Source organism: Bos indicus x Bos taurus, chromosome X (genome assembly GCF_003369695.1).
Source record: "Bos indicus x Bos taurus breed Angus x Brahman F1 hybrid chromosome X, Bos_hybrid_MaternalHap_v2.0, whole genome shotgun sequence".
Classification (NCBI taxonomy): Eukaryota; Metazoa; Chordata; class Mammalia; order Artiodactyla; family Bovidae; genus Bos; species Bos indicus x Bos taurus.
In genome coordinates, this window is record NC_040105.1 from 48,859,033 (window position 1) to 49,003,211 (window position 144,179).

At 37.7% G+C, this 144,179-nt stretch overlaps 1 protein-coding gene across 4 annotated transcripts; it reads right to left on the bottom strand.

The window, feature by feature from the left end:
- Positions 1-19,597: 19,597 nt before the first annotated feature.
- NBDY (negative regulator of P-body association) lies at positions 19,598-86,811 on the bottom strand. Of its 4 annotated transcripts, none has more exons than XR_003509577.1 (4): positions 86,268-86,624; positions 84,278-84,414; positions 25,261-29,432; positions 19,598-19,612 (listed from the first exon to the last, which is right to left on the bottom strand). XR_003509577.1 is itself a non-coding variant. In XM_027533542.1 (4 exons), the coding sequence occupies exon 1, from the start codon at positions 86,501-86,503 to the stop codon at positions 86,297-86,299; it is 207 nt and encodes a 68-aa protein (XP_027389343.1). In that variant the 5' UTR covers positions 86,504-86,811; the 3' UTR covers positions 29,182-29,432; positions 68,667-68,741; positions 84,278-84,414; positions 86,268-86,296. The 4 variants fall into 4 exon arrangements, 3 of the variants coding, with proteins under 3 accessions (XP_027389343.1, XP_027389342.1, XP_027389344.1); XM_027533542.1 differs by lacking the exon at positions 19,598-19,612 and adding an exon at positions 68,667-68,741 and having other exon boundaries at positions 29,182-29,432; positions 86,268-86,811; XM_027533541.1 differs by lacking the exon at positions 19,598-19,612 and having other exon boundaries at positions 29,182-29,432; positions 86,268-86,811.
- Positions 86,812-144,179: the final 57,368 nt, after the last annotated feature.

A 144,179-nucleotide genomic window follows, 5' to 3' on the forward strand; every position in this document is an offset into this window, starting at 1 on the left:
TTCCACTGTTTCCCCATCTATTTCCCATGAAGTGGTGGGACTGGATGCCATGGTCTTTGTTTTCTGAATGTTGAGCTTTAAGCCAACATTTTCACTCTCCACTTTCACTTTCATCAAGAGGCTTTTGAGTTCCTCTTCACTTTCTTCCATAAGGGTGGCGTCATCTGCATATCTGAGGTTATTGATATTTCTCCCGGCAATCTTGATTCCAGTTTGTGTTTCTTCCAGTCCAGCGTTTCTCATGATGTACTCTGCATAGAAGTTAAATAAACAGGGTGACAATATACAACCTTGACAAACTTCTTTTCCTATTTGGAACCAGTCTGTTGTTCCATGTCCAGTTCTAACTGTTGCTTCCTGACCTGCTTACAAATTTCTCAAGAGGCAGATCAGGTGGTCTGGTATTCCCATCTCTTGAAGAATTTTCCACAGTTTATTGTGATCCACACAGTTAAAGGCTTTGGCATAGTCAATAAAGCAGAAATAGATGTTTTTCTGGAACTCTCTTGCTTTTTCTATGATCCAGCGTATGTTGGCAATTTGATCTCTGGTTCTTCTGCCTTTTCTAAAACCAGCTTGAACATCAGGAAGTTCACGGTTCACATATTGCTGAAGCCTGGCTTGGAGAATTTTGAGCATTACTTTACTAGCATGTGAGATGAGTGTAATAGTGCAGTAGTTTGAGCATTCTTTGGCATTGCCTTTCTTTGGGATTGGAATGAAAACTGACCTTTTCCAGTCCTGTGGCCACTGCTGAGTTTTCCAAATTTGCTGGCATATTGAGTGCAGCACTTTCACAGCATCATCTTTCAGGATTTGAAATAGCTCAACTGGAATTCCATCACCTCCATTAGCTTTGTTTGTAGTGATGCTTTCTAAGGCCCACTTGACTTCACATTCCAGGATGTCTGGCTCTAGGTCAGGGATCACACCATTGTGATTATCTTGCAAAAAAATACCCTATTTTTAAAGCAAACTTCATATATATGTGTGTGTGTGTGTGTGTGTATATATATATATATATATATATATATATATATATATAATATTTGTGATTTTTTTAATATTGTATTTTCAAGAGTCTAACATCTACTCTAGGTTTTTAATCTTTGCTTTCTGATATTTGTTATCAATTTTGTACCTTTAAGGATCCAATCTTCAGTACCCATTTTTACTTGGGAGTGTGATTACTAGCTTGATTGCTCTCTTCCCCTTTTGACTCTCCTTTTTCTCCACCAGGTCACCTCTATCTCCTCCCTCCCCTTCTCTTCTCTACCCAACTCTGAGAATCTCTTTGTGTGTTCCAGGCTATGGAGAACACTTAGAGAACTGATTAATGGCTGGATCTGTCTCTCTCCTTTTGATTCCCCCTTTTATCCTCCTGGTCACCTCTGTCTCCTTCCTCCCTCTTCTCTTCTCTGTGTAACTCCGTGAACATCTCTGAGGGGTCCAGACTGTGGAGAGCACATAGGGAATTGATTACTGGCTAGCTTGCTCTCTCCCCTTTTGATTCCCCTTATTCTCTTTTTGGTCACCACTATCTGTCTCCTCCCTCTTCTCTTCTCCATGTAACTGTGAACCTCTCTGGGTGTCCCTCACTGTGGAGAAACTTTTCTTCATTAACCTAGATGTTTTTTCATTGGTGATGTACAGATGGAGAAGTCTTGAGGCTACTGTAAGAATAAGACGTAAAACCAGAGGCAGGAGGCTTAAGTCCAAAACCTGAGAACACCAGAGAACTCCTGACTCCAGGGAGCATTAATTGATAAGAGCTCATCCAAAAGCCTGGAAAATGCGGTGGACAGAGGAGCCTGGTAGGCTGCAGTCCATGGGGTCACTAAGAGTCGGACACAACTGAGCAACTTCACTTTCACTTTTCACTTTCATGCATTGGAGAAGGAATTGGCAACCCACTCCCGTGCTCTTGCCTGGAGAATACCAGGGATGGAGAAGCCTGGTGGGCTGCTGTCTATGGGGTTGCACAGAGTCAGACACGACTGAAGTGACTTAGCAGCAGCAGCAGCATCCAAAAGCCTCCATACTTACACTGAAACCAAGAACCACCCAAGAAGAAACAAGTTCCAGAGCAAGACATACCATGCATAATGTCCAGCAACACAGAAACATAGCCCTGAGCTTCAATATATAGGCTGCCCAAAGTCACAACAAACCCATTGACATCTCAAAATTCATTACTGGACACTTCATTGCACTCCAGAGAGAAGAAATCCAACCCACCCACCAGAACAATAACACAAGCTTCCCTAACCAGGAAACCTTGACAAGCCACACGTCCAACCCCATCCACAGCAAGGAACCTCCACAGTAAAGATGAACCACAAACTGCCAGAATATGGAAAGGCCACCCCAAACACAGCAATATAAACAAGATCAAAAGGCAGAGAAATACCCAGCAGGTAAAGGAAAGGGATATATCCCCACCAAAACAAACACAAGAGGAAGAGATAGGGAATCTACCTGAAAAAGAATTCAAAAAAAATGATAGTGAAAATGATCCAAAATCTTGAAAACAAAATGGAGTTACAGATAAATAACATGCAGACAAGGATGGAGAAGATTCAAGAAATGTTTAAAAAGGACCTAGAAAAAAATAAAAAAGACTGTTCTATACATCCGAGGGAGGTGGGAGGGGGGTTCAGGATGGGGAACATGTGTACACCCGTGGTGGATTTATGTTGATGTATGACAAACCCAATACAATATTGTAAAGTAATTAGCCTCCAATTAAAATGAATAAATTTAAAGTAAAATAAAGAAATAAAAAAGAGTCAATATATAATGAATAATACAATAAATGAGATTTAAAAAAAAAAAAAAAAAAACACTCTGGAGGGAGCCAACAGTAGAATAACGGAGACAGAAGATAGGATAAGTGAGGTGGAAGATAGAATGGTAGAAAAAATGAAGCAGAAAAAAAAAAAAAGAAAAAAGAATTAAAGAAATGAGGACAACCTCAGAGACCTCTGGGACACTGAAACACCACAACATTGGCGAATCATAGGAGTCCCAAAAGAAGACAAAAAGAAAGACCAAGAGAAAATACTTGAGCAGATAATAGTTGAAAACTTCCCTAAAATGGGGAAGGAAATAGTCACCTAAGTCCAAGAAACACAGAGAGTCCCAAACAGGATACACCCAAGGTGAAACACCCCAAGACACATATTAATCAAATTAACAAAGATCAAACACAAAGAATATTAAAAGCAATAAGGAAAAACAACAAATAGCACACAAGGGTATTCCCATAATAATAGCTGATCTTTCAATAGACATTCTTCAGGCCAGAAGGAAATGGCAGGACATACTTAGAGTGATGACAGAAATAACCTACAGCCAAGATTACTGTACCCAGAAGGATCTCATTCAAATATGAAAGAGAAATGAAAAGCTTTACAGACAAGCAAAAGCTGAGAGAATTCAGCACCGCCAAACCAGTTCTTCAACAAATGCTAAAGGATCTTCTCTAGAGAGGAAACACAGAAAGGGCGTATAAACTCAAACTCAAAACAACAAAGTAAATGGCAATGGGATCATACTTGTCAATAATTACCTTAAAGTTAAATGGGCTGAATGCCCCAGCCAAAAGACAAAGACTGGCTGAATGGATACAAAAACAAGACCCCTATATATGTTGTCTACAAGAGACTCACCTCAAAACAAGGGAAACATACAGACTGAAAATGAAGGGATGGAAAAAGATATTCCATGCAAATAGAGACCAAAAGAAAGCAGGAGTAGCAATACGCATATCAAAGAAAATAGACTTTAAAATAAAGGCTGTGAAAAGAGACAAAGAAGGACACTTCATAATGATCAAAGGATCAATCCAAGGACAAGATATAACAATCATAAATATATACGTACCCAACATAGGAGCACCGCAATATGTAGGGCAAAGGCTAACAAGTATGAAAGGGGAAATTAACAATGACACAATAATACTGGGAGACTTTAATACCCAACTCACATCTATGGATAGATGAGCTAAACAGAAAATTAACAAGGAAACACAAACTTTAAATGATATAGTAGACCAGTTGGACCTAATATACCATGTTCAAGGATTGGAATAATCAATATAGTGAAATTGAGTATACTACCCAAAGTAATCTATAGATTCAATTCAATCCCATTGTCTGCACAATGACAGAAATATAGACCAGTGGAACCAAATAGAAAGCCCAGAGATAAATACACACACCTATGGACACGTTATCTTTGACAAAGGAGGCAAGAATATACAATGGACAAAAAGACAATCTCTTTAACAAGTGGTTCTGGGAAAACTGGTCAACCACTTGTAAAAAAATAAAACTAGAACGCTTTCTGCACCATACACAAAAATAAACTCAAAATGGATTAAAGGTCTAAACATAAGACCAGAAACTGTAAAACTCCTAGAGGAAAACACAGGTAAAACACTCTCCGACATAAATCACAACAAGATCCTCTATGACCCACTTCCCAGAATATTGGAAATAAAAGCAAAAATAAACAAATGGGACCTAATAAAACTTAAAAGCTTTTGCATAACGAAGGAAACTATAAGCAAGGTTAATAGACAGCTTTCAGAATGGGAGAAAATAATAGCAAACAAAGCAACTGACAAAAAATTAATCACAAAATATACAAGCAACTCCTTCAGCTCAATTCCAGAAAACTAAACGACCCAATCAAAAAGTGGGCCAAAGAACTAAACAGACATTTCTCCAAAGAAGACATACATATGGCTAACAAACACATGAAAAGATGCTCAACATCACTCATTATCAGAGAAATGCAATTCAAAACCACAATGAGGTACCATTTCACACCAGTCAGAATGGCTGCTATCCCAAATCTACAAACAATAAATGCTGGAGAGGGTGTGGAGAAAAAGGAACCCTCTTACACTGTTGGTGGGAATGCAAACTAGTACAGCTACTATGGAGAACAGTGTGGAGATTCCTTAAAAACGAAATAGAACTGCCTTATGACCCAGCAATCCCACTGCTGGGCATACACACTGAGGAAACCAGAATTGAAAGAGACACGTGTATCCCAGTGTTCATCGCACCACTGTTTACAATAGCCAGGACATGGAAGCAACCTAGAAGTCCATAAGCAGATGAATGGATAAGAAAGCTGTGGTACATATACACAATGGAGTATTACTCAGCCATTAAAAGAATACATTTGAATCAGTTCTAATGAGGTGGATGAAACTGGAGCCTATTATACAGAGTGAAGTAAGCCAGAAAGAAAAACACCAATACAGTATACTAATGCATATATATGGAATTTAGAAAGATGGTAACAATAATCCTATATGCGAGACTGCAAAAGAGACACAGAAGTATAGAACAGTCTTTTGGATTCTGTGGGAGAGGGCAAGGTTGGGATGATTTGGGAGAATGGCATTGAAACATGTATATTATCATATGTGAAATGGATTGCCAGTCCAGGTTCGAGGCATGATACCGGGTGCTCAGGGCTGGTGTACTGGGATGACCAAGAGGGATGGGATGGGGAGGGAGGTGGGAGGCGGGTTCAGGATGGGGAACACGTGTATACCCGTGGTGAATTCATGTCAATGTATGGCAAAACCACTACAATATTGTAACGTAATTAGCCTCCAATTAAAATAAGTAAATTTATTTTTAAAAATGATCAAATGCTTAATCCAAGAAGAAGATGTAACAATTATAATATATATGCAGGCAACATAAGAGCAACTCAATACATAAGGCAAATGTTAACAAATATTAAAGGGGAAATCGACAGTAACACAGTAATAGTGGGGGACATTAACACCCCCACACACACCAATGGACAGATCATCCAGACAGAAAATTTGTGGAGAAACACAAGCTTGAAATGATACAATGGACCAGTTGGACCTAATTGATATCTATAGGGCATTTCACCCCAAGACAGTAAATTCCACATTTTTCACAAGTGCACATAGAACATTGTCTAGAATAGATCATATCTTGGGCCAAAAATCAAGCTGTGGTAATTTTTTTAAAAAATGAAATCATTTCAAGCATCTTTCCTAATCAAAACACAGTAAGATTAGATACCAACTACAGGGAAACACACACACACACACACAAACACGTAGTAGCTAAACAATACACTTCTGAATAATCAATAGATGACTGAAGAAATCAAAAAGAAAATTAAAATGTGGCTTAGAAATAAATGACAATGAAAACACAATTCAAAGCCTATAGGATGTAAAAGCAGTGCTAAGAGGGAAGTTTATAGCAATACAAGCCTGCCTCAAGAAACAAGAAAGACATCAAATAAACAACTAGCATTACACTTAGGAACTAGAAAAAGAGGGAAAGAATGCCAAAGCTAGTGGAAAGAAAGAATTAACAAAGATCTGAGTAGAAATAAATGAAAAAGAAGGAAAATATAGCAAAGATCAATAAAACTAAAAGATCATTCTTTGAGAAGATAATCAAAATGGACAAATGATTAGCCAGACTCATCAAGAAAAAAAAGGAAGAAGACACAAAAATTATAAATGAAAATGGAGAAGTTACAACAGATAATGCAGAAACACAAAGGATCATAGGAGAATACTATGAGCAAATATATGCCAGTAAAATGGACAACTTCGAAAAAAGGACAAACTCTTTAAAGTATAACCTTCCAAAACTGAACCAGGAAGAAATAGAAATATGAATGGACAAATCACAGGCATGGAAATCCAAACTGTAATAAAAAAAATCTTCCAAGAAGCAAAAGCCCAGGGCCAGATAACTTCACAGGCAAATCTACCAAAGGTTTAGAAAAGAATTAATGCCAACCATGCTTAAACTCTTTCAGAAAATTTGGAGGAAGGAAAATTCCCAAATTCGTTCTATAAGGCCACCATCACTCTGATACCAAACCCAAAGATGCCACAAAAAAGAAAATTGCAAGTCAATATCACTGAATAACATAGATGCAAAAATCCTTAACAAAATTCTACCAAACAGAATTCAGTAATACACTGAATGTATCACACATTATGATCAAGTGGGCTATATAAAACTCCTAGAGGAGAACATAGGCAAAACACTCTCCGACATACATCACAGCAGGATCCTCTATGACCCACCTCCCAGAATATTGGAAATAAAAGCAAAAATAAACAAATGGGACCTAATTAACCTTAAAAGCTTCTGCACATCAAAGGAAACTATTAGCAAGGTGAAAAGACAGCCTTCAGAATGGGAGAAAATAATAGCAAATGAAGCAACCGACAAACAACTAATCTCAAAAATATACAAGCAACTCCTACAGCTCAACTCCAGAAAAATAAATGACCCAATCAAAAAATGGGCCAAAGAACTAAATAGACATTTCTCCAAAGAAAACATACAGATGGCTAACAAACACATGAAAAGATGCTCAACATCACTCATTATCAGAGAAATGCAAATCAAAACCACTATGAGGTACCATTTCCCACCAGTCAGAATGGCTGCGATCCAAAAGTCTACAAATAATAAATGCTGGAAAGGGTGTGGAGAAAAGGGAACCCTCTTACACTGTTGGTGGGAATGCAAACTAGTACAGCCACTATGGAGAACAGTGTAGAGATTCCTTAAAAAACTGGAAATAGAACTGCCTTATGACCCAGCAATCCCACTGCTGGGCATACACACTGAGGAAACCAGAAGGGAAAGAGACACGTGTACCCCAATGTTCATCGCAGCACTGTTTATAATAGCCAAGACATGGAAGCAACCTAGATGTCCATCAGCAGATGAATGGATAAGAAAGCTGTGGTACATATACACAATGGAGTATTACTCAGCCATTAAAAAGAATACATTTGAATCAGTTCTAATGAGGTGGATGAAACTGTAGCCTATTATACAGAGTGAAGTAAGCCAGAAGGAAAAACATAAATACAGTATACTAACGCATATATATGGTATTTAGAAAGATGGTAACAATAACCCGGTATACGAGACAGCAAAAGAGACACTGATGTACAGAACAGTCTTATGGACTCTGTGGGAGAGGGAGAGGGTGGGAAGATTTGGGAGAATGGCAATGAAACATGTAAAATATCATGTAGGAAACAAGTTGCCAGTCCAGGTTCGATGCACGATGCTGGATGCTTGGGGCTGGTGCACTGGGATGGCCCAGAGGGATGGTATGGGGAGGGAGGAGGGAGGAGGGTTCGGGATGGGGAACACATGTATACCTGTGGCGGATTCATTTTGATATTTGGCAAAACTAATACAATTATGTAAAGTTTAAAAATAAAATAAAATTAGAAAAAAAAAAAAAACAAAGATGCAAGGATTCTTCAATATATCCAATTCAATGTGATAAATTATAGTAACAAATTGAAAACTGAAAGCCACATGATCATCTCAATAGATGCAGAGAAAGCTTTTGACAAAATTCAATAGCCATTTATGATTAAAAAAAAAAAAAAAAAACTCTCCAGAAAGTAGGTATAGAAGGAATATACTTCAACATCATAAAGGCCACATATGACAAACACACAGCAAACATTAGTCTCAAGGGTGAAACTAAAAGCATTTCCTCTTCATTCAGGAACAAGACAAAGCTTCGCATTCTTATCTCTATTATTCAACATAGTTTGGGATGTGTTAGCCACAGAAAGCAGAGAAGGAAAAGAAAAAAAAAAAAAAAAGGAATCCAGATTGGAAAAGAAGAAGTAAAATTCTCACTATTTGCAAGTGACATGATAGCATACATAGAAAACCTTAAAGATGACACCAAAAAATTAATGGTGCAGAATATAAAATTAAAACAAAGAAATAACTTGCATTCCTACACACTAACAGTGAACATTAGAAAGTGAGAAATTAAGGAAACAATCCCATTTACTATTGAATCAAAAAATAATAAAATATCTTGGAATTATGGATAACATTCCAAAACTGAACCTGGAAGAAACAGAAAATCTTAACAGACCCACCACAAACACGGAAATTGAAACTGTAATCAGAAATCTTCCAACAAACAAAATCCAGGATCAGACGGCTTCAGAGCTGAATTCTACCAAAAATTTAGAGAAGAGTTAACACCTATCCTACTCAAACTCTTCCAGAATATTGCAGAGGAAGGTAAACCGCCAAATTCATTCCATGAGACCACCATCACACTAATACCAAAACCAGAAAATGATGTGACAAAAACAAGAAAACTACAAGCCAATATCACTGATGAACATAGATGCAAAAATCCTTTAAAAAAAATCCTAGCAAACAGAATCCAACAACATATTAAAAAGATCATACATCATGACCAAGTGGGCTTTATCCCAGGGATGCAAGGATTCTTCAACATTCACAAATCAATCAATATGAAACACCACATAACAAATTAAAAGATTAAAAAACACGATTATCTCAATAGATGCAGAAAAAGCCCTTGACAAAATTCAACATCCATTTATGATAAAAACCCTCCAGAAAGCAGATTAGAAGGAACATACCTCAACATAATAAAAGCCATATATGATAAATCCACAGCAAACATTATCCTTAATTGTGAAAAATTGAAAGCATTTCCCCAATGTCTGGGACAACACAAGGGTGCCCACTCTCACCACTACTATTCAACATAGTTTTGGAAGTTTTAGCCACAGCAATCAGAGCAGAAAAGAAATAAATGGAATCCAGATTGGAAAAGAAGTAAAACTCTCACTGTTTGCAGATGACATGATCCTCTACACAGAAAACCCTAGAGACACCACCAGAAAATTACTAGAGCTAATCAATGAATATAGTAAAGTTGCAGGATATAAAATTAACACGCAGAAATCCCTTGCCTTCCTATATACCAACAACGAGAAAACAGAAAGAGAAATTAAGGAAACAATTCCATTCACCACGGCAACAAAAAGGAATAAAATACTTAGGAATATATCTACCTAGAGAAACAAAAGACCTATATATAGAAAACTATAAAACACTGATGAAAGAAATCAAAGAGGGCACAAATAGATGGAGAAATATACCATGTTCATAAGAATCAATATAGTGAAAATGACTATACTACCTAAGGCAATCTATAGATTCAATGCAATCCCTATCAAGCTACCAACAGTATTCTTCACAGAGCTAGAACAAACAATTTCACAATTTGTATGGAAATACAAAGAACCTTGAATAGCCAAAGCAATCTTGAGAAAGAAGAATGGAACCAGAGGAATCAACCTGTCTGACTTCAGGCTAAACTACAAATTTACAGTCATCAAGACAGTATGGTACTGGCACAAAGACGGAAATATAGACCAATGGAACAAAACAGAAATCCAAGAGATAAATCCACACACCTATAGACACCTTATATTTGACAAAGGAGGCAAGAATATACAATGGAGAAAAGACAATCTCTTTAACAAGTGGTGCTTGGAAAACTGGACAACCACTTGTAAAGGAATGAAACTAGAACACTTTCTAACACCATACACAAAAATAAACTCAAAATAGATTAAAGATCTAAATTTAAGACCAGAAACTATAAAACTCCAAGAGGAGAACATAGGCAAAACACTCTCCGACATACATCACAGCAGGATCCTCTATGACCCACCTCCCAGAGTAATGGAAATAAAAGCAAGAATAAACAAATGGGACCTAATTAAACTTAAAAGCTTTTGTACATCGAAGGAAACTATAAGCAAGGTGAAAAGACAGCCTTCAGAATGGGAGAAAATAATAGCAAATGAAGCAACTGACAAAGAATTAATCTCAAAAATATACAAACAGCTCCTGTAGCTCATATCCATAAAAATATATGACCCAATCAAAAAGTGGGCCAAAGAACTAAACAGACAGTTCTCCAAAGATGACATACAGATGGCTAACAAACACATGAAAAGATGCTCAACATCACTCATTATCAGAGAAATGCAATTCAAAACCACAATGAGGTACCATCTCACGCCAGTCAGAATGGCTGCGATCCAAAAGTCTACAAACAGTACATGCTGGAGAGGGTGCAGAGAAAAGGGAAGTCTCTTACACTGTTGGTAGGAATGCAAACTAGTACAGCCACTATGGAGAACAGTGTAGAGATTCCTTCAAAACCTGGAAATAGAACTGCCACACGACCCAGCAATCCCACTGCTGGGCATACACACCGAGGAAATCAGAATTGAAAGAGACACGTGTACCCCAATGTTCACTGCAGCACTGTTTACAATAGCCAGGTCATGGAAGCAACCTAGATGTCCATTGGCAGACAAATGGATAAGAAAGCTGTGGTATATATACACTATGGAATATTACTCAGCTATTAAAAAGAATGCATTTGAATCAGTTCTAATGAGGTGGATGAAACTGGGGCCTATTATACAGAGTGAAGTAAGTCAGAAAGAAAAACACCAATACAGTAATATTAATGCATATATATGGAATTTAGGAAAATGGTAACAATAACCCTGTATGTGGGAAAGTAAAAGAGACACAGCTGAATAGAACAGATTGTTGCAGTCTGTGGGAGAAGGTGACTGTGGGATGATTTGAGAGAATAGCATTGAAACATGTATATTACCATATGTGAAATAGATCGCCAGTCCAGATTCGATGCATGAGACAGGGTGCTCAGGGCTGGTGTACTGGGATGACCCTGAGGGGTAGGATAGGGAGGGAGGTGGGAGGGAAGTTCAGGATGGGGAACACATGTACACCAATGGCTGGTTCATGTCAATGTATTGCAAAAATCATTACAATACTGTAAAGTAATTAGCTTCTAATTAAAATCAATAAATTAAAAAATAAAATTAAGAAAAAAGAAGAAATAAAAGATGGTACAAACAGATGCAGAGATAAACCATGCTCTTTGATTGGAAGAATCAACATAGTGAAAATGACTATGCTACCCAAAGCAATCTACTGATTAAATGTTATCTTTATCAAACTACCAATGGTATTTTCACAGAACTAGAGCAAATAATTTCACAGTTTGCATTGAAACACAAAGATTCCAAATACCCACAGCAATCTTGAGAACAAAAATGGAGGTGGATGAATCAATGTTTGTAACTTCAGATTATACTAGAAAGCTATAGTCATCAAGACAGTATGGTACTCTTATAAAAACAGAAAAATATACCAATAGAACAAGGTAGAAAAACCAGAGATAAACCCACACACCTATGGGCACCTTATTTTTGACAAAGGAGGCAAGATTACACAATGGAGACAAGACAGTCTCTTCAATAAGTAGTGATGGGAAAACTGCACAGCTATATGTAAAATAATGAAATTAGAACACTTCCTAACACCATACAAAAATAAACTCAAAATGATTTAAAGACTTCAATGTAAGGCCAGAAACTATAAAGCTCTCAGAGAAAGACATAGGCCATACACTCCTTGACATAAATCAGAGTAAGATTCTCTATGACCCACATTCTAAAGTAATGAAAATAAGAAGAAAAACAAACAGATCAGACCTAATTAAACTTCAAAGCTTTTGCACAGCAAAGACATCTATAAAAAAGGTGAAAAAACAACCCTTAGAATGGGAGAAAATTATTGCCATTGAAACAATTGACAAAGGATTAATCTGCAAGCAGCACATACAGTTCAACACCAGAAAAACAAACAACCCAGTAAAAAAATGGTCAGAAGACCTAAACAGATATTTCTCCAAAGAAGACATGCTGATGCCTAATAAACACATGAAAAATGTTCACATTGCTCATTATTGGGAAAAAAAAATCAAACCTACAATGTGGTATCACCTGACAATGGTCAGAATGGCCATCATCAAAAATCTACAAACAAATGCTGGAACAGATATGGAGAAGAGGAAACCCTGCTGCACTGTTACCGGGACAATAAATTGATACATCCACTATGGAGAACAGTATGAAGATTTCTTAAATAACTAGGAATAAACTAGTTTTGGAAGTCCTAGCCACAGTGATAAGAGAAGGAAAAGAAATAAAAGGAATCTAGATTGGAAAAGAAAGAAAACTCTCACTGTTTGCAGATAAATTATTAGAGCTAATCAATGAATACAGTAAATTTTCAGGATATAAAATGAATACACAGAACTCTCTTGCATTCCTATACACTAACAATGAAATATCAGAAACAGAAATTAAAGAAACAATCCTATTCACCACTGGAACAAAAAGAATAAAATACTTCAAAGTAAATTTACCTAAAGAGGTAAAAGACCTGTATGAAGAAACTATAAGACACTGGTGAAAGAAATCAAAGTTGACACAAACAGATGGAGAGATAAACCATGTTCTTAGACCAGAAGAATCAATATAGTGAAAATGACCATACTACCCAAAGCAATCTAGAGTCAGTGGAATCCCTATCCAACTACAAATAGTGTTTTTCACAGAACGAGGAAAAATAATTTGACAACTTGAATTGAAACACAAAAGACCTCAAATAGTCAAAGCAACCTTGACAAAGAAGAATAGAACTAGAGGAATCAACCTTCTTGACTTCAGATTATACTACAAAACTGTAGTCATCAAGACAGTATGGTACTGGCACAAAGACAGAAATACAGATCACTGAACAAATAGAAAGTGCAGAGATGAATACACATACCCATGGACACTTTAACAAAGGAGCCAAAAATATACAATGGATAAAGGACAGTCTCTTCAACGAGTGGTGCTGGGAAAACTGGTCACCTCTGTGTGAAATAATGAAATTATGCCACTTCCTAACACCATACACAAACACTCACTCAAAATGCATTAAAGATCTAAATGTAAGATCAGAAACTAAATCTCTTAGAGGAAAACATAGTAGAACACTCTGTGACATAAACCACAGCAAGATCCTCTATGATTCACCTCCTAGAATAATGGAAATAAAGATAAAAATAAATAAATAGTACCTAATTAAACTTAAAAGCTTTTGCACAGTGAAGGAAGCTATAAACAAGGTGAAAAGACCCCTGTGAGAATGGGAGAAATTAATGGCAAATAAAACAACTGACAAAGGATTAATCACTAACATATACAAGCAGCAGATGCAGCTCAATACCAGAAAAACAAACAACCCAATAAAAAAGTGGGCAGAAGATCTAAAGAGACATTTCTCCAAAGAAGACATGCAGATGGCTAGTAAACATATGAAAAGATGCTCAACATCACTCATTATTAGGGAAATGCAAATAAAAACTACAGTGAAGTACCCTCTCACACCCGTCAGAACTGCCATCATCAAAAAGTGTGCAAACAATAATTGCTGGAGAGAGAGTTGAGAAAAGGGAACCCTCTTAACTGTTGGTGGGAATACAAACTGATAGAGCCATTATGGAGAATACTATAGAGATTCCTTAAAAGAACTAGGGTTAAAGATACCATACACCCCAGCAATCCCACCACTGGCCATACATTCTGAGGAGATCAAAATTGAAAAAGACACATGTACCCGAATGTTCAGTGCAGTGTTATTTACAATATCTAGGACATGGAAGCAATTTAGATGTCCATCAACAGATGAATGGATAAGGAAGTTGTGGTACATATACACAATGGACTATCACTCCGTTATAAAAAGGGATGCATTTGAGTCAGTTCTAATGAGGAGGATGAACTAGAGTTTTTATAGAGAGGGAAGTAAGTCAGAAAGAGAAAAACAAATATTGTATATTGATGCATATATATGAAATCTAGGAAGATAATACTGACAGTGGTACTTGCAGGGCAGTAAAGGAAACACAGGCATTTTGGACACAGTGTGGGAAGGAGAAGGTGAGATGATATGAGAGGATAGCATTGAAACAATTAATATATCAATATTTTATCTTATATGGAAATGGTTGGTAGTATATTAGCTTCAGGTGCACAAAATATCTTTATAGATTATACAACATTTAAAGTTATTATAAAATACTGGCTAAATTTACTGTACTGAACAATGTATCATTGTATCAATAGCTTCTTTATTTTATGTATAGTAGTTTGTACCTATTATTTTACTACCCTTAACTGACCCGTCTCTGCTTCCATCTCCCAACTGGTAACCACTAGTTTCTTCTGTATATCTGTGAGTTTGTTTCTGTTTCGTTATATTCATCCATTTGTTTAATATTTTAGATTCCACATGTGAGAAATAGCATATACTATTTGCCTTTCTCTGACTTATTTCACTAAATATAATACCTTCCAAGTTCATCCATGTTGTTACGAATATCAAAATTTCATTCTTTTTATAGCTGAGCAGAATTCTATTGTATATATGTACCACATCTTCTTTATCCATTCATCTGTCGATGGATACCTAGGTTGTTTCCATATTTTGGCTATTGTAAATAATGCTATGCATGTATCTTTTCAAATTGATATTTTTGTTTTCTTTGAACATATACCCATAAGTGAAATTACTGGATCTTATTGTAGTTCTTTTTAGGTTTTTGAGGAAATCATACTATTTTCCATACTGGCTACACCAATTTCAGTTCAGTCGCTCAGTTGTGTCCCACTCTTTGCGACCCCATGAATCGCAGCACGCCAGGCCCCCGCATCCATCACCAACTCCTGGAGTTTACTCAAACTCATGTCCATCGAGTTGGTGATGCCATCCAGCCATCTCATCCTCTGTCATCCCCTTCTCCTCCTGCGTCCAATCCCTCCCAACATCAGGGTCTTTTCCAATGAGTAAACTCTTCGCATGAGGTGGCCAAAGTATTGGAGTTTCAGCACCAGTCCTTCCAATGAACACCCAGGCCTGATCTCATAATTTAGCATATTTTTAAAGTTTCAAGTTACAAAAATAAATTTGAACTATTTTACAGTATAGATATTATAAAACATAATTATTTCTAAAAATTTCATTTATAAACTTTTATATCACTTACATATTTATACTTTATTTTAAAGAATTATGCCTGAATTGATCATGAAAATTTCATGAGATATTAAAGATTGTCATCATCTTTAGTTACTTTTCTTGGTGGTAAATCAGGTGAGTAATAAAAGTTTTACACAACAAAAGAATTCAAAAATTTAAACATATGAATTGTCCACCTTATTTTTTTCTTCTGTGCTTCATAGACATTGAGCAATTAATTTTTATTGTACATTTGGTTCTTAGGTTATATTTATAATATTTTAATCTTTTACACATAGAGTAGGTTATACATGGGTGATAAATTACCTCAGATGTGAAATAATTTTTAAAATACTGGGATTATTTTTATATTTCTGAGAGTTTTAGGAAAAGATAATTTATATAAGTTCTTATTATTGGTAAACAAATTGAAACAGATATTATTTTCAAACTACAACTGGTCCCATCACTTCATGGGAAATAGACGGGGAAACAGTGGAAACAGTGTCAGACTTTATTTTTTGGGGCTCTAAAATTACTGCAGATGGTGATTGCAGCCATGAAATTAAAAGACGTTTGCTCCTTGGAAGGAAAGTTTTGACCAACCTAAACTGCATATTCAAAAGCAGAGATACTGCTTTGTCAACAAAGGTCCATCTAGTCAAGCCTATGGTTTTTCCAGTGGTCACATATGGATGTGAGAGTTGGACAGTGAAGAAGGCTGAGCGCTGAAGAATTGATGCTTTTGAACTGTGGTGTTGGAGAAGACTCTTGAGAGTCCCTTGGCCTGCAAGGAGATCCAACCAGTCCATCCTAAAGGAGATCAGTCCTGGGTGTACTTTGGAAGGACTGATGCTGAAGCTGAAACTCCAATACTTTGGCCACCTCATGCGAAGAGTTGACTCATTGGAAAAGACCTTGATGCTGGGAAGGATTAGGGGCAGGAGAAGAAGGGGACAACAGAGGATGAGATGGCTTGATGGCATCACTGACTCGATGGACGTGAGTCTGACTGAATTCCGGGAGTTGGTGATGGACAGGGTAGCCTGGCGTGCTGCGATTCACGGGGTCACAAAGAGCCGGACATGACTGAACAACTGAACTGAACTGAACCATCCAGAGACAGAAAAATATAACAAATACATAACAAATATACGGACATATGTAAAAACGTACACACTGATCCATGCTGATACCTTGTAGCTTTAATTATGAAATTTTAGTGATCAGTCAGCAAAATATAGTGACAAAAATCCACTAGTTTATATCAACCTTTTGTTTTTATTTGAATTGCTTTAAGAAAAATAACAAAAAATTACACTTTTATCAAAAACTGTGGAGTAGATTTCATCATTTTCTTTTGCCATGGAGGATAACAATATAGAGGATGTGGACTAAATTTTAAGAGATTGAAAGGATAAACACATGCCAGGTGCCTAGATATCTCCAAAGCTCATGAGTGAAGGAAACTTCCAGTTCTATTTGCAGTTAACCCTTTTTGCTCTTTTCAGAAGCCTCAGATGGTTGCCAGCAGGGATACATGAATGCTTAGATGGTACCCAATGAAGAGTACAGGGCAAAAGTGATTGTAAGGAGCTGAAGTGAGAAGGGAAAAGTCTGTCAGGGATGTATGGATAAGAGAGATGAAGAGGGGAGGACTTTGAAGGCAAACATGTCAAAGGATTCAATGGAATTGGAGGGGAGATTGAAGGTGGTAAGAGAAAGGCGGAGGAGCAGATGTAACAGGAAGAGAGAGATCTTAGAAGAGAAATCTGGGGGAGATTTCAAAATTCCCAAGGAGGTAAAAAACTTCCAAATTATCATCAGCAAAATCATGCCAGCAAGAAAGAGGTGGACAGAGTTGGCAGAACATATAGTGAGCAGATACTCAAGAAAGGGGTTTCAATTAATTGGGAAGTTCCCATTGGCAAAGCAGTATCAACAAGAGAATAGAATGTTTTCACAAAGAGTCAGGAATAAAATCCAACCCAGGAAGGAGGGAGAGAATTGAAATTGAAGAAAGGAGATTAGGGGAAAGCCTTCCAGTCCAGGAGTCAGGGAAAGAACCCTAATCAAAACAAGGAGCCAGACTCAAGGGGGCAAAGGTAAAACAATGAAACTAACAATGTATAACACCATAAACAAAAATAAACTCAAAATGGATTAAAGATCTAAATGTAAGACCAGAATCTATAAAACTCTTCGAGGAAAACAAGCAGAACACTCTCTGACATAAATCACAGCAAGATCCTCTTTGACTCACCTCCCAGAGTAATGGAAATAAAAACAAAAAATAAATAAATGGGACGTGATTAAACTTAAAAGCTTTTGCACAACAAAGGAAACTATAAGCAAGGTGAAAAGACAGTTGTAAGAATGGGAGAAAATAATAGCAAATGAAACACTGACAAAGAATTAATCTCCAAACTATACAAGCAACTCTTGCAGCTCAGTATCAGAAAAATAAATGATCCAATCAAAAAATGGGCCAAAGAACTAGACATTTCTCCAAAGAAGATATACAGATGACTAACAAACACATGGACAGATGCTCAACATTACTCATTATCAGAGAAATGTAAATCAAAACCACAATGAGGTACCATTTCACACCACTCAGAATGGCTGCGATCCAAAAGTCTACAAGCAATAAATGCTGGAGAGGGTGTGGAGAAAAGGGAACCCTCTTACACTGTTGGTGGGAATGCAAACTAGTACAGCCACTATGGAGAACAGTGTAGAGAATCCTTAAAAAACTGGAAATAGAACTGCCATACGATCCAGCAATCCCACTGAGGAAACCAGAATTGAAAGAGACACATGTGCTCCAGTATTTATTGCAGCAGTGTTTACAATAGCTAGGACATGGAAGCAACTTAGATGTCCATCGGCAGATGAATGGATAAGGAAATTGTGGTACGTATACACAATGGAATATTACTCAGCTATAAAAATGAAAGCATTTGAACCAGTTCTAATGAGGTGGATGAAACTGGAGCCTATTATATAGAGTGAAGTAAGTCAGAAAAAGAAACAACAATGCAGTATATTAATGCATATACGTGGAATGTAGAAAGATGGTAAAGATGACCCTATATGGAAGACAGCAAAAGAGACAGTGATGTAAAGAACAAACTTTTGGACTATGTGGGAGAGGGCAAGGTTGGGATGATGTGAGAGAATAGCATCAAAACATGTATATTACCGTATGTAAAACAGATGACCAGTACAAATTTGATACAGAAAGCAGGGCACTCAAAACTGGTTCTCCGGGACAACCCAGAGGGATGGGGTGGGGAGGGAGGTGAGAGGGGTGTTCGGGATGGGGGGACACATGTACACCCATTGCTGATTCATGTCAATATATGGCTTCTAATTAAAATAAGTTAATTTTTAAAAAAGGAGCCAGAAGAACTTCAAGTCCAGTGAATGAGGGAATAATCCTCCAGTTAAGAAGAGAGCCAGAAAGAAAGACTTTTAGCCCAGCAGGTATCTTTCAAACAAAGAAGCCTGGGATTCTAACCCATTTATTATAGAGATCCTAGTACTTAAATGCAACCTCTGTCTGGGACTTCTACCTCAACTTTTAGAGTATTACTCAGAATGTTAAGAATCAAAATCTGTCCTTACCAACTTCAACAAATATTTGTCCAGAGCAATGGTTTAGGAGTCAGATTGACCAATGGACACCTGACCAGTCAGTCAGAAGTGAAGCCAAAGGCTGCAAACATACTCACCTAGAGTCCTGAGTGAGAATCTGGGGATCCAATGATAAATCTGATCCCATCTGGGTTTGGGCACCATAGCTGTTAAAGAAAAAATTATTCATGGCCCTTGTTATAGATGGTAAGAAAAACTTCATTCGATGGAGGACTATTGTGGTAATTATAGGGATCATTGTAATGGTGTCTTGCAGTGGAGGAGGGAGATCAGACTTAACTCTGAATACAGCAAGGAAAAATGTGAAATTTAAGCCAAGGAACATGGTGGTGGTGATGATGGAAGGGGAGTTGTCAGTGGATGTAAAATCACTAAGAGGAAACATCAGAGGTAAGGAGAGGATTCTGGCTAAACTGACCGAACAGGATTCTTGTTTGAAGGCAGGCCAGGGTGATCAGATATCATGTGGGAGATGTGTGGGAAGAGGAACCCACTTAGATATTGAGACTGGGAATTCTGGCGAAACTTACTTAGCAAGATTCATGCTAAAACTGATAATACAGAGATAAATATGGAAGCCCAAAAGTCAAAGTCTAGTTGAGAAGAGAGATCAAAAGAGCCTGAGTGGAGTTTGGTCAAGGAGAGAATCTTTGTCAGCAGGTCAAAAGAGTGTCATGTTAAAGATGAAGTTACAGGTAGAAAATTTCCTTGTCAAAACAATGAAATATAAAAACCCTATTAATCAGAGATAAACATCACTGTATTAACACACATTTATCCCATGTGAAGTGTAGTGTAATGGTTTCTAAACTGCAGTACCAATGGTAGACTTTTAGATGATTGTAGATGATCTAAGGCATAAGGTATCTCAAAGATATCAGAGCAGTTGTCCATATGTCACTAGATGGTACATTATTCTGGGAAATAATTTGATAGTTAAATGCATCTTCTAAAGAAAAAAATGCAGTATAAGTAGTATGAGTATGGAAAAATCATGAAAGTGGTATCCTGGATGAATTAATGATGGGAATCATTATTGTATCAGAAAAAGTACTATTATATACATTTTTGGGATACATATGTAGTAAAATTAGAAACATTAGAAGAAAGGGCATACGCTGACTTCAGTTCAGGGTCAAAGGGAAAAAAATGTGTAAAGGACATAATAAGGGCTACAATACATCTCTAATATTTTATTTCCTTTTGAAATAAAAAATGAGGGAGAAGGAAAGTAGCAGCAGTAGAACCTAGATCCAGGAATCAAGAAATATTCATTTAAGGCCTGCCTCAGTTGATAAAGAATCTGCTTGCAGTACAGGAGACCTGGGTTCAATCCCTGGGTTGAGAAGATTCTCTGGAGAAGGAAATGGCAACACACTACATCACTACTGCCTGGAGAATTCCATGGACAGAGGAACTGGGCAGGCTACAGTCCATGGGATTGCAAAGAGTCAGACATGACTGTGAGACAAACTTGCAGTTTTGTTTTGTTTTTTTTTTTTTCCTTAAAGGATAGTACAATGTGCTCTAAATCCTTTTGTCTCTCTAGACTGGTTTAGTATTCAGTACAAGAAGGATTTGAACAAAATAATTGCAAAGGCCCAAACAGCTCTGGAATTCTATTGTTCTGTTTTCACCAATGGAGAAGGAAATGGCAATGCACTACGTCACTACTGCCTGGAGAATTCCATGGACAGAGGAACTGGGCAGGCTACAGTTCATAGGATTGCAAAGAGTCAGACATGACTGTGAGACAAACTTTCAGTTTTTTTTTTTTTTCCTTAAAGGATAGTACAATGCTCTAAATCCTTTTGTCTCTCTAGAATGGTTTAGTATTCAGTACAATAAGGATTTGAACAAAATAATTCCAAAGGCCCAAACAGCTCTGGAATTCTGTTGTTCTGTTTTCACCAATGGAGAAGGAAATGGCAATCCACTCCAGTATTCTTGCCTGGAGAATTCCATGGACGGAGGAGCCTGGTAGGCTACAGTCCATGGGGTCACTAAGAGTCGGACACGACTGAGTGACTTCACCTTCACTTTTCACTTTCATGCACTGGAGAAGGAAATGGCAGCCCACTCCAGTGTTCTTGCCTGGAGAATCCCAGGGATGGGGGAGCCTGGTGGGCTGCCATCTATGGGGTCGCACAGAGTCGGACACAACTGAAGTGATTTAGCAGCAGCAGCAGCAGTTCTCACCAAGGGTCCTTGTTTGTGTATGCTTAATGCCTTAATTTCCATGTACCCAGTTAGTAATAACACTTTTGTCTGTATCTAAGTAACAAGCTGACATTTTATCTACCGGTTCAGAATGAGACAGGAAAATGAAGAGAAAGCAACAAGGAAATACACTGTCAAAATATAAACAATGAGAAAACTTGGAATTCTGAGGGAAATGGACTGTAGCATAAGAAGCCGGAAATGATAGTAAATGGTTCAGGAGTAGTAAATAATGAAGCTGGAAAGCGGGTCATCAACAGCATTAGAGGTCAGGCTGAGAAAGTAGTCTTCATTCAAGAGTGGGGGTGCCATTTTATGAGTGTCCTGAAGGTAAGAGTCCTCTTAAGCCACACTCTCACCTAGAAAATGAATTCAAACATGGAACTTTCTCTTTTCTCTGTTTGCCACATCATCTATTATTAGAGTCCATATCAATAAAGCTTTTTCACAATTGGACAAATGTGAAAGAATGTGCTTTAACTCCTTCATTACATTTCAATCACAAGAGCAGGCAAGACAATGGATTTAAGACCAAAAAATGCAAATTACAATGCAAAGAAATAGAGGAAAACAACAGAATGGGAAAGACTAGAGATCTCTTCAAGAAAATTAGACATACCAAGGGAACATTTCATGCAAAGATGGGCTCGATAAAGGACAGAAATGGTATGGACCTAACAGAAACAAAAGATATTAAGAAGAGGTGGCAAGAATACACAGAAGAACTGTACAAAAAAAGATCTTCACAATCAAGATAATCACAATGGTGTGATTACTCACCTAGAGCCAGACATCCTGGAATGTGAAGTCAAGTGGGCCTTAGAGAGCATCACTACAAACAAAGCTAGTGGAGGTGATGGAATTCCAGATGAGCTATTTCAAATCCTGAAGGATGATGCTGTGAAAGTGCTGAACTCAATATGCCAGCAAATTTGGAGAACTCAGCAGTGGCCACAGGACTGGAAAAGGTCAGTTTTCATTCCAATCCCAAAGAAAGGCAATGCCAAAGAATGCTCAAACTACCGCACAATTACACACATCTCACATGCTAGTAAAGTAATGCTCAAAATTCTCCAAGCCAGGCTTCAGCAATACGTGAACTGTGAACTTCCAGATGTTCAAGCTGGTTTTAGAAAAGGCAGAGGAACCAGAGATCAAATTGCCAACATCCGCTGGATCATGGAAAAAGCAGGAGAGTTCCAGAAAAACATCTATTTCTGCTTTATTGACTATGCCAAAGCCTTTGACTGTGTGGATCACAATAAACTGTGGAAAATTCTGAAAGAGATGGGAATACCAGACCACCTGACCTGCCTCTTGAGAAACCTCTTTGCAGGTCAGGAAGCAACAGTTAGAACTGGACATGGAACAGACTAGTTCCAAATAGGAAAAGGAGTACGTCAAGGCTGTATATTGTTACCCTGCTTATTTAACTTATATGCAGAGTACATCATGAGAAACGCTGGACTGGAAGAAGCACAAGCTGGAATCAAGATTGCCGGGAGAAATATCAATAACCTCAGATAGGCAGATGACACCACCCTTATGGCAGAAAGTGCAGAGGAACTAAAAAGCCTCTTGATGAAAGTGAAAGTGGAGAGTCAATAAGTTGGCTTAAAACTCAACATTCAGAAAACGAAGATCATGGCATCTGGTCCCATCACTTCATGGGAAATAAATGGGGAAACAGTGGAAACAGTGTCAGACTTTATTTTTGGGGGCTCCAAAATCACTGCAGATGGTGATTGCAGCCATGAAATTAAGACGCTTACTCCTTGAAAGAAAAGTTATGACCAACCTAGATAGCATATTGCAAAGCAGAGACATTACTTTGTCAACAAAGGACCGTCTAGTCAAGGCTATGTTTTTTCCAGTAGTCATGTATGGATGTGAGAGTTGGACTGTGAAGAAAGCTGAGCGCTGAAGAATTGATGCTTTTGAACTGTGGTGTTGGAGAAGATTCTTGAGATTCCCTTGGAGTGCAAGGAGATCCAAGCAGTCCATTCTGAAGGAGATCAGCCCTGGGAATTCTTTGGAAGGAATGATGCTAAAGCTGAAACTCCAGTACTTTGGCCACCTCATGTGAAGAGTTGACTCATTGGAAAAGACTCTGATGCTTGGAGGGATTGGGGGCAGGAGGAGAAGGGGATGACAGAGGATGAGATGGCTGGATGGCATCACTGACTCAATGGATGTGAGTCGGAGTGAGATCCGGGAGTTGGTGGTGGACAGGGAGGCCTGGCGTGCTGCGATTCATGGGGTCGCAAAGAGTCGGACACGACTGAGCAAGTGAACTGAACTGAACTGAGCCCCATAAAAGTCTTAGGACAATAGAGGAAGTTAAAAGCAGGCCTAGGTTAAAAGTACCCTGTAAACCAGGTACTTCAAAAATAATCACTGGGTCTTTCCCAATAAGACCCCGTAAGGAACTTTATTTTACAAAAACAAAATGAAAGCAAAAATCATTCTGAAAAGCACAACAGGTTTGTGCCCAAAGATATTCCACACAGTCATTTACAATGGTACTGCCTCGGGATAGCTCAACACAAAGGAAGTCTCTAGGTAAACCAAGACATATCTTGTCTGCATTCAGATGGGCTTCCCTTGTGGCTCACCTGGTAAAGAATCCACCTGCAATGCAGCAGACATGGGTTTGATCCCTGGGATGGGAAGAGCCCTTGGAGAAAGGAAAGGCTACCTACTAAAGTATTCTGGCCTGGAGAATTCCATGGACAGTCCGTGGTTTTGTAAAGAGTCAGACATGACTGAGCGACTTTCACATTTCACTTTCACTTCTCTTCTTTTCTCAGCTATTTGTAAGGCCTCCTGAGACAACCATTTTGCCTTTTTGCATTTTTTTTTCTTGGAGATGGTTTTGAGCCTGGACTGTAAAGGAGTGGATTCAGCAGAGCCCAAGCCTTGAAAAGGGAGAGCTCGACTATTTGTCACATTAAAGAATGAGATATCCTGAAGCACTAGTCTTTTAAATGTGCCTTTCCTCACAAAGACTGTTCAGAACCCAGTTGCCTTCCCTGATTGCTCCACTCTTTCCCCAGCATTTTGGCAGGCCCTGAGGTTCTCTTTTCTTACAAGTTCTTTCATCATGCCTGCACAGTGAATAAAACTTAAAATGCAGCAGTGCTTGGATGGGGGCCACTTGCAACCCTTTCATTAGGGAATCAGAACCTGGGTGACGTTTGGGCCTCGAAGGGGGAGAAGGATCAGGAGACATCCTTGTGAATGCAAAGCAGAATGGTGTTTTTCAAGGGGTAAGGTCCATGCTTTCCTTGGATGTTTTAAAGGAGTTCCTATTCCCAAAGAGTTAACAAAATAAGAAAAGAATATATTTGCCCTTGAATCAATAGGTGGAGGTTGGGATGGCAGAGGTGGATGAGGACTAATAAACTTGCTTTGATTCTGACCTTCCCAGGCGTTTTTCCAGTTGAGAATTACTGGAACTGCCAGGCATGGGACATGGCCCCTAGACTACCCCCCTTCCCCAGGCTGAGAGATTGTCCTTCTAAAACAGGCCTTCAATTGGGAACTCGACTCTATTGTGTTGTAAATCTCCTACCTTAGGGAAAATGGCCACACCAACACCCTCAGAGACACATGATCTGATTGGCTGAGCTGCAGCTTGAGCACAGGTTGATTGGTCTGCTCCTGAATGAACAAAATTATACATATAGATACAGAGAACATATTAATAGTTACCACTGGGGGAGGGGGCTGGGGGAAGATGAAATTGGTAAGGTGGTCAACTATATGATGATAGATGAAAACTAAACTTTTAGTGGTGATCAGGCTATAGTATAAAGAAGTTGAAATATAATATTGTATACTTGAAACTTACACAATGTTATAAACCAATGTTACTTTAAATACAAGAAATTTAGAGCTCTCCACAAGAAAAAAACACATGTGCTTAAGGAATGTTACTCAACAATACAAATAATTAAAACTCACAAATAAGGCAGCAAAAAACATGATTAAAAAATAAGCCAAAAATTTTATCAAACATAGCATCAATGAGGATATACACATGACAAAGAAGCATATGAAAAAGTGCCCCACATCATATGTCATCAGGGAAATATAAGTTTAAGCAACAGTAAGATACCACTACATACCTATTAGCATGACCAAAACACAGAACACTGAAAGTAGCTAATGCTGGCTAGGATATGAAGAGCAATAGGAACACTAATTCATTCCTTGTTGGAATGCAAAACTGTACCACCACTTTGGTCAGCAGTTTGTGATTTCTTACAAAGCTAATCCAATTCTTTTCCTACAGTTCAGCAATTGCATTCTTGATATTTAACCAAAGAATTGAAAACTTATGTCCAAACAAAAATCTGCACAAGGATGTTTATGGGAGCTTTATTCATAATTGCCAGAACTTGGAAGCACCCAAGAAGTCTTTCAATAAGTGAATGGATTTATAAACTGTGGTACATCGAAACAATTGAATATTATTCAGCAATAAAAATAAATGAGCTATCATGCCATGAAGACATGAAAGAAACTTAAATGCATATTACTAAGTGAAAAAGGCCAAACTGAATGGAGTACATATTGTATGATTCCAGGGACATAACACTCAGGAAAAAGCAAATCTATGGAGTTAGTAAAAAGACAAGTGGTTGTCCGGATTTGGTGGTAGGGAGAGGAGGCATGAATCAGTGGAGCACAGGCGATTTTTAGTGTGGTGTAAATACGATGTGCACTACTATAATGATGTACACATATTATTATACCTTTGTCCAAACCCACAGAATGAAAAACTTAATGTAAAACACTAGGAGAGAATCCTAGAGTAAACTTTGTATTACAATGGGTCAATTTAGGTTCATCATTTGTGACAAATACACCACTGTAGTGGGTGATGATGGGGGAGTTTATGCACCTATTGGGGTGGGAATGCATGGGAACTCTATACTTTACACTTAATTTTTCTGTGAGCCTAAAACTGTTCTAAAAAAATAAAGTGTTTACAAAAAAAAAAAAAATCTTTAAAAGAAGGAAGTCTTGTCACATGGTGCAACATGAATTGAGGATATTATGCTAAATGAAATAAGCCAATCACATAACAAAAATACATATGCTGTATTATTATACTTATATGAGGTATCTATAGTAGTCAGTCTCATAGAAACAGAAAGTGAAATGTTGTCTGCCAGTGGCTTGGTATAGAGGTAAATGAATTATTATGTAATGTGCATAGAATTTTCACTTTGCAAGATGAAAAGGGATTTGAGATAGATTGTATGATATGAGTATATTCAACACTACTAAGCTGTAAAGTTAGAAATTATAATTTTATGTTGTGCGTATTTTACCACAATTTAAAAAAGGGAAGGCATTCTGATACATTGCTACAACATGGATGAAACTTGAAGAGATTATACAATCTGAAATAAGCTATATACAAATATTGTATAATTCCACTGATATGAGGTACATAGAGTAGTTTAATTCATAGAAACAAAAAATAAAATGGTGGTTTCTAGGAACTGGTGGGAGGGAAGAATGGAGAGTTACTGTTTTATGAATACAGAATTTCAGTTTGGGAAAATGAAAAATTCTTGAGAATGGATGGTGGTTACAATTGCATATTAACCATGTATAAATGTACAATGGCTGATTCGTGTTGATGTATGGCAAAGACCACATTATTGTAAAGCAATTATCCTCCAATTTAAAAAAATGGTTAGGGACCTCCTTGGTGGTCCAGTGGTTGAGATTCCATGCTTCCACTGTGGGGAGCACAGATTAAATCCCTGGTTGGAGAACTAAGATCCCACATGCCACATGGCATGGTCAAAAACATTTTTTAATTAAAAGAGTTAATTTAAATGAATAAATGATAAATTTTATATTATGTATATTTTATTGCAATTAAAAAAACCCATAGGTATAAAGTCTAAATTCTGTAAAACAATTTACGTAAATCCTTGTGATCACCTCTACCTATCACTCCTGTCTGATCTCTCACCACTCCATCTACTTTATAGTTTAGCTAAATTGTTTTTTAATTTGTCAAGTAGGAAATATTTTCTTGCTTAGTGGATATATATATATATATATATATATACTACTTTTTAATCTGTCTTGTGTCTCTTCCTTTTGGGAATTGCCATTTCCTGATTCAGTATGACTCTGGTGAGAATGTCAATCAGGAACCCTACCTTCCTCTCCATAGAGGTAAGAATATAATCTTTAAACTGGCCAATCAGAGCACCCATTCTAGTGGATAGTGATTTGTCCATAAATTCATATGTGATCCAAGCAAGGTCAAACTGAGTACTTTTGGAGCTATTAATATGGGAACTTGGAAAAGAGATTGCTTCTCCTTCTGAGTGTGTGAGCTTAATGTAATATAATTCTGAAGGTACTGAGGTACCATCTTTCTCAATATGAAGAAAAAGGCTGAAAATGAAGTAAGCAAAGGAATGCTGAACTGAAAGATGAGGAGAGATCACTGAAGGCAGCTTCAGTATGTAGATCCAGACTTGCTTTATAAATTTGTTTAATTAACTGCCTTTCCTGTTAAACTGCAAGTTATACTGACTACTATCTTACTCACCCTCATATTTCCATAGTTTGTAGCATTTATTACATCATAAATAGTTAAACACCATCTTTTGAAAAACTAAATTATTATGCATGGGGTATGCTCATTGTACAATAATATAAATATTCACCAAAGTTTTTTCTAATATTTTTGTGATTTGATGTATTTAATTTAAATTCGTGGTATGAGGGGGAAGATCTAATCTGTTTTTTCCTCATATGATCAGCCAGATATTCTTTATACAATTTAATGAATGATTCAGCCATTCCTCACTTACTTGACATACTACCTTTAAAGTCTTCTATGTGTCCATTTCTGGGGTTTATATCCTGTTATATTGACTTGTGTACACATTTCTACATAAATAATAGGTTGTTTTAATTATTGCATCATTTTTATATTAATGTACATAAAGATCTCCAAAATTTAACTTTAATTTTTCCTATGATTTATGAAAAATACATGAACAATGTGAAAATACTAAAATTGCTGACTGAAATTTTCCCGTTTTCCTTTTATTTTTTATCATAATTTTTATTAATGTTTTTAATTAAGATAACCTATTTGTTTAATACTGAGTGTTTTAGAAGTAAATTAGAAAATAGCAAATGAAAAGCATAGCAGCCATCTTGACCAAGAAAGCAGTTAAGATGTAGAAGAATAAGGAATGCCATAGAATAGATAAGATACCATAGAAAAGTTGATAGTAAAGAGAATGTGCTGGGAATTTAATTATTTTTCATATTTCCCCTCAATCCTCCCCCCTCATTCTTCTGGTATTTTCACACTATAAAGAATCAGTGAATGGTAATTCTTAGGAAGAAGGTCATACTTTGATACCAATTTTACTGATGCTTGGAATTACTATGAAACCTTTACTGAAAATTGACAATTTACTAGATCATAGTCATATAGAACTAACAGCAAATGAGAGAAAAACTTTATTGGAAACTTAATGGATTTATAAGAATTCAAAGTTATACAGCAAAGACTGAGTGTCACCAAAAGAGAGCATTGACTGGCTGCTGCAGGACCACCTCACAGGCATTATTTGCTTTGGTGAGGTCACCACAATCCAGGCTGGGGTCTTCAAATTTAGAGATCTACTGGTCATGTCCCAGAATCCATCCAAATACAGGAGGTGAAATTTTGATGATTATATCATAAGACTGAAAGATATAAAAGAGGACAATTTATTCATTTATATTGAGAAATGCAATAATTATACAGATTAGATATGTCTCTTGAGAAGGTAACACCCCACATTTCCTTCTAGGCAGATTATAAGGGAAGCAAAATTATTAGTGTATTTCTTCATAAACATTAAATCAAAGTCATAAGATGCTGATAATAGGCATATTATTTATACCTGGTGTATTTTATTCTCCAGAAAATCTGTACTTATTTACAGAAATAATACATGTTTATAATTGAACAGTATATAATTTAAACAACCTAAACAAAATTATCCTTGTCACCAAACTTCTACTTTTCTTCAGTTCTATTTCTAAAAGAAATCACAGGTATCAGTTCTTTCTAAATCCTTTTCTATGCATTTAAATGTTCATACAGATAGTACTTACAGTAATATAAAATTTAGACAGTTTGAATATAAATTAGTTCATTCTGCAAATTGTTTTAATTCACTTTAACCACTTAATAAGATATTAATGATTTTTCTTTATCAAAATAGATCTATCTACATATTTCAACAGCTCACAATATTATACTGCATGACAGAATAGTCATTCCTCTCTCAAAAGGAATTTCTATCTTTGAAATTTTTCTTTATAATAAAAAAGCATATTTGTCTATATGTAAGAATTTTCCCATAGATTCCATAAGCAAATTATGTGTCAAAGAGTACACACTTTAAAGTTTTAATGCTGCTAATATAAAAATACACACTCTCATAACCAGTGTATATATCACCACATCCTCCCTAAAACAGATTACATAGATTTTTGATTGTTGCAAATGTGATGTGCTAAAAATGATATCTTGAATTATACTTCAATGATTAATAAGGAAGTTAATTAATTATCATTATTGGTCATTAATATTTTGCCTTCTAAGAACTGTCTGTTCCTTGAACATTTTTCTATCAAGTTATTTGTATTCTGTGTTATATATAAAAGTGTTTTAAGGACTCAAATCAAGATGGTGGAGTAGGAGGATGTGGCCCTCCCCCATGAACATATCAAAAATACATCTACAAGTGGAAAAAAATGCTCAGTGAAAACTAACTGAAGACCAGCAGAAAGACTCCTGAACAATCAAGGTTGTAAGAAAGAAAGATACATGAAGAATTGGGTAGGAAGGGAAAAGAAATGATCAGATTAGGACTTGTGCCTCTGGGAGAAGATTCAGAGGAAAAGGGAGACTATACAGGCATAGACATTCACTGGAGAGTGAGTAGTTTGAGCAACATATTAGATGACCCACCCCTGGAGTCTGACAAATGGAAGCGCCCCCTTGGCTGACTGGAGGCTCAAGAGTGCTGTGGGAAGCCTTGACTCTCTTTGTGATGAGCACTTGAATGCTTGCTTGCTCCATTGAAGGAGGGAAAGGAAGCAGGAAAGGTTGAATTGAAACCACACAGGTCGTTGACTCATTCCCTGTGACCAATCTGGTGTATGCCCCAGCCTGAATCAAGCAAACACTGTAGCCCCATCTGCCTCACACTCAAGCTCCCCACTAAAGCAAAAGCAGTCAGAAATGAAGAAAGAGCTCAGCTATAAGATGTCACAGTGACTCAGACACTAAGCATGTCTGAGCAGGGACTGGGCAGCCATTGTGGTTGATAGCACAGGCAGCACATCACAGGAAGACCAGATTGCTGAAAGTGGCCAGACTGCCATACCATACTCTATGCCCTGACCCTTGTTCAGTACCCACACCATTACCTCTTGCCCCAGCACTGCTTTTCTCTGGGGCTAAGGGAGACTGTGCTGGAAAGCAGAAGAATACACACTTCAAGGGAACTGAGGTACTTCAGACTCAACCCTCAGGGCTTCTGTTCCAGCAACCTGAGATCTGACCCAACCCCCAATAGGGTGGTGACAGTCACTGAACAGAGGGAAAGCCCCTCTTCACATTTGCTTTCTGCCTTAGCCCCTGACTCTTCAGCCCCATCTTCTACCACGATGATAGATGCTATTACACCCTGAGAAAAGATGTGACTTATGCTCACATCAAATCTAGCTCTATCACGAAAGTCACTAGGCACACATAGACTCACACATAAGGACATCCCTTCAAGATAATTGTTTTACTTAATTTCACAGAGACAGAGAAGAATAAGCAAATTGAGAAGACAGAGGAATTTTTCTCATTTGAAAAAGAAAAAAAGGAACCAATAAAACAGAAATGAACAATTTATTAGATAAAGAATTCAAAGCATTAGTAATAACAATGCTAACTAAATGATGTAAGAGAATAGATGAGCACAATGAAAATTTTAACAAGGAAGCAGAAAAAAAAAAAATATATATATATATATATAAAATAGGGCAGAAGTAAAGAATAAGGTTTCCCTAGTGACTCAGTGGTAAAGTATCCGCCTGCCAATGAAGAAGACATGGGTTTGATCCCTGGTCTGGGAGGATCCCACATGCTGCAGGACGACTGAGCCTGCATGCCACAACCACTGAGCTTGTACTCTAGCAACCAGAGCCACAACTGTTGAGCCCACATGCTGCAACTACTGAAGCCCATGCACCCTAGAGCCCATACTCTGTAACAAGAGAGGCCATGAAAATGAGAAGCCAGTGCAACATAACAAGAGTAGCCCCCACTCACCACAACTAGAGAAAAGCCTATGAAGCAATGAAGACCTAGCACAAACAAAAATAAATAAATAAAATCATTTTTTAAAGAAGTAAAAATAAAGTAAATAAAAAACACACTAGAAGGAGTGAACAGCAAACTAGGTGATACAGAAGAATGCATACAGAAGAATGCATTCTATCTGAAAGATAGAATATAAATCAGCAGCACAACAGGAAAAAGAAAACTAAATTTTTAAAAATGGAAACTGATTAAGAGATTTTGGGGATAACATCAAGCATACAAACACTCACATTATAGGGGTTCCAGAAAGAGAAGAGATAGATAAGGGGGTAAAAATACATTTAATAAAATTATAGAAGAAAATTTCCAAAACCTGGAAAAGGAAAAATATTCAGGTACAGGAAAACAAAGATTGAACCCAAACAGACCCACAGCAAGACACAGTCATAATCAAAATGGCTAAAGTCAAAGATAAATAATTATAGGTCATGGGGTGAATGAAACTGTTGGAAGATCTTGCTGGAGGCCCCTTCTTTCTCTCTACCCCTGGAATATGCATCCACGTGTCATCCCTCCACTAGAAGCTCCTTCAAGGATATGGTCTTGTGAGCATAATATGTTTTGGGGACTATCTGGATGACCTATATACAGGAGTGAACCCAATTAAAACCTTTATATACATTATAAAATTCTGGCAGCCAGTGTGGTCTGTTCATCATGTAGTGCCCAAGACAAGCCTCATATGTACTGCTGCAGTGACCTTGATAAAGGCTATACAGATGGCTGACAAAATGACAGAGTAGAAGGACATAAGCAACACCTTCTCATTAAAACATGAAAATCACAACTAATTGCTAAAGAACAATCGATAAAAAAACACAGGAATCTACCAAAAATTGGTACCCAGTATCCAAACACAACACAGAAGTGGCAATGAGACAGAGTGAAAGTCCTGAGCCACACATCAGGATTCCCAGCCTGGGGTTGGGTCAACAAGAGAAGGAGACCCCAGAGAATCTGGCTTTGATGGACAGTGAGGGTGATCACAGGAATTCCACGGGACAGGAAGAAAGAAAAACCGCACTATTGGAGGGGGAAAACAAGACCCTGTGAGCATCAGGACACATGGGCAAAAATCAGTGACCTCATAAGAGACTAGATCACACCTACCTGTTAGTATCGGAGGGTCTGCTGTGGAGCTGGGGGTGGCTGTGGCTCACTGCAGGGACAAAGACACTGGTAGACAACAGTTCGGGAAAGTACTCATTGGTACAAGCCTTCCTGCAGAACACCATTTTCTACTCAAGACTTAGCCTCACTTAACAGCCTGTAAGCTTCAGTGCTGGGATGTTCCAGGCCAAACAACCAACAGGGAGGGAACAGAGTCCCACATATCAGCTTACAGGCTGGGTAAAGCCTTCTTGAGCAGAGCTCTGCCAACCAGAGAGACAGGACCCAGCTCCAACCACCAGCAGGAAGGAACCAGATCCTCTCACCAAGAAGCCTGCAAAAGGCCCTTAGATAGCCTCATCCAACAGTCCAACAGCTTGCAGAAAAGAAACTGCAATCACAGAAAGTTAGACAAAAAGAGATGAACGAGGAATATATCCCAAATGAAGGAACAAGATAAAACCCCAGAAGAACAACAAAATGAAGTGGAAATAGGCAATATGCTGAAATATAATCCAGAGTAATGATAGTGAAGATAATCCAAAATCTCAGGAAAAGAATGGAGGTACAGATTATGAAGATGCAAAAAATGTTTAACAAAGATGCAGAAGGACTAAAAGCAAACAAAGGAAACTATGAGCAAAGTGAAAAGACAACCCTCAGAACGGGAGAAAATAATAGCAAATGAAACAACTAACAAAGGGTTAATTTCCAAAATATACAAGCAGCTCATACAACTCAATACCAGAAAAATAAACAACCCAATCAAAAAGTGGGAAAAAGACCTAAACAGACATCTCTCCAAAGAAGACATACAGATGGCTAACAAACACATGAAGAGATGTTCAACATTGCTCATTATTAGAGAAATGCAAATCAAAACTACAATTAGATATCACCTCACACGGGTTAGAATGGCCCTCATCAAAAAGTCTACAAACAGTAAATGCTGGAAAGGGTGTGGAGAAAAGTGAACACTCTTGTACTGTTGGTTGGAATGTAAATTGATACAACCACTATGGAAGATGGCATGGAGATTCCTTAAAAAACTAGGAATAAAACCACCATATGATCCAGCAATTCCACTCCTAGGCATATACCCTGAGGAAAACAAAATTGAAATAGACACATGTATCCCACTGTTCACTGCAGTACTATTTACAATAGCTAGAACATGGAAACAACCTAGATGTCCATCAACAGATGATGGATAAAGAAGTTGTGGTATATATACACAATGGAATATTACTCAGCCATAAAAAGGAATGCATTTGAGTCAGTTCTAATGAGGTGGATGAACCTGGAACCTATTATACATAGTGAAGTGAGTCAGAAAGAGAAATATAAATACCGTATTCTAACACATATATACGGAATCTAGAAAAATGGTACTGAATAATTTATTTACAGGGCAACAGTGGAGAAACAGACATAGAGAATAGATTTATGGACATGGGGAGAGGGGAGGAGAGGGTGAGATGTATGGAAAGAGTAACATGGAAACTTACATTACCATATGTAATACAGATAGCCAACAGGAATTTCCTGTATGGCTCAGGAAACTCAAATAGGGGCTCTTTATCAACCTAGAGGGGTGGGATGGGGAGGGAGATGGGAGGGAGTTTCAAAGGGAGGGGATATATGTATACCTATGGCTGATTCGTGTTGAGGTTTGACAGAAAATTCTGTAAAGCAATTATCCTTCAATAAAAATAAATAAAAAACAAACAAAGAGATGAACAATACAATAGTTAAATTAAAAATACACTAGAAAGAATCAATATCAGAGGAACTGAGGGAGAATAACAGAAAAACAGTGAGCTGGAAGATAGAATGGTGGAAACAACTGCTGTGGAACAGAATAAAGAATGAGAAAAAGATAACGACAGTCTAAGAGACCTCTAGGACAACATTAAATGTATGAACATTTGCATTATAGGGATCCCAGAAAGAGAACAGAGAGAGAAATGACTTGAAAAAAATACTTGGAGAGATAATAGCTGAAAACTTTCCCCACATGGGAAAGGAAACAGTTACCCAGGTACAAGAAGCACAGAGAACCTCAGGCAGGATAAACTGAAGGAGGAACAGAGAGTTACATTTTAATCAAACTGACAAAAATTAAAAACAAAGAAGATATTAAAAGCAACAAAGGAAAAGCAACAAATACCATGTCAGGGAACTCCATAAGGTAATCAGCTGATTTCCCAGTAGGAACTTTGCAGGTCAAAGGGAATGGCATGGCATATTTAAAGTGATGAAAGGAAGAACCTACAAACCAAGAATACTCTACCTAGCAAGGCTCATATTAAGATGCAACAGAGAACTCAAAGTTTATAGACAAGAAAAAGTTAAGAGAATTCAGCAACACCAGACTATGTTTGCAACAAATGCTAAAGGAAATTCTGTAAGTAGAAAAGAAAAGTCCACTACAAAAAGCAAGACCATTACAAATAAAAAAGTTGATGGATAAAGACAAGAATAAAGGTAGGAAATGAACTACACAAAAATATGATATAAAAACAAGCAATTGTGAGGAGAGTACAAATGCAGGATACTGGAAATGTATTTAAAATTAAAACACACAGAAAGAATATCATCAAAAAAAATCTACAAATAATTAATGCTGGAGAGGATGTGGAGAAAAGGGAACACTCTTGCAATGTTGGTAAGAATATATATAAACTGATACAGCCACAATGGAAAAAAGTATGTGAGTTCCTTAGAAAAGTATCATATGACTCAGAAATCCCACTACCAGGCATATACCCTGCTGCTGCTGCTGCTGCTAAGTCACTTCAGTCGTGTCTGACTCTGTGCGACCCCATAGATGGCAGCTCATCAGGCTCCCCTGTCCCAGGGATTCTCCAGGCAAGAACACTGGAGTGGGTTGCCATTTCCTTCTCCTATGCATGAAAAGTGAAAAGTGAAAGTGAAGTCGCTCAGTCGTGTCTGACTCTTAACGACCCCATGGACTGCAGCCTACCAGGCTCCTCCATCCATGGGATTTTCCAGGCAAGAGTACTGGAGTGGGTTGCCATTTTATTCTCCACATATACCCTGAGAAAACCACAATTCAAACAGACATATGTGCTGTAGTGTTTATTGCAGCACTATTTACAATAGCCAAGACATGAAAGTAACACAGATGTAAATTGACAGATGAATGGATAAAGAAGTTGTGGTACATATATACAGTGGAATATCACTCAGCCATAAAAAGGAATAAATGTGAATCAGTTGAACTGAGATGGGTGAACATATAGCCTGTTACACAGAATGAAGGAAGTCAGAAAGAAAAAAACAAACAAACAAATATCATATAGTAAAGCATACATGTAGAATCTAGAAAACAGTACTGATGAACCTATCTGCATGGAAGGAATCGAGACACAGATGTAGCAAACAGACTTGTGGACACAATGGGGGAGGGAAAGAACAGGACAAATTGAGAAAGTAGCATTGACACATATGCAATACCGTGTGTAAAATAGATAGTTAATGGGAAGCTGCTGCTGCTAAGTAGCTTCAGTTGTGTCTGACTCTGTGCGACCCCATAGACAGCAGCCCACCAGGCTCCCCCATCCCTGGGATTCTCCAGGTAAGAATATTGGAGTGGGTTGCCATGCCTTTCTACAGGGGATCTCCCCCACTCAGGGATCAAATCTGGGTCTTCTGCATCTTCTGCATTGCAGAAGTTATATATATATAGTTAAGTCTCATTTTCATTGTTGTATGTTAGAAACCAACACAGTATTGTAAAGCAATTATCCTTAATTAAAAAATAAATTAAAGACCAATCATTTAAAACAATCCTGTTTATATATCGACTGCTATATTAATACTTTATGGTAACCCAAACTGAAAATCCACACTAGATATAAATACGAAAAAGAAAACAAACACTCTAACAGTCTAAACACAAAACCAAGTTTAATCATCAAATCAAAACAGAAGAGAACAAAAGAGGAAGGGAAGAAAAAGACCTACAAAATAAATTGAAAAAAATTAACAAACCTAACAAAATGGCAATGCAAACATATATATTTAAAAAAGGTGGTAGAAACATACCTATCAATAAATACCTTAAATGTAAATAGATTAAATGTTCATCAAAATACACAGACTGTCTGAATAGATACAAAAACAAGACCCATATATATGCTGTCATAAGACAAAATAAACCTTAAAATAAACTTGTAAGAGACAAAGAAGGAAACTACATAAAAATCAAGGGGTCAATTCAAGAAGATTGTAAATTGAAAACATATATGCACCCAACATGGACTTTCCCAGTGGCTCAACATAAAGAATCCACCTGCAATGTAGAAGATGCAGGAGACCTGGATTTGATACGTGGGTGGGAGAGATCCCCTGGAGAAAGGCATGGCAACCCACTCCAGTATTCTTACCTGGAGAATCCCATGGACAGAAGAGCCTGGCAGCCTACAGTCCATAGGATCACAAAGAATCAGACATGACTGAAGTAACTGAGCATGCATGCATGCACCCAACATAGAATCCCTATGTATGAGGTAAAAGCTAACAGTCATTAAATAAGAAGTCAACAGTAACATAATAATAGTGGCACTTTTGTCTTTAACATCCCACTTTCATCAATGGAAGATCAGTCACACAGAAGATCAACAAGAAAACACAGGCTTCAAATAACATATTAGATCAGATGTACTTAATTGATATTTATAGGATATTGCATCTAAAAGCAGAGGGATACACTTTCTTCTCAATTGTACACAGAACATTCTCCTGGATAGATCACATCTTGGGACACAAATCAAGCATTGGTAAATTTAAGAAAGTTGAAATCATTTAAAAATATTTATTTATTTATTTTATATATGATAATTAAAATAGTGTGATGGTTTTGCCATATATCAGTATGAATTAGCCATAGGTATACATGTGTCTCTGCCATCCTGAACCGCCTCCACCTCCCTTCCAACCCTATCCTTCCAGGTTGTCACAGAGCACCAGCTTAGGGTGCCCTGCTTCACACATCAAACTCACACTGGTCATATATTTTACATATTGTAATGTCTATGTTTCAATGCTATTCTCTCAAATCATCCCACACTCTCCTTCTACCACTGAGCTTTTGCACAAAGAAGGAAACTATAAGCAAAGTGAAAAGGCAGCCCTCAGAATAGCAGACAATAATAGCAAATGAAACAACTGACAAAGAATTAATCTCCAAAATATACAAGCAGCTCATGCAGCTCAATACCAGAAAAATGAACAACCCAAGCAAAAGGTGAGCAGAAGACCTAAACAGACATTTCTCCAAAGAATACACACAAATGGCTAATAAACACATGAAAGGATGCTCAACATCACTCATTATTAGAGAACTGCAAATCGAAACCACAATGAGGAATCATCTCACACTGGTCAGAATGGCCATAATCAAAAAGTCTACAAATAATAAATGATGGAGAGGGTGTGGAGAAAAGGGAACACTTTTACACTGTTGGTGGCAATATAAACTGATAAAATCACTATGGAGAACAGTATGGAGATTCCTTAAAAAATTAGGAATAAAACTACCATATGACCCAGCAATCCCACTACTGGGCATATACCCTGAGGAAACCAGAATTGAAAAAGACATATGTGCCCCAATGTTCATTCCAGCACTATTTACAAAAGCTAGGACATGCAAGCAACCTAGATGTCCATTGGCAGGTGAATAGATAAGGAAGCTGTGGTACATATATACAATGGAATATTACTTAGCTCTACAATGAAATTCATTTGAGTTAATTCTAATGACGTGGATGAACATAGAGCCTATTATACAGAGTGAAATACGTCAGAAAGAGAAAGACAAAAACCATATATTAACACATATATATGAAATCTAGAAAGGTGGTACCGATGATCCTACTTACAGGGCAGCAAAGGAGACACAGATGTAAAGAAAAGTCTTTTAGACTCAGTGGGAAAATTGAAATCTTATCAAGAATCTTTTTCTGATCACAGAATTATTGAGATTAGAAATCAACTGCAAGGAAAAAGAAACTGTAAAAACTACAATTACGTGGAGGGGAAGCAATATACAACTAAACAACCAATGGATCACTGAAGAAATCAAAGGAAATTTTTTAAAATACACAGAGACAAAAGAAAATGAAAGCACAATGATCCAAAACCTATGGGATGTGGCAAAGCAGTTCTAACAGGGAAGTTTATAGAAATACAACCTTACTTTAGGAAACAAGAAAAATCTCAAATAAACAACCTAACCTTATGCCTAAAGATACTAGGGGAAGAGAAAAAAAACAAAACCCCAAAATAGTAAAAGGAAAGAAATCATAAAGATTAGAGAAGAGATCAAAGAAATAGAGATGGAGAAAACAATAGAAAATTTCAATGAAACTACAATCTGACTCTGAAAAGATAAACAAAACTGATAAACCTATAGCCAGATTTACTGAGAAAAGAGGGAGAGGCCTCAAATCAGTAACATTAGAAATGAAAAAGGAGAAACTACGATGGACATCACAGAAATACAAAGGATCATAAGAGATACTATAAGTAACTGTAAGTCAATAAAATGGACAACCAGGAAAAAAATGGACAGATTCTTAGAATGGTACAGTCTCCCAAGATGGAACCAAGAAGAACTAGAAAATATGAACAGACCAATCACAAGTACTGATATTGAAAATATGACTTTAATCAGACACCATGATGAAGTGGAATTTTCCTCAGGGATACAAAGATTTTTCAATATTTTCAAATCAACCAGTGTGATATACTGTATGAATAAACTGAAAAGCAAAAACCATATGATCATGCAAATAGATAGAGAAAAACCTTTTGACAAAATTCAACACCCAGTTATGATAAACTCTCTATAAAGTGGACATAGAGGAAACCTACCTCAACATAATAAAGGCCATATATGACAAACCTACAGCTAGCATTATATTCAATGGTGAAAAGCTGAAAGCATTTCCTCCAAGATGAGGAACAAGACAAGAATGACCACCCACATCAGTTTTATTCAACAGTTTTGGAAGTCCTTGCCAAGGGAATCAGAGAAAAAGAAGAAATAAAAGCATTGCAAATTGGAAATCAGAAGTAATACTGTCACTGTTTGTTGAAGGCTTTAAACTATGCATAGAAAATCCCAAAAGTTGGCACCAGAAAACTAGTGGAGTTCAAAAGTGAACTGAGTAAAGCTGCAGGATTTAAAATTAATACAGACAAGTCTGTTGCTTTTCTATACACTAACAAGGAAAGATCAGACAGAGAAATAAAAGAAACAACCACATTTACCATCACATCAAAAACAGTAAAATGTCTAGGATTAAACCAATCTAATGAGGCAAAGGCCAGTACTCTGAAAACTATAAGACCCCAATGAAAGAAACTAAAGATGACACAAGCAAATGAAAAGATATACCATGCTCCTGAATCAGAAAAAACAATATTGTCAAAATAATTATACTACCCAAAACAATTTACAGAATCATTATAATCCCTATCAAATTATCAATGGCATTTTTCACAGAACTGGAATAAAAACATCAAAATTTGTATGGAGATATGAAAGACTCTGCAGAGCCAAAGTAATCTTAAGAATGAAAATCAGAGCTGGAGGAAATCAGGCTCCCCAACTTCAGACTCTACTACAAAGCTACAGCTATCAAAAGAGTTTGGTACTGACATAGAAACAGAAAAATAGATTAATGGAACAAACAGAAAGCTGAAAATAAAATCACACATCTATGGCCAATTAATCCATGACAAAGGAGGTTAAGAATATACAATGCAGAAAAGACAATCTCTTCAATAAGTGCTGGAAAAACTGTACAGCTACATGTAAAAGAATAAAATTAGAACACTCACTAACACCCTAATAAACTCAAAATGAAATAAAGACCTAAAGGTTGGGTGGAATATTATAAAACTCTTAGAAGCAAACCCAAGCAAAACACTCTTTAACATAAACTGCAGTAATATCTTGGTGAACCCGCCTCCTAGAAAAAGAAATAGAAAAATGAAAAGAAACAATTTGGACCTCATTAAACTCAGGAACTTTTGCAGATAGGGAAATCATTAACAAACTGAAAAGGAAAACCAAAGAATGGAAGAAATATTTGCAAATGAAGCAACTAACAGGGATTATTCTCTAAAATTTACAAAGAGCTCATGGGGCTCAATAAATCTGATACACAGACAACTCAGTTTAAAAAAAAAAAGAGCAGATGACCTAAATAGATATTTCTGCAAAGAACACATATAGATGGCCAAGAAGCACAGAAAAAATGCTTAACATCACTAACAGTTAGAGAAATGCAAACCAAAACTACAATGAGAAAAATACCATTTATAGTTTGATAGGGTTTGCATTGTATCTGTAGATTGCTTTGGGTAGTATAGTCATTTTTACAATATTGATTCTTTTGATCCAAGAACATGGTGTATCTTTCCATCTGTTAGTGTTGTCTTCTATTTCTTTCATCAGTATCTTATAGTTTTCTGCATACAGGTCTTTAGGTAGGTTTATTCCTAGGTATTTTATTCTTTTGTAGAAATGGTGAATTAGATTGTTTCCCTAATTTCTCTTTCTGATTTTTCATTGTTAGTGTATAGGAAACAAGGGATTTCTGTGCATTAATTTTGTATCTAGTGATTTTACTACATTCACTGGTTAGATCTAGTAATTTTTTGGTTTCCTTCATCTTTAGGATTTTCTATGTGGAGAAGGTAATGGCACCCCACTCCAGTACTCTTGCCTGGAAAATCCCATGGATGGAGGAGCCTAGTGGCCTGCAGTCCATGGGGTCGCTAAGAGTCGGACACGACTGAGCAACTTCACTTTCACTTTTTGTTTTCATGCATTGCAGAAAGAAATGGCAACCCACTCTAGTATTCTTGCCTGGATAATCCCAGGGATGGGGGGGTGGGGGGAGGGGGCTGGTGGGCTGCCGCCTATGGGGTGGCACAGAGACGGACATGACTAAAGCGACTTAGCAACAGCAGCAGCATGTATAGTATTATGTCATCTGCACACAGTGAGAGTTTTACTTCTTTTCCAATCTGGCTTCCTCTTATTCTTTTTCTTCTCTGATTGCTATGGCTAGGACTTCCAAAATAGAACTACAACAATTTTTTTTTTCACAATTTGTATGGAAAAACACAAGACCCCAAATGAAGTAAGGCATCCTGCAGTTCATGGGGTCACAAAAAGTCAGACAAGACTGAGCAAATGAACAACAACAACAATGCCACAGCAGTCTTGAGAAAGAAAAACAGAGCTGAAAGAATCAACTCTCCTGACTTCAGACTATACTACAAAGCTAAAGTCATCAAGACAGTATGGTACTGGCACAAAAACAGAAATATACACCAATGGAACAAGATAGAAAACCCAGAGATAAACACGCACTTATGGGCACCTTATCTTTGACAAAGGAGGCAAGATCATACAATTGAGAAAAGACAGCCTCTTCAGTAAGTGGTGCTGGGAAAACTGGACAGCTACATGTAAAAGAATGAAACTAGAACTTCCTAATATTACACCATACACAAATATAAGGCCAGAAACTATGAAGCTCTTAGAAGAAAACATAGGCCATACATTCCTTGACATAAATCATGCCAAGATTCTTTATGACCCACCTTCTAGAGTAATGGAAATAAAAATAAAGATAAACAAATGGGACCTAATTAAACTTAAAAGCTTTTGCACAGCAAAAGAAACTATGAACAAGGTAGAAACACAACCCTCAGAATACGAGAATAGCAAATGAAAGAACTGACAAAGGATTAATCTCCAAAACATACAAGCAGCTCATGCATCTCAATACCAGGATAACAAACAACCCAATAAAAAAGTAGGCAAAATCCCTAAGCAGATAAGCAGACATTTATCCAAAGAAGACATACAAAGGGCTAATAAATGCATGAAAAGATATTATTAAAGAAATGCAAATCAAAACTACAATGAGGTATCACTTTACACCAATAAAACTGAGAATAAAACTACCATATGAACCAACAGTCCCAGTACCGGAAATATACACTGAGGAAACCATAATTGAAAAAGACACATGTACCTCAATGTTCATCAAAGCACTATTTACAATAGCTAGGACATGGAAGCAACTTAGATGTCTACTGACAAATGAATGGACAAAGAGGCTGTGGTACATACATATACAATGGAGTATTACGCAGTCATAAAAGAATGCATTTGAGTCAGTTTTTTTTTTTTTTTTTTACTGTTAAACTTTATTGTTAAAAGCAATACAAGTTTGGCAAAAAATGATAAATTACATGGTTACTTAAAAAAAGGAATGAATGACATTCTTACCATCCAGTCATAAGCATTAGTGGCACATCCATACACAATCTCATAGGCATTTCAGATGCTCATCCCTGTCTCTAGAGTTAAAAACACTGGGTACCCTCAGGGACTGCCATTGAAAACCAAGCTTCTTGATAAAGAAAGCAAAATATAATAGGAAGTAAAGAATTAAACAGAAACTCAAAGACACTGGCATTCAGGGCCAGTCAGTTTTAATGAAGTGGATGACATAGAGCTTATTATACAGAGTGAAGTAAGTCAGAAAGTGAAAAAGAAATATTGTATATTAACACATATATGTGGAGTCTAGAAATATGGTACTCACGAACATATTTCCATGGCAGGAATGGAGACACAGACTTAGAGAACAGATTTTTGGACAGAAAGGAGGAAGGAGAGGGTAGGACAAATAAAGAGTAGCATTGAAACATATACTTTACTATATGTAAAATAGATAGCCAGTGGGAATTTGCTGTATGACCCAGGGAGCTCAAACCTGGTGCTCTGTGACAAACTAGATGGGTGGTATAGGGTGGGAGGTGAGTGGGAGGTTCAAGAGGAAGGGGACATATGTAGGCCTATGACTGAAACATGTTGATGTATGGCAGTAAACTACACCATATTGTACAGCAATTATGCCCCAATTAAAAATCAATAAATTAAAAAAAAAAAAAAAACTACAATGACATATCACCTCACAACAGTCAGAATGACCATCATTAAAAAGTCTACATCAATAAATGCTGGAGAGGGTGTGGTCAAAAGGGAACCTTCTTTTACTGCTGGAGGGGATATAAACTGGTTCAGCCACAGTAGAGAATAATATGGAAGTTCCTCAAAAAACTAAAAACAGAGCCAACACATACTATTGCAATTGCACTCTTAGGCATATACCCAGAGAAAAACATGGTTCGGAAGGATACATCCACACAATGTTCTTTGCAGCCCCGATATGGAAACAACCTAAATGTCTACCAGCAGACGTATGGATAAAGAAGATGTAATACACATATACAAGGGGATACTACTTAGCCATTAAAAAGCACAAAATAATGCCATTTTAAGAAACAAGACCTGGAGATTATCATACTAAATAAAGTAAGTCAGCCTGAAAAAGACAAATATATATTAGTATTATTGCTTACATGTAGAATCTTAAAAAAATGATACAAATGAACTTATTTATGAAACAGAAACACACTCACAGACTTAGAGAACAACATTATAGTTACCAGGGGGAGAGGGTGCAGGGCAGGGATAGATTGGGCATTTGGGATTGACATGTACACACTACTATATATAAAATAGATAACCAACAAGCACCTACTGTATAGCACAAGGAATGCTGCTGAATATTCTGTAATAACCTAAATGGGGGAAAATGAAAAATAATAACTGCATGTTTATATATAACTGAATCACTTTGCTATCCAACTGAAACACAACATTGTTAATCAACTATGCTTCAACATAAAATAAAAGTTTGTAAAAAGGAAAAAAAAGAAGAAAAATTATAAAGGTAGCAAGAGAAAAAAATAGATTTATATACAAGGGAACCCCTCATAAGGCTATCAGGTGATTTTTCTGCACAAACTTTACATGGTGGAAAGGAGTGGCATGAAATACTTAAAGTGCTAAAATGAAAAAAAAACTGCAACCTAGGATTATCTACCCAGCAAGATTATGATTTAGAACTGAAAAAGAGATAAAGAACTTCTCTGAGAAGAAATAAATAAGACTTCTTCTATACTAAACCCACCTTACAAGAATGTTAACATGTATTATCTAAGTAGAAAATAAAAGGCTTTAACAAGAAGTACCTAGACAAAATGAAAAATCCCACTACTAAAGGCAAATATATAGCAAAGACTGAGATTCCACCTCTTAAATCAGCCAGTATGAAAATTAAAAGTAAAAATAAAATGCAAAATCAAATATAACTGTAATAATCAGTAAAGGGACAAACATAAAGATGTAAAATGTAACATCAAAAACATAAAGTATAGTGGAAGGTAGTAATATTAATAAATTTAGGTCCTTTAGTACTTGCTTGAAGTTCAAACACTACCTGTTTAAAACAAGTAGATATAGTAATAGATCAACATATGTGAATCCCATGGTAGGCACAAATCAAAAATCTATGATACATACACAAAAACAAATGAGAAAGGAATACAAGCATACCAGTAAAGAAAATCAATGAACTACAAAATAAAGAAAAAGGAAGAACTACAAAAAACAACTGGAAAAACATGTAGTTAAATGGCAATAAGTACATAATATCCATAATTATTTTACGTCAAAAGACATACGTGCATGCTAAGTCTGCTTGAGTCATGTCTGACTCTGTGTGACCCTATGGACAGTAGCCTGCCAGGACCCTCTGTTCATGGGATTCTCCAGGCAAGATACTGGAGTGGATTGCTGTGCCCTTCTCCAGGGGATCTTCCTGATCCAAGAATCAAACAGTTGTAAAGGAACACGTTGGTGATGCAGGGGAGAAGTATATTTGGGTTAATGTTCTCACAATGTAAAACGTTTAGGTGAAGGGCAGGAAACAAAATTACTTCAAAGGAAGTGAAGCAGCTACTTGAGAAAAGGTTGAGTCGGATTAGATTTCAGGAGCGCTTCTGTTGCAAGAGGTACAAAAAAGGTTAAAGAAGAATTCACAATTTTCTCATTGGTGTTCACCAAAAAAAGCAGTGACTGTAATTACTCTAACACAAATGGGGTATACCTTTGCCACAGGATCCAGATGCTGGCTATAATAACCTGTGGATCTATGGTGAACCCTCTGTTTATAGGTGAGTACCCCAAGGGCATCCCCTATCTTTTCAAATAGAGAAAGGAAAAAAAAAGAATATGATAATTGGGATGCCCAAGTTTAGGTGGGTCCATCAAATTCTACCTTAAGGCCTTGAAAGCTTCATGATCTAGTTCTATAAAACTGGGTCCAAATTGTTACAGCTGAGTAAAAATTTGGACATTTGGCCATAAGAGAGAAACTGCAATCCAGTATCAGCAACAACTAACCAGAGAAAACCTTGGTGTTTGTGCATTGTATGAGGTTTTCAAAAAATTAGGGCAACATAAAGTCTATCTAAATCTAGCTGAAACTCTTTTTCTAACATCAGAAACCCTTTCTGAGGAATTCAAGCCTCAGAGGCAGCATTCAAGATAGCTTTCTCAAACATGGATTTGGGAAACCTACAGTTTTGCTTTCGCAGCATTATGACATTTTAAGGTTAAAAGCTTTAGCAAGTGGATGCTGTCTTTCTGTGAGGAGGCATGAGAAAGAGAGCAAAGAAGCATATTATCTGTATATTAAAACAAAATAAAGCCTCTATGGAACTTTATGTCTTCCAGAACAGCCAACAGGTTGTGTGAGGAATAAGGACACTCAGTATAACCCTGAAGCATTACTGTCCAGAAAATTGATTCTGCTCCCAAGTAAAGCAAAAAGCTATTGAGTACACACTTCCATTAGCTGGAAAATTATGGTAAAGAATTTATTTCCAATAGGAATGAACTTTAGTAATGTATGAGGATTATAGATCATAGGAATAACTATGTTGTTATCTCCATAAAGGTTGCAAACAAAGTTCAAGACTCAGCTCTTAGGTTTTATCAACTGTAAAATGAGTGTTACCTTAGCAAGTGCAAGGGATAATGAGGATTTCAACACTGTAAACTTCTTTCAATGGCTTTATGGAGAAGGGATTATTTATAGGATATTAATTAATGCTGGGAATGGATGATAGAGTGTTCCAAATGAATTTCAAGGTGAAGTTCTCTGTAATTTTTATGAAAATCAGTTGGCTATTTTGCCAAAAAGGAAAGTAACAGCTGATACAATAGTGAAAAATAATTAGCATTTATGCAAAAATATCCACAATAAATATCCTAACTTTAAACCTAATGCAACTAGAAAAAGAACAACCAAAAAACAAAGTTAGTGGAAAGAAATCATAAATATCAGAGCATATATGAAGAAAATAATACAAAAGATAAAATAAACTAAAAGCTGGTTCTCTGAAGATATAATAATAATAATAAACCTCTGGTCAGACTCCTCAAGAAAAAAAAGGGTTCAAATAAATAAAAGTAGAAAGTTAAAAAATGAAGTTACAATGGAAACCACATAAATAAAATCATAAAAGATTACTGGAAGCAAATATATGGAAATGAAATACACAATCCAGAAGAAATGAATACTTAGAAATGTACACCCTACCAAGACTGAAACAGGAAAACAGAAAAACTGAATAGGTCAATGACAAGTAAAAAATTGAAAATGATTTTAAAAACCAGCTTAGCCAGGCTCCTGGATATAGAGGCAACAGCCTGTAAGTATACAGTGAAATGTGTATTGTTCCCTTCATGCCCTTGGTCTTGGGAACCTAAAGGGAGCAGGGCACGACTTGAGGAGGCTCCTACTGGCTCACCTCTGGACTTTAAGAGCTCCCATAAGCATGACAGCTGTAAGGAATGCAAAGTCAAGAGATATTTTTGCAAGCCTTGAGCTTCTCTTGCTGTTTCATTGCCAAGTAATTCATGGAACACCTTCAGTTTTATTTATGTTTAGTTCTTGGGGTTTTTCTGGAGGATGGCAGGGATCTCCACCACTAGAGAAGGGAGATGTCAATGATGCAGGGGAAGAGTGGAAACTGAACCACACTACTTACTGCTTTCTCCTACACCTGTACCTCCCCCTTAACCAAAGAGCAGAAGAGCAAGGACACTGAGGACACTAGGCCAGCTAAAAGAAACTGAAAGGCAGAGTGGGAAGCAGTAATTCACTACCACTGTGGTCATGCCACCTCCAAGCTCCAACCTCCAACACTGTCTGCCCCTGGGCCCTGTGCAAGGGCGCTTCATTGTGTCTCTCACACAACATACACAAGGAATGACAGGGAAACACAAGCTGCCTGGAGCCCAAAGGATACGCTGCCAGGCAGCCCCTTGTCAGGAGTGGTCCCTCCTGAGTGCCTTCCAGGGCTCCAGACTGACCAACGGACAAACCAACCAACCAACCGGGCAGGAGGCCTGGTGGGCCTCCAGAAGGCAAAAGGAGAGGCGCGGCCAAGTTTGGATGCCTTGAGCATGTCAGGGCTAAAGAGCCCGGGGCGTGCACGCGGGGCTCAGCAAAGCTAGGGAGGACTCCAGGAACTGTAGGTTAAAAGTGGGAGGTGAAGGGCACACATGAGAGGGATGAGGTAATAATCTCTGATGGCAATTAAAGGATGGTTGTGAGGGAATTCCCCTCACTCCCACAGGAAAAGTAAAAGTGTTGGCAGCGTTGATGCTCTCAGACACCCGCCCAACCCTGCCTTCAGGACACAGGGAAGAACTGAAAGGAAGGAGCTGAAAGTGGAGAGCAAACTGAAAGCACAAGAAAGAACCACAGTGGAGGTGAAGTGTAAAGGGGGTCTCCAGTGCACTGTGTCCCAAGTAGGCTGGTGGAACCAACCGTGGCCTCCTAAGAGAAGAGCCATCAGCCAAAGAGTCATCAGCCAGGGCAGAGCCTCAGCCATGCAGGCAAGGGGCTGAACCCCATCCAGAGAGAGGCCTGTTCTGTGATGCCCTAGTGCCCAACTGGGAAGTGGAAAGACAAACAGAAAAGGGGCAAGGAGGAAGGACAGGGAACAAGGAAGGAAAGGCAACCATCGGGTCTGCCGAGACTTGGTGGAATGGGTGCCAGCACGGGGGTTGGGGGTGTGGTGGGGCCTGCACAGGCATGTTTTCAGGAATGCAACCTTTGTGTGGGTGTGTGCCCCAGTTCAGGACAGTAAGCCCGGGCAAAGGCAGGGGAAGGTGTGAAGTGATTCAGAGAGTAGGGATTCCACCACTTGCTGGTCCCAATCCCTGCCCTCCTTCCTTCCTCCCTGCATCTTCCCCAAGTAAGTGTTCCACAAGTCCTGATGTTTAATGCCTGGGAAAGATCCACCTCAGGTCCTACCTGATAGGAAGGTGGTGACTTTGGTTTTAGTGGGTTGTTTGCTATGTGTTTGGTTTCTCTCACCAATTTCGAATGTTGGCCTACTTTCTGGGACAGCTTGGCATAAGTAGAAGAATGTCTGAAACTGCCACTCAGTTCTAAGAGTCCTTAAGATACTTCCGAGTGTGGGAAATTCCTGGGACGTGGATTTGCTCCTCAGTTCTAAGAGTCCTTAAGATACTGAGTGTGGGAAATCCCTGGGACGTGGATTTGCTTTCCTTTGGAGCTCCCTCCTGTTCGGGTTACACATCTAGGAAGACTTTAAAGGAGCAAAGAAAGGAACCATTGAGGAACTTACAAAAGAGACTCGGGTTCACCTTCCACACTGGTCTCTCACGAGGCACTGGGTGGCATGGGCACGACATCCTTAAACACTCAGGCCATGGTGACCACTTGCTTTCCCTTGCACCTGCAGACCAAAACAATGTCCCTGGCCTTTTCCATGAACAAAGACTGTGGCCCTGCCCTCAGCCACTGCAGCTGCCCCGAAAGGTGTCACCCTGAGAGGGATTCAGGATGGGGAAGAGCAAGATACGGGGCCTGGATAGTTCAGATGTGAATCTAGGAATGATTTCAGTGGGCCCAAACTCTGAAACCTTTCCACACAGAGAATGAGATGTCTGGCTGTTTTCTGTGTATATATGTATGTATGTATGTTTACTGGCTTTTGCTGGCCTGGGATGGGGGGAGGGGTGGAATGCGGGGGGTGGGCAGTGGACTAGCAGTAACCTTTCAGTGTTCCCCACGTTTTAATTTTTTCCTCTCTTTTTTTCAACAAAAACTCCTAAAATAGGCTGGCTCCTTCCTCCCTTACCTCTGGGGAAACCTTTCCTCAGAGCTATCAGAGCAGATGTGGCCCTGTGGCTGTATCCTTCAGGAAGGTCCCCGAATGAAAGGAAACTGTCAGCTTTCAGGTTGTGTGTTTTCCTTCTTTGCCCACATCCCAAAACTCTCTGGATAAAGGCCCTGATTCCCTTGTCATGATTGCCATGCCCGCTTGTGTGTGTGTGTGTGTGTGTGTCTGTTTAAGGGGGATCCATAATTCCCCTGGGGTGGGGGTGAGCTTCCAGGGTGAATACTAGGCTACTGTCAGGGGTTAGGTTTCGAAGCTAAGAGACCTACATGGCAAACCAAGCCACCAAACTCCCTTCTTGCCACCTGACCCCTTCAATCCCCAAGCCCGCCTCCTCTCTCCCTTCCCCCTAAACTCCACCTACTCCCCAGAGGATAAAAATTAATAGGACTGCTAGCAGAGGGAGGGCACCTAGAAAGATTGAAGGTGACATGCGGACGGGTTCCTGGTGCAGAACTGAAGCCTGCAAGAGCCTGGCTACCAAGGCCTGTGGGCAGAAAAGACCCAGATGGCAAACCTGTGGACAAATGTAGGCGAGGCCAAGTGGGGCATTCCCAAAGATTCCACCTGTGTGATACATGCCATCCCCCAAAGTCCCACCCATGGGCACAGAATGAGTGCTCAGAGGTACCACGCTGGGAGGCAGCCTGGTGGCCTCTTCCAGACCCTCGAGACTCCTGGAAAGATTCCCCCTTATTACAGAAGGGGTAAAAAACTTCTGGACCTCCCTGGGACCTGCTTGCCTCTGTCCCACCAGATCCTCGGGAGAACAGGGGTTGCTGCCTAGAAGAGCACAGTGCAGACAAGCAAGAGAGGCTGTGAGGAGCCCGAAGATACAAAGAAGAAACTGCAAGCCTACTGGTGGGATCTCTGCAGGGTTGTTGGTGTTCACGTGAAGGCAGTCAAGAACAGCCTAGCTACACCTGCAGGTTATCCCTAAGTGGCCAAGGTTATGAGGAGCCCAGCTGAAATGGAGCTGGGTGCTGTGTGAGCTGGACTATCAGTGGTGATGAGGGTATTGGGATATTGCTCCCGCTGCTGCTCATGATGATGGTGATGATGGGGGGAGTGAGGAGGAAGGGGGGTGGCAGGAGAAGCAAGAAGAGGAGGAGGAGAAAGGTGACCTGAGCGTTTCCTCATCTCCACCCCCATCCCATACTCTGTCTGGCAGCTAAAGGAAGGAGAGGAAGGCTTGCTGGGGCCTAGGAAAGGGGCGACTGCCATTTCTGGAGCCACAGTGCCACCCAGCGGAACGTGTATCTCAAAAGTCCATGCAGCAGACACCTGTCTTCTGCCAGGCCTCCAGGGATCAGCAAGGCTGTGCTGGGCCTTCTGAGGTCTGCCCAAGCTGAAGGTTCTCCTTCCCCACCCCACCCCCACCCCAAGTTCAGAAGCCTAAAGTGACCCCTGCCCCACCACGGGAAAGACAAGAGCTCTAGGAGCCTTGGACCCTGCCGATAGCACAGGGAACGACCAGCTCAGGGGGCGGAGCTTCCCCTGTCTGTCATTTTGGGCTGGACCCAGAGAGATTCTGCAATTTTTCCTGTGGTGTCCCTGCTGGGGAGTGCCGGGGTGCCCTGCCTGGGACCACATTGGGGGTCAGGCGGCCTCTTTCCTCACTGGGAGCTGAGGGGCTTTGAGGTTCTGGGACTGGGGCCAGTTACACTTGGCACTCCCAGTGACAGCCATCTCGGGCTGCCCCTGAGGTATCTGAGGGCCTTCCACAACTGCGGAACCACGGTCCAGTCTCCCATGGAGCGCACAGATGAAGGGACAGCCGGGAGCCCGTTGCCCATGTGCACCCTCAGGATGACACAACACCCATCCCCACCCCCCTCAACCCCCACAGGGCCAGTTTCTTCCCAATCCATGGCTGTCTCCATCACTTGAGCCCAGATGACTGGCTTTGACAGAGACAAGCTCCACTTAATGGCAGCATGGCTCCCCAAATGCCAACCGAGGGCTGGACCCTGCCTCCATCATCCCATCAGGCCTTGATCCTCCTCCCCTTCCAAGGCAAAACCACTATCAGACCAACACAGACAACCCCGTGAAGGACGGGAGAAAAGGACAGAATGACCACTGGTCAGGAGGCTGGACGTCCTGCAGGTCTTTCCCCCTTCTTTGCCTCCAACCCGTTTTTTTCTTCACGCCTGCTCTTGGGAGAAGTAAAATCCTAAGTAACTTTCAGAAGCCTAAGGGGACGCCCTCCCCACAATGGGAAAGACAGATCTAGGAGCCCTGGATCCTACTGGCTTTGACATGACTTTATCTCTTTCCTACTTGCTTATCTTTTCTTAGGTGTTTCATAGAGTAAGTCTTCTCATAATTTAGTTTGTTAAATGTTACTTTTTTTTCCCTTTTTGACTTCTGATTTATATATCCGTCTTACTGAACAGTTTTCTTTTCCAAATAGTTACTATTTCATTTCTTCTTTATTCAATTGTGGTGAAATTCATGTATCATGAAAGTAACTACTTCTGAAGTGAACAGTGGCATCTATCACATTCACAATGTTGTGTAACCTCCACCTGTATCTAATTTCTTTTTTAAATTTATTTTTATTTTTTAATTTATTTATTTAAATTGGAGGCTAATTACTTTACAATATTGTAGTGGTTTTGCCACACATTGACATGAATCAGCCATGGGTGTACATGTGTTCCCCATCCTGAACCCCCCTCCCACCTCCCTCCCCATCCCTACATTTTAGCAGGAAAAGGAAATTCCCTATCCATTAAGCAGTTTGCCACTTCCCTACTCACCACCCACCCCTAGTTACATTCCACATCTACAAATTTACCCATTCTGGACATCTCATATCAGTGAATCATACAGTAAGTGACCTTTTCTGTCTACATCCTTTCACTTACGTTTTTGAGGTTCATCCATGTTGTAGCATGTATAAGAACACCATTCCTTTTCATGGCTGAATATTATATTTGGGTCTTCCCCAGTGGCTCAGTGGTAAAGAATCCACCTGCAGATGCAGGAGACGTGGGTTCGATCCCTGGGTCAGGAAGATACCCTGGAGAAAGACATGGCAACCCACTCCAGTTTTGCAAGAAAATCCCATGGACAGAGGAGCCTGGTGGGCTACAGTCCATAGGGTCTCAAAGAGTCAGACATGACTGAAGCAACTGACCACAAACTATAATATTTGATTTTATTGTATATACCACAATTTCTTTATCAATTCGTTTCTTCGAGTTGTTTTCACCTTTTAGCTATTGTTAATAGTGCTGCTCTGAACATTAATGTGAAAGAATTTGTTTCAGTATCTATTTCAGCCCTTTTGGGTTTATATCTAGGAATGGAATTTCTGGGTTGAAGCAATTCTATGTTAACTTTTAGAGAAACAGGAAAACTTTTTGCATAGCACCTGCATCATTTCACTTTTCTATTAGTAATTTTATCAGTATTTCAATTTCTCTATGTCCTCCCCAATACTTATTTCCTTTATTTCCCCCCAATTATAGCCATCCTAGTGGGTTTGTAAAGTTATGGTCTAGATTTATATTTCCTTTATGACTAATGATGTTCAGCACGTTTTAAAGTCTTATTGACCATTTGTATATCTTCTTTAGAGAAATGTCTAATTCAAGTTTCTCCATTTTTCTTAAAATTGTACTGTTCACTGCTCTGTTGTTGAGTTGCAATTTTTTTTTTTCATATTCTGGATATAGGCCCTTACCAGATATATAATTTGCAAATATTTTCTGCCATTCTGTAGGCTGTCTTCTCTTTATTATAGACCTTTGCTGAATAAAAGTTCTCAATTTTGATAAATCCATCTATTTTTGTTCTTTTATTGTTATTGCTTTCAGTGTCCTATTCAAACATTACCAAATCCAAGGTAAAGAAGATTTATATTTGCTTCTAAAAATTTTATGTTTTAGCTCTTGTAGTTAGGTCATTATTTCATTTTGAGTTGAATTTCTTATATTCATCTGTACATGGATACCCAGTTTTTCCAACATCATTTGTTCAACAGACTGTGCTTACTCCACTAAATGGTCTTGGCACCCTTGTTGAAGTTCATCTGATCCATATAGGTTTGTTTCTGGACTCTCAAGTCTATTTGTCTATCTTTATGCCAGTACTACACTGTTTTGATTACTGTAGTTTTAAAATCAAGAAGTGTGAGTCCTACGACTTTGTTCTTTTCCAAAACTGTTCAAGCTGTTTGGGATTCCTTTAAGTGTCCATACAAATTTTAGAATGCATTTTTTCTATTTCTGCAAAAAAAAAAGATGCCATTCAAATTTGGATAGAGACTGGATTGAATCTGTATATCACTTTCAGTAGTATGGATATCTTAACAATATCAAGGCTTCCAATCCATGAACATGGAATGTTTTTCCATTTGTCTTCTTTAATTTCTTTCATCAACATTTTGTAGCTTTGAGGGTACAGGTCTTTGACCTACTTGGTTAAATTTATTCTATGTATTTATTTTGGGGAGATACTATTGTAAAGAGGGCTGTTTTCTAGATTTTCCTTTTGGATTGTTCATTGCTGGTGTATAGAAACTTAGCTGAACATTGTGTGCTGATTTTGTATCCTGCAACTTTACTGAATTATTAGCTCTAGCAGGGTTTTTTTTTTTTTTTTTTTTTGGTGTGAGAATCCTGTGGGATTTTATATAGGATTATGTGATCTGCAAATGGAGACCGTCTTACTTCTTTCTTTCCAATTTGGATTCCTATTATTTCTTTTTTCTTCACAATTGCTTTGGTTAAAACATCCAGTGTAATGTTGAACCGCGGTGGTGAAAGGCAGCATCCTTGTCTTCTTGATCTAAAGAGTAATGTTTTTACTCACTTATTATTAAGAATGATGTTAGCGGTTTGTTGTTCATATGTGTGTGCATGCTCAGTCTCTCAGTCATTTCCAACTCTTTGCAACCCTACAGACTGTAGCCCCCAGGCTCCTCTGTTCATGAGATTCTCCAGGCAAGAATACTGAAGTGGATTGTCATTTTCTTCCAGGAATCTTCTTGACCCAGGGATCAAACACATGTCACCTGCATTGTCAGGCAGATTCTTTACCACTGAGTCACCTGGGGTTCATAGATGCCTTTTATTACATTGACGAAGTTCTTGCTATTCCTAGTTTTCTGACTTTTTTTTCCAATTGCGAAATAGTATTGGACTTTGTCAAATGCTTTTTCTGCATCAATTGTGATTATTGTTTCCTTTCTTCATTTTGTTAGTGTGATGTGTTACAATGATTGATTTTCTTATAATGAACCACCCTTCTTTATTTCTGAGGTAAATCTCACCTCATCATAGTATATTGTTGTTCAGTCACTCAGCCATGTCCAACTCTTTGTTTGCCTGTGGACTACAGCACACCAGGCTTCCCTGTCCTTCACCATCTCTCAGAGCTTGCTCAAACTCATGTCCATTGAGTAGGTGATGCCATCCAAACAGGTCATCCTTTGTCATCCCCTTCACCTCCTGCCTTCAATCTTTCCCAGCATCGGGGTCTTTTCTAATGAGTCAACTCTTCGCATCAGGTGTCCAAAGTACTGGAGCTTTAGCTTCAGCATCAGTCCTTTTAATGAATATTCAAGATTGCTTTCCTTTATGATTGACTGGTTTGATCTCCTTCCTGTCCAAGGGACTCTCAAGAGTCTTCAATACCACAGTTCAAAAACAGCAATTCTTCAGTGCTCAACCTTCTTTATGGTCCAACTCTCACATCCACACATGACTAAATGGACCTTTGTTGGCAAAATAATGTCTCTGCCTTTTAATATGCTGTCTAGGTTGGTCATAGATTTTCTTCCAAGGAGCAAGTGTCTTAATTTCATGGCTGCAGTCACAATCTGCAGTGATTTTGGAAGAAAATAAAGCTTGTTATTGTTTCAATTTTTTCCCCTTCTATTTGCCATGAAGTGATGGAACTGGATGCCATGATATTAGTTTTCTAAATGTTGAGTCTTTAGCCAGCTTTTTCACTAGCCTCTTTCATTTTCATCAAGAGGCTCTTCAGTTCCTCTTTGCTTTCTGCCATAAGGGTGGTGTCATCTGCATATCTGAGGTTATTGATATTTCTCCTGGCAATCTTGATTCCAGCTTGTGCTTCATCCAGCCTGGCATTTCTTATGATGTATTCTGCATATAAGTTAAATTCTTTCCCAATTTGGAACCAGTCTGGTGTTCCATGTCCAGTTCTAACTGTTGCTTCTTGACCTGCATACAAGTTTCTCAGGAGGAAGGTAAGGTGACCATCTCTTGAAAAATTTTCCAGTTTATTGTGTTCCACACAGTCAAAGGCTTTAACGTAGTCAGTGAAGAAGAAGTAAATGTTTTTTCTGGAATTTTCTTGCTTTCTCTATGATCCTACAGATATTGGCAATTTGATCTCTGGTTCCTCTGTCCTTTCTAAATCCAGCTTGAATATCTGGAAGTTCTTGGTTCAGGTGCTATTGAAGCCTAGCTTGGAGAATTTTGAGCATTACTTTGCTAGCATGTGAAACGAGTGCAATTGTGTTGTAGTTTGAACATGCTTTGGCACTGCCTTTCTTTGGGAATCCCTTTTCTTTGGGATTGCCTTTGCATCATGGTGTATAATCAATCTATTTCTCTCTCTCTCTCTACATAAGTTTCCGTGTTATTGATTTCTAGTTTTATTACATTGTCATGGGTGAAGATACACTGTATGATTTAAATTTGTGAAGTAACACATGGCCGATCCTAGAGAATGTTCCTGGCACTTGAGAGAAATATGTACACTGCTATTGTTGCAAGGACTGTGATATACTTGTCTGTTAGGTCTACTTGTTTATAGTGGTGTGTAAGTCTGCCATTTCCTTATTGGTCTTCTGTTTACATGTGTTATTAATTATTGAGAATAGAGTATTTGTCTCCAACTATTACTGTCTATTCCTCCCTTCAATTCTCTCCTTTCTTACAGCATACTTTCCTATCTCCACTCTTGATCTCATATGATCTCACTTCTGTCAGACTATTAATTATAGCCACTTTCTCCTAGCTCCCTTTCTATTTGATATTTCCCATAAACATTTAAATATGCTCATCTTTTCCTTCTTAAAAAAACGACCCTTTACCTTATAGTCCCCTTCAGTTATAACTTTTTCTCTTTCTTCCTACGTATCATAGCTCAGATTCTTGAAAGCACTGTCAGTTCTCTCTTTGACCACTTCCTCACATTCCCTCCACAAATTCCTCTACTTATTACAATCTTTTCTCTGTCTCCTCAGTGAATCTGCTCTTGATAAAGTCACAAACATCTTTTGACAAATTCAGTGATTGTTGTCTCCTTTCTTCCCCAACATCAATGGACACTTTTAAGTGGGCTTCCCTGATAGCTCAGATGGTAAAGAATCCACTTGCAATGCAGGAGATATCTGTTCAGTTCCTGTCAGGAAAATTCCCTGGAGAAGGCACAGGCTACCCACTCCAGTATTCTTGGGCTTCCCTGGTGGCTCAGATGGTAAAGAACACACCTGCAATGTGGGAGACCTGGGTTCAATCCCTGGGTTTGGAAGATTCCCTGGAGGAGGGCATGGCAACCCATTCCAGTATTCTGGCCTGGAGAATCCCCATGGACAGAGGAGCTTGACAGGCTACAGTCCACAGGGTTGAAAAGAGTCAAACACAACTGAGTGACTAAGCAAAATGACAAAACTCTTTGACATTGTTGATTATTTCTTTTTTCTTGGGTTAATGTCTTCTCTCAGGTTTCAAGACACTTCATTTCCTGCTTTCCTTCCTTACTTCTTTGCCTATTCAATTCCTTTGCAGGATCTTCTTCTGTCAGTCATTTCATCATTGGTGTTTTTCAGAATTCAATTCTTGCTTTCTTCTCACAATACACATTCCTCATGACTGCAGCTCTCATATATATGCTGACAACTTCCATCACATGCTGGTAACATCCAAATATGCATTCCTTGCCTATAATGCTGACATTCTAATGAACATGCACACTTGAATATCCCACAGGTATCTCAAATTCATTACGGATGAAAATGAAATAATTTGTCAACTTTCTTCACCTGCGTGTCCCCCAATTATAAAGTAAGTTTAATCCAAACATTATCCCTTCCAAGAACCCTTCTCTTAGAGCTTATGATCCCTCCTTTGTGCTTCCTATCTTTATCTTCTCCCTTACAAGATGATTTTTTCTCCAGCACTAGACTGTATGATCTTCAAGGCAGATGCACGGTTTAGTGAGCTGTGTGCCCAACACACAGTAAGTTCTCAGTCAGTATTGATTAAATAGAATCAGTTACACCTCAATGTTGTAGCAGCACCGTGGTGTCTAAAGAAAATGGTGCTTTGACCTAATTGTACCCATTGTATTGACCTGAAGGAGACCTAAGCCTTTCTCTTTCTGAGTTTGAATTACAGCTTTGATGTAGTCTTTCTTGGTTTTTGTCCTTGTTTCTAATGTAAAAGTGTTTAACTGCTTCTTGGTTGTATTGGGTGGCATTGGAATAAGATTTTAACTAGGTATTCTTGAATTGCTTTTACAATAAACCAATTTTATAATCTTTAGATTTATCAGCTTTTTACATTTGTGTAAAGGAAAAATAGAAATAAAAAAATAGAACTGAGTTAACTTAAAATTAATATCTTCTCTACCCCAGAAAAATGTGAAGAACTCTTCTACAGTTTCTTCAAAAGTTTTTTATATTTAATTTTGCATTATCATAGACAATATATGTGCTGTGCTGTGATAAGTCACTTCAGTCATGTCTGGTTCTTTGCAACCCTACAGACTATAGCCCACCAGCCTCCTCTGTCTATGGGATTCTCCAGGCAAGCATACTGGAGTGGGTTGCCATGCCCTCCTCCAGGGGATCTTCCCGACCCAGGGATAGAACCTGCATTTCTTATGTTTCCTGCATTGGCAGGTGGGTTCTTCACCACTAGCACCACCTGAGAAGCCATGTGCCAGATTATTTTATTTCAGTGTGAGGATACCCATCCAAATGTTCTTAGACTTTTTGATTCTACTTATTTAAGAGTTGTTAAAGTATTTGTTTCCCTCTTTGAGCATTACCCTCATGAACTATTTCAGTATATTGTGCCCTCATAGGCACCATTATGGTTTTTATAAGGCTTCACATAAAAACCTGTCAGACAAAAGAGCACATAGTCTGTGATTCCATTTATGCAAATTTCAAAAACAGGCAAAACTAACCAATGGTGATAGAAGTCACAATAATGGTTACTTCTCAAGGGTATTGACTTGGAACAGGCAGAAATGGGCCTTCAGAGTTATTGGAAATGTTCTATATTTTGTTTTAAGTGGTGATATTTATACAAGCATGTATATATATACACATATTCATTGAACTACATACTTAAAATATAGTACTTCACTGTGAGTTATATCTCAATTAATAAGTAAAACAAATACAACGAACCTATGGATTCTTGTTGTGTACTTTATTTTTCTTTTACACTCCTAATCAACCAGATGACAAGATACTACACTGAGAATTTGATTGAAATCAATGTGCACCTACCAAGTGTATGTATGATATGTATACCACGCAGAGAAGTAGCAAAGAGGAATTAGTCACCTCTAGATGCAGAGGACAGGAAATAAGGAAATATTTCCCTGAGACTAGCACAACTGAGCAGAGCTTGAAGAACAAAGACCATGAGGTAGACACGGGTCTAAAGGTATTGGAGAGAGCCAAATGTACAAAAGATTGGAATGAAATAACAAAATATGTTCAAGGACAGCCTAGTGGAATATAATATACAAGAAGAGGGTTGGAGAAGTCCAGGATGGAGTGTAGGAATTAAAAGCAACAAGCAAGGCTAAATTAAGAGGCTTTTGAGAGAATCTTAGATCATGCTAATATTTTATTATATAAAACAGGAAGTCATTAAAGGATTTTGAGTAGGGAAAAATATGGTTAGGTATTTATTCTAGAGGCTGTGCCACAGCTCAACAGGCGGTAGTGGAACAGGCTGGAGGTCAGTTAGAAAACTATTATTGTCATTTAGGAGAAAAATGGTAATGGTCCAAACCATGGTATGGAAACAGAGATCTGAGAATGGAAAAGAAGACCAAATGGGTGGCTCCAAAAATAATCCAAAGCCCATCAATTCTTTTACCATTCCCAAAACCTTCCTTATTTGTCTTCAGAAGCTTGTAAGTATTGAACAAAAGAGGGACAAAATCATCAAGGAAGAACTTGCTTTTCTCCTCTCATGCTTTTGAAATGAAAATATTCTACCTGTTTTTCTAGAGGAACCCTTATCTCTGCCATCTTTTTAAAATACAAATTTTGAAAAAGGGTAGGTAATTTGGAACTTGTCGAGGACAAATAAATGTCTTCAGTGTATTTTTCATAAATGCCAGTAAAAAATTATTTAACCTAGATAGGTGACCTTGATTTGTATATAAATACTCATAAATATGAAGGAAACTAGCGAGAGTAAATTTCATGTTCATGTGATCTAAAAAATATTCAGTATTATATTAATATCTAGTATGCACTTTTTAGTTTGATTAATATAAATGTCTTTATATACTATCACATATAAAAGAGATGGTTAGAAGTTGCTATATAACAGATAACTCAGCCTGGCACTCTGTGATGATCTAGAGGGGTGGGATGGGCAGGGGAAGTGGGGCTCAAGAGGGAGGAGATATATGTGTAATTATGGCTGATTTTCGTTGTTGTATGGCAGAAATCAACACAACATTGTAAAATCAATTTTCCTCTAATTAAAAAATAAAATGTTGTACCTACGTTTACTAGAGCTCAAATGAGACCTTTCTGTATCTGTTCTGACAGCAAGAAAAATAACTTGGCATGATGAAATTTTTATAAGTGAATTAAATGCAAGTGAAGTAAGAGCTTTTAGGTGAACTTTTTAGAAGTAATTATGCTTTAGGAATATCTACTTAAAAATAATCTCTCCGGGGTGATAGGGATAGAATGTTGCAAAGAAGCCAATACTGACTCCATGCTGGAACTGCTTCTTTCACTTGCTTTTGTTATTACAGTCATACATAATGGCCTGCTTCAAAGGACCCTGTTCCTCTGCCTGACTATAAACTAATGTGCCTTTGTTCAGCTCATAGAAAGACAATCAGACCCTGCTCACTTGTGAATAGAAGAGATTAACACATCCCTTCCAAAAGCTGACCCTTCCTGCAGATGTTTTATAAGACTGAAGATCCTTTTTACTTTACTTCCTCACTTCCCCTCCCTCTTTATTCTGCCTTTTAACTTTAGTTCCTCATTGCTTCTCTCTGACTCTATAAAAGAACCTGGATCCAGACACCAACAAAATGGTTACTTTGAGACATTAGTCTGCCGTCTTTTTGGTCAGAAGACTTTCCGAATAAAGTCATATTCCTTGCTTCAATACCTCTCTTTGATTTATCGCCCTGTTATGCAACAAGTACAGTAAGCTTGGACACGGAAACAAATTTGGTGAGCCAGCACAGGAGCCTTACTGCTCATGGCTAGCTGGCCCCGATCAGGGAATATTTAGACAAGGCCCTAAGCAGCTTCTAGGACCATTTGTCCTGAGGATCTATTCTTCAAGATTCCCTGAAGCGGCACCAGCTACCCCAGCACTTGGGAGTTGAGACAAGGAACCAACAAACTTCTACAAGTCAACAGACTTGATTTTGTTCAAGGGTAAATCTACTCAATTTGATGGCCCATTCAGTCAATTTGCTTGTTTGTCTGCCCTTTTGTGTTATGAGTCAGTGATCTCAATTTTGGAGGTGAAGTTGCTCTGCTGTACACACCAGGAACATATTCCCCCCTTCAATTTGGGCTTTTCCTTTATGGGAAAAGCCAATTTGGTTGGGGTACCCTGTTGGAAAGCGGAAGTGTTGTTGGACTCTACATTGAACCAGTTCATTGGGGAATTACTTCTTGTAAGACAAGCCTACCCTCATTGGAATTAGTTCATTTGTTTCATAGGGTAAATTTATCCACCTGATTTTGGAACCGGTTCATCTGTGCATCAATGCTGGAATTTGTTTGTGCTGTCTTTCTTGGAATTTGCACATGTCTTTTGTGTTTTGGCGTTATCAAACTTATAAAAATGGGAAATATTTAATCTATCCCTAAGGAAAGCTCTTTAGGGCATATATTAGATATACTAAGATCAGAAGAGCAATGGCCCCAGAATGGCTCACAATTATAGTCTCTCAGATAGAAGTACAAAGGAAAGGAACTCCCTGAAAATGAAGAGGCCCTAGGGCTCCCTTGGACTTGAGGCATCTGATTCTAGTTCCACTACAGCAGCCCCAGGTAACTTTGACAGTGGGGAGCACCAGCTCCAGTTTAGGGAGCTCCCCCTGAGAGGGAAAACTCGGAGCATTTGGACAAAGGTCACAGGTCTAATGTGACTTTCTGGTTGGCTAGGTTTTGGTTTATTCTGGTACTTTGGTAATACATAGACATCTGGTACTCTTTCCTCTAAGGCTTCTTCTACATCTTCTTGCTTCTTTCTCCTCGAACCCTCTGCAAACAGGTAAGTGGCTATGGAAGCAATTGAGGAACTCTGGCCAGGGTTCCTCTCTGGTGTGTTCTGAAGGCCCAAAGGTCACTGTGCCCCAGTAGCTGCCACCTAAGCGGGTGAGGGCTCTCCTTTCCTCTCCCTCCCTTAAGCTGAAGACCAGGCCAATTAATATCATGTGGGCACAAGTCAGGCACAGAAAAGCCATTAGGGTGCCTGCCACTTGCAGACTCCAGTGACAGGATAAAGGAATCATGAAATGGACTACAGTATTAGAGTATCTGTCCCCAACAAGACAACTTCTGTGAAACTCAGATACATATTGGTTCAAGCAAAACACTGAGCCCACTCCCCTGACAGACAAGTTCCCAGTAGGATTACAAGGCAGATTCCTCAGCCTGTCTTCCCTGTTGCCTTCACCTCTTTCCCTCTCAGTCGAGATTAATTTTGCAGAAGCCTGAGTGTTGTCACTCGGCCATCCCAGGAGGCCTTCTCCCCTATGAGAGAGAAGGATGGGTGAAACTTTCCTGAGGTAGCCACTCAATTCTTTCAAAAAAATAAAAAGGGAAAAAAACAAAACTTGTTTTACAATGTAGTCTTTATAGCACCAGAAGGGAGGCTCCAAAAAGTCCTTTTACCACTTCCAAAATCTTGCCTGTTCATCTTAAGAGTCATGTAAATATTTTTAAAAGGGGGAAACAAAATCATCCTAGGAAGAAATTGCCTGTACCACTGAGAAGCAAATGCCTTCTCTGGTCTTCTCAAAAACCATTATCTCTGCTTTTTGTTTTTTAATGTAAATTTTAGAGTTATTGTTGTTCAGTCCCTAAGTCCTGTCCTACTCTGCAAGCCCATGAACTGCAGCATGTCAGGCTTCCCTGTCCTTCACTATCTCCCTGAGTTTGATCAAACTTATGTCCACTGAGTCAGTGATGCCATTCAAACATCTTGTCCTCTATGGCACCCTTCTCCTCCTGCCTTCAATGTTTCCCAACATCAGAGTCCAATGAGTTGGCTCTTCTCAGCAGGTGGCCAAAGTACTGGAGCTTCAGCTTTAGTATCAGTCTTTCCAATGAATATTCAAGGTTGACTTCCTTTAGGATTGACTGGTTTGATCTCCTTACTGTCCAAGAGACTCTCTCAAGAGTCTTCTTCAGCACTCAGCCTTCTTTAAGGTCCAACTCTCACATCCATACATGACTATTGGTAAAATGATAGCTTCGACTATACAGACCTTTGCCGGCAATTTGATGTCTCTTCTTTCTAATATACTGTTCAGGTTTGTCATAGCTTTTCTTCCAAGGAGCAAGAGTCTTTTAATTTCATGGCTTAAGTCGCCATCTACAGTGATTTGGGAGCCCAAGAAAATGAAATCTGATACTTATTCCCCATTTATTTGCTGTGAAGTGATGGGACCAGATGCCATGATCTTCTTTTTTTGAATGTTGAATTTTAAGCCAGCTTTTTCACTCTCCTCTTTCACCTTCATCAAGAGGCTCTTTAATTCCTCTTCATTGTCTGTCAATAAAGTGGTATCATCTGCATATCTGAGGCTGTTGATAGTTCTCCTGGCAATCTTGATTCCAGCTTGTGAGCCATCCAGCCCAGCATTTCGTATGATGTGCTCTGCATATAAGTTAAACAAACAGGGTGACAATGTATAGCCTTGATGTACTCCTTTCCCAATTTAGAACCAGTCCATTGTTCCATGTTGAGTTCCAACTGTTGCTTCTTATCCTGCATACAGGTTTCTCAGGATGCAGGAAATGTGGTCAGGTATTTCCATCTCTTTAAGAATATTCCACTATTTGTTGTGAACCACACAAAGGTTTTAGCATAGTCAATGAAGCAGAAGTAGATACTTTTCTGGAATTCCCTTGCCTTTTTCTATGATCCAGTTATTGCTGGCAATTTGATCTCTGGTTTCTCTGACTTTTCTAAATCCAGCTTGTACATCTGGCAGTTCTCAGTTCATGTACTGCTGAAGCCAAGCTTGAAGGACTTTGAGCATAATCTTGATAGCATATGAAATAAGTGCAATTGTATGGTAATTTGAACATTCTCTTGCAATGCCTTTCTTTAGAGAGGGTAAAGTAATTCAGAAGTTGTCTCGTCCAAGGTAATTAGAAATTCCTTTTTATGCAAATATTAATATTTAGCCATCTAGCCAAATGAGCTTGATTTGTTCCACCTGTGAGAAAGCCAATTTTAATCCAACCTCTTCTGTAAACTGGGTTTTACATTGCTATATCTGATTCAGGACAGAAACCTTGAAGAACTGAGGCCTCAATGTGCATTACATATATCTTTGTTTTTGGATAACATTGCTGCAGTTGATTTGTAAAAAGAGCTCTATTTAATTGGCTTAAATAAAAGTAATAAACACTGACAAACCAATCAACTCTAAATATAAGAGAAATTTAAAAATGACTTTCAGGCTCACGTGAACTGGTAAATATTTAATATTAAATTGGTAGCTGGTATCAATGTTTAAGTTTGTTGATCTAATTTTAATGATATAGACATGTCCTGAGTCATCATCAAATTAACTATAATATTAAGCATAAGACTTTCATTGTGTCTACGCTTAACATAAGCTAAATAAGGTATTATATCTGTCAAAAATTTGTCAGCAAGTAAAGTACCTCAATGTGGGGGAAAAAAACTGTAGGGATATCAAGATATGTGTTGTCAGTAGAAGAAGGTGTGAGGAATTAAAAAAAATACTGAAAAGAGCTATGCATGATCAGGATTTCCTAAGACTAGATTGAATTTAGTTGAGTAAATGAATCATGTTGGGAATAAGCTAAGACTTGGATTTGGCTTTTTCTTTCTGTTCAGAGAAAAAAGTATTCTTGGAATGCCATTTTTGATAACACATTATATGAGTTTCTTTGCCTTTAAGTGCTTTGTATTTGCCTTTGAGATCTCTGGTTACTTTGCTTAAGGAATAAGTGTGATCCAACTTACTTTACCAATTAACCAGATGTTTAACTATGACTTTTAAGTCTTTTGTCATTTATAGATACATCTGCATTCTGATGCTGTTACAAAATGGGCTTTTTTATCAAGGAAATTCACAGGAAGTCTATGGAAGCACTTAAAATAGTTCCACATCAAAATGATGGCTATTCAAGAATTCTAATCCATATGGATTAAAGCAAGAAGCTGTCCTGCCCCTGAGGCCCCTATATCAGGTATCCAAAGACTTTTATTCCCTGACCAGCAGTCCATGCCACTACTCAGACTTGAAGCAGTTACAGAAAATAAGACCATCCCCTCTCTGCTTTCCATAAGAATATGGGAGTAAAATCTCTGAGAGGGGAAATGAAACAGGAGGGAAGAGGGCAGGGAACAACCTTTGAAAGAGTGACATAACCCTAGGACATTACAAGGCTGATTATAAGCAAACAGGTCCAACATGGTAGACTAGTCTGTTTCCACTAGACCTTGAGCCGCAGTACATGCTCTTTGTAATACATCAGGAAGCTAAGTGAGGCACCCACAACTGGGTGGTGACCCAATTCAATGTAAACAAACATTTAGATAAAGAAGTGTAAATGAAACAACAGCTTTTTAGATAAATTTTAAGAAAATACAAATGAGATATGAGCTTTAAGTGAACTTTTATAAATACATGTTTTAGGATCTCTCCAGATATTCTACAACTTAAAAGGTAAAATTTGTTAAAACAAATAAAGTAATGAGAGGTTTATGGAAAATGGACCCCAAAAAGGGTTATGTACATGATCAATCAGGACTGACAAAGTTTCAAACAAGTTTAACTGAGTAAATGAAACTTAAAATAAGCAGGTGCAAAATGTAAATTTGGCTTTTTTCTCTGTTAAAACAGACAAGTTTTCTTAACATGCTAAACTGCGTTTGATATTTAAGTTTACCTTTTAAAGAATGTATTTGCCTTTGAAATTTTGTATAGTCACTTTGGCTAAGTTTCACAGTGACCTATGGTCCTGATGTATTTAAAAAAATTTTTGGTGTTCCTTTGATAGGGCTTCACAAATTAAATTATATAATAAAGTTCCTTTGACCTCTAGCTAACTTTGGGGTGCTTCAAAGAGCCCCTGAGGCACCCCAAAGGGAGATATTAAACTAATTAGGTTCACTTGGTATGTTAATAGAGTATTGTCAAGTGAGTAATAAATTTTAAGTTGCATTATATGATAAATAGTACAAATATTCTAGAGATTATATAGAGTTCCTAAGAGTCTGATATGTCCAGGTGGAATATTATCAGTCATAATTCTAGTTATTTTCTGAAACTGTCATATGTCACAGCAGCAACTGGGTTGCTTTATCAATTGCATTGTAATTAGATTTAAATGTGCTTTCTTAAGTCTTTTTGATGACAGGTACGGTTTCACTCTAATGCCATTGCAAAAATGCCTCCTCTTAACAATTAAAAAGGACTTTTGGAGAAATATAAGTGTCTAACTTTCCACACACAATGCTGAACTGAAAATTGAAGAATTCTACTAGAACACCTGATGACTTCATAAAGCCCTTAACAAAAAGTTACACAAGAATGAGTAAATGGGTAAATATGGTTGTAATTTTTATGGTTTCTATCTAAAAGGACTATCGGTTTGTGTTTTCTAGGTGTAAGAAAAATGTTCTTCTTCATTTAATTATGACTTGTAGTAATTTGGTAGATTTTGCCTTTTGTGAGAATTGGAACATTTATTCTTTTTCTCTCTACCTGGTTGATCCTGCCAGTAACATATGCTTGTCTCAAAAGATTAAGCCAAGCATAAATGTACATGGCCAGTACAATGGAACTGCAAATAGGTCATTAAATCAGTTATAGCTCCTTTGGTCACTCAATTACTACAACTGGATTACAACTAGTTATACAAATCATTGTTTAATTTTTTGTTTTCAAATAGTGCTTTGTGCTGCACTATGTCATTGTCAATGTTACTAGCTGCACTACTTATGTCCTCTCTAATTTATAAGACTGTTGTCTCTTGTAGTAACCAATGTATAATCAGACCTCCAAAAATATTTGTGTGGCTAAATATTTTGAGAAAATCACATATATAAAATAAAATGACTGTAATAGTGTGATTCTAGGTATGGAAAGAAGCAACAGTGGAAAATGTCTCCTGGATTATAGTTAGACAAAATCCAATTTTTAATTATTGATGGGGCCTAGTCCAAAACGTAACACCTGGAGGGGCATATCAAGCATTTTGCCTGAACTAGGATAAGTCTCCCAGTGCTGTGGGACAAAAGTTGATCATGAAATGTCTTCCAAACATTGGTCAAATTCATGACCAAGAAGGGAAGACCTGAGGAATTGAATCGGGAATTGCAGCCCTTCAACATGAGCCAGTGAAACCCGAGGAAGGAGAATACCTGCCATCTAGCAGTCATCACACTGCTGCCTCTTCCTATGGTGAACTCTGAGGAAACTTTGAGAATACAGGATTACAGACCCCCAGGCAGTTGTGCTGTGCTGTCCTTAGTCCTTCAGTCTGTCCAACTCTTTGTGACCCCATGGACTGCAGCCTGCTAGGCTCCTCTGTCTGTGGAATTCTCCAGGCAAGAATACTAGAGTGGGTATCCATTCCCTTCTCCAGGGGATCTTCCAAACCCAGGGATCAAACCCAGGTCTCCTGCATTGCAGGCGGATTCCTTACAGATTGAGCCACCAAGGAAGCCCCCAGATAGCTGAGGTACATATAAAGGAAATAATTTTAATGATCCCTGACTCTTGCATCTTCCTATATTTAGAAAAGTACTACATACCTTTAATTTGAAATGCTGCCTCCTGGATTTGAAGATCAGTATTTCTAAAGTCGACAAGTGTAAAGTAGACATTTACTGAAGAGGAACAAAAGGAAGACAAATCTTAACATGTGAAACATTGGCACTAATGGCAGACATTCTCAGAAAGATCCATCTGATGAAGCAAAATGGTTGTCACCCCTTTTTTCCACAAGATTGTGGAATGGGCTTTTAAAGTGCAGAATTGTTGCAAAGAATCCAATTCTGACTCCATAATGGAAATATTTCTTTGACTTGCTTTTGTTATTACGATCATACATAACTGTTGTTGTTCAGTCGCTAACTCATGTTTGACTCTTTGTGACTCCATGGACTGCAGCATGGCAGGCTTCCCTGTCCTTCACTATCTCCCAGAGTTTGCTCAAATTTAGGTCCACTGAGAGGGTGATGCCATCCAACCATCTCATTCTCTGTGGCCCCTTTTTCCTCATGTGCTTTATCTTTCCCAACATCAGGGTCTTTTCCAATGAGTTGGCTCTTCCCATCAGATGGCCAAAGTACTGGAACTTGTTCAGCAACAGTCCTTCCAATGAATATTCAGGACTGATTTCCTTTAGGATTGACTGGTTTGATCTCCTTGCAGTCCAAGGGACTCTCAAGAGTCTCCTTTAGAACCACAATTAGAATACATCAATTCTTCAGCACACAGCCTTCTTTATGGTCCAACTCTCACATCCATACATGATTACTGGAAAAAGCATAGCTACGACTATATGGACCTTTGATGGCATAGTAATATCTCTGCTTTTTAATATGCTGTCTAGGTTTGTCACAGCTTTTCTTCCAAGAAGTTAAGTGTCTTTTAATTTTTTGGCTGCAGTCCCTGTCCACAATGGTTTCAGAACCCAAGAAAATAAAATCTCACTGTGTGCACTTTCCCCTCATCTATTTGCCATGAAGTCATGGGATCAGATGCCATGAACTTTGTTTTTTTGAATGTTGAGTTTCAAGCCAGCATTTTCACTCTCCTCATTCACCTTCAAGAGGCTCTTTAGTTTCTCTTCACTTTCTGCCATTAGAGTGGTATCATCTCCATATCTGATGTTGATATTTCTCCCAGCAAACTTGATTCCAGCTTGTGATTAATCCAGCCCAGCATTTCACATGACAAAATCTGCATATAAGTTAAATGAACAGGGTAACGATATATAGCCTCAATGTACTTCTTTCTCAATTTTGAAGCAGTCCACTGTTCCATGCCTTGTTCTAACTGCTGCTTCTGGATCCACATACAGGTTTCTCAAGGGACAGGTAAGGTGGTCTGGTATTTCCATTTCTTTAAGAACTTTCCACAGTTTGTTGTGATCCACACAGTCAAAGGCTTTAGCATAGTCAATGAAGTAGATGTTTTTCTGGAATTCCCTTGCTTTTTCTATAATCCAGTGGATGGTGGCAATTTGATCTCTAGTTTCTCTGCTCTTTCTGAATTCAGCTAGTACATCTGGAATTTCTTGGTTCACATACTATCAAAGAATAGTTTGAAGGATTTTGAGCACCATCTTGCTACCATATGAAATGAGTGCAATTGTATGGTAGTTTGAACATTCTTTCACATTGTCTTTCTTTAGGATTGGAATTAAAACTGACCTTTTCAAGTCCTGTGGCCAATGGTGAATTTTGAAAATTTGCTAGCATATTGAGTGTACCACTGCCTGAATGTAAATTAATGTGCCTTTGTTCAGCTCATAGAGAGATAATCAGACCCTGCCGACCGTTAACACATCCTGATACTGAAGCTGGAACTCCAAAACTTTGACCACCTGATACGAAGAACTGACTCATTGACAAAGACCCTCATGCTGGGAAAGATTGAAGGCAGGAGAAGGGGATAACAGAGGATGAGATGGTTGGATGGCATCACCGATTTGATGGACAGGAGTCTGAGCAAGCTCTGGGAGTTGGTGATGGACAGGAAAACCTGGCATGTTGCAGGCCATGTGGTCACAAAGAGTGGGACACAACTGAGCAAGTGAACTGAACTGAACACATTTTTTCCAGAGGCTGCTCTTGGAGATGTTTTGCAAGACTGAAGACCCTTTTTACTTCACTTCTCACTGCCTCTCCTTCTCTATTCTGCCTTTTGACTTTAGTTCCTCATTGCTTTTCTCTCTCTTTCTCTTTCTGACTCTATAAATGAAGCTGGCATCCAGACCCCAAAAAGATGCTTAATTTGAGACATTAGTCTGCCATCTTCTTGGTCAGCTGGCTTTCCAAATAAAGTCATAATCCTGGCCTCAACACCTCATCTCTAGGATTCACTGGCCTGTTGTGCAGTGAGCACAATGAGTGTGGACTCAGTAACAAGAACCAGATAGTTATACAGGTCCCAGTAGGGGATTATAGATAGAGAGGGAAACCTAGGAAACTTTGGAAGACCACTGTAAGTTAATGATGGATCAGGAAAGCTATTGGAATGTCATGGAATGAAGCAGGCTTTGTTATGTATAAAACCATAAATAAAATTATGAAATATGCCCCAGTCCATTAGGTGACAGAAAAATGTTGACCTCCTTCTTCTGATTTGAATCAGCATTAAGATAATCCTAGTTTGATATATCCATCTGAATGCAGAGTTGCAAAGAATAGCAAGAAGAGATAAGAAAGTCTTCCTAAGTTATCAGTGCAAAGAAATAGAGGAAAAGAATAGAATGGGAAAGACAAGAGTTCTCTTCAGGAAAATTAGAGATACCAAGGGAACATTTCATGCAAAGATGGGTACAATAAAGAACAGAAATGATATGGACCTAACAGAAGCAGAAGATATTAAGAAGAGGTGGCAAGAATACACAGAAGAAGTACACAAAATAGATCGTCATGACCCAGATAACCACGATGGCGTGATCACTCACCTAGAGCCAGACATCCTGGATTGTGAAGTCAAGTGAGCCTCAGGAAGCATCACTATGAACAAAGCTAGTGGAGGTTATGGAATTCCAGCTGAGCTATTTCAAATCCTAAAAGATGATGCTGTTAAAGTGCTGCACTCAACATACTAGGAGATATTAAAAACTCAGCAGTGGCCACAGGAGTGGAAAAGGTCAGCTTTCATTCAAATCCCAAAGAAAGGCAATGCCAAAGAATGTTCAAACTACTGCACAATCCCACTCACCATGCATGCTAGTAAAGTAGTGCTCAAAATTCCCCAAGCTAGCCTTTAACAGTATGTGAACCAAGAACTTCTAGATGTTCAAGCTGGATTTGGAAAATGCAGAGAAACCAGAGATCAAATTGCCAACACCCACTGAATCATCGAAAAAACAACAGAGTTTCTGAAAAACGTCTACTTCTTCTTTATTGACTATGCTAAAGCCTTTGACTATGTGGATCACAACAAACTGTGGAAAATTCTTCAAAAGATGGGAATACCAGACCACCTTACTTGCCTCCTGAGAAACCTGTATGTGGGTCAAGAAGCAACAGTTAGAACTGGATATGGAACAACAGACTGGTTCCAAATTGAGAAAGGAATATGTCAAGGCTATGAATTATTGTCACCTTGCTGATTTAATTTATATGCAGAGTACATCATAAGAAATGCTAGACTGGATGAAGCACAAGCTGGAATCAAGATTACCAGGAGAAATAGCAATTACCTCAGATATGCAGATGACACTACCCTTATGGCAGAAAGTGAAGAGGAACTTAAGAGCCTCTTGATGAAGGTGAAAGAGGAGAGTGAAAAAGCTGGCATAAAATTCAACATTCAAAAAACTAAGATAATGCCATCCAGTGCCATTACTTCATGGCAAATAGATGGGTAAACAATGAAAACAGTGACAAAATTTATTTTCTTGTGCTCCAAAATCACTGCAGATGGTGACTGCATCCATGAAATTTAAAGACGCTTGCTCCCTGGTTGAAAAGCTATGACAAACCTAGGCAGCATAGTAAAAAACAGATACATTACTTTACCAACAAAGGTCTGTATAGTCAAAGCTATGGTTCTTCCAGTAGTCATGTATGGATGTGAGATTTGGACCATAAAGAAAGCTAAGCGCTGAAGAATTGATGCTTTGGTTTTGGAGAAGAGTCTTGGGAGTCCCTTCGACTGCAAGGAGATCCAACCAGTCAGTCCTAAAGGAAATCAGTCCTGAATATTCATTGCAAGGACTGATGCTAAAGCTGAACCTCCAATACTTTGGCCACCTGATGTGAAGAACTAACCCATTAGGAAAGACCCTGCTGTTGTGAAAAACTGAATGCAGGAGAAGGGGATGACAGAGGATGAGATGGTTGGATGGCATCATTAACTTGATGGACATGAGTTTGAGCAAGCTCCAAGATTTGGTGATGGACAGGGAAGAATGGTGTGCTGCAGTCCACATAGTTACAGACTCAGACATGACTGAGTTAGTGAACTGTTTGATCTCACAGGGTCAGACACTCTTCTGCCTGTTACAACAGAGAAGCTAGTGATATTATTCTCAGGTCTACTCAAAGGCAGTCTTTCTCTTCCCCACTTTCCTTTGATTATAAAATTGCAGCCCACACAATCCTCAGGACAGAGGATGCTCATCTGTCAGCTTGCATCTCTCCCAAACCTTCTGTATTAATAAACCTACTTCATGCCTATCACTTTGCCTCTTGCTGAATTTGTTCTGCACTGAGAAAAAAAAGACCCTGAACTTCAGTTCATCCAGATACCAAGGCTGCTCCATTGTAGGAGACTGTGTGGTCTGTGCTGGGTAGTTAGGTAAGAGGCTGATCTTATCTGATGCTTTTCCTCAATTCGGCTGCCTTAACAGAATTTGTTGGGCAGGTTCAAGTCCCAGCACATGGGTTCAAGTCCCAGTCTGAGGTGCACGGTTTCAAGGGTGTGGAAAAAATGGAACTCTCCTACACTGTTGGTGGGAATGTAAATAGGTACTGCCAGTATGGATATCAGTATGAAATTTCCTTACAAAACTAAAAACAGAACTATCATATGATCCAGTTATCCTACTTCTAGACATATATCTAGAGAAAACCATAATTCAAAATGATACATGCTATCCAGTGTTCACTGTAGCACTATTTACAATAGCCAAGATGTGGAAGCAACCTAAATGTCCATTAACAGTGGAATGGATAAAGATGTGGTACATATGTACAATGGAATAATACTCACTCATGGAAAAAGCAAGAGAGTTCCTGAAAAATATCTGCTTCTTCTTTATTGACTATGCTAAAGCCTTTGACTATGTGGATCACAACAAACTGTGTGTTTTCTACACATGAGACTCTATTTCTGTTTTGTAAATATGTAATCTGTAGCAACATGGATGAACCTAGAGTAAGTCAGACATAGAAAGATATCATAGGATATTGCTTATTTGTGTAATCTATGGGGGGAGGGTTAAATTGGGAGATTGGGATCAACACATACACACATACAGGTTTCTCAGGAGGCAAGTAAGGTGGTCTGGTATTCCCTAATCATCACCATTTTAGAATTTTTATGCATACCCATTTAAAACTGGGACAGTTTTATTTTTAGGCTCATAACAGGGATAAAATATTTGTTAGATTTCTTCATGTTTCTTGGTGTTTGAGGTTCCTCAGGAAACTCTATTAATATCTGTGCTTTATGAATCATTTGATATACTACTACTACTACTAAGTCACTTCAGTCGTGTCCGACTCTGTGCGACCCCATAGACGGCAGCCCACCAGGCTCCCCCATCCCTGAGATTCTCCAGGCAAGAACACTGGAGTGGATTGCCATTTCCTTCTCCAGTGCATGAAAGTGAAAAGTGAAAGGGAAGTCGCTCAGTCGTGTCTGACTCTTAGCGACCCCATGGACTGCAGTCTACCAGACTTCTCCGTCCATGGGATTTTCCAAGCAAGAGTACTGGAGTGGGGTGTCATTGCCTTCTCCATATATAAAACAAATAACCAGCAAACATGTACTGTATAGCACAGGGTATTCTGTAATGATCTAAATGGAAAAAAATCTATAAAAGAGAGGATATATGTAACTCATTCACCTTGGTATACATAAACTAATCAGTTCAGTTCAGTCGCTCAGTCATGTCCGACTCTTTGCGACCCCATGAACTGTAGCACGCCAGGCCACCCTGTCCATCACCAACTCCAATAACTAATACAATATTTTAAATCAACTGTACTCCAATAAAATTTTTTTTCAAATATAATCTCTAGGTATTTGAAAATTTATTTGATATTTAGAGTTGTTCTAAATTAAGCGATGGCAGTTTATTGAATAGCTAGGTCATTCCCAAATAAAATAAGATACTGAGTTATCAATTACTAAACAGAGTTTGATGCCACCCTGAGATATTCTCTTTGAGAAAGCACATGTTTTTAGAAATCATTGGTATTTATGTTTACTAATCTATAGAATACTGGTGTAGAAGATAGTTTATGGTTGCTTAAGGAAAGTAGGGTGTGTGGTTTGAACAAAATCAACTAACTTAGCATCATCAATAATGAATGGGACCAAATGGCATTTTGTGTCTCCTGATGTGATGCAATAGCAAGGACACAGCATCACCTATGTAGTCTTCTTACTAAAAATGTTCAAATTAATCTTGGTAAAGCAGACACATTCATATTGTGGGATGAATGCAGGACAACTGCCTGGACTTGTCAAAACTGCCAATGGTATGAAAAATATAAAGAAAAAAAATTGTCTGTCTTAGTCGTTCAGTTGTGTCTGACTCTTTGAAACCCCATGGACTGTAGCCCACCAAGCTCCTCTGTCCATGGGCTTGTCCAGGCAAGAATACTGGAGTGGGTTGCCATTTCCTTCTCCAGAAAGAAAAGAATGAGAAGGTGCTATTCTAGATTTTAAAAGACTAAAGGGGCGTGACAGCTAAATACAGTGCATGATTTTTGACTGGATCCTGGATCAAAACAAATAAAAAGATATAAAGGACATTGTTATGACAGTTGGGGAACTTTGACATCAATGGTATACTATATAATTGTATCAAAGTTGAATTTTTCTGAATGCTATGCCTTGTTATTAAGAGATACTCTTTGATGTGTTTAAGGCTTAAGTGTCATGATATCTGCAAGTTACTTCCAAATGGTTTAGCAAAAAAGTGTATATTGTGTGTATGTGTATGTATGTGTGTGTGTGTATATATATATACACACACACAAAAAGAGAAAGAAAAACATATGTAGAAAAACAAATGATGTATCTACATGAATGATGTCTTTTGGCATTCCTGAAGAGTTGGAATTTTATAAAATTTTTTAAAAATTGTGAAGAAAACAATGTTTGAAGCTATAAAGCTTATCCTTAATTCTAATTATAAATCCTGACGGTAAATTCAGAAATAAACCAGTGTATTCAATTTTTTGGCAGAACATTTGCTGAAAAATAAAAGAAAGGGAAAAAAAAGAATTAAGTAAAAGAATGGAAAAAAGAAATATCACCCAAAAAGAAGTCTATCAGACAAAATAGACTTTAAATTCAAGTGAGTCACTAAAAATGATAAAAAGGTATATCTGTTTTAGATTTGTATGCACATAATAATAAATCCTTGAATATATACAAACTACAAGAATTTATACAACTACAGTGGAAGATTTTAAATTGGTTTCAATAATTGATAGATGTAATAAACAGAATTAATAGTGATATAGAAGACACACAATACAATCAATAAGTTTAACAGACATTTACAGAATACTATATGAAACAATTGGAATATACAAAATATTTTCAAGCACACGTGCATCACAAATTGATCTTGCTCTTTAAAACATGAAGCATATCTCAACATATACTAAATAATCAGTATCATGTAAACCATGTTGTCTGTATTAAGTGCAATTAAATGGAAAAGAGTAACAAAATGCTAAGCTAAAAAATATCCATGTGCTCTAAAGGAAGAAATAAAGCTATCCCTGTTTGCAGATAACATGATACTATATGTAGAAAATCCTGAAGATGCCACCAGTAAACTACTAGAGCTCATCAATTGTCAGTAAAGTTGCAGGATACAAAATAAATATATAGAAATCTGTTGCATTTCTATACACTAATAATGAACTATCAGAAATTAAGGAAACAATCACATTCACTATTGCATCAAAAAGAATAAAATACCTAGAATAAACCCACCTATGGAGGTGAAAGACCTGTACTCTGAAAACTATGACACTGATGAAACTGAAGACAAATAGATGGAAAGATATACTATGCTCTTGGATTGAAAAAATAAGTATTATTAAAATGATTATACTACCCAAGGCAGTCTACAGATTCAATGCATTTCCCTGTCAAAATATCAATGGCATTTTCCACAAAACTAGAACAAAAAAACCTTAAAATCTGTATGGAAACACAAAAGGTCCCAAATAGCCAAAATGATCCTGAGAAAGAAGAACAGAGAAGAACATGCTTCTTGACTTCAGATTACATTACAAAGCTACAGTAATCAAAACTATGTGTAACACAAAAACATATGTATAGATGAATGGAACAAGACAGAAAACCCCAAAACAAACCCACACAGTCACAGTCATTAATCAATGACAAAGGAGGCAAGAATACACAGTGGAGAAAAGACAGTCTCTTCAATAAATGGTGCTGGGAAATCTGGACAGCTACATGTAAAAGAATCAAATCACAACATCCTCTAATACCATATACAAAAATAAACTCAAAATGGATTAAAGACCTAAATATAAGACTGGATACTACAAAACTCCTAGAGAAAGACTCAGGCAAAACACTCTGACATAAATTGTGCAACATTTTTTTTTTTAAATCTGTCTCTTAAAGGAAACAAAAGCAAACATGAACAAATAGGACCTAATCAAATTTAAAAGTTTTTGAACAGCCAAGGATACCATCAATAAAATGAAAAGACAAGCTACTGAATAGGAGAAAATATTTGCAAATGATATGACCAATAAGGGATTAATATCCAACATATATAAACAGCTTATACAATTTAACATCATAAAAACAGCCCAACTAAAAAATAGGAAGAGTAAGACAGACATTTTTCCAAAGAGGAAATGCAGATGGCCAACAGGCACAGGAAAACATGTTCAGCATTGCTAACCATCAGGGAAATGGAAATCAAAACCACAATAAGATATCACCTCATACCTGCCAGAAGGGCTATTATCAAAAAGAAACAAAAAATAAAAAATGTTGGAGAAAATGTGAAGAAAAGGGACCCTTGTACACTGTTGGTGGGAACAGAAATTGGCACAGACACTGTGGAAAACAGTCTGAAAGTTTCTCAAAAAACTAAAAATAGAACTACCATTGTTGCTGTTGTTTAGACTCTAAGTCCTGTTCCACTCTTTTGCAACCCCATGGACTGTAGCCCACCAAGCTTCTCTGTCCAGATTTCCCAGGCAAGAATACTGGAGTGGGTTGCCATTTCCTTCTTCAGGGGATCTTCACAAGCCAGGGATCAAACCAATATCTCCTGCATTGGCAGGCAGATTCTTTACTCAGCCACCAGGGAAGCCCACAATGGACTACTTCTCGGCCATAAAAAAGACTAAAATTTTGCCATCTACTGCAACACGAATGGACATTGAGGGTATTATGCTAAGTGAAATAAGTCAGACAGAGAAAAACAAATACTGTATGGTATCGCTTATATGTAGAATAAAAAAAAAAAAAAAAAACTAGTGAATATAACAAAAAAGGGGCTTCTCAAGTGGCACTAGTAGCAAAGAATCCACCTGCCAATGCAGGAGAAGCAGGTTCAATCCCTAGGTCAGGAAGATCCTCTGGAGGAGGGCATGGCAACCCTCTCCAGTATTCTTGCCTGGAAAATCCCATGGACAGTGGAACTTGGTGGGCTACAGTCCATAGGTTTGCAAAGAGCTGGAACAACTGAGTGACTGAGTGACTTAGCACACAGACGTAACAAAAAAAAGAATAGACTCACAAATATAGAGAACAAACTAGTGGTTACCAATAGGGAGAAGGGGGAGGTACAAATTATTGGGTATAAGATTGGCTCAAGGATGTATCATACAACATGGCAAATATAGCCAATATTTTGTAATAACTGTAACTGGAAAGTAATCTTTAAAATGTTTAAAGTTTTTTTCAAAATATATCCATGTACCCACATCTTGGTTTCCAAATACCGTCTCCCACAAAATGTACCAGAGATGCATAGAGAAATTAGCAATGAAGCAGGGAATACAAAACAAGCATAAAGGTTAAAAAAGTAAGGAAATGGCTGAAGTCAAGAATGTATCAAAAAATCATGGGAATATGTCAAATGGACAGAGAATCCAGCTTGAATAGGTTGCCACTGGGACAATTTGAGCATTAAAATAAATAATGATAGCAATAGCATACTCATGAAATAAAATAAAAATCTATGTGTCAAAACCAAAATAAGCAAATAAATAAATAAAAGGAGGAGGAAAAAACCTCTTCCTTGAAGCAGAATACAAAGTAATAAATGTAGTGAAAAGATGACATTTGAAAATGATCATTTCAGGATCTCCCCGATGCCCCAGTGGGTAAGAATCCACCTGCCAATGCAGGGGACACAGGTTAGATTCCTAGCCCAGGAAGATTCCACATGCCGCAAAGCAAGTAAGCCCGTGCAGCACAACCACTGAGCCCACGCTCTAAAGCCCACAAGCTTCAACTACTGAGCCCATGTGCTTCAACTACTGAAGCCCATGAGCTCTAGGGCCCAAGAGCTACAACTACTGAGCCTGTGTGCCACAACTACTGAAGCCCGTGAGCCTAGAGCCTATGCTCTGCAACAAGAGAAGCCATGGCAGTGAGAAGCCCAGGCGCTGCAATGAAGAGTAGCCACCGCTCATGGCAACTAGAGAAAGCTCATTCAAAAGCAACAAAGACCCAGTGCAGCCAGAAAGAAAGAAAATGACCATTTTGCAGCCATTAGGGTAATAACTCAGAGAAGGCAATGGCAACCCACTCCAATACTCTTGCTTGGAAAATCCCACGGGCAGAGGACCCTGGTAGGCTGCAGTCCATTGGGTCACAAAGAGTTGGACACGACTGAGCGACTTCACTTTCACTTTTCACTTTCATGCACTAGAGAAGGAAATGGCAACCCACTCCAGTATTCTTGCCTGGAGAATCCCAGGGACAGAGGAGCCAGGTGGGCTGTCATCTATGGGGTCGCACAGAGTCGGACACGACTGAAGTGACTTAGCAGCAGCAGCAACAGGGTAATAACTGATTCAGTCAAGAATTATCAATGGATATTAAAGCCAGCGGATTTTAGTTTGAGGAGAAATAGGATACCTACACAGTTTCAAAGTACCCCAAGCAAATTTATTAAGTATAAAGCAGAAAATGGAAACTTAGAGTGGATTAATCTAGTAAACATCATCTTAACCAAGTAATCGAGGTTAACATTTCTTCTAAGGGGTCAAATCAGCATTATGTGCCACTTATATGCTGCCCTGAGAATAATACATTACTTCTCTGACATTCCTGCCAAATTCCATAATCTAAATACAATAATGAGGAATGGGCACACAGATTTAAGTTTAGGAACAACCTATAAAACAACTGTCTACAATTGTCCAGAAATCTTTAAACTGTCATTGTCATCAGAGACAAAGAAAGGTTGAACTGTTCCAGGTTAAAGAAAACTGAAGAAACATGGAAACTAAATGCAGCACATCATCCTCGATTGAAACTTTGATCAAGAAAAGAAAATAGCTATAAAGTGGAAAGTGGAATCACTCAGTCGTGTCCAATTCTTTGTGACCCCATGTACTGTAGCCTATCAGGCTCCTCCGTCCATGGGACTTTCCAGGCAAGATTGCTGGAATTAATTGCTATTTCCTTCTCCAGGGGATCTTCCCAACCCAGGAATCGAACCCGAGTCTCCCGCATTGCAGGCAGATGCTTTACCATCTGAGCCACCAGGGAAGCCCAAAATAGCTATAAAACACATTATTGGAACAAACTGGTCAAAGTGCAATATGGTCTAGATAATAATATTGGAACACTAATTTATGATATACTACAAAGCTATACTAATCAAAAGAGCATGGTGCTGACGTAAAAACAGACACATAGACCTTGGAACAGAATTGAGAGCCCAGAATAAAACATTGTATATACAGTCAACTAATGTTTGACAAGGGATTCAAGAGTACTTAATGGAGAAAAGATAGTCTATTTCATAAATAATGCTGAGAAAACTGAATATTCACATGAAAAAGAATAAAACTGGAGCCCAATCTTACACCACTGGCAAAGATTAATTCAAAATAGATTAAAGACTTAAAATTCCTAGAAGCAAACAGGGAAAAAGCTTCTTGACATTTGTCTTTGCAATGTTTTTATGGATATTACACCCAAAACATAAGCAACAAAAGCAAAAAATAAACAAATGGTACTACATCAAACAAAAAAGCTTCTGCACAGCAAAAGAAATGATCAATATGAAAAAACAATATTTGGAATGGGAAAAAAACATTTTAAAACACATATCTGATAAAAAATTAATATCCAAAATATATAAGGGACTCATACAACTCAAAATCAGAAAAACAAATAATCTAATTCAAAAAGGTGCAAAAGACCTAAATAGATATTTTCCCAAAGACATACAGATTGCCAACAGGTACATGAAAAGGTACTAAACATCATTAATCATCAAGGAAAAGGAAATCAAAGCCACAATGAGATACCTCACACTTTTTAGAATGGCTATTAACAAAGACAGGAGATAAAAAATGCCTGTGATGATATAGAGAGAAGTGAACCCTTGCATATTCCTTGATGGGAATGTGAAGTGAAATATCTACTATGGAAAGCAGTATGGAGGTTCTTCAAAGAATTAAAAATAGAACTAGCATATAATCCAGCAATTCCACTTCTGAGGAAATGAAATCACAATCACAAGATACTTGCAATCCCAATTTTACTGCATCATTCTTTATAATAAGCAAGATGTGGAAACAATCTAAGTGTCACTGACAGATTAATGGACAAAGAAAATGTGATACACACACACACATTACACTGGAACTACTCAGCTATAAAAAGAAGGGACTTATGACACAGTGGATAAACCTTGAGGATATCAGGCTAAGTGAGGTTAAGTCAGACAGAAAAAGATAAATACTGAATGCTCTTAATTATACATGGAATCTAAAAAAAAACTGAACTCATAGAAACAGAAAGTAAATTGGTGGTTTCCAGGGAAGGGAAGGTAGGAGAAATGTATAAAGGTGGTCAAAGGATATAAACTTTCAGTTGTAACAGGAATAAATTCTGAGGCACTAATCTACAGCATGATGTACATTATACTATAACACTATAGTTACACTATCAATATATAGTTACATAACTACAGTGATAGTATAGTTAATACTATAGTATAGTGAGTATAGTTAACAATTCTGTATTGTATACTTAAAAGTTGCTAGGACAGTAGATCTTACAAGTTCTCATCACACAAAAAAATATTAATTATATGACTGATGTCTTACCTAATATTATTGTGGGTAATCATTTTGTAATATATACATTTAGCAAATCATCACACTGTACTGTACACTTTAAACTTACACTGTTATATGTCAAATATATTTCAATAAAGCTAGGAGAAAAAGAACTGTAATAGAGCTTACATTGTCCATTTAAAATATATGTTCTCCCAAAGTCATCCCTTTTTCAATGAATATGAGTGGATAATCTTGACAATAAAGGCTTATGAAACAAAAATTGGAAGAAGGTCCAACTTCTATTTTGAAACAGGTACTGAGGTTATGTGGGAGAAGGCAATGGCACCCCACTCCAGTACTCTTGCCTGGAAAATCCCATGGACAGAGGAGCCTGATAGGCTGCAGTCCATGGGGTCGATACAAGTCATACACAACTGAGCGACTTCACTTTCTCTTTTCACTTTCATGCATTGGAGGAGGAAATGGCAACCCACTCCAGTATTCTTGCCTGGACAATCCCAGGAACGGGGGAGCCTGGTGGGCTGCCATCTATGGGGTCGCACAGAGTCGGACACGACTGAAGTGACTTAGCAGCAGCAGCAGCAACTGAGGTTATATAAGAAAAAGGTATTATTCTGAGAAAATATACACTGAAGTATTTACAAGTAAAAGCACTTGGAGTCTTCAAGTTACTCTTAAACAGCTCAAAGAGAGAGAAGGAAACAGGAAGAGGAGGAGGTAGAAGACAGGCTAAGGGGCGGGAGAGGTAGACAACAGTAAAGGGAAAGAGAAAAGGGGAATGAGAGGAAGAAACAGAAATAGAGAATTATAAAGCCAACATGGCAAAATGGTAATTGGTGAACCTGGATAAAGAGTGTATGGGAGTTCTTTGTAATATTCTCACGATTTTTCTTTAGGTGTAGAATTAGATCAAAATAAAAGATTTAAAACCACAAGTATAAATATCAGCAATAACTCCATCATTGAACAGCATAAGCACAGTTTTCTTATGTATTTAATGAAAGTTTTATATTGCTGAAATCTATTGAGATGAGGAGCCAGTGTATAATTTTGCTTTTTGTTACAAGAATAAAAAACATTAAATATTTTAAAATAGAAAATAAAATGTTTAACTGTAATTGGATTAATGATTTCACAGTATGATTTCTAAAAAAAAATCCATGTTTGTAAATTTAAAATACCCGAATAACTCATGAGTCAAAAAATAAATCTTAAGAGCAATTATAAAATAATAATTGAATAATAATAAAAATACTCCATATAAAAACCTATGAAATTCTTCTAAAGTAGTACATAGTAGAAAACTTATGGTTATAAATTATTTTAGGAAAGAAGATTTAAAATTACTGAGCTAATGGTCCAAATAAATTAGAAAAAGAGCAAACAAAAAGAAAATAAAAGGAAAAATTATTAAAATAAGAGACAATGTTCAGTGGTAAGGCCTGATGAAACCAGAAGCAAGAAATATATTAGAAAATTGAATACTGTAATTTATCACATGGTCTCAGTGTCATGTTAATGGAGGAAAAAACTCCATGTGATCAGTATTTGGAGAAGCTCCATACTCATCCATAATAAAAGCTCTTAGCAAACGAAGAATATAAAGGAACTTACATAACCTGACAAAGAAAATACTAAAAATGGTGAAACATTTATGAAAATTCCCTTGTAAATTCAGGAGCAAAAGAATCCTCTATCACTGCTACTATATTTCATTATACCAAAGATCCTAGCTAACACAGTAAGACTAATTAAAAAATAAATATTGGAAAGGAAGAAATTTCCATCATTTACAATATACTTAATTAACAGACAATACAAAGAATCTACAAATATTAGAACAAATATAAATCAGAAAGTTCACAGCATATAAAATCAGTATGTTACAATATCAATCACATTCCCATTTACCAACAATAATCTGAAAATGTGGTTTAAAAGATTCATTTCACCACGATACCAGAAACTATAAGGTAATTAGGAGTGAATATAACAAGACAGCTTATAGATAGCATTATTATTATATGGTATATATGGTTTCATATAATGCAGAAAATGGTTTCAATTTATCATTGGTGCTAGCCCTTTGTTTGGCTAACTATTTTAATGTGTTATAATCAACTCTTATTCCTCTTCCTTCTTTAATAAGTTTTTAGTAAAGAGATTACCTTAAAAATCACAACTTCCTGGTGCAGGACATCAGAAAAAGCAGGGTGGCAATGTCAGTAATCTTCATTGTCTTCACTGAGTGAACTATTTTATGAATACACCAAGGAAATGGAGTCATACTGCAATCCCTCATAGACTGAAAAATAATAAAATAAGGTTAAATCATTTCTTCTTTTACTGTTCCTCTCTTTCCCATGACCTCCTCAAGTTCTTATGTTCTACCATACCCCCGTTTCAGCTATTTCAGTTATGTATTCCTGAAAAAGTTATACAGACAGAATTAGAAGGGATCTATTGCACAGCAATTAAGAGCATAGGCGCTGGGAAGTTTTGTAGAACAGTGTCTGGCATATAAGATGTTCAGTAAATGTTTGTTATTATAATTTCAATGATTTGAATCACTGGAGGAAATTATATATTTCTTGCATTTTTTGCCCTATACAACCGCCTTTGTTTTCTGTTTAAGCACTCCTATTCCTATGGTTCCCTTTTACCCCAACTCTACCCCTTTGAACAGAGAGGTAAAGTTGAGGGAAATCAGGCAGTAAGGAATGACTGAGAGTGAAGCTTTCAAGCACAAAAGAGCTCATTCTTTTACTATGCACTACCACCAAGCCCCAAGTCCAGAACTTCCTTAAATTGCCACTGTAATCCCATCAATCATTGACCTATTCATTCAATATCTGTTTCCCTCCTACGTGACTTCCCTGGTGGCTCAGATGGTAAAGCGTCTGCCTACAGTGTGGGAGACCCGGGTTCAACCCCTGGGTCGGGGAGATCTCCTGAAGAAGGGAATGGCAACTCACTCCAGTATTTTTGCCTGGAAAATCCCCTGGACAGAGGAGACTGGTAGGCTACAGTCCATGGGGTCGCAAAGAGTCGGACACGACTGGGTGGCTTCACTTCACTTTCCTATGTGCTTTAGTTATCTAACCCCTACAGTTCCCAGCATAATGCTTAGTCCATTGCAACAGTTCCTTAAAGGTTTATTGCGTAAATGAAGAAAGTATGCCATGTCTTATTTGGAGTACAAGAATCTATGAGTTTTGAGTCAGACCTTAGTTTTTACATTCTGTAAGCTCATCTAAATTGATTGTTTTCCTGATAGAAAAACTGGACTCCTAAAATATATCATTTCCTTGAAAATCTTCAATGGTTTCCACTGCTTCTGGATTAAACTGCATACTCCTTACCATAAATATTCAACCCCTGCAACACTATCTCACCTCCTAGTTTTTCTCATACATTCAGAATTATAGACAAGCTTTTCCTAGCACAAACCTGCTTGGGGCTTTTGTTCTGGGAAAGCTAGGCCAGTAAAGCATTCCCGCCCCTTCCACAAGGCAGATGTCACTCATCCTTTAAGGCCCACCCAAAGTTACCCCTTCCTCTTTGATGGCTCAAGGTCCGTCCCCCAAGCTTCCTGAATACCTTGAGCAAGCAAATATTATGGTACTTGGGTTTGATTTACCATACTATATTTTTTAAATCATTAAATTCTCCTGTTATACAACTCTGAAGGTTCGCTTTAAAATACTCTGTTAGCACAAAGCTATGGCTATAGGAATTAGGCCTTAAATACAATGATGTTATTGATCTTGAATCAGGCATTTTTTGAACGGAAAAGCTTCAAATATACACCAAAGTAGCAAGAATAGTTTAATGAATCCCCATGTATATATCACTCAGCTTTAACAATTATCAAGTCATTAACATTTGTACCCCTCACCTGGGCCCAACTGACTTTAAAGCAAATCAACAGATACGTCTACTGAAAATATATATTTAAAAATAATTACTTAACGTTATTAAATATCTATAAACTCACCCCCACATATTTTGTGAAAGAGCTATTTAATGCCTACATTTTTTTTTTTTTTTTTACATTTTGAAATCGTGAAAAGAATAGGGAAAGGGAGAAGGAGATCTGCGGAAATGCATAATTAAGTTTGAGAGAGCCTGGTTGTCCCAAATGAGAAAGAATCTGACCTGGTTTAGAGTGGAAGAAGTATATTGTACTACTTCTCCGGAGGAGGTGGATGCGACTTCAGGCCCGGTGATGCTGGAGGAGGTGTGGAAGGGAGAGTGGTGTTACCTCCGTTAGCCGTTCCTTCAGGATAATCCCAACGTGGAGCTAGGAGGCAGCGCTTTTTTGGAGGCTTCGTTTCCCGCGTGTTTCCAGGTGGGAGCGTGGATCTCCCGGAGGTACAAGGTTGGTCCCCCATAAGGATTATAGGACCTGGGTGTCAGCTCTCTCCAGTGGGCCCTGGCGAGGCCAAGAGACCTGAGATGGCGGCGGGTCCCTTCCAGGCACAGAGCTTCCTCTGGGTTTCGCTTTTTCCGTATTTCCTGTATCCTGAGACGTATATCCCCTCTCTGCCTCCGCCCTCGCTCCCTACCCCACCCTATTTTAACGTTTCTGCGAGGATGGGTCTTAAAAAAAAAAGAAGCGTTTATTTAATAGAATGTCTCCCCCGCCCCCAGTGTAACTAAATCTGTAGATAGTCTTATACTATCTATGCAATTCTAAGATTAGAACAAATTCAGGTTTACTCTTAAATGGAAGCATCTGCATAGATTGTGGAAAGGCGCTGCGTGTCGGGGCGGGAGTGTTTGTGTGGAGAACAAAGAGGTGATTGAAAAGCTAAGAGCTTTACGTTCTAGTTGTAGAAGCACAACAGAGTCATAAAACTACCTACGACCCTTTAGAAAGCGATATACAAACGTCTTACTTGGCTGAAGTGCAGATAGCACACAGGCACCGACCATGGAAATTGAATGTGGAAAACAAATTCACCGTATGTCATAGAATCTAAGATCACGTTTTTTCTTCATATTTTAACAAATTACAAATCTCTGAAGGCTTATCTTTTTTAAAATATGTCAACATCTACGAAATCTCTGACAATTGACAGTATGTCATACTTTCATTGTCATTTTTTTCCTTCTCTACAGTTAAGGAAAATAATGATTCATTCCACTATGGCTGGTGTATTATATTCTGTGATATATGGTAGGTAAGTAACCGAAGCAGGTACACTGCGGCTTAGAATAAGGGTCAGACACGACTGAGGGACTTCACTTTCACTTTTCATTTTCATGAATTGGAGAAGGAAATGGCAACCCACTCCAGTGTTCTTCCCTGGAGAATCCCAGGGACGGGGGAGCCTGCTGGGCTGCCATCTATGGGGTCGCACAGAGTCGGACACGACTGAAGCGACTTAGCAGCAGCAGCAGCAGAATGTCTTAGGGCTTCCCTGGTGGCGCATATGATAAAGAATCTGCCTGCAATGCAGGGGACACTGGTTTGATCCCTGGGTTGGGAAGATCTCCAGGAGAAGAGATTGGCTATCCTCTCCAGTATTCTTGCCTGGAGAATCCCGTGGTCAGAGGAGCCTGGGGTCTACAGTCCATGGGTTCACAAAGAGTCAGATGCAACTAAACAGACAGGCAGAACTTCTTAGGCCTTCATCATTCATATCCACCTCCCTGTGACTATGGACACACTTTTCCAGCTCTGTTCCCAGTGTTTTTTAATGGAGAGAATGCAATCCATAATGTCAAAATAGAACTGACTTTTAAAATACTCTGCTATTTACAAACACTCTTATATTTAAGTAGTTAATTAAACACTTGCACCTTTCCTTCCCAGGAGATGACAATTTTTTCCTTGTAAAACTATTGTCATAATCAGGGATTTTTCTGGGCTCCAAAATCACTGCAGATGGTGATTGCAGCCATGAAATTAAAAGACGCTTACTCCTTGGAAGGAAAGTTATGGCCAACCTAGATAGCATATTAAAAAGCAGAGACATTACTTTGCCAACAAAGGTCCGTCTAGTCAAGGCTATGGTTTTTCCAGTAGTCATGTATGGATGTGAGAGTTGGACTGTGAAGAAAGCTGAGCACCGAAGAATTGATGCTTTTGAACTGTGGTGTTGGAGAAGACTCTTGAGAGTCCCTTGGACTGCAAGGAGATCCAACCAGTCCATCCTAAAGGAGATCAGTACTGGATGTTCATTGGAAGGACTGATGTTGAAGCTGAAACTCCAATACTTTGGCCACCTTATGTGAAGCGTTGACTCATTGGAAAAGACCCTGATGCTGAGAAAGATTGAGGGCAGGAGAAAGGGACAACAGAAGATGAGATGGTTGGATGGCATCACCGACTCGATGGACATGGGTTTGGGTGGACTCTGGGAGTCAGTGATTGACAGGGAGGCCTGGCGTGCTGCAGTTCTTGAAGTCGCAAAGAATCGGACATGACTGAGTGACTGAACTGAACTGAACTGAATCAGGGATAATGCATTAATTTTTTTTTCTAAATGATGGATAATTGCTTTACAAGGATAATGCATTTAAAGCAATTACCATGATTACCTCTCATCACCATCACTACCTTACTCTGAGTACTAGTGTTGCCCTTTGCACAAACTAGATACTCAGTTTGGGAAATAAATGACCCTGTGGTTTTCTATCAGATGCTACTTATAAAGACAAGAGATGTAGCAGTAAGTTAATGAAAAAATGTAAAAGAAACAATGCTGTAGAGCTAGAAGAACGGTTGGGACTAGACAAAATTGTGGGAGTCAGTAACATAGATGTGGTAGTTGAAGTTATGGGTGATATTCCAAAGAGAAAGTGTAGAGAAAAGAGAAGTGGGCTGCTAAAGACAGACTATTGAGTAATTAGGGTCAGAAGAGGAGAAGCCTGTTGTAAAGGCTGAGAAATAATGGACAAATTCAGAAGAGAGGATTCCAACCCAAGGTTTCTTGGTCTTGGCACTATTGACATTTGAGGCCAGATCATTCTTCGTGGTGAGACCCTGTCCTGTGCATTGTAGGATGTTTAGCAGTATGCCAATCCGGGCCAGTAGCATGTCCCGCAACCCTGCCCCAACTGCCTCCTGGTTTGATAGCCAAAAATGTCTCCAGGTACTCTCAAATATACCCTGGGCAGGGTGGAAGAGTGGCAAGGAAGGGGGGTGGTGGTCGGATAATACTTTTTTAGAACAGTTGGTCTATCCCTAATCCTCCAAACTTGCTCCTTTCCTAGTCTTCACTTCAGTGAATGTTAAACCTTCTACCTAGTTGTACAATTCAAACCCTAGAGTGTGTGTGTATATTTCAGTCATGTCCAACTCTTTGTGACCCCATGGACTGTACCCTACCAGGCTCCTCTGTCCATGGGATTCTGTAGGCAAGAATACTGGAGTAGGTAACCATGCCTTCCTCTAGGGGATCTTTCTGACCCAGGGATTGAATTGGAGTATCCTAGGTCTCCTCCATTGGCAGACAGGTTCTCCAGTATTCTTGCCTGGAGAGTCCGATGGACAGAGGAACCTGGCAGAGTACAGTCCATGGAGTCACACAGATTCAAATATGAATGAAGTGATTGAGCATGCATGCATATATATATATATATATATATATATATATCACTATGCATATATATATATCATATGCATATATATATATCATATGCATATATATATCACTATGCATATATATATATATATATATATATATCTCTATTTTACTATTTCCTAAAATAAATGAAGTAGTTCAGTTGACTTGCTCAGTCGTGTCTGACTCTCTGTGATCCCATGGACTGCAGCATGCCAGGCTTCCCTGTCCATCCCCAACTCCCCGAGCTTGCTCAAACTCATGTCCATCGAGTCAGTGATGCCATCAAACCACCTTATCCTCTATTGTCCGCTTCTCCTTCTGCCTTCAATCTTTCCCAGCATCAGGGTCTTTTCCAAAGAGTCACTTCTTCGCAACAGGTGGCCAAAGTATTGGAGTTTCAGCTTCAGCATCAGTCCTTCCAATGAATATTCAGGACTGATTTCCTTTAGGATTGACTGGCTTGATCTCCTTGCTGTCCAAGGGACTCTCAAGAGTTTTCTCCACCAGGGTTCAAAAGCATCAATTCTTCAGTGCTCAGCTTGCTTTATAGTCCAACTCTCACATCCATACATGACTACTGGGGAAACCATACCATTTTCACAATCTTTTATCTTGAAAGATTAAAGACTTCAAGAGTTAAAGTGGAAATTAAGTTGTCTCTCAGTAAATTAAGAGAAACATGTGCCTATTTTAGTAAAATGACTGAAATTAAAAATTGTATCAAATCCACATGGATTTGCTTTATGGTAAAGATTTGACTTGAAGTGAAAACAGTCTCAATTTAGAGCTGCTGACATCAACCTGAACTATTTATACTTCAAATGGATTTATTTATTTTTATTTTAAATTGTGTTATAATGCGTATAACCTAAAATTTACTAACTTAACCATTTTAAGTGTACAGTGCAGTAATGCTAAGTATATTCACAGTGTTGTACAACCAAAGTCCAGAATTTTTTATGCCCATTAAATAACTTTCTGGGATCTTCCTGGTGACTCTAATGGTAAAGAATCTGCCTGCAGTGCAGGAGACCTGGGTTTGATCCCTGGACATGACTGAGCAACTAGCACTGCAATACTACTGCAAACAACTTCCCATTTTCCTCTCTCCCCAGCCCTGTCAACCCCCATTATACTCACAACTGGATTTTTGTTTATTTTTGTTATATTATAATAGAAAACTAAAACATTTTACTTCTAGGTTTCAAAATGGTTTTTCTCAAACATCTTTTCCAAGTTCAGCCCCTCTCCCTCTTTATTAACATTGATTAAGTAGCTGCTGAAGAAGAAAATGGCAGCCCATTCCAATATTCTTGTCTGGAGAATCCTACGGACAGAGGAGCCTGGAGGGGCTACAGTCCATAGGGTGGCAAAGAATCAGACACCACTGGCAACTAAACAAGTAGTTGCATGTGAAACATGGCACCAGAAGAAGGCACTATTAAGTTGAAGGACTATTGTATCAAATTTGAGTAGCATAGATCTGAATTCCTTTCATAATTTCAAGAGCTTAGAGGATGACAACAGAGAACAAAACTGAATCTGCCTCTGGGTAGTAGTAATCTGTTTTCATTTATTTTTTTTAAATTGAGAAGTTGGTTGTTTTGTTGTGTTTCTTTGGAAATTAGCTTTCATTTAAGGCCAAGAATTTTTCTCTTCCTTGTACAAATATAAAGGACTTCTCTGTTAATTGTTTTTAACTAAAATCTAAGGATAAGAACCATGGAGTTCATATAACATTCTCATAAAATGAAAAATAAGAATGATTTGGAGGAAGACGACATCTTTTTTTTTTAATGTGTGTTTTACTTCAGGTTTTTGATGTAATATTTCACTAAGAATTTTTTAGAATTCTATGAAATACAAAGAAAGTGAGATCTATTATCTCTCCACCTAGATAGGCTCTAAACATTCAAAACATTAAAGTATAAGAGATAAAATAGTATAAATCTGGAAAAAAATTAATACTTCTGAAAGATCAAATAAAAAAGTAAAAATATCTGAAGTTGTTCATTTTAGCTGCATTTCAGTAATTACTAGGTGGGAGAGGGGCAGACTATAAATTTGTATATGTTTGCACAAACATACACATACACACAGATATGTGTGAGAGTTGTATCTACTTGCATAGCTATTGTTTTTCATTTCACAAAAGTGATCATATAGTCACCATTTTTGTAGTTTTCCTTTTTAACTTAACCATGTACCTTGGTGACTTTTCCATATAACATGTTTTTTGTTCTCATTTATAAATGTCCTTTTAATAGCTGCACACAATCCTATTGTATGAACTTACCATAATTTTTTTATTTAAATAATTCTCTATTTGTGTATGTTTATGAACTCTTTGGTTATTCCAATTCTTTAAATTAAAAATTAACCCATATACCATGAATTCACCTTTTAATAATATACAGTTCAGTATTTTAATGTATGTTCACAAAATTGTGCATCTGTTACCACTAATTCCAGAACATTTTCATCACTCCAAAAAGAAACCATGTACTCATTAACAGTTACTCCCAATCTTCCCTCACCAGAGCCATTAGAAACCACTAATCTATTATCAGTCTCAATTGATTTGTCTATTCTGAACATTTCATACAAATGGAATCATACAATATATGGTCTTACATGTCTGGATTCTTTCAGCAAGCACAATATTTCCAAGGTTCATGAGGCTATGCAATGTACTTCATCCTTTTTTATTTTTATATTTTTATTATGATAAAAATACACATAACATAAAGTTTACTATATTTTTTTTATTTTTCATTTGAGGTAATGTTTGCCATCTTGACCATTTAAAAAGTAGTAGTATTAAGTACATTCACATTGTTAAACAACCAATCTCTGGAACTCTTTTCATCTTGCAAAACTGAAATGCTACATCCATTAAACAACTTCCCATTCCCTACTTCCCATAGCCCCTGGCAACCACCATTCTATTTTCTGTCTACATAGATACAACTATAGTATTAATTCATATAAATAAAATAATAAAATATTAGTCTTATTGAATTATTTTACTTAGCATAATGTTCTCAAGGTTCATCTATGTTGTAGGATGTGTTTAAATTTCCTTCCTTTTATATATTGTAAAAATATTTTTATTTTTATTTATTTTATTACTAAAATGTAGGTTCAGGTGTATGATATAATGACTTATTTGCATACATTATGATATCATGGGGCTTCCCAAGTGGCGCTAGTGGTAAAGCATCTGTCTGCCAATGTAGGAGATGCCAGGGACGTCAGTTCAATCCCTGGATCAGGAAGATCCCCTGGAGTAGGGAATGACAACCCACTCCAGTATTCTTGGCTGGAAAATTCCATGGACAGAGGAACCTTGCAGTCCATGGGGCAGCAAAGAGTTAGACATGACTGAGCGACTGAGCACACACACACATACACAGAATTGGTCACAACAGTAAGTCTAGTAACCATCTGTCCCTATACAAAGTTTGTTGTTGTTCAGTTTCTAAGTCGTGTCCAACACTTTTGTTCCCATGCACTGCAGCATGCCGGGCTCTTCTGTCCTCCGCTATCTTCCACAGTTTGCTCATATTCATGTCATTTGAGTTGGTGATGCTATCTAACCATCTCTTCCTCTGTTGCCTCCTTCTCTTTTTGCCTTCATTCTTTCCCAGCATCAGGGTCTTTTCCAATGACTCAGCTCTTTGCATCAGGTGACCAAAGTATTGGAGCTTCACCTTCAGCATCAGTCCTTCCAGTGAATATTCAGGGTTGGTTTCCTTTAGGACTGACTGGTTTGATCTCCTTCCTGTCCAAGGGACTCTTAAGAGTCTTCTCATCAAGAGTCTCTGATGTATTCTTCTAAGTTTATTATGGTTTTAAGTCTTACATTTAAGTCTATAATCAATTTTGAGGGCTTTTTTTAGTGTATAGTTTGAGGAAGTTGTATAGTTTCATTCTTTGTACGTGTTTCCCAAAACCATTCATTGAAGACAGTGTCCATTCCCTATTGTATAATTTTGTTTTCTTTCTCAAAAATTAATTCACTACATATGCATGGGTTTATTTCTGGGCTCTCTATTCCATGTTATTGATCTATGTGTCTGTTTTAATGTTGATACCATGCTATTTTGATTACCTCAGCTTTGTAATATAGTTTGAAATCAGGAGTTATTATGCCTCCAGCTTTGTTCCTTCACAAGGTAACTTTGGTTTTGTGAATATTGTTTGGTCATGTATTAACAAATATTCAGTTCAGTTCAGTCAGTCGTGTCTGACTCTTTGTGACCCCAAGAACTGCAGCACGCCAGGCCTCCCTGTCCATCACCGACTCCCGGAGTTCACTCAGACTCACATCCATTGAGTCTTCGATGCCATCCGCCATCTCATCCTCTGTCATCCCCTTCTCCTCCTGCCCCCAATCCCTCCCAGCATTAGTCTTTTCCAATGAGTCAACTCTTCGCGTGAGGTGGCCAAAGTATTGGAGTTTCAGCTTTAGCATCAGTCCTTCCAAAGAACACCCAGGGCTAATCTCCTTTAGAATGGACTGGTTGGACCTCCTTGCAGTCCAAGGGACTCTCAAGAGTCTTCTCTGACACCACAGTTCAAAAGCATCAGTTCTTCAGTGCTCAGCTTTCTTCACAGTCCAACTCTCACATCCATGCATGACCACTGGAAAAACCACAGCCTTGACTAGACGGACCTTTGTTGACAAATATTAGGACTGTTTGTTATTTTTGTGAAAATGCTATTAGAATTGTGATAAGTATTGCATTGAATCTGTATATTGTCTTGAGTAGTATGGACTTTTTAACAGTGTTAATGCTTCCAATACATGAACACAGAATAATTCATCATTTATTTGTGTTTTTTTTTCAATTTTTTACATCAGTACCTTATGATTATCAGTGTACAGGTCTTAAACCTCCCTGGTTAAACTTATTTCTAGGTATTTTATTCTTTACAATGAAAGTATAAATGGAATTTACTTAATATCTCTTGCCATTAGTTTATTTCAGTGAGTAGAAACACACCAGATTTCTACATACTGATTTTGTATCTCACAACTATTCAGAATTCACTTATTCTATTAGCTATTTTGTAAAGTCTTTAGCATTTTCTGTATATTATATGTCATCAGCAAATAGTGGTGGTTTTACTTATTTTCTTTAAAATTTAGATTCTTTTTGTTGTGTTTTCTTCTCTGTTTGCTGGAGCCTGTACTCCCAATAAAATATTGAATAAAAGTGGTGAGAGTGAGCATCCTTGTCTTGTTCCTGATATTAGATAAAAAGCTTTCAGTTTCTTATCATTTAGTATGATGTTGGCTGTGAGTTGGTTGTGTATGAAAGTATTATGTTGAGGTGTAGACCCCCTTTGTTGAAATTTTTTTTGTCTTAAACACATAGTGAATTTTGTCAAAATATTTTTCTGCATCTATTGAGATGACCATATGAATTTTATTTTTCAGTATGATAATGTGGTATATCGCATTGCCTGACTTTTGCATGTTGAACCATATTTGCATCCATGAAACAAATCCCACTTGATTATGATGTATGAAACTTTTAATGTACTGTTGAATTTTATTTGCTAATATGTTATTGAGGATTTTTGCATCTATGTTGATCAGGCATACATGCTAAGTCACTCCAGTTGTGTCTGACTCTTTGAAACTCTATGGACTATAGCCTGCCAGGCTCCTCTGTCCATAGGATTCTCCAGGCAGGAATACTGGAGTAGGTTGCCATGCCCTCCTCCAGGGGATTTACCCAACCCAGGGATAGAACAGATGTCTCTTGTCTCTTGCATTGGCAAGCAAGTTCTTTACCACTAAGCTAACTGGGAAGCCCAGTTGATCAGGCATATCGACCTATAATTTTTTTTTCTCATAATGTCTTTGGTTTGGTGTCAGAGTAATGCTGGCCACATAGAATGAGTTTGAAAGCATTTCATCCTCTTTAATTTTCTGTAATGGTTTAACAAGGATAGGTGTTAGCCGTTAACTATTTGATAGAATTCAACTGTGAAGCTATCACAACCTGGACTTTTGTTTCTTGAAAATGTTTTTCTGCATTACTGATTCAATTTCATTACTGATAACTAGTCTGTTCATATCTTTTTTTATTTCTTCATGATTCAGTATTTGGAGATTGTATATTTTTAGGAATCTATCCATTTCTTCTAACCTGTTCATTTTAGCAGTATATAAATTTTGGTAATAATCTCTTGTAGTCTTTTTTATTTCTATAGTATCAATTGTAAATTCTCTTTTATTTCTCATTTTATCTATTTGAATCTTTTCTTTTTTTCTTCTTGAGTCTACCTAAAGTTTTATCTTTTGTTTATCTTTTCAAATAACCAATTCTTAATTTCATTGATCTTTTCTGTACTCTTTCAGTCTTCATTTCATTTATTTCCACTCTGATCTTTATTATTTGCTTCTTTCTAGAAAGAATGTTTACTGAGATTTTTCTTGTTTTTCTGGTAGGACTTTATTACTATTAGTTTCCCTCTTAAAACTGCTCTTGCTGTGTCTCCTAGATTTTGTAACATTGTGTTTATGTTTTATTTATCTCAGATATTTTTGTTAATTCTTTGACCCACTAGTTATATAGAAGCAGGTTATTTAGCCTCTCTATGATTATTTCTTCCATAATTTTGTTAAAAAATCAATTTCTAGTTTAATACTTCCTTGGTCGGAAAAGATGCTTAACATGATTGCAGTCTTATTCAATGTACTGAGAATTCTTTCATGTCCTAAATATGATCTATAATGGAGAGTACTCCATGTGCACTAGAAAAGAATGGGTATTCTGCTTTTTGGGGGTGGAATACTCTTTGTATATATATTAAGTTCATATGCTTTAAGGTATCATATAGTGCCAATGTTACCTTATTGCTTTTCAGCCTCCAGGATTCATTAATTGATTAAAGTGAAGTGTTAAAATCCCTTGTTAATTATTGTAGTATTGTCAATTCTTCACTTTCTGTCTGTAAATATTTTCTATGCATTTAGGTGCTCCTATAATGAAGAGATATTTATAATTGGCACATCCTTCTGTTTAATTGATACCCTTATTATTATGTAAGGTCTTTGTCTCTTGTTACAGTCTTTGTTTTAAAATCTATTTTGTCTCATATATGTACTGCTATCCTAGACCTTTTATGTTGTTATTTTCACCTGCATGAAATGTGTTTTTCCATCCCTTCACTTTTAGACTGTGTGTTTCTGTAGATCCAAAGTAAGTCTCTTGTAGGCAGCATAAATATATGCCTTGAGGAAGCCTTTAGTGCATTTATATTTATCATAGTTATTGCTAGGCATGTATGATATGTATTGTAATTTTGTTAATTGCTTTCTATTTTTAGTAGTTATTATATGCTCCTTTTTTCTCTTGTGTTCCTTTCCCTGTGATTTGATGAATTTCTTAAGTGTTATGTTTGTATTCTTTTCTCTTTAAGTTTATGTGTCTCTATTATAGGTTTATTTGCTTTGTGTTTACCATGTGGTTTATATATTGATATAATTATCTACTTATGTAGCAGTCTATTAGAAGATAATGGTCTCTTAAATTTGAGTGCATTCTTTTTTTTTAATTTTATTTTATTTTTAAACTTTACATAATTGTATTAGTTTTGCCAAATATCAAAATGAATCCATCACAGGTATACATGTGAGTGCATTCTAAGTGCATATTATTACTTCCTTATATATATGGTATTTCTTTTACTTTTAAAATTGAAGTGTAGTTAATGTACAACATTATATATTTCAGGTAAACATGTAGTGATTCACAATTTTTAAAGGTAATTTTCCATTTATAATTATTATAAAATAGTGGGTATATTCACTGAATTCTACAATATATCCATTTTAATTGAAGTATAGTTAAGTGGCAATATTGTGTTAGTTTCAGGTATACAGGAAAGTGATTCAGTTATACACACATGTATTTATATATTTCATATTGGTGAGTTCTTTTAGTTTTTGCTTTTTTGAAGAAATTCATTTTCTGAAGCATTGGTAAATTTAAGAAAGCTGAAATCATATAAAGCAACTTTTCTGACCACAATGCTATGAGATTAGATATCAATTACAGGAAATATTCTTGCCTGGAGAATCCCAGGGACAGGGGAGCCTGGTGGGCTGCCGTCTATGGCGTGGCACAGAGTCGGACACGACTAAAGCGACTTAGCAGCAGCAGCAGCAATGTGAAAACACAAACACATGGAGGCTAAGCAATATGCTACTAAGTAAACAAAAGATCACTGAATAAATCAAAGAGTAAATAAAAAATATTTAGAAACAAATGACAATGAAAACATGACAACTCAATACCTATGGGATGTAGCAAAAGCAGTTTTAAGGGGGAAGTTTATAGCAATACAATCATACCTCAAGAAACTAGACAAATGTCAACAACCTAACCTTACACCTGAAGCAATTAGAGAAAGAATGACGACAATAGCAACAAAATGCAAAGTTAGTAGAAATAAATTATAAAGATCAGAGCAGAAATGCAAAGGAAATGAAGAAATTAATAGTGAAGACCAATAAAACTAAAAGCTAGTTCTTTGAGATGATAAACAAAATTTATAAGCCATTGGACAGACTGGTCAAGAAAAAAAAAAAAAAAAAGGAGAGGACTCAAATAAATAAAATTAGAAATGAAAAGGAGAACTTATGAACTTACAACCATATTGCAGAAATATCAAAGAGTGTACTATTAGCAACCATATGCCAATAAAAGAAACAACCTGGAAGAAAAGGACAAATTCTTAGAAAAGTACAATATGCCAAGACTGAACCAGGAAGAAATGGAAAATATAAAGAGACCAATCACAAGCACTGAAATTGAAACTGTGATTAAGAATCTTGCAGCAAACAAAAACCCAGGGCCAGATGGCTTCACAGGTGAATTTTATCAAATATTTAGAGAAGAGCTAACACCTATCCTTCTCAAACTCTCAAAAAATGGCAGAGGGAGGAACATTCCCAAATTCATTCTATTAGGCCACTATCACCCTGATACCAAACCTAGAAAAGATATCACAAAAAAGAAAATTGCAGATCAAATCACTAAAGAACATAGATACAAAAATCCTCTACAAAATACTAGCAAACAGAATCCAACAACACACTAAAGGTATCATACAACATGATCAAGTGGGGTTTATCCAAGAGATACAAGGATTCCTCAATATATACAAATCAATGAATGTAATATACCATATTAACAAATTGAGAGATAAAAGGCATGCCATCTAAATAGATGCAGGTAAGGCTTTCAACAAAACTCATCACCCATTTATGATTAAACACTCTCCAGAAAACGCATAGAGGGAACCTATCTAAGATAGTAAAAGCCTATATGACAAACCCACAGCAAGCAGCCCTACATCATCATCTCGATTGATCCATAAAAAACATTTCACAAAATCCAGTATCATTTCATGACCAAAACAAAACAAAACACCAGTAATAAACCTGAATTAGAAAGGAAATGCCTCATTATGACATACCACACATATGGAATTACCTATGGCTGACATTATACTGAATGGTGAAAGAATGAAAAATTTCCCCTCAAGATCAGGAGCAATACAATGGTGTACCTTTCACCACTTATATTCATTATAGTACTGCAAGTTCTTTCTAGGCAGACCATTTTGACAAGAGAAAGGAGTAAAAACCACTTACTTTTGAAAATAAGTATTATTATCTCTATCTCAGATGCCAAGGTTTTATATACATAAAATCATAGAGAATTATAAAGAAGCTATTAGCATTAATAAATCAATTTGAAAAATAGCAGAATATTGGACAAAAATCAATTGCATTTCTATATAATATCAATAGACAACCCAGAAAAAGTAATAAAACAATTCCACTTATACTAACATTAAAAAGACTGAAATGCTTAGGAATACATTTAACCAAGGAAGTTATTTGTCCACTGAAAGTTATTTGTGCAAGATTTGTGTATCACCGACTCAATGGACATGAGTTTTAGCAAGTTCCGGGAGTTGGTGATGGACAGGGAAGCCTGGCGTGCTGCAGTCTGTGGGGCTGCAAAGAGTCAGCCACAACTGAGCGACTGAACTGAACTGTGCGTTGAAAACTACAAAAACGTTTCAGAAAGAAATTAAAGAAGAGCCAAGTCCATGGAAAAACATCTCATGTTCATGAATTTTAAGACACAATACTGTTGAGAAAGTTCTAGGACCCACAACAGATTCCCCAACCTGGGAATCTGGCAAAAAGACTGAGAACCTCCAGGGAATTTCACTTTGGAGGTCAGTGGAATTTGATTACAGAACTTACACAGGACTGGGGAAACAGATCCTTGGAGGGCACAAACAAAACCTTGTGCACACCAGGACCCAGGAGAAAGGAGCAGTGACCTCACAAGAGACTGACCAAAACTTGCCTGTGAGTGTCTAGGAGTCTCTGGAGGAGCTATTCATTAATGGTGGCCTGCTGCAGGGTTGGAGGCACTGAATGTGGCAGTGCCTACATGGGATCTTTTGAAGGAGTTTGCCATTATCTTCATTACCTCCACCACAGTTTGGTCTCAGGTCAAACAAGAGGGCAGGAACACAGCCCTGCCCATCAACAGAAAATTGGATTAAAGGTTTACTGAGCATGATCCTGCAATCCCTGCAATCAGAACAAGTACCGGTTTCCCCCACAGACAGTCTCTCCCATCAGGAAGCATCCATAAGCCTCTTATCCTTATCCATCAGAGGGCAGACAGAATGAAAACCACAAACACAAACAGCTAATCAAACTGATCACATGAATCACAGCCTTGTCTAACTCAATGAAACTATGAGCCATGCCATGTAGGGCCACCCAAGGTGGATGGGTCATGGTGGAGAGTTCTGACTAAACATGGTCCACTGGAGAAGGCAATAGCAAACCACTTCAGTGTTCTTGCCTTGAGAATTCCATGAACATTATGAAAAGGCAGAAGGGTATGATATTGAAAGGTGAACTCCCCAGGTCAGTAGGTGACTAATATGCTACTGGAGAAGAGTGGAGAAAATAACTCCAGAAAGAATGAAGAGACAGAGCCAAAGCAAAAATAACACTGGTGGTGGAAGTAAAGTCTGATGCTGTAAAGAACAATATTGCATAGGAACCTGGAATGTTAAGTCCATTAATAAAGGCAAATTGGAAGCGGTCAAACAGGAGATGGCAAGAGTGAACACCGACATTTTAGGAATCAGTGAACTAAAATGGACTGCAATGGGCGAATTTTAACTCAGATGACCATTTTATCTACTACTGTGGGCAAGAATCCCTTAGAAGAAATGGAGTAGCCCTCATAGTAAACAAAAGAGTCTGAAATGCAGTATTTGGGTGCAATCTCAAAAATGACAGAATGATTTCTGTCCGTTTCCAAGGAAAACCATTCAATATCACAGTAATCCAAGTCTATGTCCCAAGCACTAATGCTGAAGAAGCTGAAGTTGAATGGTTCTATGAAGACCTCCAAGACCTTCTAGAACTAACACCCAAAAAAGATGTCCTTTTCATCATAGGGGACTGGAATGCAAAAGTAAGAAGTCAAGAGATGCCTAGAATAACAGGCAAATTTGACCATGGAGTACAAAATAAAGCAGGGTAAAAACTAACAGAGTTTTGCCAAGAGAATGCACCAGTCATAGCAAACACCCTCTTCCAACAACACAAGAGATGACTCTACACATGGACATCACCAGATGGTCAATATCAAAATCAGATTGGTTATATTCTTTGCAGCCAAAGATGGAGATGCTCTATATAGAGCATCAGCAAAAACAAGACCTGGAGCTAACTGTGGCTCAGATCATGAACTCCTTATTATCAAATTCAGACTTAAATTGAAGAAAGTAGGGAAAACCACTAGACCATTCAGGTATGACCTAAATCAAATCTCTTATGATTATACACTGAAAGTGACAAACAGATTTAAGGGATTAGATCTGATAGAGTGCCTGAAGAACTATGGACGGAGGTCCATGACATTGTAAAAGAAGCTGTGATGCAGACCATACCCGAGAAAAAGAAATGCAAAAAGGCAAAATGGTTGTCTGAGGAGGCCTTACAAATAGCTGAGAAAAGAAGAGAAGCTAAAGGCAGAGAAGAAAAGGAAAGATATACCCAACTGAATGCAGAGTTCCAAAGAATAGCAAGGAGAGATGAGAAAGATTTCCTCAGTGATCAGTGCAAAGAAATAGAAGAAAACGATAGAATGGGAAGACTAGAGATCTCTTCAGGTAAATTAGAGATACCAAGGAAACATTTCATGCGAATATGGGCACAATAAAGGACAGAAATGTATGGACCTAACAGAAGCAGAAGTTGTTAAGAAGAGATGGCAAGAACTACACAGAAAGTACCTTCATGATTCAGATAACCATGATGGTGTGATCACTCACCTAGAGCCAGACATCCGGGAATGAGAAGTCAAGTGGGCCTTAGGAAGCATCACTATGAACAAAGCTAATGAAGGTGATGGAATTCCAGCTGAGCTATTTCAAATCCTAAAATATGATGCTGTGAAATTGCTGCACTCAGTATGCCAGCAAATTTGGAAAACTCAGCAGTGGCCACAGGATTGGAAAAGGTCAGTTTTCATTCAAATTCCAAAGAAAGATGATGCCAAAGAATGTTCAAACTACTGCACAATTGCACTCATGTCACAAGCTAGTAAACTACCGCTCAAAATTCTCCAAGCCAGGCTTCAACAGTATATGAAATGTGAAATTCCAGATGTTCAAGGTGGATTTAGAAAAGGCAGAGGGACCAGAGATCAGATTGCCAACATCCACTGGATCATCTAAAAAGCAAAAGAGTCCCAGAAAAACATCTACTCCTGCTTTATTGACTATACCAAAGCCTTTGACTATGTGAAAGAAGAGAGTGAAAAAATTGGCTTAAAACTCAATATTCAAAAAACTAAATCATGGCATCCAGTCCCATCAGTTCACGGCAAATAGATGGTGAAACAATTAAAACAGTGACAGACTTTATTTTCTTGGGCTCCAAAATCACTGAAGATGGTGACTGTAGCCATGAAATAAATTAAAAGACGCTTGCTTCTTGGAAGAAAAGCTATGAGCAAACTAGGCAGCATATTAAAAAGCATACATTACTTTGCCAACAGAGGCCCATCTAATCAACGCTCTGATTTTTCCAGTAGTCAGGTATGAATGTGAGAGTTGGAGTATAAAGAAAGCTGAGCACTGAAGAATTAATGCTTTTGAATTGTGGTGTTGGAGAAGACTCTTGAGAGTCCCTTGGACAGCAAGGAGATCCAACCAGTCTATCCTAAAGGAGATCAGCCCTGAGTGTTCATTGGCAGGACTGATGCTGAAGCTGAAACTCCAATACTTTGGCCACCTGATGCAAAGAAGTGATTCATTCGAAAAGACCCTGATGCTGGGAAAGATTGATGGCAGCAGGAGGAGGGGATGACAGAGTATGAGATGGTTGGATGGCATCACCGACTTGATGGACATGAGTTTTAGTAAACTCTGAGAGTTGGTAATGGACAGGGAAGCCTTGCGTGCTGCAGTCCACAGGGTCACAAAGAGTCAGACATGACTGAGTGACTGTTTGAACTAAACTGTTGATATGGCAATACTCCCCAAAATGATTTATGGATTCAATGCAAATCTTATAAAAATGTTAACAGCCTTTGTTTCTCCCAGAAATGTAAAAGAATTATTTAGATTTGTATGGAGTTGCAAGGGACCAGAAATAGCTACAACAACATTAACAGCAAAACAGAGTTTGAGTAGTCACACTTCAAGATTTCAAATCATAATACAAGGAAAGTTACAATAATTAAAAAAGTGTAATAATAGCATAATGATCGGCATATATACCATGTGAATAGAACTGGGATTCTAGAAATAACTCATACATTTCTGGTTATTTGGTTTTCAATTTTCATTCAATTGAATAAGAATTTTCTTCTTAACAAATTGTGTTGGGACAACTGGATATCCACATTCAGAAGGATGAAATTGGACCCCTACCTTACACTGTATACAAAATTAACTCATGTTGGCAAAGACCTAAGTGTAAAAGCTATAATTATTGAAATCTTATAAGAAACCTGAGGGGTAAATCTTCATGAGCATGGATTTGGCAATGGGTTCATAGATGTGATATCAAAAGCACACAAAAATATATATATGACATTTTCAATATTAAATACTTTTGTGTATCAAAGAACACTCTCAAGAAAGTGAAGACACAACTTATGGAATGGGAGAAAATATTCACAAATTATATATCTGCTAATACTCAAATGTCCAACTTCTATAGTCAAATATCCAGAGTACATCTTACAACTTAACAGCAAAAAAAGACAAAGTTAACCACCACAATATTGTAAAGTATTTTTCCTCTAATTAAAATAAATAAATAAATTAAAAACTTAAACTATATAAACTTAATGTTAGATAAAGTACAGTAAAAATAAAGATAAATACTCAAAACTAAAAAAATAACCAATTAAAATATTAGCAAAACACTAATATATATAGGAATTTTCTTTGGTGGTTCAGTGTTTAAGTCTCCATGCTTTAAAGGGGACAGAGGTTTGATCCCTGGTCAGGTAACTAAGATCCCACATGCAGCCAAAAAATATAAATAAAAAGAAGATACACAAATAGCAAACAAGCACATGAATAAAAATCTCAATATCATCAGTCCTTAGGGAAATGCTAATCAAAAGCACAATGAGATACCTCTTTATACCTACTAAGATGGGTATATAGTAACAACAAAAAGAAAAGAAAAGAAAAGAAAAATGGCTACTTTTGAGGAGGATGTGGAAAAATTATAAGCCTTATAAATTTCAGATAGGAATATAGAAATGTATATCTCTGTGGAAAATAGTTAAGAGCTCCTCAGAAGTTTAAATTTCGTATTATGGTATGCAATTCCAGCAATTCCACTTATAGGTATGTAACAAAAATAATTGAAAGCAGCTGTTTATATAAATACTTGCAAATTTTAATTGTAGCACTATTTAAAATGGCCAAAATGTGGAGACAACTCAAATGTCTATCAACTAGTCAAGAGTGATGTCAGTAAGATGGCATAATAGAGAGAAAGGTATTATATTGTTAATAATAAAATTACTAGTAGTATTAATATCAACATTACAAAAAGAAATATCTCAAATACACAGCCTAACTTTACAACTCACAGAACTAGAAATAAAGAGCAAACTAAGTTCAAAGTTAGGAGAAGGTAAAAAATAGCATATGTTAGATAAGAAATAAATGAAATAGAGACTAGAAAAACGGCATAAGATTAACCAAAGTAAGATCTGTTTTTTTTAAAAAGACAAAATTGACAAACCTTTAGCTAGACTAATTGAAAAAATAAAGAAGACTCAAATATATAAAATCAGAAATGAAGAAGATATATCACGGAAATACAGAGAATCATAAGAGACTACTATGAAAAGTTATACACCAACAAAATGGTTAACCTAGAATTAAATGATGAATTCCTAGAAACATGCAATCTACAAAGACCAAATCATAAAGAAACAGAAGATATTCACAATTTTCACCCAAAGGAGAAAGAATGAATAATTTTCTTTCTTATGGATTTATTATAGACAAATATTGTAAATTTATATAGAGCTTATAACAATACCAAGAAAGGAGAGCAGGAGATGGTGTTCTCTTAGCTTACTGGATCCATACAGATAGCTCACAAATATCACTGGCCCTAGCTCTCCAGCCAATAAAAGCTGAAAAATGTAAGAATGATCATAAAAACGAAGGATACATAAACACTGTGCTTTTATAAACATAATTCCTTTCCTTCTTACTGGCATTTTCCTAAGCCTGCAGGTACAGGTTTTCACAGTTTTTATTTGTACAGATGCTAATTTAACTTGTGGGAAAAAAATCAGCCACTGCTCTCAATTTTAAGAAATGAAAATCTGAGTAGACTAGTGAGTAACAAGGTAGAATCACTAATCACAAACCTCTCATCAAAGAAGTCTAGTACCAGATGATTTCACTGGTAAATTCTACCAAAACTCTTCCCAAAAAAACTGAAGGGGAGGGAACATTTCTCTTGTATCCTCTCTTGTATCTCAGATATAAAAATTATCAAAATACAAGAAAACTGAATTCAACAGTACATAAATAGTATTATATACTATGATGAAATGAGATTTATTCTGTGATGCAAAGATGGTTTAACACACACATGCAACCACATGCAATATATTGTTTTAATAGAACACCGATAAAAACCATATGATTATCTCAATATATGCACAAAAATATGACAAAATTCAACACTCACCTAAGATAAAAATATCATACAATATCATACAGTGTTAACTGCAGCTCTATTTACAGTAACTAGGACACGGAAGCAACCGAGATGTCCATTGATAGATGAATGGATAAAGAAGCTGTTGTATATATATACAATGGAATATTACTCTGCCATAAAAAGGAATGCATTTGAGTCAGTTCTAATGAGGTGGATGAACTGAGAGCCTATTATACAAAGTGAAGTAAGTCAGAAAGAGAAAAAAAAACCCCAAAATATCCTATTGGCTACCTATTTTACATATGACCATGTATGTTTCCATGTTACTCTTTCCATGCATCCCACCCCACTCTCACATTGTGGTACATGTGTCTTTTTCAATTTTCTTTTCCTCAGGGTATATGCCTAGTAGCAGAATTGCTGGGTCATATGGTGATTTTATTCCTAGATTTTTAAGGAATCTCCATACTGTTCTCCATAGTGGCTGTATCAATTAACATTCCCACCAAAAGTGCAAGAGTGTTCCTTTTTCTCCAAACTGTCTTCATAATTTATCATTCGTAGATTTTTTGATGATGACCATTCTGATTGGTATGAGGTGATATCTCATTGTAGTTTTGATTTGCATTACTCTAATAATGAACAATGTTGAACATATTTTTATGTGTTTATTATCCATCTGTATGTCTTCTTTGGAGAAATGTTTGTTTAGATCCTTTGCCCAGTTTTTGATTGGGTTTTCATTTTTCAGGTATTGATTTGGATGAGCTGCTTGTATATTTTTGAAACTAATCCTTTTTCGGTTGTTTCATTTGCTATTATTTTTTGTCCCATTCAGAGGGTTGTCTTTTCACCTTATTTATAGTTTCTTTTGCTGTGCAAAAGCTTTTAAGTTTAATTATATGCCTCTTGTTTATTTTTGTTTTTATTTCCATTACTCTAGGAGGTCGGTCATAGAGGATCTTGCTTTGATTTATGTCATTGAATGTTCTGCTTATGTTTTCCTCTAAGAGTTTTGTAGTTTCTGGTCTTACATTTAGATCTTTAATCCATTTTGAGTTTAACTTTGTGTATCGTGTAGGAAGTGTTTCAATTTCATTCTTTTACACATAGTTTTCTCAGAAGCACTTATTGAAGAGACTGTTTTTGCCCTATTGTATATTCTAACCTCCTCTGTCAAAAATAAGGTATACATAGGTGCATGGCCTTATCTCTGGGCTTTCTGTCTTAATTCATTAGTCTATATTTCTGTTTTCATGCCAGTGCCATACTGACTTGATGACTGTAGCTTTGTAGTATAGTCTAAAGTTAGGAAGGTTGATTCCTCCTGCTCCATTCTTCTTTCTCATTGATTTGGCTCTTTGGGGGTCTTTTGTGTTTCCATATGAATTGAGATTTTTTTTGTTCTAGTTTTGTTCTAGAATGCAAGTGATTTCTATGTATCTATTTTACATCCTGTGACTCTGATAAATGCACTGATTAGCTTTAGTTATTTTCTGATAGCATCTTTAGGTTTTTCTATGTATAGTATGATGCTGTCTGAAAACAGTGAGAGTTTTACTTCTTCTGTGATCTGGATTCCTTTTATTTCATTTTCTTCTCTGATTGCCATAGCTAGGACTTACAAAACTATGTTGAATAATACTGGTGAGACTGGGCACCCTTGGCTATTTCCAGATTTAGAGGGGATGCTTTCAATTTAAGAGTAATGTTTGCTGTGAGTTTACCATATATGGCCTTTAATATGTTAAGAAAGGCTCCTTCTAGGCCCATTTTTTTTTTTTTTGAAGAGTTTTTATCATAAATGCATACTGTATGTTTTCAAAGGCTTCTTTGCATCTATTGAGATATTCAAATGGTTTTTATGTTGCAATTTGTTAATATGGTGTATCACATTGATTCATTTGCATATATTGAAGAATTCTTGCATCCCTGGGATAAACCCAAATTGATCATGATGTACAATCTTTTTAATGTGCTGTTGAATTCTGTTTGCTAGAATTTTGTTGAGGATTTTTACATCTATGTTCATCAGTGATATTGGGTTTTAATTTTGTTTTTTGTTGTTGTTGTTGTCTCTGTCTGGTTTTGGTATCAGGGTGATGTGGCCTTGTAGAATGAGTTTGGAAGTGTTCCTCCCTCTTCAATTTTCTGAAAGAGTTTTGGAAGAATAGCCATTAGCTCTTCTCTAAAGGTTTGATAGAATTCACCTGTGAAGCCATTTGGGAAATTTTAATCACAGTTTCGATTTCAGTACTTATAATTGGGTTGTTCCTAATTTCTATTTCCTACTGGTTCAGTCTTGAAAGATTTAAGTTTTCTGAGAATCTTTCCATTTCTTCCCAGTTGTCCATTTTGCTCCTCCGTCCATGAGATTTTCCAGGCGAGAGTACTGGAGTGGGTTGCCATTTCCTTCTGCAGAGTATCTTCCTGACCCAGGGATCAAACCCAGGTCTCCCACATTGTAAGTAAGACGCTTTACCGTCTGAGCCATCAGGGAAGTCCTATTGGTATATAGTTTCTCATAATATTCTCTTATGATCCTTTCTATTGCTGTGTTGTCTGTTGTAACCTTTCCTTTTTCATTTCTATTTTTGTTGATTTGATTCTACTTCCTTTATGTCTTGACGAATCTGGCCAATGGTTTGTCAATTTTATCTTGTAAGATAACCAGCTTTTAGTTTTATTAAACTTTGCTAATTTTTCATTCATCTCTTTTTCATTTATTTCTGCTCTGATCTTTGTGATATCCTTTCTTTTCTTAATTTTGGAGGTTTTTTGTTCTTCCTTTTCCAGTTGTTTTAGGTGTAAAATTAGGTTGTCTATTCAACGTTTTCATGTTTCTTGAGGTAGGACTATATTGCTATAACCCTCTCTCTTAGAAACTGTTTTTGCTGCATCCCATAAGTTTTGAGTTGTTGTGTTTTCATTGTCACTTGTTTCTAGGAATTTGATTTCCCTTTTGATTTCTTTAGTAACCTGTCCATTATTTAGAAAAATATTATTTAATCTCATTTGTGTTTGTTTTATAGGTTTTTTCCCCCTGTAATTGATATCTAGTCTCATAGCATTGTGGTCAGAAAAGATGATTGATATGATTTCAATTTGTTTTAATTTACTGAGGTTTGATTTGTAACCAAAGATTATCAATTCTGTCCATTTGGTCTAATGTTTAAGGTAAGATTTGTGTTTCTTTCTTAATTTTCTGTTTTGATGGTCTATCCATTCATTTAAGTTGGGTATTAAGGTCCCCTACTACTATTTTGTTGTAGTCAATTTCTGTCTTTTTGTCTGTTAGTATTTGTCTTATGTATTGAGGTGCTCCTATGTTGGGTGCATAAATATTTACAACTGTTATGTCTTCTTCTTGGATTGATCCCTTGATCATTATGTAGTGTCCTTCTTTATCTCTTAATATTCTTTATTTTAAAGTCTATTTTTAGGTGGTTGAACCTAGAGCCTATTATACAGACTGAAGTAAGTCATAAAGAGAAAGGTAAATATCATATACTAACACATTTATATGGAGTCTGGAAAGAGAGTGCTGAAGAATTTGTTTGCATGGCAGAAATGGAGAAACAGACATAGGAAACAGACTTATGGACACGGGGAGGTGGGGAGAGGGGGAGATGTATGCAGAGAGTAACATGGAAACTTACATTACCATATGTAAAATGGATAGCCAATGGGAATTTTCTGTATGTCTCAGGGAACTCAAATAGGGGCTCTGTATCAACCTAGATGGATGGGATGGGGAAGGAGATAGAAAGGAGGTTCAAGTGGGAGGGTCATATGTTTACCTATAGCTGATTAATAGTGAGGTTTGACAGAAAACAACAAAATTCTAAAGCAATTATCCTTACATTAAAGTGTAAATAATTTTTTTATAAAAAGGAAAAAAATAAACTTTTTTTTTCTGAAATTAGAATTGGCACTTCAGCTTCCCTTTGATTTCCATTTGCATGGAATATCTTTTTCCATCTTTTTACTTTTGGTCTGTATATGTCTCTAGATCTGAAGTGAGTCTCTTGCAGACAACATATGTATGGGTCTTCTTTTTGTATCCATTCAGCCAGTCTATGTCTTTTTGTTGGAGTGTTTAATCCATTTACATTTAAAGTAATTATTGATATATATATATATATATTTCTATTGACATTTTTGTAATTGTTTTGGGTTTGTCTTTGTAAACCTTTCCTTTCTCTTGTGTTTATTACCTATATAAGTCCCTTTAATATTTGTTGTAAAGTTGGCTTGGTGATACTAAATTCTCTTAACTTTTGCTTGTCTGTAAAGCTTTGGATTTCTCCATCAATTTTGAATGAGATTCTTGATGAATAGAGTAAACTCGGTTGTAGTTTTTTTTTTTTTTTTCTTTTAGTACTTATATACTGCCATTTCCTTCTGGCCTGCAGAGTTTCTGCTGAACGATCAGCTGTTAATCATTTGGGTTTTCCCTTGCTGCTTTTGATATTCTTTCCTTGGGTTTAATCTCTATTAGCTTGATTAATGTCTCAACATGTTTCTCCTTGGGTTTATCCTATATGGGACACTCTGTGCTTCTTGGACTTCATTGACTATTTCCTTTCTCATTTTGAGAAGTTTTCTACTGTAATCTCTTCAAAAATTTTCTCACTGCCTTTCATTTTCTCTTCTTTCTCTGAGACCCCTATAACTGGAATGTTGGTATATTTAATACTGTCCCAGAGTTCTCTGAGGTATAATCAATTCTTTTCATTCTTTTCCCTTTATTCTGCTCTTCACAGTTATTTGTACCATTTTATCTTCTAGCTCACTTATCCGTTTTTCTGCATCAGTTAACCCACTATTGATTCCTAGAGTATTTTTAATTTCAGCCATTGTATTATTCATCTTTGTTTGTTTATTCTTTATTTCATCTGTGTCCTTGTTAATTCTGTTAATTGTGTTGATTGCTTCTTGCATTTGCTCCATTCTGTTTTTGAGATTTTACAACATCTTTAATATCATTACTCTGAATTATTTTTCAGATAGTTTGCCTATTTCCTCTTTGTTTATTTGGTTTTGTGTGTGTCTAGTTTCTTCCTTCCTTTGTGCAATACTTCTCTGAAAATAACCTACATCCCAGATTACTGTACCCAGCAAGGATCTCATTCAAATATGAAGGAGAAATCAAAAGCTTTACAGACAAGCAAAAGCTGAGAGAATTCAGCACCACCAAACCAGCTCTCCAACAAATGCTAAAGGATCTTCTCTAGACAGGAAACACAAAAAAAGTTGTATAAACTCGAACCCAAAACAATAAAGTAAATGGCAATGGGATCATACTTATCAATAATTACCTTAAATGTAAATGGGTTGAATGCTCCAACCAAAAGACAAAGACTGGCTGAATGGATACAAAAAGAAGACCCCTATATATGTTTTCTACAAGAGACCCACCTCAAAACAGGGGACACATACAGACTGAAAGTGAAGGGCTGGAAAAAGATTTTCCATGTAAATAGAGACCAAAAGAAAGCAGGAGTAGCAATACTCATATCAAATAAAATAGACTTTAAAACAAAGGCTGTGAAAAGAGACAAATAAGGACATTACATAATGATCAAAGGATCAACCCAAGAAGTAGATATAACAATTATAAATATATATGCACCCAACATAGGAGCACTGCAATATGTAAGACAAATGCTAACAAGTATGAAAGGGGAAATTAACAATAGCACAATAGGAGTGGGAGACTTTAATACCCCACTCACACCTATGGATAGATCAACTAACCAGAAAATTAACAAGGAAACACATACTTTAAATGATACAATAGACCAGTTAGACCTAATTGATATCTATAGGACATTTCACCCCAAAAAAATGAATTTCACCTTTTTCTCAAGTGCACACAAAACCTTCTCCAGGACAGACCACATCCTGGGCCATAATTCTAACCTTGGTAAATTGAAAAAAATTGAAATCATTCCAAGCATCTTTTCTGACCACAATGCAGTAAGATTAGATCTCAATTACAGGAGAAAAACTATTAAAAATGCCAACATATGGAGGCTGAACAACACACTGCTGAATAACCAACAAATCACAGAATAAATAAAAAAAGAAATAAAAATATGCATAGAAATGAAAGAAAATGAAAACACAACAACCCAAAACCTGTGTGACACTGTAAAAGCAGTGCTAAGGGGAAATTTCATAGCAATACAGGCATACCTCAAGAAACAAGAAAAAAGTCAAATAAATAACCTAACTCTACACCTAAAGCAACTAGAAAAGGAAGAAATGAAGAACCCCAGGGTTAGTAGAAGGAAAGAAATCTTAAAAAATTAGGGCAGAAATAAATGCAAAAGAAACAAAAGAGACCATAGCAAAAATCAACAAAGCCAAAAGCTGATACTTTGAAAGGATAAATAAAATTGACAAACCATTAGCCAGACTCATCAAGAAACAAAGAGAGAAAAATCACATCAATAAAATTAGAAATCAAATTGGAGAGATCACAACAGACAACACAGAAATACAAAGGATCATAAGAGACTACTATCAACAATTATATGCCAATAAAATGGACAACGTGGAAGAAATGGAAAAATCCTTAGAAAAGTACAACTTTCCAAAACTGGACCAGGAAGAAATAGAAAATCTTAACAGACCCATCAGAAGCATGGAAATTGAAACTATAATCAGAAATCGTCCAGCAAACAAAAGCCCAGGTCCAGACGGCTTCACAGCTGAATTCTACCAAAAATTTAGAGAAGAGCTAACACCTATCCTACTCAAAGTCTTCCAGAAAATTGCAGAGGAAGGTAAACTTCCAAACTCATTCTACGAGGCCACTAGCACCCTAATACCAGAACATGACAAAGATGCCACAAAAAAAGAAAACTACAGACCAATATCACTGATGAACGTAGATCCAAAAATCCTTAACAAAATTCTAGCAATCAGAATCCAACAACACATTAAAAAGATCATACACCATGACCAAGTCGGCTTTATCCCAGGGATGCAAGGATTCTTCAATATCCACAAATCAATCAATGTAAAACACCACATTAACAAATTGGAAAATAAAAGCCATTGATTATCTCAGTAGATTCAGAGAAAGCCTTTGACAAAATTCAACATTCATTTATGATGAAAACTCTCCAGAAAACAGGAATAGAAGGAACATAGCTCAACATAATAAAAGATACATATGACAAACCCACAGCAAACATTATCCTAAATGGTGAAAAATTGAAAGCATCTCCCCTAAAGTCAGGAACAAGACAAGGGTGCCCACTTTCACCATTACTATTCAACATGGTTTTGGAAGTTTGGGCCACAGCAATTAGAGCAGAAAAAGAAATAAAAGGAATCCAAATTGGAAAAGAAGAAGTAAAACTCTCACTGTTCGCAGATGACATGATCCTCTACAGAGAAAACCCTAAAGACTCCACCAGAAAATTACTAGAGCTGATCAATGAATATAGTAAAGTTGCAGGATACAAAATCAACACACAGAAATCCCTTGCATTCCTATACACTAATAATGAGAAAATAGAAAGAGAAATTAAGGAAGCAATTCCAATCACCATTGCAACGAAAAGAATAAAATACTTAGGAATATATCTACCTAAAGAAACTAAAGACCTATATATAGAAAACTATAAAACACTGGTGAAAGAAATCAGAGGACCCTAATAGATGGAGAAATATACCATGTTCATGGATCGGAATGATCAATACAGTGAAAATGAGTATACTACTCAAAGCAATTTATAGATTCAATGCAATCCCTATCAAGCTACCAATGGTATTTTTCGCAGAACTAGAACAAATAATTTCACACCTTGTATGGAAATACAAAAAACCTCGAATAGCCAAAGCAATCTTGAGAAAGAAGTATGGAACTGGAGGAATCAACCTGCCTGACTTCAGGCTCTACTACAAAGCCACAGTCATCAAGACAGTATGGTACTGGCACAAGGACAGAATTATAGATCAATGGAACAAAATAGAAAGCCCAGAGATAAATCCACGCACCTATGGACACCTTATCTTTGACAAAGGAGGCAAGAATATACAATGCAGAAAAGACAATCTCTTTAACAAATGATGCTGGGGAAACTGGTCAACCACTTGTAAAAGAATGAAACTAGAGCACTTTCTAACACCATACACAAAAATAAACTCAAAATAGATTAACGATCTAAACTTAAGACAAGAAACTATAAAACTCCTAGAGGAGAACATAGGCAAAACACTCTCTGACATAAACCACAGCAGGATCCTCTATGACCCACCTCCCAGAATATTGGAAATAAAAGCAAAAATAAACAAATGGGACCTATTTTAAATTAAAAGCTTCTGCACAACAAAGGAAACTATACGCAAGGTGAAAAGACAGCCTTCAGAATGGGAGAAAATAGTAGCAAATGAAGCAACTGACAAAGGACTAATCTCAAAAATATACAAGCAACTCCTACAGCTCAATTCCAGAGAAATAAACGACCCAATCAAAAAATGGACCAAAGAACTAACCAGACATTTCTCCAAAGAAGACATACAGATGAGTAACAAACACATGAAAAGATGCTCAACATCACTCATTATCAGAGAAATGCAAATCAAAACCACAATGAAGTACCATTTCACGCCAGTCAGATGGCTGCTATCCAAAAGTCTACAAGCAATACATGCTGGAGAGGGTGTGGAGAAAAGGGAACTCTCTTACACTGTTGGTGGGAATGCAAACTAGTACAGCCATTCTGGAGAACAGTGTGGAGATTCCTTAAAAAACTGGAAATAGAACTGCCTTATGAGCCAGCAATCCCACTACTGGGCATACACACTGAGGAAACCAGAATTGAAAGAGACACGTGTACCCCAATGTTTGTTGAAGCACTGTTTATAATAGCCAGGACATAGAACCAACCTAGATGTCCATGAGCAGATGCATGGATAAGAAAGCTGTGGTACATATACACAATGGAGTATTACTCAGCCATTAAAAAGAATACATTTGAATCAGTTCTAATGAGGTGGATGAAACTGGAGCCTATTATACAGAGTGAAATAAGCCAGAAAGAAAAACACCAATACAGTATACTAACGCATATATATGGAATTTAGAAAGATGGTAACGATAACCCTGTATGCGAGACAGCAGAAGAGATACAGATATATAGAACAGTCTTTTGGACTCTGTGGGATAGGGAGAGGGTGGGATGATTTTGGAGAATGGCATTGAAATATGTATAATGTCATATATGAAACAAATTGCCAGTCCAAGTTCGATGCATGATACTGGTTGCTTGGGGCTGGTGCACTAGGACGACCCAGAGGGATGGTATGGGGAGGGAGGAGGGAGGGGGTTTCGGGATGAAGAACACGTATACACCCATGACAGATTCATGTTGATGTATGGCAAAACCAATACAATATTGTAAAGTAATTAACCTCCAATTAAAATAAATAAATTTATATAAAAAATATTTACTGTGTTTGAGGTCTCCTTTTCTCAGACTCTGAGTTCGAATTCCTTCTTCCTTTGGTTTCTGCCATTGCTGGGTAAGGTTATTCCAGTGGTTTGTGTAGGTTCTGTTGGGTGTGACTTGTTCTTGCATTCTGATGGGAGGAGGTGAGTTTTTTTCCCCCACTCTGATGGGTAGGGCTGTGTGAGATGGTAATCCTGTTTGCTGATGATTTGGTTTGTGTTTTTGTCTTATTTGTTGTTTGGATGAGGCGTCCTGCGATGCATGCTGCTGGCAGTTGTATGATGCCAGGTATTGTATACAGGCCTTTGTGGGAGTTCTCACTAATTAATACTCCCTAGGGTTAGGAGTTTTCTGGCAGTCTAGAGACTTGCTGTCAGTGCTCCCACTCCAAAGGCTCAGGGCCTGATCTCTGGCCAGGAAACTGAGATTCCACAGGTGGTTTGTTGGCATTGAAGGGGATTAAAACAAACATACTAAAACAAGAAACAAAAGGCAAACCCCAGACACATGGAAAATACAAAATCAGGCACATACTAACAAAAACAATGGAATATATATACAGAATATACACACATAAACAAAACCAAAACACTGCAAAAAGAAAGAAAGTAAGTAAAGGAGATTGGCCCAGCAAGCAAAGGAAAACAAAAATGAAATCAACCAGTTAAAAATAAAACTAACTAAAGCATAAACTGGAAAACAAAACCAAAGCAATGTACCAACTAAGGAATAAAGCAACAAAGGCAAAGCAGACTGATAACCATGTTGAGTGAAAGAAAAGGATGAAAAGAAAGAAAAAATAGGAAAGCAAAGTTAGAGGTAGACAAAGAATATTTATATATATTAAAGAATAACTACAACAAGAAAATAATAAGAAAAGCAAATGAAAGAATATATGTAGAAAAGTAATAGTAATAAATTTTAAAAAATTAAAAAGGAAAAGAAGAAACCCCTCAAAACCGCTAAAGTCCAACATAGAGACAGTTGGAAATAAGACATGTAATTTAAGGAAATAACACATGTAACTTAAAATTTTTTCTCAAAAATGTAAATAGATTTGATAGTACTAATAAAATTGACAACTATAGCAACAGGGGCGGGGGGAGAAAAAAATTCTTAAAAATCCAGAAGCAACTACCAAACGAGTTAAAATATAATAATAGTTTTTCTTGGATCTCAGCTGTCAATATCCTTTTTCTCACTGTGACTCAGAATCCACTTCACCTCCCTAGGATGTCCTCCACTACTGGGCTGGTCTCTGGACCTGGGGGCAGCTCAGACTCTAATCTGCTCATACTCCTGTGTGTTTGTGAGTCCAGTGTCCACATCTGCCACAGGTAGTGCATTTTCTTTTACAGGAACTTTCATTGTCTTTATATATATATATTCCATAGCTACAAAGTCTGCCTAGTTGATTGTGTGAATTTAATCTGTAGCTTGTACCACTGGTGGGAAGGTTTGGGGTTCTCTTTCTTAGCCACACTGCCCCTGGGTTTCAATTGTGGTGTTATCTCCACCTCTGCATTTGAGTCATCCACAGGGTTTTTGTTCCTGTGGCTGCCCTGGAGGACTTGGCTCTGCCCCAGTGAGTACTGGGTGTGGAGGTTTTACAGCTAATTGGATCACAAGGGCCCTGGCAGCACCAGGTACTCAGAGGAGCTGGTGTCTAGGACAGCAGGAAATATGGTGGTCTTGGGGGTTTTACTAGCCTCTGGCTGCTCTGTCTCAGGGATTCTAGCATGGAAGTGGCACAGGAACTTAGATCACAGGGAGCCTGGCAATGCTGGATACACAGGCATGCTGCTGGTGTCTATTGTCACAGGAGGTATGGTGCTATTAGGGTTTTTTCTAGCTTCTGGCAGCTCCGCCTTAGTGAGGATTAAGCATGGAGGTAGCACAGCTGCTTGGATCGTGGGATCCTTGGCAGCACCAAGTGTGCAGGAACACCGACTGCCTAAGCTGCAGGAGTTATGACTCTATCAGAGTGTTTTTCTAGCCTCTGGTGATGAGAGGGACTCTGGTTGGTCCTTCTCTGTTGCTTGGCCTATTTAGGCACTTACAGATACCTTTCCCCCGCCCCAGGTGGGGTCCTTCTTTGTTGTTTGGCACATCAGGCAGTTAGAGGGCCACCCTGACTAGGGTCTTTCTCTGTTGCTCGGTGCATCAGATGTGTAAAGGGCCACCTTCTCCAGAGTCTTTCAGCTGCTTGGCTGACTTGTGGAGAGAGAGAAGCTCTAGTGATGGCTCCACCCCTGTGTGTGACCCAGGAGCATCACCCGGCCTCCCTGTTTGCCTGGCTTTCTTTCACAAACATTTCCTACTGTGAACTCCTCCCTAAGGTCCCCTCAGGCCATCTCCCTCTAGTCAACAATAGACTTTCTCTAGAATTGCTCTCTAATCTCTGCTCCAGCTCCCAACCATTGCGCTTTCTAGGGTACTTGTGTCGTATCCATGGAATGTAGGGCTGCAGCAAGAATTGTCTGTGTGAGTCTCACTCCATTCACAGATCAGCTGCTGCACTCTCCAACAGTCCCATATACTTACCTCTGTCCCAAATAGTTGTCCTGATTTCGGGTTCTGACCCCTACTTAGTTCACCCACCCCCCAGGTGCAAATCCAGTCCTACTTTCTTCTTTTTTGTCTTCCTTCCTTTGTCCTACCAAGTATTGTGTGGTTTTTTATATATATATATATATATATATATATATATATATATATATATATATATATTGGTGGTCAGATACTCTTGCCCACTCTCAGCTGGTGTTGTGCAATATTTTCTATGCCTGGAGGTGTATTCCTGATGTATCCCTGGAGAGAGTTGTACTGCATGTCCACCTACTCCTCCACCATCTTGGATTTCTCTAAATTTTTCATGTTCTATTAGTCACTAAATCTAGGCGAATGCAAGACTTCTTGCACTCCTGAATGTGCCAAAAGAACAGCTTCCACTTTTATTTAGCTTTTTCAAATTCCTTGTCAGACAAAAATCTTACTTTCCTGCACAGAAACTTTTATACAAACAAGATTTTGTCCTTGACTCATCTTGTGAACTGCTTCCTCTTTAACTCCACTCCTCTACTGCATGTATTGTTTTGTGTTGCATGTTTTCAGAAGACATCATTTCAGGCAGAACAAAATATTTCAGTGTACCATTGAAAGGTGTCACTCAAAAAATCCATGCTTTTAGGAAGCAATAATATGTTGTTAGAATCTGTACATTCCAATTGATTTAATACTAATATTTAAGCAAGGTGAAATTTCAAAGTCAGATATGTAGGCTGACCATACTTAAGTTGTTCTCAAAATGCTTCAATGGTGTGGAATGTACTTTAAAAATATATATCTTTCATTAATCATTTTCTCTATAAATGTGTGCTGAAGTTGCTTGTGAGTGAAAGTCACTCAGTTGTGTCTTGCCACTTTATGGACTATACAGTCCAGGGAGTTCTCCAGGCCAGAATACTGGATTGGGTAGGCTTTCCATCCTCCATGGAGTATGTGAAAGCTGTTTAGTCGTGTCCGACTATTTGCGACAACATGAACTATACAAACCATGGAATTCTCCAGGCCAGAATACTGGAGTGGGTAGCTGTTCCCTTCCCCAGGGGATCTTCCCAACCCACGGATCAAACCCAGGTCTCCCACACTGCAGGAAGATTCTTTACCAGCTGAACCACAAAGGAAGCTTGGGAGGGATCAATACCAGGCACTCTAAAAATAATTTCCCTAGAACCTGAAGATTCTACTGTTTAACTTAAGACTATTTATTAACAAGCATCAGAAACCAACTAAGGTTAATGTACCCAAACAGGGAGAATTAAATACCAGTATTTAGGAGAATTTAGGAAACCCCAGGGTCTGAGGTCAGTTGGGTGTCCCAAAAGGAACAAGAAATCAGACAATGAGAAGCTATTGTGAATAACTCTCAATTGCTTTTATCAGCTTTACTCTGTATTTATTCTTTACTGTTCCATGCACAGGATCACATTTTTTTTGTTTGTTTCTTTGTGCATTTGTCCTTACCTACTGTCCCAGTCCTGGAGGAGGGCATGGCAACTCACTCCAGTATTCTTGCATGGGGAACCCAAGGACTGAGGAGCCTGGTGTGCTAGAGGTCATAAGGTTGCACAGGGTCGGAGCTGTCTGAAGTGATTTAGCATGCACGCACTGTTCCAGTCACTCAAAACCCATATACAAATAAACCCAGAGTACATGATTTTTAGTTTGGGTGGCTTGTTACCCTTCTGTGTTGCAATTCCCACTCTATTGACTCTACGGACTTTAGTCTATAGAATCAAAATTTCCATATTGTAGGAAAGAACTTCTTTCCGAAAAGTGATTCCTTAATTGTGACTGCACAATATAATTTCTAGAAGCACTTGTTCAAATCTTGCATCCTGGCTTAGTTCCAGAAGTGTTGAATCTGGATCTCTTGAAGAGATATCTCAGTTTCGTATACTTTCAAAATCTCTGCATGTAATTCAGATACAACTTATGGTTAAGTACATTTGTTCTATGTGAACTGTGTAGAACTATGAGCACATTTTTATGCAAGCCAAATGATTATGTGGAGTATGTCCATATAAAATGATTAGGATAATAAAACAATTTATGTGAAGTACAGCCAAAAGGACTGTAACATTCCTAGCCTGGAGTAAATAAGAACCATTCAGACTGGTTCAAGATGGTGGAGTAGAAGAAAGTGCACTCATCTCCTGCGAGACGACCAAGACTGCAACTAGCTGTTGAACAACTATTGACAGGAGGAGGCCAGAACCCACCAAAAAAAAAAAGATACCCCACATCCACAGACAAAGAAGAACCCACAGTGAAACAGTAGGAGGGGTGAAATCATGATAAAATCAAATCCCATACTCACTGGGTAGGTGACCCATAGACTGGAGAATAGTAAGATCAAAGTTCTTGCACTGTTGTGAAGGTTTTGAACACCATGTCAGGCTTAACAGCCTGGGTATATGACAAAGGGACTGGGAATCCCCAGGGAATCTGGCCTTGAGAACCAGTGTGATTTTATTATAGGACTTCCAGAGGACTGGGGGAAACAGAGACTCCAGTCATGGAGGGCACAAACAAAATTTTTCACAGACCAAGACCCAGAAAAGAGGAGCAGTAACCCCACAGGAGACAACCAAAGCGACCTGCCAGTCTTGGAGGGCCTCCTGTGGAGGTGTGGGTTGGCAGGGGCTCGCCACAAGGATGGGGGCACCAAAAGGTTCCTCTTGGCATAAACCCTCTTGGAGTTCACCATTTACCCTTCCACAGAGCCCATAGACCCCAGGGCTGGTTCTCCTCAGGCCAAAGAACTACCAGGGAGGGAGTGCAACCCCACCTATCAGCAGATACATTGGATTAAAGCTTTACTGTTCAAGGCCCTGCCCAGCAGAGCAAGACCCAATTTTATCCATTGCCAATTCTTCCCATCAAGATACTTACACAAGCCTCTTAGACTCAGGTATCAGAGATCAGGCAGAAGAATCAAGAAGCACAGTCTCATAGTGGCTAAAACAAAAACCACATTACAGACAGTTAATCAAGATGAAAAAGCAGAATGTTCTGTCTCAGATGAAGGGACAAGATAAAACCCCAGAAAAACAACTAAATGAAGTGGAGATAGGCCAACTTTCAGAAAATTAATTCAGAATAGTGACTGTGAAGATGATCCAGGATCTTGGGAAAAGAATGGAGGCAAAGATTGAGAAGATTCAAGAAATGTTTACCGAAGACCTAGAAGAACAACAGAACAAACAAACAGAGATAAATGACGCATGAGAAGGAATCAATAGCAGAATAACTGAGGCAGGAGAATGGATAAATGACCTGGAGGACACAATGGTGGAAATTACTGCCACAGAACAGAATATGGAAAAAAGAATGAAAAGAAATGAAGACAACATAACAGACCTCTTGGACAACATTAAATGCACCAATATTTTCATTATAATAGTCCCAGAAGAAGAGAGACAGAAAGGATCTGAGAAAATATTTGAAGAGATAATAGATGAAAACTTCCCTAACATGCGAAAGGAAATTGTCAACTAAGTTCAGGAAGCACAGAGAATCCCAGGCAAGATAAACCTAAGGAGAAACACATCGAGACACATAGTAATCAAACTGACAAAAATTAAAGACAGATATAAAAATATTAAAAGCAACAAGGGAAAAATGACAAATAACATACAGATCAGATCAGATCAGATCAGTCACTCAGTCGTGTCCGATTCTTTGCAACCCCATTAATCGCAGCACGCCAGGCCTCCCTGTCCAACACCAACTCCTGGAGTTAACTGAGACTCATGTCCATCGAGTCAGTGATGCCATCCAGCCCTCTCATCCTCTGTCGTCCCCTTCCCTCCTGCCCCCAATCCCTCCCAGCATCAGAGTCTTTTCCGATGAGTCAACTCTTCGCATAAGGTGGCCAAAGTACTGGAGTTTCAGCTTTAGCATCATTCCTTCCAAAGAAATCCCAGGGCTGATCTCCTTCAGAATGGACTGTTTGGATCTCCTTGCAGTCCAAGGGACTCTCAAGAGTCTTCTCCAACACCACAGTTCAAAAGCATCAATTCTTTGGCACTCAGCCTTCTTCACAGTCCAACTCTCACATCCATACATGACCACAGGAAAAACCATAGCCTTGACTAGATGGACCTTTGTTGGCAAAGTAATGTCTCTGCTTTTGAATATGCTATCTAGGTTGGTCATAACTTTCCTTCCAAGGAGTAAGCGTCTTTTAATTTCATGGCTCAATCACCATCTGCAGTGATTTTGGAGCCCAGAAAAATAAAGTCTGACACTGTTTCCCCATCTATTTCCCATTAAGTGGTGGGACCAGATGCCATGATCTTCATTTTCTGAATGTTGAGCTTTAAGCCAACTTTTTCACTCTTCGCTTCACTTTCATCAAGAGACTTTTTAGTTCCTCTTCACTTTCTGCCATAAGGGTGGTGTCATCTGCCTATCTGAGGTTACTGATATTTCTCCCGGCAATCTTGATTCCAGCTTGTGTTTCTTCCAGTCCAGTGTTTCTCATGATGTACTCTGCATGTAAGTTAAATAAACAGGGTGACAATATACAGCCTTGATGTACTCCTTTTCCTATTTGGAACCAGTCTGTTGTTCCATGTCCAGTTCCAACTGTTGCTTCCTGACCTGCATACAAATTTCTCAAGAGGCAGGTCAGGTGGTCTGGTATTCCCATCTCTTTCAGAATTTCCCACAGTTGATTGTGATCCACACAGTCAAAGGCTTTGGCATAGTCAGTAAAGCAGAAACAGATGCTTTTCTGGAAGTCTCTTGCTTTTTCCATGATCCAGCAGATGTTGGCAATTTGATCTCTGGTTCCTCTGCCTTTTCAAAAACCAGCTTGAACATCAGGAAGTTCAGCGTTCACATATTGCTGAAGCCTGGCTTGGAGAATTTTGAACATTGCTTTACTAGCGTGTGAGATGAGTGCAATTGTGGGGTAATTTGGCATTGCCTTTCTTTGGGATTGGAATGAAAACTGACCTTTTCCAGTCCTGTGGCCACTGCTGAGTTTTCCAAATTTTCTGGCATATCATCTTTCAGGATTTGGAATAACTCAACAGGAAGTCCATCACCTCCACTAGCTTTGTTCATAGTGATGCTTTCTAAGGCCCACTTGACTTCACATTCCAGGATGCCTGGCTCTAGGTCAGTGATCACACCATTGTGAATATCTGGGTCATGAAGATCTTTTTTGTACAGTTCTTCTGTGTATTCTTGCCATCTCTTCTTAATATCTTCTGCTTCTGTTAGGTCCATACCATTTCTGTCCTTTATCGAGCCCATCTTTGCATGAAATGTTCCCTTGGTATCTCTGATTTTCTTGAAGAGATCTCGAGTCTTTCCCATTCTGTTGTTTTCCTCTATTTCTTTGCGTTGATCACTGAGGAAGGCTTTCTTATCTCTTCTTGCTATTCTTTGGACCTCTGCATTCAGATGTTTATATCTTTCCTTTTCTCCTTTGCTTTTTGCTTCTCTTCTTTTCACAGCTATTTGTAAGGCCTCCCCAGACAGCCATTTTGCTTTTTTGCATTTCTTTTCCATGGGGATGGTCTTGATCCCTGTCTCCTGTACAATGTCATGAACCTCATTCCATAGTTCATCAGGCACTCTATCTATCAGATCTAGGCCCTTAATCTATTTCTCACTTCCACTGTATAATCATAAGAGATTTGATTTAGGTCATACCTGAATGGTCTGGTGGTTTTCCCTACTTTCTTCAATTTAAGTCTGAATCTGGCAATAAGGAGTTCATGGTCTGAGCCACAGTCAGCTCCTGGTCTTGTTTTTGCTGACTGTATAGAGCTTCTCCATCTTTGGCTGCAAAGAATATAATCAGTCTGATTTTGGTGTTGACCATCTGGTGATGTCCATGTACAGAATCTGGATTTCTTGATCTCTCTCCCATCAGGCTATCAGCTGATTTCTCAACAGAAAATCTACAAGCCATAAGGGAATGGCATGATATGTTTAAAGTGATGAAAGGGAAGAACCTACAACCAAGAATATTCTACACAGCAAGACTCTCCATCAGCTTTGATGGAGAAATCAAAAGCTTTCCAGACAAGCAAAAGTTAAGAGAATTCAGCACCACCAAACCAGCTTTACAACAAATGCTAAAGGAACTTCTCTAGGCAGGAAACACAAGAGAAGGAAAAGACCTACAGAAAATAAACCCCAAATTGTTAACAAAACAGTAATCAGTTCAGTTAAGTTCAGTCACTCAGTCATGTCCTACTCTTTGCGACCCCATGAACTGCAGCACGCCAGGCCTCCCTGTCCATCACCAACTCCCAGAGTTCACTCAAACTCATGTCCATCGAGTCAGTGATGCCATCCAGCCATCTCATCCTCTGTTGTCCCCTTCTCCTCCTGCCCCCAATCCCTCCCAGCATCAGAGTCCTTTCCAATGAGTCAACTCTTCGCATGAGGTGGCCAAAGTATTGGAGTTTCAGCTTTAGCATCTCCTGCCAAAGAACACCCAGGACTGATCTCCTTTAGGATGAGCTGGTTGGATCTCCTTGCAGTCCAAGGGACTCTCAAGAGTCTTGTCCAACACCATAGTTCAAAAGCATCAATTCTTCGGTGCTCAGCTTTCTTCATAGTCCAACTCTCACATCCATACATGACTACTGGAAAAACCATAGCCTTGATGAGACGGACCTTTGTTGGCAAAGTCATGTCTCTGCTTTTGAATATGCTATCTAGGTTGGTCACAACTTTCCATCCAAGGAGTAAGTGTCTTTTAATTTCATGGCTGCAATCAGCATCTGCAGGGTTTTGGAGCCCCCAAAATTAAAATCTTTCACTGTTTCCACTGTTTCCCCATCTATTTCCCATGAAGTGATGGGACCAGATGCCATGATCTTCGTTTTCTGAATGTTGAGCTTTAAGTCAACTTTTTCACTTTCCCCTTTCACTGTCATCAAGAGGCGTTTTAGTTCCTCTTCCCTGGTGGCTCAGAGGTTAAAGCATCTGCCTGCAATGTGGGAGACCTGGGTTCGATCCCTGGGTCGGGAAGATCCCCTGGAGAAGGAAAAGGCAACTCACTCCAGTATTCTTGCCTGGAGAATCCCATGGATGGAGGAACCTGGTAGGCTGCAGTCCATGGGGTCGCAAAGAGTCGAACACGACTAAACAACTTCACTTTAACTTTCACTTTCCACCATAATGGTGGTGTCATCTGCATATCTGAGGTTATTGATATTTCTCCCAGCAATCTTGATTCCAGCTTGTGCTTCTTCCAGCTCAGCGTTTCTCATGATGTTTCTGCATATAAGTTAAATAAGCAGGGTGACAATATACAGGCTTGACTACTCCTTTTCCTATTTGGAACCAGTAATAAGATCATACATATCAATAATTACCTTAAATGTAAATGGATTAAATGAACCTACCAAAAGACATAGACTGACTGGGTGGATGAAAACATGTGGATATATGCACTTCCACTTACCATATCACTCTGCTTGACTCCTGCCCCTGGAAATTGTATGTAATTATTTTATATTGTTAGGTTAATCATGTACCCATTATAGCTTGCAGTTATAATTATTGTTTATTTTTGTCTGGCTATGGATTGTAAAAACTGATAAACATCTTTTACTATTGTGATTATTTAACTATTACTCACTTAATACCCTTGTATCATGATTGATCAACAGAAAAGTAATAGAACTCTATATCACCAAATCTAGGACCTAATAGAAAAACCTGTAATCACTTTTTAAAATCCAGATACATATCAGAATTATCTTGAAAGTTTTTGAAAAACGCAAATGCTCAGGTATTGCTTTTTTCCTCCAGAGCTCCACATATGTTTCTAATGGGCAGTCATGTTTAAAAACAACTGGACTATATGATGGTCTTTTATTATCAAACTTTTATCTAGTTTGTTTCAGTTTTTCTATTTCATATTCAGTGCTCTCATTTCATTTCCTTTATGTTCTCCAATATCTCCATCTCTTTTTTTTGAGGTTCTTCCTCAAGCCTTTATCAAGTGTAGTAGAAAAGTTTTGTGTGTGTGTGTGTGTATATATATATATATATATATATATATATATATATAATATGTATTTTAGAAAACTTTTGAATTTTTGCCTAACTAAAAAATTTATAACATTTTGATTCCACTTTTTTGACTTAGTATGAATAGAATGCTAGATTTCTAATTAAAAAATAGATATGCAACTAGCAAGAAAGGTTTACTGTATAGCACAGGGAACTATAGTCAATATCTTGTAATATCCTATGATGGAAAATAATTTAAAAATAATATATGTGTATTTGTATAAGTGAATCACCTTGCTGTGCACCTGAAACATTATAAGTCAACTATACTTCAATAAAATATATATATATTAAAAAAAATAACAATTCAAAGTGTTGGAAGGCTGGCTTTTATAAGTAGCATTAGACTTGTTCTTTAAGATTTCACATGGTGGATCTGGGACCGAATATTGGAAATGTTGAGGCAGAGAATGACTAAGCAACTGCCAGGAAACAATGCATTGGAAAGAAGTTGTATTTAATAAACTGTGGATTCATATATTTTTTTCTAATAATATGATTCTACAAAAAATTTCCAGCACTAATTGGGAGGCAGAAAAAATGCTTATATCCCTATTCTTAAATGTGGTTTAGAAAGGAATATCAGCTACTTAAGGAGCAACACGGGTGGTGCTAGTGGTTAAGTAAAGACCCACCTGCCAATGAAGGAGACCTAGGGATCTGGGCTCTATCCCTGGGTCTGGAAGATCCCCTGAAGAAGAGAATGGTAACCCACTCCAGTATTCTTGCTTGGAGAATCCCATGGACAGAGGAGCCTGGCAGGCTACAGTCTACAGGGTCGCAAAGAGTCAGAAACGACTGAAGCAACTTAGCATGCATGCAAGGAACAACAGCTGTTGTATAGTGGGAAGAATCCTAAGATGGGAGTCCAAAACTGCTTTTGAATTATAGGTCTAATTTACAGACTTTGTGATCTTTATGTCAAGTCTCTAGACCTCCAGTGCATCCCCTGTAAAATATCTTCTTCTGTAAAATTATTATCCATTTGTCAAAGGTATTATAATAATTAAATAACATAATGGATATGAATGTGCTTTGTAAATGGAAAACTATTTCAATGCAAGTTTTTTTTTTTTTTTAATTGAACTGAGAAACAAGGAGAACAACTTGGGGAAAATAAGTTTTCTTAGTGAGTCTGTTAATGATTTTAGATACTATGAACTATTAATGAGTCTATTAATGCCACAAATCTATTACTTAAGTCCATCTATTCCATTTTCTTTGCTGTAAAATATTAGTTGCAATTACCATTTATTGAGCATCTACCATACTGTACAGTTTTATATTTTCCTATTTAATCTCAATAACTATGCAAGGCTGGTAATATTAGATAGGAAGTTAGGCATGAGCAATGAGGGGTGGCCTAGCCGATAAGGAGGCAAGCTGATCTCTAAACCCCACCCTAGACACGCCCCAATGCAGACCAAGATAGCTCTCAGATATGCTACAAAATAACCACAGAGACCTTTCCAACTCCAGAGCATTCACCCTAGGGACCCAATAAATACAAAATAACCACAGGGGCTTCTCAAACTCTGGCACATGCACCTTTGATGAAAAGGTGTGATCTTAGTGAGACGGGGACATATTAAGTATTCATAAGTATTCCATACATACATGCTGCTTGTGCTTAGTTGCTCCAGTCATGTCCGACTCTTTGTGACCCCATGTACTGTAGCCTACCGGGCTCCACTGTCCATGGGATTATCTAGACAAGAATACTGGAGTGGGTTGCCATGCCCTCCTCCATACATACATACATCTGATTATAACAGACTGAATTCTGGAAAAGACCTGTGCAATACAGCCTGTTATTATGTAACTCGCAACTGTCAATCAAAATTGTCAGTCTGTGCCCACCTAAATGAATATGTAAAAGCCCAGTCTGTAAACCTCCCCCACTACTACCCCCACCTCCCCACCCCCAACCTGATCACTCCTGTGCCAGTACCTCTCTTGGCTTGGCCTACCTCATATTCTTCTTTTTGTCCTTCAGTTCAGTTCAGTCACTCAGTCATATCTGACTCTTTTCTACCCCATGGACCACAGCATGCTGGGCTTCCCTGTCCACCACCAACTCCCAGAGCTTGCTCAAACTCACGTCCATCAAGTCAGTGATACCATCCAACTATCTCATTCTCTGTCATCCCCTTCTCCTCCTGCCTTCAATCTTTCCCAGCATCAGGGCCTTTTCCAATGAGTCAGTTCTTCACATCAGGTGGCCAAAGTATTGAAACCAGCTTCAGTATCAGTCCTTCCAATGAATATTCAGGACTGATTTCCTTTAGGATTGACTGGTTTGATCTCCTTGCAGTCCAAGGGAATCTCAAGAGTCTTCTCCAACATCAAGAACTGAAGCCTACAAAGGAAGGTCGTCTTCAACCCTCCCTACCCAGTAACACTACTAATAGACCATTGGAGGTTTCAGGTAAAATAAACCATATGACCATTTTTTGAAAGGCAAAGAATTGAAAGGATTAACTATATTTTGACATATTTGCTATCTCTTTTTCTCCTGAGTCTGCCTGACCCTATTACCTAGTCAAAGTAGATAATAGGTTCATTCAAAGAAACCACAGACCTATGTTAACCAAGTATTTGTCATCATGACCCACAATTAAAACCATATATTTTTGAATATTTACATATAATTATATATTTTAAATATATTTTATGTTTTATATGAATGATCATGATTATACATATATTACAGATACACATATATAGTGTACATTATTTTAAAGAAATGCATTTTATATTGTGATCATATAAGTGTAGTGTATATATATATATATATATATATATATATATATATATATATATAATACATATTTTTGGGGGTATGAGAAATCTTGAATAGCCATCTCATTTTATCCACTAAGATGAACTTTAGGAATGATAAGAGTTACACATATTTAAAACTCTTTCAAGCATTTTGTTCCTCCTTATATTTATTAAAGTAAGTAGCCTCATAGAAGCTTTATGAAAGTGAAAGTTGCTCAGTCGTGTCTGACTCTTTGCCATCTCATGAACCATACAGTCCATGGAATTCTCCAGGCCAGAATACTGGAGTGGATAGCCTTTCCCTTCTCCAGGGGATCATCCCAACCCAGGGATCGAACCCAGGCCTCCCACATTGCAGGTAGATTTTTTACCAGCTGAGCTGTAAGGGAAGCCCCAAAATGCTGAAGTGGGTAGCCTCTCACTTCCTCAGCGGATCTTCCTGATCTAGGGATCGAACCAGGGTCTTCTGCATTGCAGATGGATTTTTTGCCAACTGAGCTATGAGGGAAGCCTGAAGCTTTATAGATCTCTTCAAACCTGTCACACAAATGTGCCTTCTTTAAGAGCTGACATGCTAGCTTCTGTAAGAGCTAACATTGAAAGTATAAACATATAGTTGGGGCTTACAAGCTAGTCCCCATGAAGTAGTCCTCAGGACACCGATAGTTGGTAAGATTGCTGTTTTAGAAACCACATTCTGTTGGTGAAAGATAAATTGTCATATGTGAATATAAAGAGTGCCACAAAGTGCTGATAGGAAACCTCCTGGCTGAGTGAAAATTCCTATGAAGGAAGAAGGCTGGCCCTTTCTCCAGGGAAACTGAGGCTCCTGCTGCCACCTGAATTACACAGTTGGTATTAGTGACTGCTTTAGCTGTTTTTAATCACTTTGGGTATATGATCTGAAGATTGCACTTACTGTATTAATGATTAATAACTCCAGTGCTTTTAGTTGGCCTCAAAAATATCATGTTGAAAATTATCTTTGTATTTAAAAAAGAACAGCACATAATGCCTGTGTCCCACTTTACAGAAGGTCTTCTCTCTCTTGCAGAATAAATTGGCATCCTGGTTTATTTCAGAGAACGGGTTTCCCAGGCAGCTATGAGCAGCCTCTGGATCATTTTCAGAGTCAACTTCTAGTGGGGTATTGGATTTTGGTGTATTCTGAAGAAAGCAGTTGGCATGCTTATAGAATGAGTATATTTGTAAACTAGGATCACATAAATGTGAAGGAAAATACAACATCTGCCAGCAGTGTCTCTGGCCCGTGTATGAAGTAGAATAGCGAGCAATAGTATAGACTAGAGTGATAAATGTCAGAGCTGGACAGGACTTCAGCATCATAAGGACCAAGTCTACATTGATGACAGAAAATAAGCAGCTTTCCCAAGATCACTCAATAATTAAGTGGCAGATCGGGGAATAGGTACCTTTCCTACAGGCTCCTGTCCAGGGGTCATCTATAGGGCAAGGTCTCTCTGTTTTCCCATTTATAAAAATGAAACAACAATACTTGTCTGGCAGATATTTGTAATGACTAAATAGGTTAATATTTATGTAAGTGTCTCACACACTTTTATTGGCCCACAATAAAAGTTTAATAATTTTCTTATTTCCAGATTATTACCCCATAGACTCCACATCTATAATTATTCTCCATTCCTGCCATGCTACACTGCATTTCCTTACATGCCAAATGTGGTGTGATGCTGGATGGTCATGCATACCAGATATGAGTTTCTGCCACAGAATTCACTTTTTGGAAGTACAAGAGATGAATCAACCCATACAGAAAATGGCCTTTTGAAACCAATGACTTTATATAAACTTTTCCACTTTTACAATATAGAATCACTAAGGACAATTAGGAAGGATAGCCTAGAGCACTTTTATTTAAGGTTTCCTTGAGATTTGGAGCTTGCTTTCTCAAATCAAACATTCATGAATTCCTACTTTTCTCAGCCAAACACTGTTGTCCATTATTTATTTTTTTCAGATGAAACTACTGATAGCTTCACTTTATTTTGAAATGCAGCAAAAAATGATGGATCAACAAATGCAGAAATAGATATGTGATAAGTATTATAAAAAGCTAATTGTATAACAAATGGTAGATATATGGGAATTCACTGCAAAATTATTTCAACTACATTTTGGTGGTAAAGGGAATCAAAGGCAAAATATATTTCTTTCTGCATACCATAATTAAATATATATATTAAATATATTTAATATATATATTAAATGTATTTTAATATATATAAATATATTTACTATATAAATTAAATATGTATTATATATTAAACATATATGCATATATATATATTACATAAATACCTTTTTTAAAACTTCATTTTAAATTTTTTAAAAAAATTGAAGTATAGTTGATTTTCAATACAATATTAGTTTCTGGTGTATAGCATAGTGACTCAGTATTTTTCCATTAAAAGTTATTACAAGATAATGGCTATAATTCCCTGTGCTATATGTTGAGGGAGTCTGAGTTGCAGTTTGGAAAAGAGTTTCTAGACTAGAGCTTTTCAGAAGGGAGTGAGTTTATTAAGAACAAAGAGTAGAGATAAATTGGGTGCTGCAAGCACAGAGGGCTGACAACTCCTGATAGGCCAGGGAGAGTCGACAGTTTTCATGAGTTATGATGAATTATAAACTAATTTTTATACCCTCAAGACAAAATTCCTGCTGGAAGGTTGGTTTTAGGTGATTGGTTTGGGCACTATAGCGTGTTTACTGGAGTGGGCATCTTTGCCTAATTTGGAGTCAGGAAGCTTGTTAGTGATGATCGGGAAGGGGCTTATGGCAACTGTTACAAAGGGGCTCAGCTTTGGAGGTGATCTTGGTTCTGGGCTCCATTTCTGTGGCATTGGTGCAAGGCCTCACACCTGTGGCCTTGGGGGTGGACTCAACATTCCTCCCTCTTTTTTTCAATGGGCCGAATCTTTGGCTCCTTAGCACCCTGCTCATGTCTAACTACCTGCCTATCCCCTTCTCAGGACACAGGGACCAAGGTCATTGGGAAAAGGGCAGAGACTGCTCTGGCTTCTTCTGGCTGGACAGGGGTGTCATGGAGTCCTGGGTCCCAATGCCTGCTCTCAGTCAAGGTGCATTTATGGAAGGAGATGAGAGTCCATGAAATGATAAAACCACTTGTTCCAATATAGTCTGTGAGTTAACCAACTGGTATCCTTTTAACAGCATTTGGAGATTTTTCTTGTTGTATTTTAGAAGAAACAAACTTAACAGAAGTTTAGTTACATGGCCCAGAGATTTATAGAATTAGAAAGCTGCCAAGGGGCCTGGAAGAGGGGCTAGCTGGGTAAATAGAGCCAGACATTGGTCTGTGATATTGGTGTTTCTCTAGGTATGAGAAGATGCAAGAATTGGGGCGCATGACAATCTTTACCTGAAAACATCTAACTGTCTGAAGGTCTGTCCTGCCAGTTTTTTTTCCAGAGCACAGAGTGCCTCATTCCTGATTTCTACCCTGAACTCCTTTCAGGGAATGTTGAAGGTCAGTAGCTATAGTCACTCTGAATTTAATCTTTGTAGAGACAAATTGCAAATGTCAGTTTCCTGTCATCAGGGCCCCTTCAAGGCCATAGATTTGACCATGGTTTAAGGGGCAACTCATGCCCATTTTGTTCCATGTTGCTAGGAATGCTCATTCTCAGGTCTAGTAAAGATTTTTATGATAGATCACTCAATGTGTTGTTACTGGACTAGGGCCATGAAAGTAGCAAAAGTCCTGGTCCATACCTGCCTTACTAGTAATTTCATACAGTCCAGGAAAATAGTCCCTCTTGTTGTTTCTTCTTATATTTAGAGTTACATTATTATTATCATTGATCTCGTATGGAACTATATATCATTATATTATTAGAGATTCAGTCATACATTTGGTAATGTTAGAAACAACAATTTTGTAAAAGAGATGATACAGAAAACAATATGAAAGTGAAAAGTGAAAGTGTAAGTCAGTCAGCCGTGTCTGACTCTTTGCAACCCCATGGCTCTTCCATCCATGGGATTCTCCAGGCAAGAATACTGGAGTAGGGTACCATTTCGTGCTCCAGGGGATCTTTCCACCCCAGGGATTGAACCCAGGTCTCCCGCATTGCAAGCAGACTCTTTACGGTGTGAGCTCTCAGGCAGTAATAGTAATGTCATAAGTAAGAATTTAAGAACTTTTATTAGGTGTAGCCCAGTATATAACATGTTGTCTGACTTAGTTTGTCCAATGGCTATGCTGCTGCTGCTGCTAAGTCGCTTCAGTCGTGTCCGACTATGCCACCCCATAGACGGCAGCCCACTAGGCTCCTCCGTCCATGGGATTTTCCAGGCAAGAGTACTGGAGTGGGGTGCCATTGCCTTCTCCGTCGAATGACTATAGTCTGGTGTTAATCTCCTGGTTGTAGATCATGGTGCACCTGGTCTTTAGCCAAAGATTGACTATGAAGTTAGGCTTTAGAAACAAACTTAGACAGGATGGGGAACACATGTATACCTGTGGCGGATTCATTTTGATATTTGGCAAAACTAATACAATTTTGTAAAGTTTAAAAATAAAATAAAATTAAAAAAAGAAAATAAATAAATAAAATTGTAGTTGAAAAAAAAAAAGAAACAAACTTAGTGTCCTCTTATTAATCTAATTAAATTTTATAACGAAGAATTATCTCAGAAGTGAATCTTAGTAAACACAAACAAAACTAGAATTTAATATCTAGTGAAACATTTAAAAAATACCCCCATTTTTATTAAACAAACCCAAGACTAACTTGTTTTTAAAGTAAATTTGGCCTATTGACTTTAGATGTCATAGGCCTGTCATCAGTTTTTGTCGAGGTGGATTTTTTTTTTTTCTAGAGGTCCCCACTATATTTTGAGATTTCTGTATATGTCAAGAGATAGCCTTTTTACTTACCTGATAAGGCTATTCAGAACTCAAGTGTCACAAATTTCTGGAGGGATAAGGCAGAGAGAAAAAATGTTTTAATCTTACCCACAGATGTAGATTATCAAATTGCTTTAAACCATAAGTATCTTGAGGAGAAGAACTTTTTTTATATCTGAAAACAAAGATCTGAAGCCGGTAATATGTTGGACAAAAAAATTCATCAAAATGTTAATTGTATTTAGCAGTTTACTTAATCTCATGCAAATAATTTCTGTTCTGTTGTCCTCATCTGATGATTGAGGATGATAGTGAAAGTTACAGGTTTTAAGAAGTGTATGAAGTTTTATGTTATGATTCATCCAATGAAGATCAAGTGGGTGCATTGATCACGGGAGATTGTAGAAAGTATATCCAAGTGGAAAACACATTTTTAATCATTTTTTCCCTCTATTGTGACAGCATCAACTCTGCAGCCAGGAAAGACTTTATCTCATCAAGTAAAAGTCAGGTTTGTCGGGGAGCTGGAAGAGCCAAGGGGCTGTCTTGGATTTCCCATAGCCCTGATTGTTTGATTTACAGCCATTGTTTATCTATTTTAAATTCATTGATTTAGGAGTAGTAGAGGGGTTAGTTTTTGCAGAAGCAGAATGACCTTTGTCTATGTGTGTCATAGACTTCATAGATCATTGTGAAATAATAATTATTCACTTTGCAAAGTTAAAAGATTTTAAAAACAAATATTTAAAGGCAAAGACATTTACACAGTCTGTTATCGAAAGCCACAATCCAAGAAAACTTTGTTCTTTTAACAGAGAGAGAAACCAAATGCCAGCTTGATACCAGCTTATATTCACTGTGAAACAATATTCACTTAGTCTAAGTAACAATAAAATATTTCAGATGCAGTTTAATGTCTTAAGAAACTTGTACCATGCACAAAACTCTCTTCTCAGAGTCGACTTCCCACAAAGTTTTTTTTTTTTTCCATTTTCTATATTCATCATTTTATTTGCCCATTCAGAGAACAGCCACCTGTAAGTTCAGACTTACTTCCTTTTCCCTTAATAAAATATAATTCCATTCCTTATACTTTTATTTTTTTACTGAAAACATGGATCCTCCTTTCCTTCAGCAACCATGAACTGTATTTTATATCATCACTCTGTAGATTGCTAAACATAAATCATCCAAAACTCTTTTTTCATTTGCACTTTTATTCCTTATAAGTTTCTTCACAATGTCTATGTTAATTAGATTAATAAATAAACATTAATACCAAGTATCAATTTAATAGTGAATATTTCCCAGTTGACTTGAGCCTGAAATTCATTTAGTTTAATTTTACTTGAATTTAGAATAGTTTTATTTGTAAGCGCTTACTTAGAACATGGAACAACGGACTGGTTCAAAATTGGGAAAGAAGTATGTCAAGGCTGTATATTGTCACAGAGGAAGTTGTATAAAATTTACCTATCAGACCTCAAATAGTCCATTAGGTAGTTTAAAATACCAAGTAGTAGTGTATACAGGCTTCCCTGAGTTGGATGTTGAACAAGTAGAATGAATGAAACAGCCACTTTTTGCAGTTTTGTGAATGTTTCCCCACAAATATTGATTTATAAATGCTATTATTTTGTCAATAAACCAGCAGCTTAAGGATATGCAGTGGTGAGAAATGGGAATTTTAGAATCTCTTGGAAGAGTGGATTATTATTTGGTCCAAACCAGAGCTTTCTCTTTTTATCAAACCAACAATTGTGGAAAGTCTACTCTTGTTTTTCTTTTTCTGAGACAACTTGTTGGGCTTCTCTAACCTGTTTATTTTTTAGCTATAAACTTGAGGAAATGTCCCTTTCGACCATGATAGAGTTTTGGCTGCAGCTGGTCCCTTTTAAGAGTAGCATTTCTTGCAGAAATATAAACAAACTGCTTTTCTCTTAGCTTCCAGAAAATCACATTTAGAAAGCTCTAGAATGGAATGTTAATAATAGCTAAAGCAGTAGGTAAAAGTATTGTATCTAATAGTTCCTGAACATAAGGGCCATTAACATTAATTTTAAGAAACAAAACAAAAATTAACAAAAATTTTAACATTCTAAAATCTTTGGATACTCTAAAATCATATCTACTATTAGTATAAACATTGATAGTTTTGTCCTTGACTAAAGAATAGGCTCATATGATAGCTTATAATTTTGCCTGATGGACTGAAATAGACATAGGTAAAGATGCTGCCTCAACAACATGAAAAGGAGTTGCAGTGGCATACCCCGCACAGTGTTTGCCACTGTCACCTTTTAAATAAGAATAATCAGTGACCCATGAGAAGTTAGCATTATGCAAGTGAATTTCCTGGCTTTCATCCTGAGGAGTTTGGAGGTAGTCCATCAGTGTTAAGCAGTCATGAGGGACTTTACTGGTGATGGAAGGAAGAAGAATAGCAGGGTTAAGGTTACCACAACTTCAAAGAGTTATGTGAGAAGCAGTTAACAAAAGGACTTCATAGGAGTTGAGGCAGCTGACTGAAAACTGTTAAGTGTGATGAGAATTCAGGAGAGCTTCTACTGCATGAGGTACAAACTGGTTAAAGGAAATCCCAAGACAACTTTTACAGTGGTATTAACCAAAGGGACACTGGCTGTAATCTTTCCAAGGTAAAAGGTAGGGAAATCTCCGTACAAGAGGGTACACTTGTTGGCTACAATACCCTATGAGAAAATGATGATTACTGTGATTTTGGGTGAACACCCCAAGGGCATTTTCTTAAGGCCAAAATGTTCCTTTGGTTTCTATTTTTTAAATTTTTTTCCCTTTGGTTTTAAAGAAAAAATTAAAGATGCATTTTCATTTTCACCAAGAACGTAACTGAAAAATGTATTCATTACTTTGTTCCAGTACCTTCTACCATTTTTCAGGCAACTTCATAATTCCATATTCCCAAAACATTTTATCTTTCTGAGCAAAGAACTGTTCCAGGTGTCTTCTACAGTCTTCTAGGGAATTGAATTTTTTTCGGTTAAGATAATTTTGTAAAGGCTGGAATAAATGGAAATCCAAAGGTGTAATGTCTGGTGAATACTGTGAATGAATCAGTACTTCCTGTCAACCTGTAACAGTTTTTGAGTGAAAAAAAGTGAAAGTGCTAGCTACTCAATTGTGTCTGACTGTTTGTGATCCCATGGACTGTAGCCCACCAGTCTAGCTCTCTGTCCACGGAATTATCCAGGCAAGAACACTGGAGTGAGTAGCCATTCCCTTCTCCAGGGGATCTTCCCAACACAGGGATCAAACCTGGGTCTCCTGCATTTCAAGCAAATTCTTTACCATTTGATCCACCAGGGATGCCCATAACAGTTTTTGCCCCGCATCAAAGAAACATGTGGTCTTGGGTTATCCTGATGGACGATTATGTGTTTTCTGTGAACTAATTCCAGACACTTTTTGTCAAGTGCTGCTTTCAATTGGTCTAATTGGGAGCAGTACTTGTTGGAATTAATTGTTTGGATTTTCTGAAATGTTGTTAATCACTCAGTCATGTCCGACTCTTTGCGACCCCATGGAATATAACCCTCCAGGCTCCTCTGTCCATGGAATTCTCCAGGCAAGAATACTGGAGTGGATTGCCATTCCCTTTTCCAGGGGATCTTTTTGACCCAGGAATCGAACCCTGGTCTCCTGCATTGCAGGCAGACTCTTTACCGTCTTAGCTACCAGAGAAGCCAGGAGCTCATAATAGAGAATTCCCTTCCAATGTTACCATATACACAACATCACCTTCTGTGGATGAAGACCAGCCTTTGGTGTGGCTGGTGGTTGTTCATTTAGCTTGCCCCATGATCTCTTCCATTCCACATTATTGTACAATATCCACTTTTCATAACACATCAAACTTTGTTTTAAAAATGAAACATTTTCATTACATTTAATTAGGGAATCGACATGTGGAAATACAATCAAGAAGTTTTTTTTTTTTTTTTTTCATGTAACTTATGTGGAACCCAAACATCAAAGTGATTGAAAAGCTAGTGCAAATTATTTTCAGTGCCTAATTTGGATATTTTGAGTATGTTGACTAATTCCCACTTGGTACAATAATATTGATTGTTCTCAATTAATGTCTTGATTTGATCTCTATAAGCTTCAACTGGCCTACCTGACCGTGGAGTATCATCCAGTAAAATATCTCCAGCATGGAATTTGGCAAACCATTTTAGACATATTAGATCAATCACAGAACCTTCTCCATACACTGCACACATCTTTATTCCTGTTTCAATTGTGTTTTTACCTCTCTTGAAAACCAAAATATGCCAAAATGTTACTTTTTTCTTCCATTTTCAATATTAAAATGACTACACAAAAGTTCACCAATTTTGATAAGTTTTTTTTTTTTAAATGTACGGTGATGTGACAGCTGTCACAATACAATCTAACAAAATTGTTTTGAATGAAATTAAAGAAAACTAAGTGCTACTAGAACCATCTTATGCAGAAAAACCAACTGAACTTTTAGCCAACCCAATATATGCAAAAAGGTAATTTGATAATTGGGATGCTCAAAGGCACATGAGTTGTCAAACTTCTTTAAGGCCTTGAAGACTATGTTATATGATACTTTCCATAAAATTGGATTTGGGTTATTTTTTAATGAAACATAGAAATTTGGCCATAAGAATGAAATTTGGAATTCAATTTTGGGAATGATCAACTAGCCCAAGAAAACCTTAATTTGGCACTTAGTTTTGGAAAACTTAGAACACCATGAGATCTATCTAGATCTAGGTTTAGGCCTTGTTCTGATATCAGAGGCCCTAAATATTGAACCTGGATTTGAGAAAACTGCAACTTTCATTGGTAACCTTTTGGTCCTTTAAGGCTAAAAGCTTTGGCAAGTTAATATTTTCTTCCAGTGAGGAGGTTTGAGGATGGCAAAGACACAAATCATTCACATATTATGACAAATTAGAACCCCTAGCGAACTTTCATCCAGATCAGCCTTCAAGATTTGCAAAGTACTGGCTAGCTTCATCATCTAGAATACTAAAGAATGCACTGCATAAATCAATTATGGTAAAGAATTTACTTCCAGTGGAAATTGATGTCAGTAATGAATGAAGGTTACAAACAATAAGGTGTTGAGTAATAACAATATTGCATATGTTTTGAAGACCTGGGACAAATCTCCACACTCTGCATTTAGTTTATCTGACTAGTAAGAGAATTTTCTATTATGAGTTTTATGTTTCGAAAAGCTTCTTATAGAGTATTGATTGATTAGTTCTAGGAAGATATTTTGTGTGATCTATTTAAATTTTGATAGGAGGTATGCTGTACAATTTGCTAATATCAGTTGGAGTTTTTGCCCATAGGAGGAGGAAGGTAGGTGAAACAAGATGGACAAATGATCAGTAGTTCCAGAATCAGCTCTAGTACCATCAGGCACAGAACAAATAAAAAATGTCAAAGGGCCACTTAATTCACCTGGCTAGTTCCTTTAATGACTACTGTCAAATTCCAGAATGACTGTCCCCTTTTGGGAAAATGAAATTCCTGTATGATACTTCCCTAAGAAGTTTTATCCTAGTAAGTGGATAGGGGCAATGAAATTAAGGATACAGGATATGTACTTTTCAAAGGGCATAAACAAAAGGGAATAGGTTCACAGATAAGAGCCTCTTGAGATTAATTAGATATTCCCACTATTTGGACCATTTTAATATTTTTAGTACTGATGTTGAGCACCAGGATGTGACTGTGGTGTCATTTAGGACTGGAAGAGATTTATGCCCAATCTAGAAAAAAAAATGTTTCTCCAAGCCAATTAATAGGAAGGTTTGAGATGAGCCTTTGTAGTTCCTTGGAGCTTTGACATTGAGGATTTGGAGAATAATGGAAAGGCTGGTTAGAGACTTGAAGGTGTTCAAAGCACTCAAATTTCTAATAACAGCTTTTCTAATGTTCTGGGTCTTTGCAATTATGGGAGAAGCTATAGGATTTTAGTTTAATTTAGGAACTTTTGTTGATTGAAGTTGAAGATTAAGATTTTTTGTGTTCTTCCTTTTACATAACTCATTTAGAGTGCAAAAGAGCTGGCTTGCCAGTTTAACTGAATCTGAAGTTAATCCATTCTGAAGTGCATTCCATTCTGGTCCTTTTTACTTGAGGGGAAAGGTCCCAGTTTAGCCATTAATAAACATAAAGTTAAAAAACACCTGAGTGGAATCAACATCAGAAAGACAAGAATTTTCTTTAAAAAAAATCTGAAGTTGATTGTATTAGTTATGAACAGTTTCATCAGATTTCTGTGTGCAAACCTGAATTTTTCTTCAATCAATAAGCTTTGGAAAAGCATTAGAAATGCTTGATAATGTTGCCTAACAATTGCCTCAACATGAACATGTAATGCATTTATTGAACTCGTATCTCAGTTGTAATTCTAGAACCCATTCAGAATTTTCCCCATTAGCAATTTAAATCCAATCTTGGGCCTGGCCTTCACCAACACACATGTGAACTGGCTGATATAAATCAGAGAAACCAGGACAATAAGTTTGAATGACTATATTAAACTCAGCGAATCTACTAGGATCTCCATTAACTTTGGGAAAATCTTTGACTTCAGCTTTAGACCATAGAATATAAGAAATTAAGGGTTTATCTCCTGGATCCTCAGATGGCTTAACATTAAAGGGACAATTCTGGCAAGTTCATAAGAAAATGTGGTGAAGAGACTTTCAAAGAAAGGAGAAATCTAAATGGAGAATTTATGTGAGGAATTGAGGGCATAGTGAAGGCATAGGTAAGATAGAAGGGAAGGAGGAAGATGGCATCAGAGAAGGAGTCTGGCCACAGGGAGCAGAGAGGAGAGAGACAATGGTGCCAGAGGCAGAATCTGAGACAAAGAAGCTGAGGAAGAAGAGCCTGAGGTTTCAGGAGCCATTTTATCTTTCTTTAATTTTTAGTTTGCCTCAGTTCATATCAAAATCTTGATTTGCGGAGAGACAATTTTAGACTCCTGATAACATTGGGAAGCCTCAACATACCAATTAAAATAAGCATTCCATTTAGTTTTGGAAATTTTTGAGGTATTGGGTACAATTCAGTTTGATAGTAATTGGGGAATCAAAACTCTCTATAAAGGCCATTGATGTTCTAAATTGCTTTCGGTCAGGTCTGTCCATTTACTTAGAGATATATATGAAGAAGGATCACAGTTTTTAAACATAAAATTGGCCAGAGTCTCTATAGATGGGTTGTGTCCTCAAAATATTTACATATCTGGAATCCTGTTTTTCAGAAGTTTTTCTCTAAAGGAATAATTTTCAAACAGTTTAAGCAAGTTACAGCTCAAACAGCTGAATTGCAACATCTTGTAAGCCTAAATATTAGCAAATTTGAAGAAAACAGCTTGGCCCCAGAGAAGCCAGACTGAAATTGAGCAGGATCCTATGGAGCCTTTCTGAGGACACACTCCTCCTAGTGTCCATTGCCTTTTTTGGTAAAAAAACAAAAACAAAACAAACAAACAAAAAAACACCTTTTGTCTCCTTAGTCTGTCTTGGGTTCCAAGGAAAGAATTTAATTAGAAATGAAAATATGAGAAACAAAGGGAAACAGTCAAGGAAGACAAAACAATAGTAGTTTAGTCACAAAGTCAGGGACTTTTAGTTCTTCCTCAAGGGCTATAGATAATATCCTGGGCTATATCCTTGAATTATTTTGCAGAGATTAAAACCTCACCAGGTGGAAGAAATTAACTTCATCTGACACAAGCACATAGAACCTAGACATATTGGAACCAGAAGGCTGATGATGTTGACTCTTGAAATACCTTCAGTTCAGTTCAGTTCAATCACTCAGTCATGTCCGACTCTTTGCAACCCCATGAATTGCAGCACGCCAGGCCTCCCTGTCCATCACCAACTCCCGGAGTCCACCCAAACTCATGTCCATCAAGTCGGTGATGCCATCCAGCCATCTCATCCTTTGTCGTCTCCTTCTCCTCTTGCCCCCAATCCCTCCCAGCATCAGAATCTTTTCCAATGAGTCAACTCTTCGCATTAGGTGGCCAAAGTACTGGAGTTTCAGCTTTAGCATCATTCCTTCCAAAGAACACCCAGGACTGATCTCCTTTAGAATGGACTGGTTTGATCTCCTTGCAGTCCAAGGAACTCTCAAGAGTCTTCTCCAACACCACAGTTCAAAAGCATCATTTTTTGGTGCTCAGCTTTCTTCACAGTCCAACTCTCACATCCATACATGACCACTGGAAAAACCACAGCCTTGACTAGACGGACCTTTGTTGATAAAGTAATGTCTCTGCTTTTGAATATTCTATCTAGGTTGGTCATAATTTTCCTACCAAGGAGTAAGAATCTTTTAATTTTATGGCTGCAGTCACCATCTGCAGTGATTTTGGAGCCCCCCAAAATAAATTCTGACACTGTTTCCACTGTTTCCCCATCTATTTCCCATGAAGTGATGGGACCAGATGCCATGATCTTCGTTTTCTGAATGTTGAGCTTTAAGCCAACTTTTTCACTCTCCTCTTTCACTTTCATCAAGAGGCTCTTTAATTCTTCTTCACTTTCTGCCATAAGGGTGGTGTCATCTGCATATCTGAGGTTATTGATATTTCTCCCAGCAATCTTGATTCCAGCTTGTGCTTCTTCCAGCCCAGAGTTTCTCATGATGTATTCTGTATATAAGTTAAATAAGCAGGGTGACAATATACAGCCTTGATGTACTCCTTTCCCTATTTGGAACCAGTCATCATGTTAGTTCACACTATTTGCATGGTGATTCTTCTAAGGCATAATTTGCTCTGCACTCTGATCCAGTAAAATGCAAGCTCTTTGCAAGGGTGGTCCTTAAGGCCTGTATTGAAGATTTGCTCTGACCCCAGTAGATCTTGTCTTAAATGCCTCTTTTACCATTAAATTTTGGTAAAATTTTAGTCAGTCTATGGCTTGTTTTTTGTTTGGAGGGTCCTCTTAATTCCTTACTATGCTGTGCTAAGTTGCTTCATTTGCGTCTGACTCTTTGCAACCCTATGGGCCACAGCCCACCAGGCTCCTCTGTCCATGGGATTCTCCAGGCAAGAACACTGGAGTGGGCTGTCATGCCCTTCTCTAGGGGATCTTCCCAACCCAAGGATTGAACCCATGACTCTATGTCTCCTGTATTGGCAGACAGATTCTATACCACTGGAGCCACCTGGGATGCCCATAATTGCTTACTACCAAACTTTTATTGTTTGCAAGACCACTTTTAGGCCTAAACTTACTCACTTCCCATTTAAAATTTAGTCAGTTCCCTTGGGTAAGACTTCAGAGCTCTCTGTTCTCACGGCCTGTCTCTCCTCTGAGAGAAATCTTGGTTTCACTGCTCTTGAATTTTTGGTCCATTTCTCTTGGTGTATTACTTCTTTGTCAGAAGGGCACTCTGGTTTTCTGATATTACTTCTCAGTGTATAATCTCTCTATAAGTAATCTGTGGCGAGTGCAGTTGAGATCCCTGTGTTCTTGGCTACCCATGCCTGGAATACAGCCTCCATACTATGAGTCAGGCCAAGAGGAGAAAGAAGCCCTAGACCTCTCACCATTTTTTTTCCTAGAATAGAGCTTTTGCAACATGGAAATTGAGGAAGAAGGTAATGTGTTAAATTCATGCTTCTGTTGGAAAATACAATAGCACATAGACCGGTGCTATGAGAGTAAGTCCCGTGTTTTCAGTTGTACCCATACAGAGTAGAGATTCCATCACTCTGAATTGAATGGGAGGTGAGGAAGAATGTAGATTGTTTCTCAAATGCCACAGACTGCTGTTATTTTTTCAGAAATTTTGTCAATTTTTTGAATATGTTTCTTCACTTGCCATATGCCATTACAGTAATTCCTAGAATCTTTAAATGGTGAATTTAAATTTTTTTTTTTATAATTTTCACCAGTTATAGATTTTTTTTTTCTCAGTAGGGACTCCATAGAACTTCCCATGCCACAACTGCAGAAGTTATCTCCTTTGTGTCTCCTACAATTCCAAGTAAATCTATAAAAGTTTAGTTTCTAAAATGGTATAAAATTAAGTCAGTCTCTCATTCTTTCTATCCCTCATTCAGATTCACTTTTGAGTAGACAACATTTACAAGTTTCTTATCTATTCTTCCATAGATAGTCTTTTGATCTAGGCCTTGGAGTATTTTATAAGTAATATTTGGACATGTAGTTAGAACATGTGCTTTTGTGTTTGCATGCATGCACATGTACACACATGCATATATTTCATGATGCTCTCAGATGAAAAACAGCAGTAACAAAGGCTTGACAGAAAATCACAGTTTAGATTGCCTTGAATATAAGGATGTATGGAGATAAACAAAGGAAAACAAATTTAGAAAGTTTATTTGTAACTGTATTAAAGCAG

What these genes read in the sequence shown, in the direction of transcription:
- NBDY (XM_027533541.1), bottom strand. Translation starts at nt 86,503, where the DNA reads ATGGGGGACCAACCTTGTACCTCCGGGAGATCCACGCTCCCACCTGGA.